The sequence below is a fragment of the Stenella coeruleoalba genome, assembly GCF_951394435.1.
Source record: "Stenella coeruleoalba genome assembly, chromosome: 3".
Classification (NCBI taxonomy): domain Eukaryota; kingdom Metazoa; phylum Chordata; class Mammalia; order Artiodactyla; family Delphinidae; genus Stenella; species Stenella coeruleoalba.
In genome coordinates this window covers 90,000,175-90,136,036 of record NC_137148.1, presented here as the reverse complement: position 1 = coordinate 90,136,036, position 135,862 = coordinate 90,000,175, and the positions used below count along the sequence as shown (strand labels likewise).

The 135,862-nt window shown below is 35.6% G+C and overlaps 1 protein-coding gene and 1 pseudogene across 2 annotated transcripts; one reads left to right on the top strand and one right to left on the bottom strand.

Moving 5' to 3' along the window:
- Nucleotides 1–15,631: 15,631 nt before the first annotated feature.
- TMEM232 (transmembrane protein 232) lies at nucleotides 15,632–125,020 on the top strand (the record flags this gene model as incomplete). The annotated part of the gene is given in 14 exon segments (XM_079918633.1): nucleotides 15,632–15,712; nucleotides 32,946–33,057; nucleotides 37,613–37,718; nucleotides 39,519–39,581; nucleotides 39,584–39,655; nucleotides 39,658–39,671; nucleotides 44,795–44,894; nucleotides 45,000–45,034; nucleotides 47,099–47,317; nucleotides 54,158–54,360; nucleotides 66,093–66,216; nucleotides 67,197–67,449; nucleotides 99,208–99,386; nucleotides 124,763–125,020. Coding segments are annotated over 14 exon segments (1,806 nt in total). The 5' UTR covers nucleotides 15,632–15,644.
- On the bottom strand, nucleotides 97,901–98,909 carry LOC307183170 (heterogeneous nuclear ribonucleoprotein A1-like; annotated as a pseudogene). The gene has a single exon. The product of its transcript is annotated as a heterogeneous nuclear ribonucleoprotein A1-like (transcript).
- Nucleotides 125,021–135,862: the final 10,842 nt, after the last annotated feature.

Genomic DNA, 135,862 nt, shown 5'->3' with positions numbered 1-135,862 from the left:
AAACATGATATATATTTCTATTTATTGAAATCAATCATTTACTGTGAGTTGAGGATATAACTGAGTTCCCCCAGCCTACAGCAGTGGAACATCTTTATTTTACACTCCTTTGTGAAAATTGAGAAATACCTTACTGCTTCTCACACTTCATTATTTTAACTTGAATTATAAAAACTATAACCACATCATCTTGTTGGAAAATTTTTTTGTCATTTCATTTTGTGGCCAAGAAAAAATTACCTTGTTTAGGTACATCTTGTTTTAGGGCTCAATATAAATTCTTTCCAACTTTTACATTTTTTATTTCTTAATTTTGATTAATGTCTAAGTGATTTGTCCTTTGGTTTACTTTGAGTGGTTTAATCTTAAAGTATAAGAAAAATAGGGGACGAATTGGTGAATTCTTTCTTATATAATCAAGTTCTTTAGTTATCTTCCCCATAGAATTCATGGATAACTACTTTTTTCTCTAAATGCTTAGTAGAATCAACTGATTTTTATATTATGATGAAGAATTTTTTAACTAACCTGCTTTTTATCCCTTTGAGAGTAACCTGTTTAACAGTTTGCTTTTTTAATGCTTTTAACATTTTTCCTAAATCTCTTGGAAGAAAAAAAACAAAAAAAAAATCCCACCAAGCTATTTTTAAGTGCAGCAGTCTTTACACATTCATTTTATTTGAAATATAGTAGGAACTCTTGATTTGCTACCTCAAGTCTTTTTTTTTTTGGATTAAAGAAGTTCCCCCCCTACTAATTCTTTAATATTATTTATATTTTCTCTCTTTTTGAAACATGTTCTATGTGAGTTAGCACTCTAGGATCTGCTTTCTAAGAAATATCTTTATAGTCTCTCTCAATTTCACTTTTGTTCTTACCCTCAACTTACTGCTCAATTAGGAGGATGTGTTTCAGAGAAGCCTGGGATCAGCTACTGTAATTTATGTTTTTTTTAAAACTCTTATTTGAAAATAATTAATTTATTTTTGAAGTCTTTATTATTACTAGTTTTAGAGCATTTCTAGGTTCACAGCAAAATTAAGAGGGTAGAGTGATTTCCCATTTACACCCACCCCTTCCCCCAGTGGATTGCCTCCCCCATTGAACATCCCCAATCAGAGTGGTAATTTGTTACAACTGATGAACTTATATTGCCACATCATAATCACCCTAAGTCTATGGTTTATATTAGAATTCACTCTTGGTACATTCTGTGGATTTGGACCAATAATTTTTGTTTTAAATATCAAAATGTAGTTTAAAAAAACCAGAAGACTTATTTGGTGCCTATTATGAACAGAAATAATTCAGGACTGATGTATTTCATCAGGATTAGTTAAATTCTCTTTTGAAGTTCTTAATTTTTTTAAGGCAATTTATTTCACCAGGACAATCCCCACGCCTTAGCTTTGAATTGAATCACAATTGCTGTTAGTAAAACCCTTGTGAACATTAGTAGAATATTTGAAGTTGTTCGCCTGTTAATAGACATAGACGTTTTGTAAGAATTTAAATTGGATAATTTTTTGGTATACTACCTTTAAAATTAGGCATTCCTTTGTGTTTGAATTCGCCCCCCTGTGGTTAGTACATATAGAACACACTGGAAGCTTGGTTTATCCAGTTCCCTCATTGAGAAAGACACTGGCAGGTCTGGAGTTCTATGTAAAAGGGGCTCACGAACAGCAATTTGATTAAAAGACATGGCTACCTTTGTATAGCATGCATACTGTTTTTATTTTTATTTTTTAACTTAGATTTTTTTCCCCCCCGTGGAGGAGAGGCGAGGCTTTGGAGGAGGCATTTAGACTTTGAGGAGACACTAAACCACCGCCAAGGCACTTCTTGCCGCAGCTCCTGGCCGGATAGCCAACGTATGCACAGTATTTAAAACGAATCATTACCATGTGCTTTATGATTGTATTTTAAAGCTAATAAAGGTCTTTCACACATCATTGCATCTAGTCGTTCGAAAGCGAATACAGCTGTGGTGAGGGCGGGGAGAAGGTGGAATTGCACTAACAGGTCCTGATTGGCTAAGCCCTGGTCAGGAGACTCTAAAAAGGGCAACCTTCCGTGCTTCCCTGGTGGCGCAGTGGTTGAGAGTCCGCCTGCCGATGTAGGAGACGCGGGTTCGTGTCTTGGTCCGGGAGGATCCCACATGCCGCGGAGCGGCTGGGCCCGTGAGCCATGGCCGCTGAGCCTGCGCGTCCGGAGCCTGTGCTCCGCAACGGGAGAGGCCACAGCAGTGAGAAGCCCGCGTACTACAACAAAAAAAAAAAAAAAAAAGAAAAGGCAACCTTCCAACTCTGAGAGCGACTCTCACAGCGTCCTTAGCAACCACTCTTAGTCCCCAGCGACCCCGAGCACCAATGTGAGTGACTACTACTACGTTCAGCTTCTGACGACTTGAGAGCTAAGGTTATTGCCGTATTCACCATCCCGGGGCAACAGGGTAGACCCACAGAGGCCCACAAATGGGAGCACCGAGCCTTGTTTCTTAGCGTCCTGTAGCGCTGGTTGTTGGAAGAAACCTTTGCTACTCACGCTCCTGGCCCAAGCCCGCCGTCCAGGCCCCTCCTACGAATCTAGGCGAGCTGGTGGAGACACCCCAGCGGGTGCTTGAGGGAGAAAGTGGGGGATCAGCCTCCAGTTTCGCTTATTTGATAGTCTCCGCAGCAGAAAGCTATTTCCCTAAAAGAGGTGGGTGAACTTTCTCATTGCTATCGGTTGGGAAATTCTTCTAATTTCCTCTGGACTCGGGCTTGCTTGTCCTCCGGGTACCCTTAACTCATAATCCCGCTTTCTGCGCTGGACGATTTTCAAGTCCTTATATTCTTGGTGAAATGGCAGCCCTCCCCGCAGACTCTTCTGGATTTCAAAAAATTTCAGAAGTTTGGAGAAGTGGGGGTGGGGCGGGGGAGGATCCTTGAGGATGTGAAATACAAGGATTTTTAAAAAGGCAATTCATCTTGAGAAAAGGGCACAAGTTATATATTAGGAAAAATTTCTGGGAGGGGGTAAGGTGATGGTAGGATTCCATTTTTTACCTTATCTCAATGATGTATCTGAATGGATTCCACCTTTTTGGTTGTCTTTGGTCAATTAACCTTTGTTCCTTCCTTCAGGTTATAGTCTACGTCTTGTATTTCCTAGTGCATGTTACCAATCCAAAGGCTTACTATAATTTTAGTATTGTCTAGTTCTCAGAAATTATTTTTTTAAAGTGTACCTTTCCAACCTTGTTTCAACTGGAGCTTAAAAATATCCACTAGGGATTAATGTTAAAAACTTAAAAAAAAAAATTCTGGGTCTATGCCAGTTAGGTATAAAACATATCTTATCCATACTTAAATTTGACTATTCTCTAGATCCTGTCATATTTATAGAATGTCATTTTGATCACATAATTTTCTTGGGCATTTTTTGCCCTCTGAAATCACCTGGAGTCCTGTAATGGAATTCAGTATCTTCACCTGTGATAATGTTGATTTAAAGGCCAGTCCTTTTTCTCTAGATTATAATTTCTTAAAGTAAGGGACCGTATTCGTATTTTAATTGTCTTTGTATCTCTCAAACACAGGGACCTCAAACATCATTAGAACTTTATTTTTGTGAAAACTGAACCAAATTGAATTTCCTAAATGACAACCGCTTAAAATGAACAATGTGGGTACTATTTGGTAGTGCTGAAAATGGTCAAAAACATTCTTTTATTTCTAGTTTATGTGTAAGTGCATGTGTGTCTGTGATACAGTTTTTTAAATTTCATATTGTATGTTGAGTGTTGCAAATATAAAGCACTGGCATACAACGGAAATCCAAAAAAGGAATTCATGGACAGTTATATCCATTTTTGCAGTTCTTTCACAAACCATTCATCACATGAGTAGTTTGCATCAAAGCCAAATGGCTTCCTATGGTGGGTATCAACCTAAATAAAGAGGTAAATTGAGGTAAGCTGGAATTACCAGACATTGAGTTTATTCGGGAATAGCAGAGGAATTTTAATTCGGGAAATAAAAACCGTAACAAGCTACAGATGAGTCCATTGAGGATTTTCGGTGGGCTGTATTTTTTGCGGAGGGAGTCCAAAGAGTGGGAAATCCCGCCAGAGTCTGATCAGTAAATCCATTGGCTTAAGGATGGGGAAAGATTCTTGGTGAATATTCTTTGGTCAGGAGATAAGTTCTGGTTTTCTGTAAGCTGGGCATTTATGGGAAATCAATAGCTTTATTTTTCTGAGGGCGCATGTGTGAGAGTCTCTGGTTCCATTTTAGATCGAAATCCTTTCAGTAAGTAAATGAGATTTAAGATATTTAACCAAGTCAGAACAAGACTATCATTTAAGTATCAGCTCATTGCAATTTTCCTGAATAAATGAGTAAATAAGTGACTCATGAGAAATGAATGGAAACAGTTCATGTTTAAACTTTAATGGTACCTTTCAGTTCATTTTCATCATTGTCCAGGGCTTTCTTAGTCAAACCTGAATAATTTAACCACTTCAGTTTTCAGTGTTTTGAATATTGCTCTTTCACATTGATTATGGATTATATTTATATTTATTTCTGGAAAAGTGTCAATTTATTTACTAGTACAAAGATGAAAAGACATGAAGTACTTATGAATCATAGTTGGACTTATGTGTGCAAGAAATATTTCTGTACTTTCTTTAAATTGACTATGTACCCTCCAAGCCTCTGTTCTGCTTAGCTGGTTGGATATTCAGTCTTAGTTTTTACTAAGCCTGCCTCTGCCCTGGGGTTATACAAAAGTCCTGGGAGCTTATGTATCAACAAAGCACTGGAGGGGCACCAGGGGACATTGGGCCAAATGTCGCATCCATGTGGTCCCCTTTGTTTTGGCATTCCTCTTTGGGACCACAACTAGGCCAGGGGAAGATTTTATGCCTCTGCTATGCTATGGGGTCCAATCTCTCAATATTCAGTGCCCAGACATTTCTTCTGTGACACTGTCACCTCCTGGGGGTGCTGCTACAACAGAGGAGTTGGCTCTGAGTCACCTCTGTTATCTCCATTCAAATCTCAGGAAAATCTGTCTCTCTGTTATTGACCCTCTCAGATCAGATGGGCCCCAACTAGGACTTTTCCTTGCCTAGTGCCATTCATGCCAATTGAAGGAGACCAGGTTTGGCAAAGCAGAGCGGAAACTTTATTCATTGATCAAGGAATGGGGAAAGGAGAGACCATGCTCTAAAGACCTCTTCTCCTCCAAGGGAGGAAAGCAGGAAGCTTTTAAGAGGTCACAGGTGGGTGCGCCATCAGAACTCAGGGAAAGGGGCGGTGATTTTTAGAAACAGCCCGAGCATGCGCAGGCCTTTGGGTTCCTGTGCGCACGGCACTAGTCGTGCCTAGCAGTGCGAGTGCCCCTTTGGGCGGAGGTCTTAGCATGATAATAGGCAAAGGCGACTTTCCCACACTTCGGGTCTCATCTGTGCAGGCGCTGCCCTCGTGGTCAGGCTGGAACCCATTCAGGTCAGTTGACTGTCGCTATCTTGGGCTTTTCTAGCTCAGGCTAGTTCTGTGGTTTATGCAGACGTCTGCTTTAGTTTCTGTTAAGTAAGCACAGCTGTGAGCATTGATGAACCAATTGTGGTGTGGAAAAAGCAAGAAAGTAGTTTAGCCTCGGTACAAGTATGGGTCGTGGTGACATCTCCACAATTCTAGGAGCTTTTCCCCTCCCTACAGGACACCCAGTGTCATCTCTACAATAAAGTTAATTTTTTATTTTTGTGGGTTTTTTTTCCCACCGGTACGCAGCCTCTCACTGTTGTGGCCTCTCCCGTTTTGGAAAACAGGCTCCGGACGCACAGGCTCAGCGGCCATGGCTCACGGGCCCAGCCGCTCCGCGGCATGTGGGGTCTTCCCGGACCGGGGAATGAACCCACATCTCTTGCATCGGCAGGTGGATTCTCAACCATTGCACCACCAGGGAAGCCCTATTTTTGTGTTTTTAAGTCAGGAAAAAGCCAGTGACTTCAGGCAGTTTCACCTTTCTGCCTTGGAGAAATTCAGGCAAGAAAGAAAGGGAAAAAAATTATCTATCTTCTCAGAATAGAGAAGTACAAATCAAATGGGAGAGGAGTTCTTTAAAAAAAAAAAAAAAGTTTCATACTTAAGAGGTATCAGTGATACCCCATCACCCAAACTTCTCTTTTACAAGCTAAACATCTTTAGTTTTTTTTAACTATTTGCAAAAGGGACATGGTTTATATTTCCTTTTTTCCATCATGCTGAAACCAAGCAGGACCCTGTAGGACTTTCCTTGGTACAAAAGCCTTCCCATGTCCTGTTTCTTGTTTGTAGGAAAAAGGTTTTCAGCCTCCCAGACCTTCCCTGAGTTCTAAAGTGTAGATTCAAACAGTTACTAATTAGGGGAGTTTGGGCTTTTTGAGCATGAGCTGCTCGTTCTCCTTGCTTGGACCTGCAGTAAACCTTTCTGTGCTCCAAACTGAGCGTTTTGGTTTGTTTGGCCTCACTGTGCATAGGGCACACGAACTTGGGTTTGACAACAGTGGGGATGGAAGAAGAGTGAAATGATCAGGAAATTTATGTTTGGAATAGTTACTCTAGCAGTCATGTAAAAGATGAGCCTAGAGGAAGAGAGATCAGAAGGAGACTGGAAGATAAGAAGTCACTGTATTTATCTAGAACAAAGATAATGGCATCCTGATTGAGGAGAATGGAAGGAGGGATGAAAAGGAGACTGAATTAACAGAGCTCCCTTGAAGAAAGGAATATAGTGACCAATAGTGCCTCCCCAATGATTTGATGCTACGTGAGCCGGGGAGCAACCTGAAGCCAGGTGAGGCTAGATAATAACCATGAAAGGACGATTTACATGGAGCCTTGGTTTCTTATGACAGTGAAGCTGGTGCATAGACCCTAAATTGTCTAGCTTTAGACTTAATTTTTTTTTTTAACATCAGGGAGAAATACACCTCTATCTTGTCTGAGGTATTGTCATTTTTACTTCTGTTATATGTCACTAAACCTAATTCTAATATATGTTCTCTTATAATCTTATTTTTATTGAGGTAAAATTTGCATATAGTGAAATGCACACATGTTCATTGTACGGTTCAGTGAGTATTCTGGCTATCTGTTGCTGGTAGCAATCACTAAAACTTAGTGGCTTAAATAATTTTTTATCAACTCTCATGGTTCTGGAGTTGATTGTTCACAGCTGGGGAATTCATACTTGGGCTCTCACTTGTGATTGCAATTAGATGTCAGCTGAGGCTCTAGTCTTCTAAAGCCTTGACTGTGTTGGGCATCCAAAATGGCTCACTTACATGCCCGGCCATTGCTGCTTGCTGTCACCAGGAAGCCTGGTGGGGTACTCAGGTAGAGGTATCAACCAGAGTGCTGACACATGGCTTTCCATGTGCTGTTGGTCTCTTAGCATGGTGGCTGGACTCTGAGAGAACATCTCAAGAGACCTAGGAGGAACCTGCAAGGCTTTTTTTTTTTTATGGTCTAGCTTCCTATGTCCCAGGGAATTATTTCTGCCGTACTCTGTCAGTCAAACAAGTCACTAAGTTAAGCCCAGATTCATGGGGAGAGTGAGTTAGATTCCATCTCTTGTGGGATAGTGACAAGGCCGCATTGCAGAACAATGCACAGTATGGGAGGTATTGTTGTGCCATTCTGAAAAATGGAATCTGCTACTCTGAGTTTTGCTACATATATACACCCATGTTACCCCCAATATAAAACATTTCTATTCAGTCCCTACTCCAGTACTACTTCCCATCCTCTTGTGGATCATCACCATGTAATAGTTGTTGAACTTCATGTATATGGAATCATGCAGTATGTACACTTTTGTGTTTTGCTTCTTTCATTCAGTGTAATATTTTTCACTCAATGTTTTTTTGTTGCATGTAGCAGTAATTTTTTTTTTTTTTTTTTTACTACTGGGAAGAATCCTATCACATAAACATATCACAAATTTGTTTATACGTTCTCTTACTGATGGATGTTTGAGGTGTTTCTAGTTTGAGACTATTATGAATAATATTCCTATAAACATTCTTGTACATGTCTTTTTGTAACATTGTTTTCATTTCTTTTGGAATGAAATTTCTGGGTCAGAGGTTAGGTATGTGATTAACTTTCTAAGGTGGAAATAGATTTCCAAGGTGGTTATGGCTTATTTTCACTCCTATCAGCAACGTATGAGAGTTCCATTGTTCTACACCTCACAAAACCTGGTACTGTCAGTTTTCAAAAGAAATTTAGCCATTCTATTTGAAGTGAAGCAGAATTTAACTGTGGGTCTAATTTGAATTTTCTTGAAGATTACTGATTTTGAGCATACTGACTGTTGATTTTCTCTCTCAGATTTTGTTCTGATATCATTAATTTCTGATTTTAAGAATTCCACTTTTGGGGGGTATATCTTGCGGTTATTTTTCCTGTATCTTTTGTTAGCTAATGAATTTTTAACCTTTCTTTGTTGTTAGAGATAAGTGTTTAACATTTCCTCTGAAGTGCCACTTTTGTTGCACTTCACAAGTATTTATATGTAACATTTTTATTATCGTTTAGTTTTAAGTGTTTTTGAAATTCTGTTTTTCTTGTTTTGATCCACAGGTGACTAAGAATTGTTTTTTATTTCCAATATATGACTTAGAATTGTTTTTTATTATATATTATTATATTTATTTATATATGGAGGGTTAATTTATCTTTTTATTACAATTTTCTAATTTAACTGTGTTTTGATATCAGGATTATAATCTACTCATGTAGATTACCTACTCTTTGTAATTTAAGACTTGCTTTAGACTAGAATTTTTAGATAATTGTACTTGTGTGCTTGGGAAAAATGATATTCTCTAATGACTGAATGCAGAATTCTGTGTCCATCATATTAATTATACTATTTAAATCTTCTATACCTTTGCTGATTTTTTTTTGTTGCCTACTGGACTTACAAATAGTTAGGAAAGCATAGCTCACACTACATTTTACTAATTTATTTTCTCAGAGCCACACTAGCTAACTATCAATACTTCTTTCTCTAGCCATATACAACCAATTCCTAATAGCCTTTCATTTCCCCCTGTACATTAGCTCAGGGTTTTTTCCCTTATAATTTCTTGGATTTTAAGATTCCTTCTTAGTCCTACGAAGTTGTTTTTAAAGACAGGATCCAAAGCCTATGTTAATTGGTCATCTTTTCTGGAACTGAAACCCATGTCACTAATTTTTCTATGTTAATTGTTTATTCATACATCTTTTAATTGAATGTAATCTATATTTTGTATGTGCAGATTCTTCTGAGATTTTTATGCAAGTATTTTTCAAGTGAATATACTGTTCCTCTTTTCCCATGTTTATGCCTCTTTTTTCCTTATATTTTTGTTGGCTCGGACTACCTATAAAATGTTGAAGAGTGGCAATAATAATGGATATTCTTGTGTTCTTGGCTTTTTAGATAAAGCTTCTAAAGTTTTCTTGTTAATTAGCATGATTTTTTTAGTTTTTCCTAGATACCTTTAATTAAATTGAGTGAAACTCCTAATCCTAACTTGTAGAGTTTTTGTTTGTTTTTATAATCATGAGTGGAAACTGGATTTAATTGAATTATTCTTTGGCATATATAAAAATATTTTCTACTTTTTTGCCTTAAATTCATCAGTGTTATAGTCTACAACAATAGATTTTATAGTATTAAGTTATCTTCACTCTTCTGAGACTAACCTTCCTCAGTTATAAAGAACTATTTTTTATTGGTATTGTTGGATTTGGTTTCCTTATGTTTCGTTAAGAATTTTTGCATCTATATTAATAGGTAAGATTTCCCTATGAATTTATTTTCCCATACTGACCCAGGTCCTGTAACCTTGGATGATCTAAAAATTTATTTCTTTTTGTATAAGATCTGATAATATTGTTGAAACTCTAAAAAGGCATAAAAATAGTAACATTATGAAAAACCTTAGAAAGTTATTCTGGAGAGAAAGAATGAGCATAAGAGGAAAAGAAAATGACAAACTAAATAATTGTATTAGCAGTTTTAAAGTAGTTTTTGTTCAAGTGTTCTGGTTATTCTTTTGGTGTTAATGTTAGATATTATGTCTTTTTTTTGGTTTATTTAGAGTAAATTTGATATATATCATATACTGTATCTATATATAAATATGGTAGCCTTGTGATTTTTAGTTAAATGCTGAGAAAAATTGATTAAATCTATGTAATTGTGAACCAGTACTTTAAAATATTTTATTATAGGGAATTCCCTGGCGGTCCAGTGGTTAGGACTTGGTGCTTTCACCGCCAAGGGCCAGGGTTCAATCCCTGGTCGGGGAATTAAGATCCTGCAAGCCTCATGGTGTGACCAAAAAAAAAAAAAAAAAATATATATATATATATATATATGTGTGTGTGTGTGTGTATATATATATATATACACATACATACACACACATATATATATGATTATAAAAGCTTAAAATCATGCAGAAAAGAAAAGTTGGGAGACTAGTAGATGAATCCCCATTTACTTTTAACCCAGATTTAAAAATTATCAATTCTATCCATACTTTGTATTAATTATGTAATAATTTTGTCTAAAGTGTTTATTACTTAACACATTTATATGATTAGTTAGAAGAGTATTACACAAAGAACAAATAGTAATGAGTTGTACTCTCCAGTTGGATAATAAGGACAGAAGACACTTTTATATTCATATTTATGTTTTTTTTTGTTTTTTTTTTTTGCGTTATGCGGGCCTCTCACCGCTGTGGCCTCTCCCGCTGCGGAGCAGAGACTCCGGACGCGCAGGCTCAGTGGCCATGGCTCATGGGCCCAGCCGCTCCGCAGCATGTGGGATCCTCCTGGACCAGGGCACGAACCCATGTCCCCTGCATCAGCAGGCAGACTCCCAACCACTGCGCCACCAGGGAAGCCCCAATATTTATGTTTATATTACAGATGAGGAAACTGAGGCATCTGAAAGTTAAGTAATTTGCACAGTAACAGACATAATCTGTGCTGGAAACAGAATTTAAAGTAAGCTGTTGATCCCTGCACTTGCACACTTATCTATTACTGATAAGGACACTTCACAGAGGCAGGGAGACAAGCCAAGGGAGGAATGTCATAATAAATGATAATGACATTTATTTCTAGAAGGGATGGTAGACAGAGTAACTATAGAAGGATCAATGAGATCAGTACTGAAAACTCATAATTGAATTGTTCACCTGGAGATCATTGTCAGCCTTGGAAAGATTATCTCAGCATTGGGATAACAGAAACTAGATTCCAGACGTGTTTTGTGCACTGGAATAGATATAAGGGTAAATATCATTTAATATAAAAATAACGTCTGATGTAAGTAAAAGGTAAAACAAGCTGTTTATTTGCCCACTTCAGATAAATATGCAAGGTAAATATTCACAATCTATTTAAATTATTGAAAATCATCTCTGGAAGGTGGTAGAGAAAACATGGGTCACTGCAAGATCATACTCTTTAGCGGAATGCTGTATATGCTAAGAAATTAGAGCAAGAGAAGAGGCAGGTCTTAGAATAGTTGATGTCAAAAATGATGATTTTTTTAAAATTAATTTATTTATTTTTGGCTGCGTTGGGTCTCCGTTGCTGCGCGCGGGCTTTCTCTAGTTGCGGTGTGCGGGCTTCTTATTGCTGTGGCTTCTCTCGTTGCGCAGCACAGGCTCTAGGCACGCGGGCTTCAGTAGTTGTGGCTCGCGGGCTCGAGAGCTCTAGAGTGCAGGCTCAGTAATTGTGGAATATGGGCTTAGTGGCTCCACAGCACGTGGGATCTTCCTGGACCAGGGCTCGAACCCATGTCCCCTGCATTGGCAGGCGGATTCTTAACCACTGTGGCACCGGGAAAGTCCCTGATTTTTTTTTTTTTTTAACCTTTCTTTTCAGAGTTTGAGGGAAGACTTTATCTAAAAAGATCAATTTTAAGATCTTTTGATCCAGTCTTTAAGATTTTGTTTCCATTTCAATCCACAAACTCGGTCAGTACCCTGCATTTTTGGGTACCATAGAGAATAAAAGGATATTTAAATTGTAAAGATCTATTTAACTTATAAAAAAGCTCATTTTTACATTTACATCACATTTTGCTGATTCAGGAAACATGGTTATTTCTTGCCAGTGATCTAAATGTGAAATAATCCAATTTAACAAGTCTGTTTTAATCTCTTTACATTTAATTGTGATTTCCCAGCAGTATAAATGAAATGAGTTTTTGTATTGATAGCATAAACTAAAAATAATTTGGCCTCACTTTAATTTTCTATTCCTGTTTTAAGGTGATCTGGGTGTTACTGGCTCTGGTCCTTGGACTCTTAAATCAATAGAAATTGATGAGGCCAGATGAAGAATTCAGGCAGCACAAGGGAGTGAAAACAAAAACAGGCGCCTTTGCTCACTCTCCCAGAAGAGGGCGGGCAGGTTCCTTAAGTGGGGTGAGGGCTAAGGGTGGGTCCGTGGGTGGGGCTGCAGGGGTGGCTTAGGTGGTCTGCCCACCCCCTTGGTGGTGCTGTGTGCAGGGATCATGCACGGTACCCTGCTTTTCCTCTTGGCACCTCAGAGATGACAGTTGATTTGTGGCCTTTTTGTATGTAATTGTTCATAATTTGCCCCAAGTGTGTGCGCATGCAGTTATTTTTAGTCCCGTATAGTTTCTTTGTATTCTTTCGCTGGAGATGTTTGTCCAGGTGCAAGCCCTGCAGTGAAGGGTACCAGGTCCCACACTGTCTCATAAGATTACTAAAGAGCATGAGATAGGCAACTGTGTTTGTCTCTTTCTATACAATTCGGAAGTCAACATCACTACATATAACTGTCCTGGGGAGGCATAAAAATGGTACAGATGATCTCCCCTGTAGGCTTTAATAAATGGTTCAAAAAACCATTTTATCAAATAGTGTATTAGAAGTTGAATGTTTTAGCTTGACTAATGATTAATATGTGTGACTCTGGTTTTATTAATACAGTGCAAAAAAGCCCAGCTGCACATACAATAATAGTAACAATAACAATTCCTTGTTGATGACTTAAGGTTTTGGAAGGTACTGAGAATTTGAAGAATATTCTTATGGAAAAACTAAAACTTTTGTGAAAGTTGATAACATTTTTATGTTCTATTTTTTGAGGGTTTTTTTTGGCGGGCGGAGAAGGGAAGTCATTTTAAATCTTATTTTCTTTGTTTAGTTACCTGACTGAGCATTTAATTCCAACATCTCTGTGGGAGACATTTCTGAAGACTTGGATCTTTTCGGAAATTTGAGATTATTTGGTTACTGTTTCTTTTACTCTTAGCCAAAAGCAATCATAACTAATAAAATATATTAGGGAGTCTTATTATCTCTCTCATATATCACAGTACTATTCAAATAGTGGTTCATAAACTAGTGTTCGTTAAGCACTTTTACTCCCAAGGTAGGTACTCCTAAGATACGCCAGAAATCGAAAGTAAGCATGTCTTTTACAGCAATTTGACACTTTCTACCCATCCAGTCTGGGGAAGTCTCATCAACAGGATGTCGTGGAATTGCATGTTGAGTAGATGGTGCGAATACCCATCACTTTTACCCACAGATGTGAGGACTCTTTGGATAGTAGGTTCAGTGATCAAGGGAGAATTTCTAAAATAATTAGTCCCTAACTTTCGCAATTTCGAAAAGTATGACTAATCTTAGTCAGTCCTCTGAAATGTATCAGGAGACAGCTAAAAGCTCTAGGTCAATATGCCTAACACAAGCACATAAAGACCCATTTGCCTTCAATTCACTTTCTCATCAATTATTTTTCTCTGGGTGGCCTGGCCTGTACTTTTTATTTTCTATTCATTTGGCATTAAATGTTTTAAATTTATCTAAGAGTATGTCTGACTGATGTTTGTATTTCTAAGCTCTATTTCTGAAATATGTAATGTTTTATGAGTGCTGGGGTTCCTTTGTCGTCTTTTGCAGACTTTGTCTACCTAGTCTGCTTAAACATCTATCTTCATAATTTTATATGATTCATAATGAATACTTATGTACTTATGTAATTTGTAACATTTATTACTAGATTTATCAAATCGTTGCTACAGCTTTATTCTGTGCTTACATGTATTTTATCATGAATTCATTAATAATTGTTTGCAGTTATTTTCCTAAGTGCCTTTTAAGATGGAAATACTCCATGTGATGTTAACTGTTAAAAAAAGAAACTCCTGAATATATCAATCCTACTTGAAAATAACTTGTATTTTATATTAAAGTTAGGCCAACTCTGAATGACATTCCTGTAATAGCTCAGTGCAGCTGCTGACTTAAAAATGCATTTGCTCTATTCTAATGGATATAGATTATAAGAAGCAGACCTTGCTGTAAGCAATAGCAATAGATAATGATGTTTTATGTTTATAATCTGCTTTGCTGGATATTTTCCCATTGCCCCTCCAGATCTACCTTCCATCCTTCTCCACTTTGCCTTGAACTTTCTGGCTTCTAGTTTGGTTTAGCAAATGGGAAGCACAGGTAGATGACTGGAGTGGAGTGCAGGAAGGCTCCTTCTTAGCAGGCAGCCTCAGATCGGTTGCATCTCTCCACCAAAGGCCAAAGATTTTTATTAAGCACCACTCTCCTACAGCTATTCTTTCTGGGTCTCTGTTCCCCTTAGTCCCGAGAGTAGTGACAGTTCACCCTCTTCTTGCCTACCCCTGAGGATGGCACCATCTTGGGTTTTTTTTAACTATATTTTTTTTCTTGAATAACTCTGCCCACATCTTTGGAAAGTCTCTTTATGCAGTTACCCCATTTGAGGGTGCTGTTTCCTGCCAGAACCTTGACTCATCAGTTTTAAAAATTAGCTATCTTAAAAAATGAAATGAAAAATAATTCAATGTAAGTCTGACTATCCAGTTACTTCATTACGTGTTTGACTACTCTGCTAAACACAGGTAGTATGTCCTAGTTTTGGTCATACACTCATAAATGTGCTCAGATATACTTCAAGAGGGAAAGAAATCTGGATGTGAGAGCAAGCAGAGGAAGCGTAATCTAAATGACAAAAAACAGACATAAAAAGAACTTTACCATGCTTTCTGTTTTTTTTTTAAAGTTACTTGTAATCTAATGAGTATCACAAGCACTTAGGTAAAGCTTCCCATATGCCAGGTTCTTTTCTAACCGATCTACATACATTGAGCTATTTATTTCTTCCCACAACTCTCTAAGGAGGTACTATTCCCATTGTACAAGTGAGGAGACAGTCACAGTTAAGTAAATCAGTTAGTCTGGTTGTATTCTCTTAACTACTATGCTGTGCTGTTCTTTCAGTGGTTTTGATGATAAAACTGTTAAGTATAATAAAGACTGAATATTATATGAAAGGATAAGTTTATAATAGTAATATCATAGAAATAACATGGACTTTCAGTTCAAAGTTGGGTTTGACTCCTAGGTCTGACAGTTTAAATTCTTCCTTAATATAATTTTGCCTTTAAGCCTGATTTTTTTTGTTGCCACCCTTTTCCCCATAAATCATGAATTTGCGTGATGTGCATTATTTGGTACTGTGAGTGCATTTGTCTTCCAATATAAAATTTAATATTTCTCTTTAGGTTTACGATCCGTGAACATGCCTGCTAACAAATCATCTGTGATTAATAAATATGGAGTAGTATGTTCCTCTTATGAAAAATCAAAGTAAGTTTGAAAAAAATTTCATATTGTTAAAGTAGTAGACCCATATATATTGTAGAATTTAGAAGGTTACAGAAAATTGAACAGTAAAAAATAATCACTCATAGTTCAATATCTAAGAATAAAAATGTTAAGGTTTACTATTTTATAAATAAATAGCTTTGGAATGATTTTTTGTAATGATTATTTGTAAAGATCATATATTTATAAAATTTTGAATTCTATACTTTTTAAACTAAGCATTTTTTCTATAATCAGTCTTAATTCATTTTTAATTAATTTTTGGCTGCATTGGGTCTTTGTTGCTGTGCGCGGGCTTTCCCTGGTTGCGGCAAGCGGGGGCTACTCTTTGTTGCAGTGCGTGAGCATCTCTTGCAGTGGCTTCTCTTGTTGTGGAGCATGGGCTCTAGGTGTGCGGACTTCAGTAGTTGTGGTGCGTGGGCTTAGTTGTTCCAAGGCATGTGGGATCTTCCCAGATCAGGGCTCAAACCCGTGTCCCCTGCATTGGCAGGTGGATTCTTAACCACTGCGCCACCAGGGAGGTCCCTATAGTCATAGTCTTTATTTAAAATTAATTAATTTATTTTTAACATTTTTATTGGAGTATAATTGCTTTACCATGGTGTGTTAGTTTCTGCTTTATAACAAAGTGAATCAGTTATACATATACATATGTTCCCATATCTCTTCCCTCTTGCATCTCCCTCCCTCCCACCCTCCCTATCCCACCCCTCTAGGTGGTCACAAAGCACCGAGCTGATCTCCCTGTGCTATGCGGCTGCTTCCCACTAGCTATCTATTTTACGTTTGGTAGTGTATATATGTCCATGCCACTCTCTCACTTTGTCACAGCTTACCCTTCCCCCTCCCCATATCCTCAAGTCCATTCTCTAGTAGGCCTGTGTCTTTATTCCTGTCTTACCCCTAGGTTCTTCATGACATTTTTTGTTTTTCTTAGATTCCATATATATGTGTTAGCATATAGTATTTGTCTTTCTCTTTCTGACTTACTTCACTCTGTATGACAGACTCTAGGTCCATCCACCTCACTACAAATAACTCAATTTCGTTTCTTTTTATGGCTGAGTAATATTCCATTGTATATATGTGCCACATCTTCTTTATCCATTCATCTGATGATGGACACTTAGGTTGCTTCCATCTCCTGGCTATTGTAAATAGAGCTGCAATGAACATTGTGGTACATGAGTCTTTTTGAATTATGGTTTTCTCAGGGTATGTGCCCAGTACTGGGATTGCTGGGTCATATGGTAGCTCTATTTGTAGTTTTTTAAGGAACCTCCATACTGTTCTCCATAGTGGCTGTACCAATTCACATTCACACCAGCAGTGCAAGAGTGTTCCCTTCTCTCCACACCCTCTCCAGCATTTATTGTTTGTAGATTTTAAATCATAGTCTTTTAATTTGCCATAATAATCCATGAAATGCATAAGAGAAAGTATTCAATAACTACTGAATTGTGAAGCATCTTAGTTATTTCTAAGTGCTTGTCTATTTCAAATTAAACCACGATAGAATATTTTTCTGCATTTCAAATTATTTCCTTGGGATAAAGTTTCTGAAATTAAGTTACTAGATCAAAGTTTGTTGATAATTTAAAAATTGTTTGTGATTTTAAGAAATTTTTACAAACTTAAAGAACATGATAGAGTACATAATAAAACTTATGTGTTGACATATTGTTATGTTTGATTCAAATATTTTTCTTTAATAAAGAATAGATCAACAGATAAACTTGAAGCTCTTTGACCACATGTCCTTCCAATTATAATAATTGTGGCATATATTATTTCCATTCATTTTTGTACTTTAACATACAAGAATGTAAAATTGCATTTTCCTGGGCTTCCCTGGTGGTGCAGTGGTTAAGAATCCGCCTACCAGTGCAGGTGACATGGGTTTGAGACCTGGTCCGGGAAGATCCCACATGGCGCAGAGCAGCTAAGCCCATGCGCCACAACTACTGAGCCTGCGCTCTAGAGCCGGCAAGCCACAACTATTGAAGCCCACGTGCCTAGAGCCCGTGCTCCGCAACAAGAGAAGCCACCGCAATGAGAAGCCTGCGCACCGCAACAAAGAGTAGCCCCTGCTCGCCGCAACTAGAGAAAGCCTGTGCACAGCAACGAAGACCCAACGCAGCCAAAAAATAATAATAATAACAACAAAAAATTGTATTTTCCAGTCTATTTCCTAAAGTACATAACTAGGAATGGAATTTTTGGATATACCATTTAGTAAACAGAACTTATTAATTCTGTCTAATGATTAGTCATTTTTGTATTTTGGTTATAAAATCTGTCTCTACCACAAGATCATGTAGATATTGTTATACATTATTTTTTAAAAAATCTTACTGTTTTATCTTTAATACATATGGAAATGATTTTTGTTAGTGGTGTTAAGCGCAGGTCCAGTTTCCCTTTTTTTAATGTACATACCAGCTTGATCAACACCATGTATCGAAAAGAACATCCTTCTTCACTATTTCTCTAGTACAATGATTATGTAAATCAAGTGTCCACATATAGTGGGTATATTTCTGGGCTCTCTTTTCTGTTTCACTGGCCTCTTTGTCCCTTTTTAATATTACCACACTGCTTTAATGACTGTCACTTAGTGATAACATTTAATAGTCAACATGATAGATTTTTCCAAGTTTCTTCTTCTTCAGTGATATCCTGCATATTCTATTTAAAAATTTAAAAAAATTTTATTCAGGTGTAGTTTGCTGCAGTATTAGTTTCAGGTGTAGAACATAGTGATTCAAAATTTTTAGAGATTATACTGCTTTTAAAGTTATAATATTTATATTCCCTGTGGTGTACAATATATCCTGGTAGCTTATTTATTTTATACATAGTAGTTTGTATGTCTTAATCCCCTACCTCTATCTTGCCCATACCTCCTTTCTTCTCCCCACTAGTAATCTCTAGTTTGTTCTCTATATCTGTGAGTCTGTTTCTGTTTTGTTATGTTTATGTTTGTTTTATTTTTTATTCTCCAAATATAAGTGATAACATACAGTATTTGTCTTTCTCTGACTTATTTCACTAAGCATAATAACCTCCAGGTTCATCCATGTTGCAAACAGCAATGTTTCATTAATTTTTATGAATGAGTAGTAGTCCATTATATGTATATACCACATATTCTTTATCCATTCATCTATTGATGAACACTTAGGTCGCTTTCATATCTTGGTTGTTGTAAATGCTGCCAGTGAATATTGAGGTGAATGTATGTTTTCAAATTAGTGTTTTTGGAGAATTCCCTGGTGGTCCAGTGGTTAGGACTCTGCGCTTTCATTGCCAAGGGTGCTGTTCTGTCCCTAGTTGGGGAACTAAGATCCCACAAGCCGCGTGAGGTGGCTAAAAAAAAAAACAAAAACAAAAGAAAAACCAAACAATGCCAGAACAAGTCAGTGTTTTCATTTTCTTTAGATGTATACCTGGAAGTGGAATTGCTGGATCATGTGGTAGTTCTTCTTTTAGTTTTTTGAGGAACTTCCACATAGTTTTTTACAGTGGCTGCACCAATTTACATTCCTACCAACATTGTACAAGTGTTCCCTTTTCTCCACATCCTCACCAACATTTGTTATTTGTGGTCTTTTTGATGACAGACATTCTGACAAGTGTGAGGTGATACCTCATTGTAGTTTTGATATGCATTTCTCTGATTAGGGATATTAAGCATCTTTTCATGTGCCTGTTGACCAGTTGTATGTCTTCTTTGGAAAAACGTCTATTCAGGTCTTCTGCATATTTTTTAATCAAGGTGTTTGGTTTTTTTGATATTGAGTTATATGAGCTGTTTATGTATTTTGGATATTAACCCTTTATCAGTCATATCATTTGCAAATATTTTCTCCTATTCGGTAGGTTGTTGTTTCTTTTTGTTAATGGTTTCCTTTGTTGGGCAAAAGCTTTTAAGTTTAATTAGGTTCCATTTGTTTATTTTTGCTTTTTCCTTTGCCTTAGGAGAAATATCCAAAAATATATTGCAACAATTTATGTTAAAGAGTTTTCTGCTTATGTTTTCTTCTAGGAGTTTCACAGTTTCCACTCTTACATTTAGGTCTTTAATCCATTTTGAATTAATTTTGTTTATGGTGTGAGAAAATGTTTAATTTCATTCTTTTATATGTGGCTGTCCAATTTTCCCAGCACCACTTATTAAAGAGACTGTCTTTTCCCCATTGTGTATTCTTGTCTCCTTTGTCATAGATTAGTTGGCCATAAGTGCATGGGATTATTTCTGGGTTCTCTATTCTTTTCCATTTATCTATGTGTCTGTTTTTGTGCCAATACCATGCTATTTTGATTACTGTAGCTTTGTAGTTTTGTCTGTGAAGTCAGGCAGTGTGACACCTCCAGCTCTATTCTTTCTCAAGATTGTTTTGGCTATTCAGGGTCTCTTGTGTTTCCATACAAATTTTAAAATTATTTGTTCTAATATTGTGAAAAGTGCCATTGGTATTTTGATATGGATTGCATGGAATCTGTAGATTGCCTTGGGTATTTTGGTCATTTTCACAATATTAATTCTTCTAATCCATAAACACAGTATATCTTTCTATCTGTGTCATCTTTAATTTCTTTCATCAGTGTCTTAGTTTTCCCAGTACAGGTCTTTTACCTTCTTAGTTAGATGTAAATTTTTATAGAGGTACTGTCTATCTTTTCTTAGATTTCTTCCTATGTATTTGGTATTTGTGATCCTGCTGTAAGTTTTATGCACATATTGAAAAAAATATGTCTTCTGTAGCTGCTGCCAGAAGAAAGACAATTGATTTTTGTGTATTGATTTTACATATGGAAATACTGCTAAATTCTCTCATTAATTCTAAACATGTTTATCTCAGTCTCAATTTAAAAAGAATACTCTAAACATTTCATGATTAAGCATGATCTTTTTTGAAACTTTATCTGACACTTAAATTGTATTTTGTGGTGTTTTTTTTAAATTTAAATCTCATTAGACTTCATTACTATTTTAAGCAGTTAATTTTCCTTTATATTTTATTTATTGTTCATCACTTTCCTTGCTTTTCATTCTTTGTTACTTCCTAGATCTGGTTTTTCTTTTGCCTGATGTACAATTTTTTTTTGGCCACGCTGCGCAGCATGTGGGGATCCTAGTTCCCCAACCAGGGATCGAACCTGTGCCCCCTGCAGTGGAAGCATGGAGTCTTAACCACTGGACTGCCAGGGAAGCCCCAGATGTACAACTTTTTGAACTTTGCTTAGTGAGATTTCGTTGTCGAGAAAAATCTTAGTTTTTGTTAGTCTGAATATACCTTTATTTTATTCTTATTTTTGGAAGAAATTTAAAACTGAACATGGAATTGTCTTTGGTCTGTTATAACTTTTATTGTTTTTCCCCCCAGAACATTGATGATATCGTTCCACTAACAGCTTCCATTAGTGCTGTTGGGAAGTTAGCTGAAATTTTGATGCTATTTCTTTAAAATTTAATCTGTTTTCCCCAACTTTGGGTGCTTTAAAAAATTTCTTATTCTCTTGTATCCTGCAATTTTACTATGATGTGTTAGAATGTAATTTTAAAAATATTCTACTTAGATTTCTTGTGCCTTTTGTATCTGTGGACTGTGTCTCTCTTTTGTCATTCCTGAAAAAATATCAGATATTGTTCCTTTAGATATTACCTTGACAACCCATTCTCTCTTTTTCTGAGACTGTTGATTGAATGTATATTAGACCATCTCATTTTATATTTCATATCTTTTATTTTGTCTCCATTTTCTATATTTTCATCTCTTTCTACTGTATTTTGAATAATTCTGATATGTGCTCTGTTTTCCCATGACTAACTCTCTCTTGTTACCAATTTATACATTGAATTTTAAAAACTCTATCTTACATTTCTAGCAATTCATTTATTTTTCTTCAAATCTTCTATGTAGACTTATAGTTTCTGGTTGCCTGTACATACTTTTGAGCATATTGTGGAAATAAGTATGATGGTTTTATAATTTGTGTTGATCCAATGAATAGGGTATAAATCTATGTTGAGACTAATCTTCTCAGATATATGTGTATTATTTTTTCTTTCTCTTTTCTTCTCTGTTGAGCAGCAAGGCGGCCTTTTCTACAGCTCCCTGAGGTTGGGAGAAGGGATAGTGATTAGTTCTGATTGCTCTTACCTCGGATATTTAGTCAATGTGGAGGGAGTCTTCTATAACTTTTCCCCACCTTGAAAATCCTGGATTTTTTTTTCTTACTGTGCAGTCATTTAGAAAACACACTTTGTTTTGTATCAGTGGCCTCTTGTATCAAGGTAAACCAGATTCTGCGCCTGGCATCAGCTGTTTGAGATGAAGCAGAGATCTTGGTACCTTGCATGAAAAGACATTACGTTTGGTTTTTTTATGTATTGCCTGAATTGTCATAGACCTTGTACTGTATTTGCTTCACTTATTCTTCTTAGAAACAAGAGCTTTGCGTGCTTAGTGTGGGTTCTGTTGGAGATGCATGTAGGGCTCCATGTAAATCCTTCCAGTGAAGTACTGAAGTCCACCCATTTCTGGACCAAAGGTTATTTTATATCTTTCTCACAGAAGCTGCTCTTGAGGGTTTCTTAATTTTTTTAATATCTGGAGACTGTAGTCTTCAAAGCTTCCTGAGATATCAAAGCCTGAAATTTTTCCTTTTTATTAATGTTTTTGACTTTTATATTTAGTAAAATGTGCTCTACAAATGTGCTCTAAATAGTTAAAATATTACGTATTTATAGTATATATGTATATAATAGTATTGATTTTGATATGTATACATTTATAATACCATATAGCTCTATAGTGTGGGCTCTAAATTTGTGCTGTCAGAAGCAGGAAGAAACTTTTCTACACTCATATTTATATTCTTGTCATTTGTTTATTTGATCTGTGATCTGTAGTCTTTGTTTTTCATTTATCTGAATTACTATAATCTTTTAAGTGATTCTAATGGTTGAGACCTTGTAATTAAGTCTGTTAATTTTAACCTAGGACATCTGCACTTGTAGCATTTGGGTTGGCTACAAATGATTTAGCCCAATATATGGTAATTTAGGAGCTGGGAGGCTGTAAAGAGCATGAACACATTCAGTATATATATTGCAGTGTAATTTCCTTAGGGTGAATTGCCCCAAATGCGTTATCAGCAGCTACTTATGAGATTATCTGTATAAAGTAAGTAGGATCTTGCAAGATCTTAGAAACCACAGTCCTCTTATACTTGGGCGTACACCACTGTCTTGGCTCAGATCTCTAGATGGCAGGATATGAGAAGAGGATTAATATTTTAATACTAGATTTGCGGTATACAAATTCAATTCAGTGAAGCTGAAAAAAAAATAAGAAAGTGAGGCAAAAAGGCTCGATGTATTACCACCCTGATCACTAAATCACAACTTGCCTTAAAGAGACACAGCAGAGCCTTGTCTATACTTGACATTTGGAATTTATCAAGACAGATTTCAAGAAAAAAAATCTCAAAATGGACCATAAAATGGAGACTCAAGGAGGGGTATTGATCTCTGCTCCCTCCTGTTCACCCCAGAGGTGCTCACTCATCCATACTTGCAAGTTGTGTCACCCAGCCCTTGCTACTCCAAATGTGGAAGGGGAGGGGCAGCTCAGTGTTTGGGGGCATGAAGGTTATGCAGGCATCAAGTCAGTCTGAGACTCTGCACAATGTGTATGTCCAGTACAGCCACTAATCATGAAGGCCTTCATTTGGGGGAATGTTTTCAGACATCAGATTTTTCTTACCTCTAAACTCAACTCAGTGTCAGTTATTCATAGCTTAATCTAGAGGAAAAAGTAGAGTCATTGCCCAAGTGTCCTATAATAGTTATTCAGTCTTTAGTCTTCCATTGTCCTGGGAACCATGTTTTCCTACAATTATCCTTTTATGTTTTAAAAACTCTTTAGATCTGGGATGTTTTCAAGTCTGTTTCTCACCGTGCTGCACCCCCAACACATTCACCAAAGCACTAAACTTTTCATTAGCCATGGAAGGAGGCACATCGTATCCCAAATGTTGTCCATTACCCCCTTTATCCTCATAGAAAGCTGATGTCAGGATCACAAAAAAGTGATGCGCTAATGAAATGAGTCTTTCCTCCATGGCCTGCCATTTGCTTCAAAAAGGATATCATTGAAAGTTAGTCCCATAGAGCGCCAATGACGATGATCTGAGGAACTATCAGTCAGTACTTCATGAGTGGCAGTTTGTGCCAGTATTTCAGTCTATTTATGATAAACTATGATCACCAATGCAAAGACTGCTAATTGTCCCTCCTCCCATACCAATTTTCTCCTTCTTTTGTATTAATAGAAGTTGTGTTTGGACACATGAGCAACCATTAAAGAATACAATTCTCAGCTTCCGTTGTTTCTAGATGTGGTCATGGGTATAATCCTGGCCAATGATGGATTAGCAGAAGGGATATGTACCACTGGCATTTTGTGCCCTTTTAAAAGGAGTAGTATGTTTTCCTGTTCCTCTCCGTGTCTCTTCCTTTTAGTTGGAATGAGGATGTGATTGCAACAGCTGGAGCAGACATCTTAGACCATGAAATGAAAGTTGTATGTTGAGAATAGCAGAGTAACCAGGTATAAAATGACAGATACCAATATCCTGGAGCTGCCATATCAAGCCTGGATTGCTTATCTTGGTCTGCCGCATGAAAGAGAAATGAAGGTCTATCTTGATTAATTTATCATAATCTTGTCCTTTTAATAGCAGTTAAACTGGTTTCCTCACCCTTGAAATAAATGTTTCTGGGTGTTTTTTGAGGTGAATTTTCTAGAACGAAGCCTCCAAGCAGTGCTCCATAGCTTTGGTTATCACATCAGCTTTATTCTATCGCCAGATGACTCATTTACTATGCAACTGAATAAGAATTAATTTGTTTTTAAGCCTTGATCCAGTTGGCTGAGTAGGGAAGGGTTGGCTATAATGGCCTACATCCTAGGGGATTGTTCCAAAACATAGTGAAAGGATGATCATTCCCTTGCTCATGTACAGTACTGAAATTATTGTTGTTATTAATATTCCTCCACTGACCCTGCTGTGTTCACTCAGACTTGCTGACCCCACTTCCTAACATCTCTATCTCCACCTGAGCCAGCTGATTCTTAGGGTTCTCTGGCAGACACCCAAGTTACAGTAGGAGAACAAGTGTTGCCAGGTTCTACTCCATTTCCTTCTTGGAGATACTGCTACCCTTACAATTTTGGTGAGATCTTCCCCAAGAAGGAGTGTCCTTGATTTCATCAAACCATTCTTTGGGACATTAGAGGAAGATGAACCCATTTTCAACTTCTCTTTGAAGAGACAAAGTTCGAAATTCTTCTCTAAGCAAAAGAATGCAGGCAGAGGTTGTCTATCTTTAGTAGTTAAATATGTCACCTTGGGTACTGTTACCCATGCCAGCCAATCAGTCCTTTCTGGTATTAATAATTACATTTAAAAAGAGATGACATTGAACTTTAGAAGTCTAGATGTTTCTTACAGACAACCTTGAAAGGACCGTTGACTGTTAAATGCAGAATAGAATGATTCCAAATAGAAGAGAATTCATTTAGAAAAGGGACTAGGTTTTTATTCTTGTAAATATTTTTTTTAGCCTTCAGTTTCTTCCAAATGGTTTTCTGTTCAAAATTCAGTCTGTATTAACAGCCCCCTTGCCCCTTATCTGTTTAGAGTTCTCTTTATTCGTAACTACCAAGAAGGAGGGTTTGCGTTTTCAGGGCTTAAGACAGTATTCCATTTGCTAAGACTGAATCAAAATTTAAGATCTAAAGAAAAACAAGGACCTAATAAAAGAATATATCAAACCATAGATATGATGTTTTCAGAAATGAATCTGAGTGGCAATTTCTGGCCTCATACCATAAAGCCTGTTGGATATCCACAATATGAAAATGCTGTAATCAATTACACAGGTATCAGGAACAACGAAATATATTTTCAGTGTCTGACTTCAAAAGCCCATACCCAAGATCAGTGTATCACGGATGCTAAATTTAGGGGAGGCATTTATAGAGTAAATTTATATATATGGCCATTATCACCGACTCTTTTTTTTTTCTTTTTGGCCGCACCGAGCGGCATGTGTGATCTTAATTCCCCCACCAGCGATTGAACCCATGTCCCCTGCAGTGGAAGTGCAGAGCCCTAACCACTGGACTGTCAGGAAATTCCCACCAACTCTTTATTTATGCCTTTCAGATTAATAAATCTGTTCCTGAATTCCTTACACATTCAGCTGTATCATATACATACCTGAAAGGGCTAGACCATTCTTTAATTGTGCTGGTACTTCTGGTTTTTAGGAAGTACCAGCCAAGTTTGTTGTTAGTCAAAATTTCTATCTGTTTCAGTTCCATTTTTTCACCTTCCCATAATACCAAACTTACCAAAGGTATAGCCAGATTAATTTTTTAATTCATCTATTTATTAGCACTATCAAATCTGGATTCTGTTTTTATTTATCTAGTAAAAGTACTCTCTTAATGATCTCTACTGACTTCCTAAACATTAACTCTAATGGTATTTTCATTGTCCTTAGTCTTTATCTCTGCAAGATGTACGTTTTTGATCATGGTCTGCATCTTCAATCTATTCTTGCTTGGTATCTCAGTCTAGGATTGTTTGTTTGCATGGAACAGGCACACATTCAGCTTAACTGAAGCAAAAGAAAAATGTAATGGAAGGATGTAGGGCTGTCTTGTGGAACCTGAGAGTGGAAGGTATAGCCAGGTCTCATTTATTCATTCAGTGTCTCTAAGAGACAATGGAGATAAAATGATCAACAGGTATAGTCTGTATCTATACTAGACTACAAACTCTGGCTGTACATCAGTAAATCATCCAACAAACATGGGTCAGGGCTACGATGGTGATCATATCGCTATAAAACTACATACCCATAAAGAAGAGGCATATAACATTAACTAGTAGTACGTGACAGTTGCATTGCATAATACATGCTGAAAGACCATCATCTGTAAATCACGCTTATAAATTAATACGTAAAATATTCTCCATTTTTCCGACAGCCAACAAATAGCAACCCCTACCTATGCAGTAGTACCCTTATTATCTAGTTAAATGGTGCCAAAATATATGGAATTAACAGTGAGCATGTTCTATATTCATTAAGTGGGATCAGAGAAAAAATTGCAAAGGAAAAGCAAACAAGATATAATGCAGACAAAGGCATATCGTGAAAAACATGACAGAATACTAACATATCTTTTTCTAAAGCTCTGTGCTTTGGGGTATTTTGTTGTCTTGAACAACATTTCAAAAAAAGCCACCTCTTGACTCTACATAAACTATCAGCTCTGACATCAACTAATTAAAAATATTAGCTAATTATTTAAAATCCCTGAAAGAGAGGATTGGATTGGCCTGGAGTGAGCCAGATGTCTACTGTGACCCTATCAGCTATGGCCAGGGTAGGGGAGGATGGAGCCAAATGGTGCTAATGTAGAAGTTAGACCCACTGGCCCAGCAGGGACTATGAGTGATGAACAATTCTCAGAGAAAGTTTACACCCTAAATTGTACAAATATTTGAATTCCATTGTAGTATTTCCCTGAATCGCCTATCATATTTACCATTCTTTTCCTCTTGCCTCCTACCTGTAGGATTTGTCCAAAGATCTCCCTTGATTCTTTTTTCTCAATACTCTTCCTCTTGCGATTTCATAGCTTTGAGTGTGTAGGTGAATCTTAAGTCTTTATTTCCAGATCTTATCCACGTAATGTCTGCCTCACAAGTTCACTTGGATTATAGGCCTCTCCACTTGGTTGTCTCACAGGTAAATCACAGTCAGTACATCCAGAATGGCACAGATCATCTGCCCAGAGTTTTCCGTCTAATTGTCTTGATGCCAACTCTCTACTACTAATCATGTTGGCCCAAAACCATAAGATTATCTCTATGTCCACCCTCACAGTTTCTTTTCTCACATCCTGGTAGTCATCGAGCCCTATTGATTTAACTTCCAACTAATCTCTCACATTCATTTACTTTTCGTCATTATTATTGCCCAAACTGTAGTTCAGACCTTTATTACTTCTTACCTAAATTGTACAAATAATTGTCCAACAGTTTACCAGTAGTCACTCCTCACTCCAAACCATTCAACATCGGACTTTTAAGTTTAGTCATCCTGAAGCACAGCTGTGATCTCATCACTCTTCTGCTGAATAATTCTCTTATTTATCAAATAAAACTCAAAAGTCTATGTGTAATATAGAATTGGTGCCCACTGTAACTAAGAGAATCTAAAATAGCAATGATACTTAAAAATAGTTTATTTCTCTGAATATAGTCAGTCCAGAGCTGGTATGGTGATCCAGGACTTAGATTCCTTATAACTAGCTGGTCTGCTGCACATGACTTACTCTTAAGGGCATTTCATGTTCTATTATGGCTGCTGAAAATCCAGACATCACAGTTGTGCTTCATGCAGCAGAATAGAGGAAGGACAGAAGAAGGGTTTATACACTTTTTCAGGAGACTTCCCAGAACTCTCTGAATTTTACTTATGTTTTACTGGCTGAAACCTTAGACATCTGTGCATACCTAACTGCAAGCAAGAATCTTTTAGTAAGAAAGGGAGGAGAATAGATACTGATGTAGGTAGCTTTAAGTCTACCACAGACTACCATTCAGTGCCATTTGTATGTGTCTCAACCTAACATTTCCATCTTCATTTCCTGTCTTGATTTTAAGCATTCTGTCTCTCTATGCTACATTAAGACTGTTCTTTATTTTTTCTTTCTTTGTTTCTACTTGTGTTAGGGTAAATATGAAGCAACTATAAAAAGAGGTCTCTAATTTCAGAGGCTTAAGTAAGATAGAAGTATATTTATCTGACATATGAATCCAGTGGGTCTAGGCTGACAGGATAGCTCTGCTTTTGGGGTCAGTGAGAAACTCACAACCCTCATTATCTCATAGTTGTACTGATCTGCCTAATCAAAGCCAATTCAGCACCATTTTTGTGTTCCAGTCAACTGGAAGGAAAAAAAGGTTTTATTCTAGGGAAAGTGGCCTGTCTTTAAGTTAAAGGTGACCTGAAATTTGCATATATTGTATCTCCTCACAACCTGCCAGAAAGACTGGGAAATATAGGCACTAGCTGTGTGATCATGTGCAGGAAGAAACAGAGAAAAGATTTTGAAAGGATAATTGCCAATCTGTCACATTCTAGTTCCTATCTTCATACCAAGGTACAGCTCAAGTGCCACTTCTGCAAAGAAGCTTTTTTGAATCTTTAACCAAAAACAGTAATTCTTATAACTAACAGTTATCCAGTGCTGAATCTATGTAAGGAACTAGACAGCGTGTTCCAGTTCATTGTTTTTCAAAATTCTGCAAATTTTGTCCTCATTTCCACAGATGGACAATTATAGCTCACACAGATTAAATGATTAAGCAAAGATTATAGCATCAGGAAGTGTTGGAATCATGACCTTCTAAACTCGACACAGGATTTTATTTCCTTTCTTTTTTTTCTTCAGTGTGTCTCCTTTATGTTACATCATTTGTGATTTGTCTCACTTCCCTCCTAGAATGTGAATTTACTGAGGCCAGGCCTGATTCCTCTCTTAGCCCACATTATATCTAGTGAAATATCTTGTATGTGGGAGGCTTTCACTAAATGTTTATTGAACAAATGAATTGTCAGCTAAAAAAAAGTTCTGAATTCACAGATAACATAAAGTCATTTGGATTGATATCCGTGCAGTCAGAAGACTTTAGTATATTTCCCTTATATGAAATTGGCATGATGACCTTAATTCATTACCTTTCCACAGGACTGTACTTATATACTTACAGTAGATTACATTTATCTTTGTGAAATCTTTTGATAGTTTGAAGAAATTAGAATGTGTGAAGTTAAGATATTTTCCTTTCAAATGCCTATATTTACTTTTTCAAGTTTCCTTTTGCTTCTTATCATGGGTTATGTTTATCATTAAATAAGTATTAATTTGTATAACCCCTATTTGTGATGGGCATGAAATAGTTAAAAAAGCTATATTTATTTCCTGTTAAATATTTATTGACATGAGCTGAGGGAGTCCAGTTAAGGTACTCAATCTCTGTACAGGAAGCTGGAAAGCATTAGCTTTCCATAATTTTAATGATTCACTACAGGCCTCAACTGTACTGAAAGATAGTTGACAAAACTAAAATTATTTATAAAATATATTCTAAGCGTAGAAATTGTATTAGATATTATTTTTACCCTGAGGCTTTACTCTGCTTTAAAAATAAAGTGATACAAATGCATTTTTCTCTATATCCATTTTCCCTTGGATATAGTGTGTGTATTTGTGTGTTTGGAGTGTGTATAGGTGTGTGTATTTGTGTGTGTGTGTGTGTGGCTGTGTCTTTGTGTGTTTGGAGGGGTTTCTGTGGTCGGTGGTAGGGAAATCTGCTTAAACGAGATGGTTTTAATTTGATTTTCCCTATTTATGATGTTAATCATTGTTTCACATAGTTATTGGCCACATGGATTTCTTCTTTTGTCAATTACCTGTTTAAGCCTCTTCTCTATGTTTCTATTGTTTGGGAGTTCTTCATATATTCTGGTTATATTATGGATATGAGCCCTTTGTCAGTTACATGTGTTGAAAATATGTTCTTCCATTTGAAGTTTTGCCTTTTAATTCTCTTAGGATGTCTTTATATAGATATATTTACAAACAGAGGTGGTAATCAAAATGTTTAACTATTGATATAGTGTGGAGATTGATAAATCAGAATAGTGCGCACCTACTAAATATCAGGCCTATGTACAAGGATTTTAAAAAATTACAGAATCAGTTAGCGTGGCCAAAATTATACTGGAAGTGATGGGAAGTGTCAGTCAATAAAGACATTGTTGCGTTTGTTGGGTACATCCATACTACTGCATGTTAGGATCAGTTGAACTTTAATGTCTGATAAATTTAATGAAGAAAGCATGCTACAGTGTTGCATACATGGTTCTATTTACTAAAAACAGTACACATAGGTTGGTTTATATTTGTGAGCATTGAGGATACACACTGACCCATTAATCTTGGCTATTTCTAATGGGTAGAATTGGAGACGGTAGGGTTGGGATGCATCCCTGAATGTTTGGTTTGTTATAAACAGCACTGTTATGTTAATACTTTTGAAGAATCTAATTTCTAATGAAAATTAGAAAAATTTAAATGGATAAAGGGACTATCTTATTCCCATAATACTCTGTACAAATGGGAAGACTGAAGCTATTTTGGACTCTTCGCGAGGAGTAGGTCCATGTCGATCAAAGATATGTCATCCCAGATGACTGTTGAGAAAGAGTTTTCAGCCAACCTTTACCATATACATCTAACCTCATATCTCCAAGAGCAAGATAACAGGTAGTCAAGAATGAAGTTATTCATTTCAAATGCCCAGTTCTAGCAGACTTTGTGAGTTCTAACACCTCAACTCTTCTGCTATTTTACTATACACTGCTTGAGGGCAAGGTTGTTGGTTTCACCGTTGTATCCCAGTTCCAAGGTTGGTAGCACCTGATACATAGAGATAGTCAATAAATGCTTACTGATTGAATGATTGAATAAATGCCTACTTTAGGGTGACAGTTAAAGAGCTGGTCATTTCATTAATTGTTCTTCACTGGGATATATATTTGGCTCTAGTTTACAGAGCATCATGGTTTTATCTCTGCTTATCCTGTGATCTTGTGGCACTGTGATTAATTTTACATACATCTGTCTTCCCAGTTGGACTATGAGTCACTCAGAGGCAAAATTTGATTTTTATTCGTGTTTTTTTCCTATATGCCACAGAGCAACTAATTCAGTAAGCTGTTGAAAGATGTTTTATTTTCTCAGATAACTCCTTTAAATCGTATGACTCCAACAGTTATTTTATCACATAAACAACTCATTGACTCTACTACCCATTTTCTATTCCTCTGATATCACTTTTGATTCCATGCCATTTTAAACGCTGTGGTACATCATTATAATCACTTTACTCATTCTCTTGCATACAGCCTCAACTTTTCTCACTCTTCTTTGAAATACTTGTCTACCTTCTCTACACTTTGCCCATGGGATCCTTTCCATTCACAAGGCTTTAAATGCCATATGTGTGCTAATGACTCAAAAATTGATATATTTAGCCTGAACCTTTCCCCCAAATGCAGACTCATATCTAACTGATTACTCTGCGTCTCCATTTGGATGGCCATGGTCATCTCAAACATAACATGTCCAATACTGAACTTATTCTCTACCCTCACCTCAAATCTGCTCCTCTAGCAACCTTTCCCATCTTGGTAAACAGCAATTCTATCCTTTCCGTTACTCAGTTAATCATGACTCCTTTTTTTTTTTTTTTCTCTCATGCCTATTTCTAATTCATTGGGCAGTCTGGTTGGAGCTAATGTCAAAATATATCCATTATCCAAACTCTTTGCTTTAATTACTTTGCTATAATTCTGATCCAAGCCAAATTACCTCTCAGCTAAGTGTATATGTGCTCTCTCCCTTGCTACCTCCCCACCCTCCAGCTCTCAACACAGCATCGGAATGATCCTGTTAAAATATAAGTTGAATTATGCCACTCATCTTATCAAAACCCGGCAATAGATTCCCATCTCATCCAAAGTTAGTATGGCTTCTTGTCACCTCTCTGACCTTACTACATACATCTTTTCTGTCTTGCCTACTTTACTTCAGCCACAGTTCGACTGATTCCACTTGCACGGAGGGAATAATGCTTTAGCTTAAATTGAACCAACACTGAAATATGTGAGGAGATAAATCAGTCTTCAACGTAATGAAGCTATGCTGGATTTTTTTCAAAGGCTACAGAGTTCTTCAATATCATGAGAATTATATTTCTCAATCCAAGAGTATGATAAGATCAATCTAGGAGACCTGTGTATGTATGTGTGTGTGTGTGTGTATATATATATATATATATATATATATATATATATATATATATATATACACACACACATACACACACATATATATACATAAATATTTTACTGATTTTTGTGTGTGTGAAACTTTCTCATTAAGGTAAAGTGCTTTTTCAGAAAATAGATACACTTAGCCACTGGATGTTTGATTAATTATTTGGAAGTGATAGCTATAATTATTGATTTTTTTTTTCTTTTTTGGTTTAGGCCACCATTTTCAATCACAAAAGAATTCATCTTGAGACCCAACCAAACAAAAAATCCAAAAGAGGAGGAAGAACTGTTGGACATAGCTAGAAAAAACCTTATCAAATGTAAGGTAATGGCACACTATTGATTACTTTAGTATGTGAACTTTCTCTTCCAGTTGGTGGATGATTACCTGTTCTAAAATATTGAAAGAAAAAGATAAGAATACACCTTTCTTTAATCATAAGTAGGCATAGTTAAAAATACTAATGCAAATTAAAGTTAAAACTTATGACCAAATTATTCAATGTCAAATGGCTTTTTGGATGAAGATTCTTCATAAATTATTGGAGAATATAGTTGTTGGCACTAATCCAAGAGCTCACAGCAAAATATCAACGGCTGGTAAATAAATTTTTGTTTATGAAAATTACACTTTTTACTAAAAAAATGTTAACTGATATATGATGTTTCCTAAAGAGGAAAGAAAGGTCTCCTAAACATTCACTATATATGCACAGAGTACTCTGTTCTTTCTCTGTAACAAATTATTCACCTAACTTGTAGAAAATACATTCTTTAAGAATATGTCATTAATTCACAAAATTTCAAACACATATAAAAACAGAACAGAAAGTAAAATAAGTCCTTCTTTTACCTTTTCTTCATTAAATCCAGTTTAAGTTTTGGCAGAGAAATAATATACATATGATTTTGCTTTAACACTAGATAACTGGTGAAATAAAAGCTGCACAAAACTGAAGCATAAATTAAGTCAACAATTTTTTTGTGGCTGTTGTTTCCCAGCATTTTGGCTCATGATTGACCATATTTAAAATTTTTTTAAAAATCCATGAAAAAAGTTGATTAGAAAAAAGAATATATTAGCTTTGCATACAGATAGTTGCCAGCAGGTACATTCATCAGTGAGTTTCTCTTCAGTTGGCCAACTGGGGCAGCCCCAGGAATGGTCACATTAATATAAGAAGGGAAATCTTCATATCTCTGTTATGTTCACTAACCAGTCCATCCACAGTGAAGTAGCTGGAGTGCTCCAGAAAATTGGCATCAAGCTATTTTTTTCAATATGGTTACCCTTTTAAAATCAGAGATGCATTCTCTTGGTGAGGAAATGAGACAGAAATAATCCCTAGAAAGAAAGAGTGAAAATTATTTTCAGCAGACACTGATATTACTCAGAATATTAACATTCTATACATTTTAACACTAATACAGTTTACATAAAATGTCAAAAAATAAATATAATAAACGTAAAAATATACAGCTTTAAGAGCATCAGCCTCATAGAATGACTTTCAGAATAAAGAGATAATACAAATAAATAAGTGAATAAATAAAAAATGAAAATAAATGATAAAATAGTAATAAAATACAAATGATAGAATTAATAATAAAATATAAATAATAATATATCAATCATATATATATAAATAAATATATAGATAGATCAATAAAACAAAGAGCTGGGCTCTTGAAAGGGTAAACAAAATCAACAAACCTTTAGCCAGACTCACCAAGAAGAAAGAGAGAGGACCCAAATAAACAAATTGAGAAATGAAAGAGGAGAAATAACAACTGATACCACAGAAATACAAGAAATTCACAAGAAAATACTATGAACAGTTATATGCCAACAAAATGGACTACCTAGAAGAAATGGACAAGTTTCTAGAAACATACAGCCTACTAAAACTGAGTCAAGAAGAAACATAATTTGAAGAGACTGATCACTAGATCTGAAATATGTAATAAAAAAACTCCCTGCAAACAAAAGTCCAGGACTGGAAGGCTTCACTGGGGAATTCTGCCAAACCTACAAAGAACTTATACCTATGCTTCTCAAACTCTTCCAAAAAACTGAAGAGGAAGGAACATTCCCAAAGTCATTCTCTGAAGCCACCATCACCGTGATGCCAAAACCAGACAAAGACACTACCAAAAAAAAAAAAAAAAGAAAATCACAGGCCAATATCTTTGAATATAGATACAAAAATCCTCAGCAAAATATTAGCAAACTGAATCCAACAACACATAAAAGGATTGTACACTATGATAAAGTTGGAGTCATCCCATAGTCACAAGGATGTTTCAGCATATGCAAATCAATCAATGTTTTAAACCACATCAACAAAAGAGAAGATAAAACAACAACATGGTCATTGCAGAAAAGCATTTGATAAAATTCAACATCCATTCCTGATAAAAACTCTCACCAAAGTGGGTATAGAGGGAGCATATCTCAGCATAATAAAAAGCCACTTATGACAAACCCACAGTCAACATAATACTCATTGGTGAAAAGCTGAAAGCCTTCTTGCTAAATTCTGGAAAAAGACAAGGATGCCCACTCTTACCGATTCTATTTAACATAGTGTTGGAAGTCCTAGGCACAACAATCAGACAAGAAAAAATACCCAAATTGGAAAGGAAGAGATAAAATTGTCATTGTATGCAGATGATATGATACTCTATATAGAAAACCCTAAAGACTCCACACAAAAACGATTAGAACTGATAAATGAATTCAGCAAGGTAGCAGGATACAAGATTAACATACAGAAATCTGTTCCATTTCTTTACAGTAACAAGGAAATATCAGAAAGAGAAAGTAAAAAAAAAAAAAAAAATCCCATTTAACATCATGTCAAAAAAAATACCTAGGAATAAACCTGACCTAGGAGGTGAAAGACTTACATGCTGAGAACTATAAAACATTGATAAAGGAAATTGAAGATGATTCAAAGAAATAGAAAGATATCCAATGCTTTGGATTGGAAGAATTAATATTGTTAAAATGGCCATACTGCCCAAAGCAATCTACAGAATTAATGCTATCCCTATCAAATTACCCATGAGATTCTTCACAGAGCTAGAACTAAGAATCCTAGAATTTACATGGAACCACAAAAGACCAGAATTGCCAAAGCAATCCTGAGGAAAAAGAATAAAGCTGGAGGCATAACCCTCCCAGACTTCAGATAACACTACAAAGCTACAGTAATCAAAACAGTGTGGTATTGGCACAACAGACATATGGATCAGTGGAACAGAATAGAGAGCCCAGAAGTAAATCCACACACCTAGAGTCAATTAATCTTCAATGAAGGAGGCAATAATATGCCATGGGCAGTCTGTTCAACAAGTGGTATTGGGAAAACTGTATAGCCACATGTAAATCAATGAAGTTACCCTCACACCATAAACAAATATAAACTCAAAATGACTTAAAGACTTAAATATAAGACATGACACCATAAAACTCCTAGAAGAGAACATTGGCAAAACATTCTCTGACATAAATTATACCAGTATTTTCTTAGGTTAGTCTCCCAAGACAATAGAAATAAAAGCAAAAATAAACAAATGGGACCTAATCAAACTTATAAGCTTTTGCACAGCAAAGCAAGCCATACACAAAATGAAAAGATAACTTGTGGACTGGGAGAAAGTATTTGCAAGTGATGCAACTGACAAGGTCTTAGTTTCCAAAATATACAAAACAGCTCATACAGCTCAATATCAAAGAAACCCCAAACAACCCAATCAAAAAATGGGCAAAAGACCTAACTAGATGTTTCTCCAAAGAAGACATACAGATGGCCAACAGGCACATGAAAAGATGCTCAACATCACTAATTGTTAGAGAAATGCAAATCCATACCATAGTGAGGTATCACCTCACACTGATCAGAATGGCCATTATCAAAAAGTCTACAAATAACAGATGCTGGAGAGGACATGGAGGAAAATGAGCCCTCCTACATTGTTGGTGGGAATGTAAATTGGTGCGGCCACTATGGAAAACAGTATGGAGGTTCCTTAAAAAACTTAAAATAGAGTTACCATATGATCCAGCAATTCTACTCCTGGGCATATATCTGGAAAAGATGAAAAGTCTAATTCAAAAAGATACATGTACCCCAATGTTCATAGCAGCACTATTTACAATAGCCAAAACATGGAAGCAACCTAAGTGTCCATTGACAGGTGAATGGATAAAGATGTGAGATATACATATATATATATATATATATATATATATATATATATATATATATATATATATAAAAGAATATTACTCATCTGTAAAAAAGAATGAAGTATTGCCATTTGCAGCAATATGGATGGATTTGGAGATTATCATACTAGGTGAAGTAAGTTAGAGAAAAATATCATATAATATCACTTACATGTGGAATCTAAAAGAATAATACAAATTAACTTATTTACAAAACAGAATCAGACACACAGACATAGAAAACAAACTTATGATTACCAAAGGGGAAAGTGTCAGGGAGGGATAAATTAGGAGTATGGGTTTAACAGATACACACTACTATATATAAAATAGATAAACAACAAGGACTTACTGTACAGCACAGGAAACTGTATTCACTGTCGTGTTATAACCTATAATGGTAAAGAATCTGAAAAAGAATATATATTTATTGATGTATATGTATAACTGAATCACTTTGCTGTATACCTGAAACTAAAACAATACTGTAAATCAACTATATTCAATAAAAACAAGTAAAATATTAATAAATTATAAATAATAAAATAAATAATAGAATAAATAAAATATAGATAATAAAAATAAATAAATATTAAATTTAAAAGCTGTACATTTTTGTTTGCCTCTTTTATCTTCCCCATAACAGAGGAAATTGGGTCTCAAAACCTTAGGTACTGGGAGGCATGTACATCTTCCTATGACATGGACTGAAGTAGTATATCTGGCTCAGTGCAAAGGAGAAATCCAAGATGGTATGTCCTCTAACTGAGCTCTTCTTAGTTACCCTAAGTGTTTTCTAGATTAGAAGTGAAGACATAATTTGAGAACTTTAATATTTAGAAATTGTGCAGGAGCCAAGGAAAATCTGCCTTTCTCTATTGAAATACCTGACAATGTTTTATTATGAAAGGTCCTTTTGTAATTTTGAATTTATGAATTTGGCTGCTCAACTTTTTAATTGCAAAATTGTTTTAAAAACTTTTGCTCAGCAGAGTCTTTATTGCTTTTTTCTAAAATTAGTAACTAATTAAAAAGTAATATAAAATGTCATTTAGTGATTTTCAATAACACTAGGCACTATACAGAAATTCGTTTCTGCATTTTATAATTCTTACTCATAAAACATTAACCAAATGGCCATTTGTTTTTCACTTGTTTTAAACAGCCATTTTACTCATTACCTTTTCATTTATCACGTATTTATGTCTCCTTTTAAACCACCCTCCAACCAATCTAAAAAAGAAATTAAAAAACATTATTTTTAAGGAAATAAAGTTTCTTCTATATTATTCTAAATTTTATGTGTATGCCTTTTAAAATGAGTTTTAGAATGTTGACCATATGAGGTCAGAGAGTATTTTCCCTTATAAATTGGGTTTTGTAGTGCTATCTGGGAGCTTTCAAGCAACAGGAAGAATAAGAATGATTTTGTATTTAACTTGCCTTTATGGCACTTCATCACAGTGCTATCCACAGCCTGACCCTATTAAATGTTTAAATGATATTGAAGTAAACAATCTCGGCTTTCCAGCAACCAGCAGCCCCTTGCTCTTCTTTGTCAATTAAACCTCAGTTTTGTTCATGAAAGCGCTTCAAAATCTTTGTACAGGCACATTCTTGGAGATATTGTGAGTCTGGTTCCAGATCACCATAATAAAGTGAATATTGTAATAAAGCAAGTCACATTAATTTTTTTGTTTCACAGTGCATGTAAAAGTTATGTTTACACTATACTGTAGTCTGTCAAATGTGCAATAGCATTATGTCTGAAAATGTACATACATTAATTAAAAAATAATGCTGTTGGAAAAGTAGCACTGATAGACTTGCTAGACGCAGGGTTGCCACAAACCCTCAATCTGTAAAAAATACAATATCTGCAAAGCATAATAAATCAAAGTGAATAAGATGAGTTATGCCTGTAATGACATGAGGTGCAGTGTTCTGTAGGGCCTTAGCGCTATATTCTTCCTTGTTCAGCTCCATTGGGCCTTATTTCCTCTGCTTTGATTTTCTAGTCTTCTACTTTTCTCTTTTATAGCACTTATCTTGAGCACTGTCTTTTGTCATCCAGTTCTGTCCTATTTCCCCACCATTATATATGTGGCCTAGTGATCTATTTTGTGTGAGGTGGAGCTCCTAGGGCATTTCTCTCTCTCCTTGCCTCTTCCCCCTCCCTGCCCTCCCCCACCTCTGTAGTCTCTCCGGCTTAGTGACTTCTGAGTAGTTGAATGTCCTACATGGCAGCTTAGAATTCCAAAGGTAGTATCTTGACAAAGAGGTAGAGGGGGCAACTGTATTGCCTTTTCTGATCTAGACTTGGAAGTCATACAGTGTCACTTCTGCCACATTCTATTAGTTAAAGCAGTCACAAGGCCTGCTCAGGTTCAAGGGGAAGGGGGCATAGACTTCACCTCTTGATGGGAGGGATGTCAAAGATATTAAAACCACAATGTGGTCTTGGTGACTGAGCAAAATAGTTAATTAGAAGACTTAATTGTAGTATGTAGAAAAGCAGCATAATTTATAAATTATACTTTTTAATATTTCAGAAGCTTTAAATATGCTTTATGCTTCCCTGGACCATGCTACCTTTGATTACGATCTGCCTGCCTTAATTTTGTTGCGGAATCAGTTTTGTATAGACTCTGTTGTGATGCATTCCTAAAGACGTACTTATACTCAGTTGAATAAAGCTGGCAAAGGTAAGTTTTAAAATAATTTTAATGTGTTTTAATTGCTACATGTAGTACATCTAACCACATGATATCTGTTTCAGGAGCTAAACAGGCCATTTGGTTTTATTACAGAATATTCTCGTTTGGTAGCTTATTTTAATCTCCTCTAAATGTGGACATTACATTATTGCTTGATATGCAGATGGAGGTAGTTGAGAAAATACAGCTTCACCAACTATGTAAGAAAATAGCATTTAATTAAAAATCAAGTTTGCACTTATTTCTGAGTATATATAGCTTTTCTCCTCTCTCTATTTTGTTTAACATCTTTATTGGAGTATAATTGCTTTACAATGGTGTTTTAGTTTCTGCTTTATAACAAAGTGAATCAGCTATACATATATCCCCATATACCCTCCCTCTTGCATCTCCCTCCCACCCTCCCTATCCCACCCCTCTAGGTGGTCACAAAGCACCGAGCTGATCTCCCTGTGCTATGTGGCTGCTTTCCACTAGCTATCTATTTTACATTTGGCAGTGTATATATGTCAATGCCATGCTCTCACTTCATCCCAGCTTACCCTTCCCCCTCCCTGTGTTGTCAAGTCCATTCTCTACACCTGCGTCTTTATTCCTGTCCTGCCCCTAGGTTCTTCAGAACTTTTTTTTTTTTTTGATTCCATATATATGTGTTAGCATACGGTATTTGTTTTTCTCTTTCTGACTTACTTCACTCTGTATGACAGACTCTAGGTCCATCCACCTCACTACAAATTGTTTCTTTTTAAGGCTGAGTAATATTCCATTGTATATATGTGCTACATCTTCTTTATCCATTCATCTGTCGATGGACACTTAGGTTGCTTCCATGTCCTGACTATTGTAAATACAGCTGCAATGAACATTGTGGTACATGACTCTTTTTGAATTATGGTTTTCTCAGGGTATATGCCCAGTAGTGGGAATGCTGGGTCGTATGGTAGTTCTATTTTTAGTTTTTTTAAGGAACCTCCATACTGTTCTCCATAGTGGCTGTATCAATTTACATTCCCACTAACAGTGCAAGAGGGTTCCCTTTTCTCCACACCCTCTCCAGCATTTATTGTTTGTAGATTTTTTGATGATGGCCATTCTGACCGGTGTGAGGTGATACCTCATTGTAGTTTTGATTTGCATTTCTCTAATGATTAGTGATGTTGAGCATCCTTTCATGTGTTTGTTGGCAATTTGTATATCTTCTTTGGAGAAATGTTCTCCTCTCTATTTTAAGGATTGCTAAATGCCACTTTTCCATTTAAAAATGCTGACTGATAATTCTTACATTGTTGCCCGATTTGAGAAGATGAGTTGTTCTCTCAGTATTCTATGTCATTTTAGAGCCATAAGGTGGGAAACCATGTTTATGTAGCTCATGTTTCATAAGGTCCTAGAAGACATATGGTTCTACTTCCTGTGATGATCAAGGTTGCCTGCTGCAAAATTTATTATTAGTCAAAGAAATTTAGCTTAACTAATAGTTTTATTGCAAAGAAAAGCAAGAAGAATAATTTTAAGAATAAAGAAATATATACATATGTATATATCTCAGTTGACATACGTGTATATATATCATTTGAAATTAAGTATGGTATTATTTGCAAAAATATATTTTCTCCTTATTTAATTTTGTTTATGAACTGTTAGAAAATGAGCATGAAGATACTCATGAGTCAGCCACGGCATTTTTGGAAGATATGTATTTCAGACCTTATAAATTAGGTCTAGATCTTCTCTGATATGTTTGGGGGTAAAAGACTTATGGACACCAGGCAGGATACAGAGAACACATAACAGAAATTGAACATGCAAAGAACTGATGCTTTGCTAGAAGAACAGGAGGCAAAGAGACAAGTAAAATTATAATGTCTTTTTCTTCTTTCCTCTTTATTTCCCAAACTGTTCATTATGGCGATATTTAAGAGCTTATATTTATATAATTATTTGGGGATTTCAAATTTATATATAATACAAAAAGATGGGTATATTAGTTTATGATGGAAAAAGAGTGGAGTGGAAAAACATAGAGAAAGTGGCTTTTCTTTCCTTTCCTTCTCAGCCCCTTTACTGACCTTTTTCCATTTCTTGCCTTTTATATTTCTGCCAGCGAAAAAAATGGCTATAAAATAAAGTTTTTGCCATTGCACATATTGCTTATAATTTACGTATACCATGGATTCATTGAATTTTAAAAAGATGCCTGTATCCTCTCATCTGGATGTTTAGACTATTTGCATTGCACAATGATCAGTGCTTTAGCTATATTAGACATAATAACTTATTTAATTTTTGCAAAAGTCCTAAAAGGTAGGTGCTATTATTATCCACCATTCCACAGACTAGTAGGCATTGAGAGTCTAAGTGAATTACCCAAGATCTCAGCAGAGAAGATTTTGAAACCCACAGTCCAGTGGACTCTCAGCTATGATTCTACTCACTTACCTTGGCTCTCAGATTTACTAATTTTAATGCTTACTTTTTATTGTTCTAGATAATATAAATTAGCTAGTAGAAATCAGCATGCTTTATAAGTGCCTTTGATTTCAGGCAAGAAGCCATTTCAATTATCCTGCTTGTCTTTGTAGGAATTTCATTATATATCTAACCGTCAGTTGGAAACTTCCCTTTTGATCTTTTCTTGTTGAGAGAATGGTGTATTTAATGGTATTGCCATAAAGGCATTACTCATCTTAATACACACCATTTTGTTTCTCTTTTCACAAAGAAGTATGTAGCTCAGGGTTGGGAAGAGCCAGAAATACCTGATTCCCTAATATTACTTACTTTCCAATTTTGTGTGCATTCTTTCCTCATTGTTTTCCTCTGAGTGTAGAATCTTAACTACTGATGTCTACTTATTAAAGTATAGGAATAATATATAAGCAACAGTAGTTTTAATATATTTTATTTTATTTTTTATTAATTAATTTATTTTTGGCTGCATTGGGTCTTCGTTGCTGTGCGCGGGCTTTCTCTAGTGGTGAGCGGGGGCTACTCTTCGTTGCAGCGTGTGTGGGTTTCTCATTGCAGTGGCTTCTCTTGTTGTGGAGCATGGGCTCTAGGCACGCGGGCTTCGGTAATTGTGGCACGCATCCTCTAGAGCACAGGCTCAGTTGTTGTGGCGCACGGGCTTAGTTGCTCCACAGCATGTGGGATTCTCCCGGACCAGTGCTCGAACCCGCGTCCCCTGCATTGGCAGGCAGACTCCTGACCACTGCGCCACCAGGGAAGCCCAGTTTAATATATTTTAGATAGGAATATAAACAGTGTTCTTCAATCTTCTATAAAGAACATAAAACACCTCACTAACTATTACAATGTAATACATAATAAATATTATTCAGCATTTCTATTTCACGGTTAGATAACAGAGAAATGAAGATAAGAAAAGATGAAAAGAGAAGGAAAGAAGGGGGTGAAAGAATAAAGGAAGAAAAGACAGGGTAGCAGGGAAATAAACTGACAAGCAGAAATTTACTCTAGGAGGCAAAGCTTAAGTTGTCAACCTACAGAGAGAGTATGTACACAAATGAAACATGAGGACAGATGCATAGAAAGTTCCAGAATTCCTCAGAGATAAAGACTGGCAGACTTTTCAACAAAAATCTGGTTTTTCAGAATATTACAGATGAAAGCTTTTAAAACCATTTTTCCAAGCATAGTTGTATAGAGTTTCACTTCTGGATAAAGTGAAACTCATGACCAAATTGGTGTATAATACAGCAGTTTTGCAAACTGATATGTTGATTATGTATTTTTCTCTTCAGACCCACTTTAAAATTTTAAAGTATTGCTTTCAATATCCTTCTCTGATCCCTTGCAAAATCTTAAATTATTCTTCCTCTGATGAATTTATTATTTCCAACTTTAATATTCTCTCTTAGAGTATTGCAATATTCTTTTAAATGATCTGTTGATCTCCACTTCCTGCTCATCTAACTTCAGTCTCTTGGAGAAGCATAGTACTATATCAAAGTGCTTTATACAAAGAGATCCCTTGGCATGACATAAACATTTTATTTTTATTTATTTTTAAAAGTCGATAAATGGTACATGTTTATAATTTATGGATGTATTTACAAATATTCATGGTGCATTCTTAGAATTTATTTTAATGATAGAAGTTTTTGAGAAAAATATTTGGAAATCACTGCTGTAATAGAAAGTTCATGTCTTTTGATACAAAACACACAGTCCTGGGTTTGAATTCCAGTAATGCTACTTATTTGCTTAATAGTCTTGGGTGAAGCACTGAGACTTGGTAGAATCATCTTTTGAATTTAATTTTATCTTTTTACATGTAGCTCTAATAATACCCTGCACTATTGTTAAGATGTTAAGAGGATTTGCATATATGTATATCTTGATAGTGATATAATGGTAGTTATTATTATTATTTGGTCCTTTTCCATAATCTTATGATTTAGCAATTTAGGCATTTACATTCCATTTATTTCTATAGTGTGTGGTTTTTTTTCTCATTTTCTGTGAAATCTTATATATTTTTGCAGATATTTAATTTTCTGTTGTCTATGTAAAACAGTTTTAACTATACATGTATTTTAAACTTCACAGAAGTACGATATGAAAGTGTGTATTTAGTAATGACATTGTGTGTGTGTGTGTGTGTGTGTGTGCGTGTGTGTTTTCATGAGGGAATGGGGACTTCAGTACAACATACTATGCACAGGCAGAATATTTCTCAAAACTATTGCAATCCACATTCATCTATATACTGAGACAAGGCACTGTGCAATGTACTATGATACTCTTTTATTTTACTTAAAAATCCCCTTTCTATTGATTTCATGACTCACTTAAGGGGCATGATTTGCAATTTGAAAAATACTGTTCTAAAGGAGATAGAACAAAATAGTATTCAGTATTGGTCATTATATGTAATGGAGAGAAGATTTATGAATTTTTTTTTTCTGAACCAGTATTTTAACCTTGATACAAATGTTTTAAAGTTATTTCAAAAGCATACAATCACAAATGAATTTGAAATTGTTTCATCAAAAGCAAATGTAATGATAAAATGGTTTATTTTCCTTATGGTTTTTAAACATTTATTGATGCAACACAAAAATGCTTTTTTCTTTCTTTTTTGACAGATTGGCTATTTGGTCTTCTTACGACTTTTTATATATTTCCTTCATGGTCACCTGAAAAGTTTTAAACAACATTTACTTAGGCTTCAACCATATTTATACGGTAGACTGTCTTTTATTTTCTACATTTATAAATATTTTATGTTATTTTGAGAAGCTCAGACTATCACTATAAAGAGTATAGGCTGTATTTTATTTTTCGTGAAAGATAATGGGTGCAGTACTGAAGAGCACAGCTTCTGGGTGAGACTGCTTGGGTTTTACTTTTAAATTTCCTACTTAACTAAGCATATGAACTTGTCCGTGGCTCAGTTTTCTTATCTGTAATATCTAACTCACTGGATTTCAAGAGAGTTAAATTCATATTTTAGTAAGGTAACCCTAGTGGTGATGTAGTTGCTGGACTGGAGTAAGGAGAGAGTGGACTCAGGGGGTCCATTAGCTATGACGTTCGTACAGGCAAGAGATGTTAAAGGTATGAACTTCTAAAATGGGGATGGATAGAGTAAAATAGTTTTGAAAAGTGTTTAGGAGATAAGAAACACTGAACTTGGTGATCCCTTGGATCTAAGCTATATATAAGGGAAAGTGACAAATTCAGGATGAATCTTAAATTTTACATATTGACTAATAAGGTCAAGATAATGGTGCTCTAAACTGAGAAAATTTTGGAGAAACATTTGGACATACTGAATTTGAAGGTCACTCAGGTGTATATACCCAGTTGGAAACAGAGGTTTGGAACTAGGGAAATAAGTGAAGCCTGGGAATCACTTATTTCATGGGTATCAACATGGATCATTTGACAGTCATCACTGTTAACGTGGATGAGATAACCTGGGAATGGGAGGTGGTGGTGGGGAGAAATTTATTCTAGTAGTAGAGTCTTGGGGGACATAAACATTTAATAGATTATTGGAGTAACAGACATCAACCAGTAGAGAAGAATTAGTAGAAAAAAGAGGGAGTGATGATATAGAAAGCCAAAGAGGGGAGAGACAAGAAGATCAACATTATCAAGAGCTGTAAAATCATTAAACAATAGGAGGTCTGAGACGGGTGATGGGTTTCTGAAGTCAGAGAGTCATTGTTCTTGGGAGCATTACCGAGTAGAAGCAAAGTTCAGATTGGACGTAAACAAAGAGTGAAGGGAAAGTTTAAGCATAAGACAAAGGTGGTGAACTGTTTTAAAAAGCTTAGCTATGAAAGGAAGGGGAAATATGTCAATAGTTTGGATGAAAAAACGAGGTCAAAAGAGGAGAAGTTTAATACGTTGTAGGATAAGAAATCAAGAGACTCAAGATGCAAGAAAGGGAGTAATATTTGGTGGGAAAAGCCATAGAGGAGGGGAGTAGAAGGTAATAGTGCAAATGTTTTGGATACAAGTTTTGGTAGGGTCTGAAACCAAGGCATGGCTGTAGATTGACAGTATAGGAGTTTGTGTCTACCGTATCACTTGTTTTGCTTTCTTCATTACATTATAAATCTCTTTTAACTCCTCACAGTGTTCAACATAGTGATTCATCAAATATTCAGATAGTGGTGGCAAATATGTTTTGAAAGATTATTTGTATAAAACTTCAAGTTCTTACACTGGCTTGTTATTGTTGATATATCACAAGAACACCAACATTTTGTTTCATGTAAGGATAAAATCCTAGATATTGCCCTCTTATCACATGCTGTTAAGTGGAGCCCTACTGAGGCTACATGTTCAGCAACAGGTGGATTCCTACCTGAGGCTATTAGTTACTGCTACTACCTACCCATACAGCCATCCAATAAATGAGTGTTTATTGCTAATTTTTCCATTGTGTCGGTGGACTAAAACTCAAAGATTGTTTAAAAGTTTGTAAAAAGAACAGCACAGAGATGGTTCTGTTAAATACCACATAGTCTTATGTTAAATGACATAATTGTTGCTGTTGTTAAACTATATATTTTTAAAAATCAACAACAATGACATCTTGAAAAGAATTAAATTGGAGAATGTTGGTTTAAAAGCAATGACATTGATTACAATATCAGATTATCCATTATGAATAGTATCTATTCTGACTTGATTTATTTTCAGCTGGAAGTTTCCAGGGATTGTTGTGTAGTAACTATACTTAATTGGGCATTCAACCATTATGAAATTGCTGTTCTGAATTACATAAACTCTTATGCATGAATTATTTACCTTGTAGTTTTCTATTATACCACCAGGGGTCATACATAACATTATTAATCTTCAATAGATGGGGAAATATACAGCAGTTTCAGCCTCTTGAGTACTGAATTTAATTATATTTTAATAACTAAAAGACAAATGAAATGCAGTGTGAGATGTTAATGAAATATTTCTCACAAATTATTTTTCTTACAATAACACTTTCTTTCTCTGGAGAATTATATTGCAAGTATCCAAACATCTTTTCAAATGTGCAGTGTATTCTGAAAATCATGGAAATTGTATGTAAAAGAGAACTCCTTTCTCAATCAATTTTTAGCCCTGTGGAAGACAAGAATGTAGATTCTGAGATGGTGAGTATATCCTAGCGCATGACAAATCAGATCAGATTACCATGCTTAAATAATCATGCTTGCTAATTCGGTAACATGGCTGAAGATGAATTTAGCTGCAGGGGAGAAGTGAACAGCACAGACATTAAAGTCATGTGCACATTTCCTGGACAGTAGTTAGTAGGATCAGTAGTGGGGCATCAGTATCCACCACTACTACTTTAAATGGAGTAATGCCATAGTACCTTCTTCCTTATCGATTCCATCTCAGCTGATTAATTAAAAATTGCAACATAATTTAGATTGACTTTTAAATGAACATTTTAACATATTACATTTTTATTAAAGGGAGAGTGTGTAAAGTACAGGCTGTTAATGAGAGCAAGTGTAATATTTTTATGCTTCCATGATTCATATGTAATAACATTTAATATGCTATTAAAATCAACTGAAATTTTTTTAATGGTTCAAAATTGAGAAAGTAATACCTGGTATATGACAAATCTCCTTTTAATTTCTAACTTAGATATTAATGATCAACATTAGAGAAAACTATCTGTCCCAATTATATATAATTCCTTGGTATGTAATAAGCTATTATTATACAAACAGAACTCCAGTGTTCATATACCTGATAGCCTGATGTACTTCAAAAGTCAAACTTCAATCTTTGGGGCTTGTAATGCCTTTATTTCCTTTTCTCACATATATTCCAAAAGAAAGCAGTGAACACTTCAAAACCTTGATTCTTTTATTATTTTATTTTTTGTTATATATACTTATTATTTTATAATTTATAAATAGAAATGTTTTTATAATAATTTCTTAAAAAGGAGAAAAATGCATTTAATATGATGCTAGTTGGAACAACTAAGGAAATTTAAGGAAAATTCTTTTTTAAAATAATTTTGCCTGTGAGCTGCCTCACAGTTTCCCTGTGCTTCCCTTGGGCCCTTTCCACAACTATCTGAAATTTAAGTCTATAAGGAGGAACATTTAACCACATCTATTTGTGTTCTTTCTAGGAGTTAGTGTTTTCTTTTTGGCTCATAACTTGGTAAGCCATTTATATAAAGAGTGACGTATACTAAGCCATTTGAACCATTTGGTTACGCTTACTAATGAACACACATTGCTTCATGCATAAAAAGGATCTTGTTTTAAAGTTTCAAAAATGTTTTGACAATAAATATATAACCTAAGATACTGAGCAATAGAAAAAGCACTGACTTTCAAGAGGGAGGGCCTGTTCACCAATTGACTTTGTGATCCAGAGTAGGTCCATTAAGCTCTCCAAATCCCCATTTGCTTATCTTTAAAAAGATACCATTGGGTACTTCCCTGGTGGTCCAGTGGTTAAGAATCCACGCTTCCACTGCAGAGGGCACAGGTTTGATCCCTGGTTGGGGAACTAAGATTCTGCATGCTGCGTGGTGCAGCCAATATATATATATATATATATATATATATATATATATATATATATATATATATATATATGAAGTGAAGGAATAACTTCAAAAAATAAAAAGACACGACCATAATCATTATCATCATCCTCGTCATATTTGCCCTAACTAATCTACAGAGTTGTTGTGAAGATTGCAAAAAAGCATGTGCCTTATAAATTATTAAGAGCCATGCAAACATAAATAATTATTATAGAAAAATATACTTAGGCACTCACTTTAACTTAGGCAGTTAAATGTAATAATTTTTAAGGACATGCTTATGCTGACTAATTGTGCTTAACTGTGTGTAGTTAATTGTGTTTAACTTAATATAGTGATGATTTGAGTGTTTTCCTTTAAACAAATAAGATCCTGTGAAATCTTGACAACATGAGTGTTCCACCTTTGAGGCCGGCAACTTTCAGTGTTAATTCTGCTTCTCCTTGAATCAATCTGTTTTTGTCACTCTTGGTGCACATATACAGCAAGGAAATGGAAGTTCACTGCTTCTATACAGTTAAGATCTACCTTGGTTTGAAGTGAAAGAGGCAAGAATGTCAACACATGAAAAGAATATATCTGCTTATAATGGGACAAGTCACTAAGTCTCTGTGCTTTTTTCCACTTTTTAGAACAAAGGGGCATAGTTTCAGTCTTTTTAAGTTCTATTTCACCTCCATACGTGAGATTCTATGAAGGGATTATAACAGAATTTAGCCTCTCAGACTTATTGCCCTCCTTTGTCTACTCCCATTACCCCATAATATAAAGAATATAAAAGGTAGTGTAGCCACAGTGCTGCTGAAAATGGCTGGTTCAGCTGATTCAGTGGTGGATGGCATATTTTACTGTTGTCCTCCAGTTTCAGCCCATTTTCTCCAGTACAGTTTAATCTAAGCCAGGCTCCCTAGTTCAGCCGAGTATTTACCCATTCAGTACCCATCTGTCTCAACTTCTGGGAGAAGTAAGGGTGAAGAAGAGAGAAAACTGGGACTATAAAAGATATACCTGTATTCATCCTCTCTCCCTTTATTATTCATATGCTACAGTAGAGGATTTGTGGGTTTATTCCTACAGTTCGTATCCTTCAGTAATGCTAAAGGGTACATGACAGCATATTTTGGCCACTGTAAAATACTTTATTTTTAATATATTATAAGCATTGAAGTAGAAACATAATTTGTTTTCAAAGTGCTATTATAAAATTGCTTTTATAGAAGGAATTCTGTACGATATAGGCATTAGGATACACACAATATGGGTGTTGGTTCTGTATAAGAATAGGAAATCTCCTTTCCCTGCTGCTGGGACCCATTTCTCCTTTTAATGTTCTTTCAAGCTGATCCAGACACAGGGTTTCCATTGACTTTGACAAATGGTACACTTTAATTGGCTCTGTGAATTGCAGAGCCTGAACACTGGATTGGGTTTTCCACTCTGTCCTTTGCTCACTAGCAAAGCTGAATTTGTTAAGCACACTTGTCACATTATAATAATAACATGGTTCTTTGGAGTAGGTAGATTCAAATTCAACAAAAATGCAGTAGACCGTTTACTAAATAGTTGCATCCATCCTAAAGTATTGTACAAATAGTTTTCTGAAAACTAGGAAACATAAAGGATTTACATTCAAATGTATTAACAGTCTCATCCTTTAGTGCTTTAAGTACAGTACTCAGTAAGCTAAAGGCACTATCTAAATTTGGGACATTTTATGCTGTACTGTAATTATAGATGGTTACTAGGAATTGGGTTAGACTGAGACACAGGCTCTTTAAAAGTAGGAGCATTATCCTATGATTCATGCCCTGTTATTCAGGTAATATATTTGTATTGAGGGGTGCTATCATGGCAATGTCAGCTATCCCCCAAATAACTGAAAACAAGGATGAAACTCAAAAAGCTGTCTTCGAGCAGCCACAATAGAGCCCATGCTTCAGTGTTCAGTTTTGTTATCAAAGAGAGCCTGGTCAGACACTCAGAGCTTCTCAGATTTGCACAAAATTCAAGCTGATAGGGTTATCTGAGTTCTCAGCCAACAGCAGATTGGCAACACTTTGGTAGGTGGGCTTTCTGTCTTTAGAATGTACGCTCTGCCCACTGTTTCCACAGTGGGAGCTGGTTCCAAGGATGCAGCCTTGAGACCGTAATGTGTTGCTGAGACCATTTGGATGGTATAGGTGATTGAACCTAGTTAAAGCATCTACATAAACCTTAAGATTCTGGAGGGCAGGTGTGGAGATCTTCTCTCTTGCAGCTGCCGAAGAGAAACCTCCTGTGTAAGCTTCCTTGCTTGTTGAACTGCCACCTGCCAATCTGGAGTGGCCTGCCTCTTTCTCAGGTCTCCCCCAACCTTGTTCTCCATGTATGGGGGCCAGTTTGCAAACCAGCATAGCCCAAAGCTGGGCAGCAAGTGGGGGAGATGAAAGAACTATAGGAAGTGGTCATAAAGCACCCCCACACACACACCAAAAAGATGGAAGGGGAAAAATAAGTTCTAGTTCTCTGGGAGTCATTTAATGCAGTGCTCAGTGCTTTTCAAACTGTGTAGAGGGTAAAAATCCCTCTACAATTTTTTAAGGAATTTTCCAGACCGTCACAGACTGATACTTTTAAAACTACAATAATAGTAAATTATTAAAAAGAAACAAATATATAGGCATTAATTTTTTTACTAGACTGAAAAGAAAATTAACTGTCAAATTTTGTAAAAGTTTCTAAATATATGTTCTTTATTTCTGTACTCTAGTTAACAGTTTGCAGAGGGGATGTATCTGCCAACCACACCTTGGGTGGGACTGATTTAGTGTAAAGGCAAAGAACTCTACACCACCTAACAGTTCTCAGAGCATTGCTTCCTCTTGGTCTGCTACACTGATGATGTATGTGATGATTGTATTAAATCACGTCATCATCATTATTATATTAATTCATTCTAGTTAGGCAAATACATTTTTTCTTTTGAAAACAGTAAAAAGCAGGGAAGAAACTTCAGCAGAATTTCCATGCAAATACTTGAAATATACAAGGATATAATGCATAAGGATAAGAGAGAAGCCTCACTTATTTGGAAAATTCCCATGTGTGGCGGGTTCAAAGACCCTTCAGGAGCACACACGCAGTTGGGAAAACTGGTTTTATTATTTGTTGCAGAGAGAGAACACACACCCAGAGGACTATGTGATGTCTCAGTTAGAGGGTGCTAGCATAAATCTATTATAGGATTTGGACTTTGGTTGGGTGATTTGGGGGAGGCTCTAAAGAAGCAGGGATTCTCTTTAGATTTGATGCTGCCAGAAAGTAGGGGCAATTCTGATTGGGTATTTTGTGGGTGGCACCGTGACTTTTTGTCTGTGCTTAGAAACAAAAATATCAAGTGGCTTTGTGTATTTATCAGAGCAATATTGTCTGAGGTTGATATTCCGTGAGTTTATATCCAGCAGGAGAACAAAATGACCTGTGAGCGCCAGACCAGCTTGTAGTAATATTGATGTCAAATCAGTTCCGGAAGTCAGAGGCTTCTTTTTTCTTTTTCAGTGATAAGTAAAAATGGTATCATATAAAATTAAAAATCAAGCTTAAATATTCTTCATTATCTAAATCCTGATCATTTCTTTACCAAAGGCTTTTGGGAATTTTCTCTGGTGATGGTGTATAAGTTTGTTAACGAGAATTTTTGACCTCACTGAATGGTCTCTAGCCATGCAATGCACAACACATGATTTAAAGAAAAACCAAAGTATTGATTGTTTTAAATTAATTAGTCAAGCCATCCACAAGTTTCAAAACATATCTACCTATATATATATTCAGAATGTTTGCAACATGAGGGATGTCAGGCATCCAGGCTCAGCCTGCTAGAGCAATTTGAGAAAAGAATTTCATTTATATGGGTTCCACTTTTGGGGGAGACTCTACCACAAAGCAGAAAACTGAGTTATTTAGATGAAATATGTACATATACTGAAGTCTGCACGTCTCAGTCTGATGTCTTACATTATTTTAGAATAAAGTTTTTTTTTGGAAATTATAACATTCTAAACACTGACTGGTTTCCATTTGCTTTTGTGGATGATTTTTCCCCTGAGTCGGTAGCCTTGTGCAGAGACTTTATCTTACTCCTGCCTTTATTGCCAGCGTCTGTGTTCCTGACATAATGTAAATCAATACACATCTGTGAGACTTAAATAAGCGGTTGACTAGAAACTTAAAACTAAGTTTAAAATTTTAAACTTAGTTTAAAATTTATATATGAACTTCTGGCTTTCTCTCTTAAAAGAGTACTCAACATGAAAACTTTCTTTAAGTATAGTCTTGATGTTATTTTGTATAGTAAATGAGAATTGTAAAATCCTTTGGAATCTCTTAGTGTTTCTTTTGAGCATAAAAGAATAATATATCAGCTAAATTAGTAATTTGAGTACATATCACAGGATGTGTATTTGAATCTTTACTGTTGACAAAAATTCAATGGGAGTGCTGTGTCAAAAAATAAAATCAAGTTTCTTTGTACCAGTTACTTTAGCAGATCAGTTAAGTCTATGAAACTGTTAGGAAACACTCTAAGAAAAAAACAAATAGCCCATTTGTTTTCTGATTTTGTAGCCTTTTAAAATAGTTACTTTGCAGACATTGACCACATCCAGCTAGGCAATATTTTGGTCCTTAAAGTGAAAATCCACATTTTAAAACCCAATTTGCTGTTTGATCATTGTTCAAACTTTCCCCTCTTCCCTCCCCCAGGTATCAGGGAGAACTAAGTCATATAGGTTTTAAGAAGCACAATTGTGTCTATTAGTTGTCCCTTAGCAGATACAGGATTTTTGTCACATTGTGGAACTGATGTCATTGAACACAAGGGATCCATGTGAGAATATATTAAGAATTAAGTTCAGATTAACTATATATACTTACAAAAATGTATTTAAGTAAATATACTTACAAAAAGTATTTATGTAAATGTATTTAAGTAAATATATACTGGGACTTCCCTGGTGGCCCAGTGGGTAAGACTCTGCACTCCCAATGCTGGGGGTCCGGGTTTGATCCCTGGTAAGGGAACTAGATCCCACATGCCTCAACTAAGTCTGCATGCTGCAACTAAAAATCCTGCAAAGACCAGCGCAGCCAAAATAAATAAATAGATAAAATATATATATATATATATACTTACAAAAATGTATTTAAGTATATTAACTATATATACTTACAAAAATGTATGTAAGTAATATATTTTGTAAGTAATACAAAAATGTATTTAAGTAAAATTTCATTGAACACAAGGGATCCATGTGAGAATATATTAAGAATTAAGTTCAGATTAACTATATATACTTACAAAAATGTATTTAAATTGCTCTACTTGGTGTAACATGGTGTAGAAAAAATATGCATTTAAAATTTATTTTCATGTTTATTCAAGTCAAAGAACTCTTTCTCACATATATTTTATTTACAGGAACATTTGCAACTTAATCAGGAAGGATATGAAATTAACCACCTGCTCTGGCACTGTGTTGCTGCCTGGACTTGTGTTCAGAAGAATAGTCCCCAGTTGAATAAGGTGCTTGAACATCTCATCTTTCATAAAACACAGCTTCAAGAGAAACAGTGGTAAGAGGGATCCTATAAATCCAAAGTAACTCATGGGGAAACCTTTGTGTTTAAATGTTAAGTAACCTTTGTGCTTAAATGTTAATCACACCTTAGTTGACTATGAAAAAAATTTATAATCTCAGTTCCAAAGGCAAGGGCAATTTATATATTTTGCAGTAGTTCATTTCATCAATAAATTTTTCTTATCGTTTTTTTTTTTTTGGCTAGATGAGCATGCTTGTATTGCGTTGTTTGTCTTTATTAAAGGAAATTTGCTATTGAAACTTCATTCCCACATTTAAAACATCTTTTATTTTCCAAGTTGTTAAACAACAATGAAGTACAGCTTATTATCCTTGGAGGAAATATACTAAGATTCTGTTTCTTTATGCCTTATTTGTAAAGTAGAAGAGAAATGACTGATAAGTGTTAATTTCCTCCTATACATATGTTAATTTGAAAAGGGAAAAAGAAGTCTTAAATTACTACAAAAGAGGGCATGGGTTAATGGAGGAAAGAAGAATTTTAAAGGAGTATTTCTGAGGAAATTGATCAGAGGATATCCCTTTGCAATATTTGAGGATGATCAGAGATTTGAATTCCTTTTCCACTACTAACAATAACAATAATATGTTGTGCCATAGCAAGTTGAAAATTCATATGTTTTTCTTAAAATTACTTCCAGTTTTTAAGCCTCTGGCAAGCCCACTCTGCACAACCAATTTGTATATGTAAATTCTAAGAATCTGGTATATTTCTTCTGGACAAAAGCTGTTTTCCAGTTTCATTTGGATATTTTGGGGATTCTAGATCAAGTAAAGATTTCTGGAGAATGGCTTAGAGCATGTCTAATTCCCTTGAAATAGCCTATTTTAGAGTCTTGGAAGACTCTAACTTGATTTAAAAATAGCAAATTATATTTCAACATATAAAAGTAAATATTGCATGACTTTGTCAGTTTATTTTCAAGGTATTCTAATAATTACCAAATAAACATGTTTAGATAACTGCTGAGATAGTAAAAGTGACTGATTAAGAATATCTAATTCTGAAAGTCAAGAAATTGTTTCTTTAACCAATTTTCATTTTTACTGTGTTGCATCAAACTTGATTTAATTTAATTTTTCAATTATTTCTCTTTGATAGGTTTTTTTTTTTTTAAACTTAGTATTTAATAGATTTAGGGGTTTTAGGGATAATACAAGATTATTCTTACTTTACAAATGAAGAAACTGAGGCCAATTTTATTAGGCTTACTGGTGACTGGAACCAGATTTCAAGGTCCGGCGTACCATTCTTTTTGGTATATCATCCCGCTTTCATTCTGGCTTCATTATTAAGGAGGTAACTGCTTAAAGGCATCTTGTCACTGAATCCTGACTTCTTTTTCTGGGAGGACATTGTGGAGATCAAGCATGGGAGGGAAAGTCAGTGTTTAGACAATGCTGAATGAACAGAGGAGTAAATGGAAAAAAATGGTGAAACACAGTGACTGTTCATAATAGACTGGAAAAGGTAATTGTTTAAAAGAGCACTGCCAAATAGTTTTGATTGTATTTCTTATATTTACTATTTTTTTTCTCTATTTTTAAAGTTTTATTTACTGTTTTTTTAAGAAAAGAATTTGACTTTTTTTTTAAAAGATGACTCTAGTAAACAAAAATAACCTGTTGACATTAAAAATTTATCTTTTTAAGTTAGCAACTTGACTAACTTCTCTATTAGTCAAATTTTCTGTTAGTTATAATGATAACATTATATCAAATATTAAAAAATTAATTTTTCTTTTTAAAAGTATTTAATTTATGTGACAGCCTATACAGTTTTCAAGAAGTCATTATTCCAGGCAAAACCAAACAAACTGTGATGTAATTATCAAAATCAAACCAGAAATACTTTTACATTTATGGGAAAACTTTAATATTGGTCTTGTGTGCTCCTAAGATTAGGTACATGTGAGAAATTTTAAAAATGAACTGAACATATTTAGAATTAAATAGAAAAATTGAGGCTTCAGGCCCTGATAGTAAATTAAGACTTTGTTAGGATTTGCTAGACCAGATAGCCTTAAAATTGTGATAGTTGGTGGAAGATATCTTTCGTTTAGGACCTGAAATTCAATGCCAAGTGACTATTAATAGGAATAATGTAAGCAGTTTCATTTTCCATGCATATCAGTAAATTACCACATGATAGAAAAATGATCAGAGATTTAAAATGCAAAGGGAGACCATTCAACTGATTGATCAAAAGAAATTTCATTAATAGTGGCAAAAAGTGCTTGGGCCAATACTAGTGAGTGGTTTTCATCTGCCCTTCTCCGATGCTATCCATCAGCAGATAATTCATCATGTGTGTACCTGCCTGACTCCTTATAACCCCCTTTATAAAGATCATACAGCACAAAAGGAAAGAAACAGAAGCCAGTGGTTTCAAAAGAATAGGCCCAGGATCCATGAAAAGACTCCAGGAAAGACTCACAGAATTAGAGCAACCTCTGCTCGACGAGAGACAGGGAATAAACTGAGGAAAGGAAATGTACTAATTACAATAAATTATAAAATAGGGTGAAGAAGTAGAGAAAATGAGAATACACGAGCCGCTCCCAGTGTCACGCACCAGCCTTTATCTTGGAAGTTCAGCTGCCTTGTGCCGCAGATAAGCAGCTTGTGTAAGGCAGATTTCCATTTAATATGGTTAAATTTTATATGATGCTTCATACTCTCAATGCTCTACCCTGTGGTTTGGCCTTTTACGAACTGCCCCATTTGCTCTGGGGAGATAGGTCAAGCCACCGCAAAAGGCTTTCTAATTGAACATGAAAATAATGAATTGTGTTAATAATTGAATTATTAGCCAGTGCGACTGCTGAGAAATGCAGCATGGCACTTCAGGAGAGCAGTATAACATACAAAATTATATCTCCCAAAGAAAATAGCTGATTTAATCGCTCCATGAATGTATTCCAAAAAAGACTGACAATTTAAAATTATACCGACATTGCAAGTGTTTTCCAGACATACAGTGTTTGTGTTTGCATCAAAATAAATTGAACAAAGAATCTGCTGCTTTGTATGGGCAGCAAGGCCTTTACTTCTGGACACATCACTGCCTTCTGCAATATCTATCTCCCTGAACCCCAGTAATTATAATGTTGTGTGATAGTCTAAGCAAAACCCTTCAGACCAAAGTTTTCATCAATAATTCCTCTTCATGAGCTGAGATGTCAGTGAAGGTCCTCAGTCTTCTGATTCATTTCCGAGATTTCTTATTGACCCTTCAATCCTCTGAGCTAAATGTAAACATTTAGTCTGTATCAAGGGTAAATATATAATTTATGCTTTGCTACCTTACGGTGCAGTGAAAAAAGCATTCAACTTCAAATCAGAAGGCCTGAGTTTTAGTCTTATCTCTTGCTACCTGTCTAATTTTGATTGAGTCGCATGACCCCTATGAACAGGGTCTGCTCAGCAGTTAAACAGAGGTAATAGCCATCTCAAAGAGCTTTTGGGAGATTTAAATAAGGTAAGTAATATGAAAACACCTTTTAAACTCTGGATCTCCCCTAATACTTCATTTCCTGCTAGTTCAGATCTGAATGATTTTTTTTCGTAAACTCCTACCTACTGAATTTCTGTCTCAGTACCTGACACATGTCCTCTCCTTAAGTTAACCAACTTGGGCACCTTGACTACATTTCAGAGCAGTTCCCCTGCTCTCCACTCCCACTGTCCCCACCTTGGGTTGGGACCTTATTGTCTCATGACTTTTGTAGCTTATTAACTGATCTCTTGGCCTTATGTTTTCTCTTCAGTAATCTGTCATACTCTGCTGCCAGGGTTACAACATAAACGTGATTATACCATTATCCATCTTAAAATTATTTAATAAGACCTGTTTTTACATGACACAGGGGTTGCAACTCCAATCAGGGTCTCTTAAATTGCCATGATTAAAAACAAACAAACAAAAATCAAGAGCAAAAACAAAGACTGAAAGAAGGATCCTGTTACTGGGATTAATTACCACCAACTAGCCACACAGCCAGACCAAGTGCCTGGAAGAAGGCAATCAGTGAGCACCTAGGCCTTCTGAACAGCCGTCATGGCCTGTTGATACTCCATCCTTTCATTCTCCCCCACTACCTTCCCTGGTGCGCCAGGAATATTCTGTGTGTAGGAGAAAGAACCCTTTTAGCAGACAGGTTAAAGACTAGATTTTCACGTAGCCCATCTCTTCTGAATGTCAGAAATCAGGAAATGGCAAGAGGAACATATTCTTTAAACTAGTTTTCCTAAATGGTCAAAATCAGTAAAGAAATTCTGTCTGCTTTCTTCTCCATGTGCGGTGAAGATTGAGACTAATTTATTTGTACTAATTCTCCCCTCCCTAGCCTGTTAATGTAATCTTGAGTTTCTGATAACATTATAGTTAAATCATTACTTAAAATGTTCATTCTTCTCCTTACAGAGTGGTTTATGTATTTATTTAATTTGGGGATCATATTTATAAAATAATTTTGACTTATTAAAATGTATCTATTTTTCCCGCTCACTATCATCCATTTAACACTAGGATTTTCCATTCTTAAGCTGTTAAATACTATTCCTTTCTTGGCTGGCTTGAGTAAATTTCTAAGCATGGACATAGGTGACCTATTTCATTAGGCAGGCCCTTGATTACATATGACCCTTGGCTGAATATAACATTTGTCACCATTTTTCCCCCTAAAAAGTTTAAGTACACTTTGTCTGGAAATAGGCTTCTATGCTCACAGATTTTTAATTCCCCTCTTTCAATCTCTAAATGTTGCTATGCTGTTTCCTACCTTTTAGTTATTATGAGATGTTCAAAGCCAGTCTGCCCCCTTTTTATCTGTTTTATTTTCAATCCAGAATTTTTTAGAAACACCTTTGTGATTTGGTAGCCAGGAGATAGATGCTTCCTCTTATGTCTCACTGACCGTCTTAGGAAGCTGCTGGGGCAAATCCTCTGCTTTACTTAGAGAGAAGCCCCCAGTGTGTGAAGCTGTGCACAGATGCTGTGGCTACTGGGCTACATTTCATGGAGGATTTCCATTGATTGCTCGTGGTTCACATGTGTTCCCAACTCCTGCCTCTCTGTGCTTAGGGTTTTTCTTACATGGTGGTGGAAAATCCATATATGCCTGCATTACATTTTAAATCAAACTTTGGGCTTCTTGGCATTGGAAAGGTTTGCCTTCATTTAGATTACATTTTCTTCATAGTTTTAAAACCCTTAAAATTTCTTTCTTTTTTTTGTGGTACTGTGGGTTTATTTTTCTTTATTTTATGTTTGGTTGTTTCAATAGGAATTAGATAGTAATGGATCTCAGTTTGCCAGTGGTTGTCTTCCTCTAAATTATTGAAGAATTGTTCAAGTTTGTTCCCTTCCAAGTGTCATTTTTTGTAGCCACTTCCTTCGTTATGAATTTGAATTATATTTCTGTAATTTTAATTTCCTGCACCCTCTTGTTTTCTTATTATACCACCTTTCATCTCAGTATCAAGGCTTTTCTTTGTTGTTTGTTCTTCCTGGGCTTTATTAAAGATGCTTAAGAGTCTTGTAAAAATGTCTTCTGGCTCCTGGAAGAAATTACTTTCAGAGTTATGATCTTCTCTTAGTATTCAGACTGATATTCTCTTCAGTCCTTGCTATAATATATATATATATATATATATATATATATATATATATATATATATATAATACACAGGCCTTTCACTGCTGTGAGAGGTACACAGGCCTCTCACTGCTGTGGCCTCTCCCGTTGCGGAGCACAGGCTCCGGACGCACAGGCTCAGCAGCCATGGCTCACGGGCCCAGCCGCTCCGCGGCACGTGGGATCTTCCCAGACCGGGGCACGAACCCGTGTCCCCTGCATCGTCAGGCGGACTGTCAATCACTGCACCACCAGGGAGGCCCCTATAATATATTTTTAAATCATCTCATGTAGGGCCCTCTCCTCCATTTTCTATTTTACTTATCTCAGAACTAGGGAAAATTTATATAAACTTGTCATTTTTAAAATAAGAGGTTTGTGTTCATAGCATACATTACAGAGGTTAAAAGCTACAACACTCCACATGCAGTATCATAGAGAACTTCCTGCATTCTCCCTATTCTTTTCTATTTAACTTGTGAGGAGAAAATGCACTCCAGCATTCCCATTACAGCACTCCTCCTCCCCACCCCGTGGCCCCTTTTCCTACACACATATCCCCACAAGCACTGTTTTCCATCCTTTTGTCATCTGGAAGTTGCTATCTCTGAATAAGTATGGAGAGATGAGAATAAAAAGCATAGAGATAATACTCTGGCTCCTTAAAAATTCAGTACCTCAAAGTTAAGGATTGGCTTTACTTATTTCTATGAAAAACATGGTAGACAGTAGAGATAATTTTTTCTTTACTTTTTTTCTTTTAACCTTCTTTTGGGAAACAAGGCTGCTGTGTTTCTTGAAGTGGCATGTGGCTACTTCTTCTTGCTGTTCTTAATCCAGCTCTATCAATTCTATGCTTTATATCTTACAAGACATTCCCTGTAAGATAGTGACATCTGTTTCATTCTCAGTCTCCAGGATTGTGTGGATTTTTGACATTGTCAGTGTTTTCCGAAATATCTATTGAAAGTTTCAAGTAACCCTATGTAAGAGTTGCAACTTGGAGACATTTTAATTCTATCTTTTAAAATAATAATTTGGTCATAGAGGAAACATATATAGAGGAGTAAGGAGAACCTAGGAAAACTGTTCTGAATGCTGATGTTTCTAACCTTTTTATAAGGTGGTGTGCAGACAGATATCTTTTTATGAAGCCCCTGGTTATTATATGTTAGTTCATTTATATAAGTAGAGAAGGAACGCTGGACCACAGTCAGGATAGCTGAAGTCCAGTCCAGGTCTGGTACTGTTTAGCTGTGTGCAGTGATTCACATTAATTTTAAAGCTAACACAACATTGTTCCCTTTTCTCCACATCCTCTCCAGCATTTATTGTTTGTACATACTTTGATGATGGCCATTCTGACCAGTGTGAGGTGATGCCTCATTGTAGTTTTGATTTGCATTTCTCTAACGATTAGTGATGTTGAGCATCTTTTCATGTGTTTGTCGGCAATCTGTATGTCTTCTTTGGAGAAATGTCTGTTTAGGTCTTCTGCCAATTTTTGGATTGGGTTGTTTGGTTTTTTTTGATGTTGAGCTGTATTAGCTCCTTGTATGTTTTGGAGGTTAATCCTTTGTCAGTTGCTTCATTTGCAATATTTTCTCCTATTCTGAGGGTTGTCTTTCATCTTGTTTATGGTTTCCTTTGCTGTGCAAAAGCTTTTAAGTTTCATTAAGTCCCATTTGTTTATTTTTGTTTTTATTTTCATTACTCTAGGAGGTGGCTCAAAAAAGATTGTGCTGTGCTTTATGTCAGAGTGTTCTGCCTATGTTTTCCTCTAAGAGTTTTATAGTGTCTGGTCTTACACTCAGGTCTTTAATTCATTTTGAGTTTATTTTTTGTGTGTGATGTTAGGGAGTGTTCTAATTTCATTCTTTTACATGAAGCTGTACAGTTTTCCCAGACCACTTATTGAAGAGGCTGTCTTTTCTCCATTATATATTTTTGCCTCCTTTGTCATAGATTAGTTGACCATAGGAGCGTAGGTTTTATCTCTGGGCTTTCTATCCTGTTCCATTGATCTATATTTCTGTTTTTCTGCCAGTACCATACTGCCTTGATTACTGTAGCTTTGTAGTATAGTCTGAAGTCAGGGAGCCTGATTCCTCCAGCTCCGTTTTTCTTTCTCAAGATTGCTTTGGCTGTTGGGGATCTTTTCTGTCTCCATCCAAATTTTAAGATTTTTTGTTCTAGGTCTGTAAAAAATGCCATTGGTAATTTGATAGGGATGGCATTGAATCTGTAGATTGCTTTGGGTAGTATAGTCATTTTCACAATATTGATTCTTCCAATCCAAGAACATGGTATATCGCTCCATCCATCTTTTGTCATCTTTGATTTCTTTCATCAGTGTCTTATAGTTTTCTGAGTACAGGTCTTTTACCTCCTTATGTAGGTTTATTCCTAGGTATTTTATTCTTTTTGTTGCAATGGTAAGTGGGATTGTTTCCTTAATTTCTCTTTCTGCCCTTTTGTTGTTAGTGCATAAGAATACAAGTGATATATTGTTCATAGGAATGTAAATTGATACAGCCACTATGGAAAACAGTGTGGAGGTTCTAAAAAAACTACAAGTAGAACTACCATATGATCCAACAGTCCCACTCCTGGGCATATACCCAGAGAAGACCATAATTCAAAAAAACACATGCACCTCAGTGTTCATAGCAGCACTATTTACAGTAGCCAGGACATGGAAGCAACCTAAATGTCCATTGACAGAGGAATGGAATAAGAAGTTGTGGTACATATATACAATGGAATATTACTCAGCCATAAAAAGGAATGAAATTTGGTCATTTGTAGAGACATGGATGGACCTAGAGAGTGTCATACAGAGTGAAGTAAGTCAGAAAGAGAAAAGCGAATATCGTATAATAATGCATATATGTGGAATCAAGAAAAATGGTATAGATGATCTTGTTTGCAAAGCAGAAATAGAGATACAGATGTAGAGAACAAATGTATGGATACCAAGGGGGAAAGGGGTGGGGTGGGAGGAATTAGGAGACTGGGATTTGCACATTATACATTATTGATACTATGTATAAAATAGACAACTGATGGGAACATACTGTATAGCACAGGGAACTCTACTCAATGCACTGTGGTAACCTAAATGGGAGGGAAGTCTAAAAGGGAGGGGATATCTGTATGTGTATGGCTGATTCATTTTGTTGTGCAGTGGAGGCTAACACAACATTGTAAAGCAACCATACTCCAATAAAAATTAATAAAAATAAATAAAAGCTAACACAACATTGTACGTCAGCTATACTCCAATGAAAATTTTAAAGAGGAAAAAAATTAAAAAAGCAAAGCTACAAAGTAAAATAAATCAAGTAACTGTTATTTTAGACAAGCCGGTAAACCTCTGCTTCAGTTTATTTACATAATTAGGGGGGCATCTATAATATATATAAATTACTCTATATGTACATGTTTAATTTCATGGCATTGTAAAAGTAAGTCAATGTACTGGTAATTGAGACTTGGTGTCCTGCAATGAATTCACAAAGAAGCTAACACTGTATTTAAATTACTAACCTAATTCAATTTGAAAACTTCTTTTTACATGCATTGATTTTCAGTTTTTATTTTTAACAAACTTCAATTTATAAGTATTGGTGCTTTTATTCTATTTTTGTCAAAGGCATTTTCCCTTATAGAAAATTTTGCAGTCAGCAGCATTGGTTGAAACAGTGTTTCTGGTGAAGAATTTTTCTACCATAGGTGGCTGACACTGATGGAAATTCTTCAATCTGTATTTTAGTGAAAGTGCCCTAGGTTAGCTACAGATTTCCAGACTTAAAGGGGAACAGAAGAAACAAAACCTTATGACTATGAGGTATATTCATGGTAAAGAAGTTTTGTGAACTCTGAGACTGTCCTCTCCTTTACCTTATCATGAAACCTCTGCGATGAATATTCTGGGGAAGGACTCACCTTTGTTCGTCTTGGAAAACATCTAGACCTTTTCCTTCAGTCATCATAGATTAAAAAAAAAAAGTTACTGAACTCATATCCATTGACTTTGAAATAATAGTATTTTTGTAATTCAGTTCAGTTCAGCCTTTTGAACCCAGTCATTTTATATAGAGTATTTCATTTAAATCTCATAGTCTCTGAAAAGTAGGTTTTGCTATATTTACTTTATAGATGAGTAGATTAAGATTCAGCTAAGGTATGAACATTGCCCTTTGCCATATATCTAGTTAGTGGCAGAGCTAAGATTCCATCTCTGATTTTTCAACTCTAAATTTCATGCTTGTAAATATGTTTAAATGTATCAGCTAGGCTTTAGTTCTTCTGAATGTAACAGTAACCTGACTGCTTGCATACCAAATAGGGCTTTATTTATTGCACATAACAAGCAGTGCATTACTGATGCAGATGCTTAAGGGAATCCTCAAGATCCAGCCTTCTTCTAGCTTCCTTTTATTCCATTCTTTTTTTTTTTTTTTTTTTTGCGGTACGCGGGCCTCTCACTGTTGTGGCCTCTCCCGTTGCGGAGCACAGGCTCCGGACGCGCAGGCTCAGCGGCCATGGCTCACGGGCCCAGCTGCTCCGCCGCATGTGGGATCTTCCCGGACCGGGGCACGAACCCGTGTCCCCTGCATCGGCAGGTGGACTCTCAACCACTGCGCCACCAGGGAAGCCCTGGGGAGTCATATTTCAAAATTAAGTTTCTTGTGTTATAATTTACATATAATAAAATTCAAACATTTTATGTATACAAATCTATGACCTTTGACAAATGTGTACACCTGTGTAATCACTATCCCAGTCCAGATGTAGAATGTTTCCATCTTGAGCAAGCAACATTAACTGAGCACTTTGCCATTTTGAACAAAATTGAGGTTTAGTTTCAAAGGAAGGAGACAAATGATATTAGGTGGAAACTAGGCAACATTGTAATACTAAGGTTAAATATTAATGTACTTAGATAATGGCTTAGAAAAGCAAAATTGAAAAACAGGAAATACCCATAGGTGGGAGAAGACTTCAGTTATTAGTTAACCTAGCTTAAAACATGAACTTGGACAAATCTCCCAGATCTATTTAAGTCTCAATTTTCTAATATTAAAAAAAAAAGATTTTAAAAAGTTCTTGAATGTGTCAAAAATTGTGGTTCAGATCAGAGGAAGTATTTGTGTAAAAGCACATTGAGATCTGTAAAGCTCCATTCAAGTATAAAGAATTGTCTTTATTTCCGTGGTTAGAGGTGTTTCCTTTTGAAAATGATCATGAACTTGACTCACCTGAAATATCACAGTTGTGAAATTCAAATATAATTGTAGAATATATTACCTTTTTAACTGATTAATGGCTTATAAATCAAGGCAATATGTAGCTCTAGGCAGAGGCAATTTTATATTTGCATTATTATTAGCTCCCTTTCAAACTATGTCTCTTTCAATTGGGTAACAACAGCATTAAATGTATAATTTCCTGAAACTGTTAGAATATATGGCTAACATATATAGCTAACAAATTCTTTGTTATGGCTAACAAATTCTTATATGATTTCCCAGTTATATGATATTTTGAATCTTGACAGTTTTCCATTTAATATGCAATATAAATTCTGAGAAATTGCACTTTTTGTAAAAATCAAATAACACTGCACTTTTAGAGTATTTAGGAAGACCATTTTTTTATTCTCTCTTTTGCGAAGAAAACACTCTCTTGAAATTCACCCCTTGGAATCAGTTGTAAAAGGTTAAAAATCAAAACCTATTGTGAGATTTGGGGGACACTATAGAACCAGAGGCCTTGATTGCTTGTTATACAGGATCTGTGAAGAAATGTGATCATTTGTAATATTTATTACTCTCAGAGTTTTGTCAGAACACTGCTGTGAACTCAACATCTTGCCCGATGTGGCCCTTTTCTATAAGCTTTTATCATAACTAGTGGCAAACAATACTAGTCTTTGTTGAAAATAAATGTATCTAGAAATCCAGGATAGTCATTTCTTCTGGCCTATTACCTTTTTCATCAAAAAATTATTTATTATTATTTAAAACGAAAGTCTTTGTTGTTTTGTTCATAAAATTTCCAGGTTGGATTCAGCACTGGCTTTGTTGGTCCTTGGGGAGGCTGCCAAATTACACATAGCCTGTTTGAAAGCTTTCATGGACCTAATGAGAGATTTTCTTTTAAGCATTATGTCTGTTCAGAATCAGGTAATAGTATATTGTTAATTTAGGTGTGCAAAAAGACCTAAATTGAAACAAGTTTTACTTTTGTCACTATTTTAACTGTATATCATTTAGGATTTATAATGAGCATGACTTTGTAAAAATAATTTTAATTAAATGTAAAGGTAAATGCATATTTACCGTATATCCCAGTATAAATAGATATAGATGTAGACAGAGATCCAGAAATAGGTTATACTCACATGCAGACATGCACTCACACAAGAGGGATTTTTAATTTTATTAACAAACTTCAGATCATATAGTCATATATGGTTTAGTTTCCTATTTAAAAATTTTTTTGTTGTCATTACATATTATTAAGATTTACATTTTAGTGAGGATGAGATAACCATTTCTGTGTTGTTGAGCTTTGAGCTTATTTCTAATTCACAGTTAATTACATTATTCACACTTAATTACAAATAATGTTGAACTGGTATTCTCATCCAAAAATCTTTATCTGCATTTATGACTATTTCTTTAGAATAGATTTATAAAACTAAATTACTGAGTGATAGACTATGAACTTTCTTTTAATGTTCTCAGGATGGTTGTCCAGATTCCTCTCCAGAAGACATAACTTTCTTGCTTTCCTATGAAAAAATGTGTAAGAGTGCACACACAAGAATTGAGCTATATAAAAAAAAGATTCTTTTACAATATAAAATGGAAAATAGTATCTCATTGGGTTAATTTATGTTCCATTGACTACTAAGGAAATTGAAAAGTTGATGTTCTGTATATACTTTTTAGCTATTTTTATTTTTTATTCCTTGAACTTGGTTTTATGCAATCTACCCATGGAAAGCTTGTTTTTAATGAGTACATTTTAGAAATATTAGTTGATTATGATCTTTTAACAACTCTATAAAATTTGGAGACATTTCTTATAAGTACGGTATATAGTTCTTCATTATGGCAGAGCGTACTTTGATTGTCTAATAGCTATTTTCTCATTTTAGGAAGAAAGCTGCAAGGTCGATGATTTTTCCTGGGCCTGGAATGTAGTCTACGTATACATAACAATTCTTGCAGAAATCTGCTTGTATGCGGCCAATTCTGATCTGCGAAAAACTGCTTTAATTGGTTTCTGCGACTGTAATAGTTCACAAAAAGATATTTTACCCACGGACAAATCAGAAGAAATGCCAGAATTGAGGGAAACAAGTATTTTAGGTCTTTTGGAATATTTCTCTTCAAAAATGTCAGATAATTGTAAGTAAATTATTTTTCAACTTGATGAGAAATATTTTTAAGATGTCCCTGTCTGTATATAATAAGCATTTTATAAAAAGTTAACATTTTGAAGTGGGAGGTAATTTTAAATTCACTAGGACTTCCTACAAATTTGGGAAGTCTGTTTTATAACATGGAAATTTTTGATCAATAATTTAAAAACAACTGAAATGTAAACTAGAGTTGGTTGATATATGATTCAGATTATATTCTTTGGAAACAAGAGATAACCTTAGGAAAACTTATGGAATGTATATAAAGTTTGTTTTATCCTTTTCCCCATAAGGCCTTCTCATCCATCGTCTCCATTTTCATCTACTGTTTCTCTTGTTCTCCCCACAACCCAAGAGCATTTCTCTTTAATCACTCAGATATTATAGTATATTGTGTCTCAAGACTAAAGGTCATTTTCCTACTATTGTTTATGGGGGGACTATTAGAATAAAATACTTTTGTTCTGAAAAGGGCACTATAGGGACAATATTAATTCAAGCGTGTCCTTTAAGGTTAACTAGAACTCTTCTTTATGAATATCACGTAGTCTATTTTGTTATTATAGTCTCTTATGTATATGACTCTCACTTCCATTAAGTTATGAGATAATTGAGATTGGAGAATCATGTCTGAATTATATTTGTATTAACCCAGTATCTACCATATTATTTAGCACACAGTAGGTGGACGATAATGATAGTGGAGTTATTATGTAGTTAAACAATTCACTGAATTTCAAACATGATAGCAAGATTATTTGAAAGTGTGGAAGGAAGCAAGATATTGCCTTTCCTTAGAACTGTAATTCACTGATTTGGGATAAATTATGCTTGAATATAATTTTAAATAGTAAGACTTTAGTAGCAGATATTAATTTCATTCTCAAAAACTTGCTTGCTATTTTAAAATTACTTTCAATATAGTTTTGGTTTAAACAATAGATTGGAACTTATTTCGAAGTGAAATTTGCTTGACCTTTGCCCACTTTTCAAGAAGATTATGTTTATTTTTTATTAGTGCCAATTTTAAACAGATTTTTAGTCATTAGCAGATAAATTGTATTTCTCCCATGTTTATAGTATTGATAACGTGAAGAAGTATTTGCTTCTCTTTTCACACTTTTTAAAGTATGGTCAGAAGTCTTCCTGTATAGCAGCTCAACATATGATTTTTAACCTGCCACTAAACAGATTCATGTAAAAATTAGGGGCCTTCAGTTTTTTTGCCTAGCTATGTAGAATTAGTTCTTTCTGAAAGAAGACAGAAAGAAGACTGCTTTCTTCAGTGATGGGTCCAGAAGATTATCCTCCATGTGGAGGATCTTTCCTCCTAGAAGCCTCTTGGCCTCCCTCTGGCCATGACCCCTGAGCTCCGGTAAAACCTCACAATGATAGGGTTTCGTGTTTCTGTGGACACTCGAATATTTATTCCTTCTCAACAGTCTGATTTTTTTTTCCAGCCAGTTGATTTCAGTGCATTTATTTGCTCATTGTTGATCTTTCTTTGAAGTTTCTTATCTTCTCCTGAAGACTTTATTTATTTTTTAATATCTTTACTGGAGTATAATTGCTTTACAATGTTGTGTTAGTTTCTGCTGTATAACAAAGTGAATCAGCTATATGTATACATATATCTCCATATCCCCTCCCTCTTGCGTCTCCCTCCCACCCTCCCTATCCCATGGATGCTTTCCCTGATGTTTTTCTTATGCTTATACTTGAACTTAGCAATGAAATAGTTAAACAGTATTTTATGAATGTTTTCTCAACCCAAGTGGGAAAATTGATGTTTCTAGCTGTGGAATACCTTTAAAGATTTGATCTGCAGTAAAGAGGAGAGACGTATCAAAGTTGTTTCCCCTACAGTGAAAAGTCAATACATTTTCTTTGACATTAGCTTCTTGTACAAGCCATAAATAATGCTGGTGGCATTTGCCTCATTAATATTTCTGAGTATTTTGAAACTCTCAATACGTAAAGCATCATTGTGATTTCTTATGGGGAATGTTTAAAGTAAGTTGATTATCCGATGATTGTTTTGCTAAAGATGTCTCAAGAGTGTGAGAAAATTCTGCAATTTTCTTCATCTCTGTCAGAATCAGAGAAGGTACCTCTACTGGACATAAGCTTTTGGTCTCTTCTTCACATTCATACAGGATTTTTGGCCTTCCTGTATCAGTCACTACCATGAAAAGCCATTACTTTACATGACTATACACATGCATAGTCAAATATTTCACCAATTTTTACAATTTTTGTTGATGTGATTCATTATAACTTGATTCTTTTTTTGCGATACACAGGCCTCTCACTGTTGTGGCCTCTCCCATTGTGGAGCACAGGCTCCAGATGCGCAGGCTCAGTGGCCATGGATCACGGGCCCAGCCGTTCCGCGGCATGTGGGATCTTCCCAGACCGGGGCACGAACCCGTGTCCCCTGCATGTGGGATATTCCCAGACCGGGGCACGAACCTGTGTCCCCTGCATCGGCAGGCGGACTCTCAACCACTGCGCCACCAGGGAAGCCCTAACTTGATTCTTTGTAGCATCACTGGTTGATTTTCCCACACACAGAAAATGACTTTGTCTGGGTTGTCCTGTATGCCTGATCATTGATAATGATCACCACTTCTATCAGACCACTGAAAATAGATGGCTTCAAAAGTAGTGTCATCTGTGCAGGCCTTGTCAACGTGATTGCTGGAGAGGATAGGTCCGTCTTTTTGGGAAGTGACACAAAGAAACTGGAGTGCTTCTTTATTTAATTGAAAATAATTTTTTTTCCTCATAATTTTACCCTTCAAGTAAGTAAATTTTTCGTTTAGACTGAAAGAACCAGTTCTGGAGTCACACAGATTTGTATTTTGTATCTCAAAATCCTAGGTCAAATTATTTAACCTTGCTGACTTGATTTCTTTACCTGATAATTAAGATAAAAATACTATGCATATCATGGGACTTTTTGTGAGAAAAAACTATGGAAACATACACACTTGACATAGTGCCTCATGAATAGTAAAGGTCCAATAAATATTAATAGATGTTATGGTTGCTAATGTAATTAATATTGTTATAATGAGAGAGACCTCAGTGAGGAAGGGTTTTTATCTAACACTTAGACCTATGTACACTTTGTATCCTGGGGAATCCTATTTTATTTACGTATAAAGATATAAATGAAAAACTGAAAAACACTTAAGAATGGTAACAATAGCCTTTACATGAATGAATCAAGCAGTGTTCTTATAGACCATTTTTATATAAAGCCCTTAATATAAAGAAACTCTTAAATCATAGTTTTGTGAAGGCAATGTTATAGGAAACTGAAGTAATAACTTCCATGAAGATAATTTCCTGGCGATCTTATTTGATGTAGGAGCAGAACCTGAAGCATTTAAATGAATAGATGGCTACTTAGCATGTACCTTTTTCATTTTAAGGTTTTTTGTCAGACACACTTTTCATAGAGTCAGATGTCTGTTAATTCTAGAGTGAGGGCTCTGGCCACTGATGGAAGTGTTGAGTTTTGGTGTTTTGGGTTGAATAGGAATTTCTGTATATGCTTATAAATACCAACTATGCATTTAAGATCTGGTTGAAACTCCAAGTGTCTGACCTGTAGCATTGCCTTCGTGGAGGACCATCCTATGCACCTTACTGCTATGGACTGAACTCTACCCCTCAAGCCTCAAAATTCATATGTTTAGGGCTTCCCTGGTGGCGCAGTGGTTGAGAGTCTGCCTGCCAATGCAGGGGACACGGGTTCGTGCCCTGGTCCGGGAGGATCCCACATGCCGCGGAGCGGCTGGGCTCATGAGCCATGGCCACTGAGCCTGCACGTCCGGAGGCTGTGCTCTGCAGCGGCAGAGGCCACAACAGTGAGAGGCCCGCGTACCGCAAAAAAAAAAAAAAAATCATATGTTTGAAACCATAACCCCTAAATGTAACTGTATTTGGAGGCAGAGCCTACAAGGAGGTAATTAAATGAGGTCATGACGGTGGGGCCCTGATATGATGGAATTAGTGTCCTTGTAAGAAAGACACCAGAGAGCTCACTCTCCACTGTGTAGGGCACAGTGAGAAGCAGCCATCCCAAAGCCAGGAAGAGAGCCCTCACCATAAACACAATCAGACAGCACCTTAATCTTAGACATCCCAGCCTCCAAAACAGTGAGAAAATAAATTTCTGTTTAAGACCTCCAGTCTATGGTACTTTGTTATGGCAGCCCGAGCTGACTAATACACCTCTCAGTGGTGCTGAGCTGTAGGCAGGTTTGAATATACTCAGGTGCCTAAGTAAATTGTTATTGGAAAAAAGGCTTTGCAGCATATACCTAGAAAAGACAATTTTGAACTGGAAAACTATGAGGGAAGGTGATAAAAATGAATTAAACACACAGAATTTTTGCCTGATCCCTGTTGAAATTATGATTTTGAGATACATTTTATCCTGATGGGTAACAGGATAATAATAATTAATATTAACACTTACTATGTGTCAGGCACTATTCTAGGCATGTAACATGCATCACCTAACTTATTAATCGTTACAACAAGACTACATTGTAGATGTTCGTATTATCCCCATTTGACAGATGAGAAAACTAAGCATTTATTTGTCCAAGGAAATTGAGTTAGTAAATGGTACGTCAGACTTAACATAGGCAGTTTGGCTTCAGAGTCTGCACTAATAACTACCTCATTGTGCTAACTAGGTTATTTGACCTTTTGAGTGAAATTTAAAAAATGCTGTCCATTTGCATGTTGAAGAATATGAAAAAAGATGACTGAGAAATTCCCTCTGACAGTCTGTCCTACAGCGATTCTTATAAAAGCATTTTAGACTTTGTATTACGTGGGTCTTTATTTCCAACATAAATTCCTGGGACTTGTTCTAGAACTTTGGATCGAAAATCCTAAAAGTGGAGTCCAGGAATCTGTATTATTAAACCACTTCTGACACTATGTTTTGAGAAAACATAGCCTATAAATTTCGCTGTAAACAAGGTGGTAAAATGTTGTCCTCATCAGAGGAAAAGGCTTTTCCTACTTGTTACAGACCTTTATGCATCCAGCCAGTTAGTCCTTACAGCAGATGAGATATATATATATATATATATATATATATATATATATATATATATATATATATATATATCTCATTACAAAGAGGGAAACCCAGCTTTGTGTTGTACACTATATTTGAAGTGCTATCTTCTATGTTCCTACTTTGGTTTTCATAGTGATAAAACAATAGTTTTTAACAAGACTTAACTATCTGAAATCTGTGCTGTGAAAATAAAACTTGAAAATGGTCTATTTGGTGAGAAACCAGCAGACACTGATTTAGTGTGTCTTGTATAAGAAATAGACAATGAATGGCAGAACCCAAAATATCACAGAATAGTAAAAATCTTGTCAGTCACGTAGTTCTCATCCAGTGCACAAATCTCTTCTAGACCATTTGCAAATAGCGCACAGCCAGCAGAGATATGGAACTCCCTACTTCCCAAAGCAGGTCGTTCCACTTTTGAACACTGTGAAAGATTCTTCCTTATATTATAATGAAATCTGTCTTCCACATTTTGCAAACTTTTGCTTGAATTTTGCCTCCCAGAAGCAATCACAAAAAGTCTATTCCATTTCCCACATGCAAACCCTTCAGATATTTGAAGATAATTGCTTTGGTTCTTTTTCTTCACCTCTTCACTCTACCATCATCGCCCATCTCTTTGCTTACTGCCAAGTTCCTATGGTAACTTTTTGTGATGAATGAAAAACATATTTTCAATATGGTTTATAGTTAAGTTTGCTAGAAGGTTGTAGTGTTGTTAAATTTGTCTGAATTTGTAGTAATTTATCCCAGTGTTACAGTATGATGTGAAGACAGGTGGGAGCCAAGTATTTTTCCATTCACTGTTGTCTATGAATGGAAAAAGTAAATATGACATTTTTCCTATCATTTTGTTGAGAATTATTTTCTTAAGCGGGTTCTACAATGACGGTAGTGAATGAAATACATGTCATGGTTGTAAAATAACCTTGTATGTTTCATTTTGATTCATTTTAACTTAGGAAAAAACATTAGCACAGAGTAATATTTCCTTTTTAAAAAGTAAATGAAAGTTAATTGGAATCTTAGAACCAATTGAAACTTTTAATGATACTCTATTAAATCTTCAGTATACCTCTTACCTTGGTGAAGGTTATTCATAAAAATAATCAGTAATAAGGTTTTGTTTTTATACATGGGAAGTATTTAACTCCTTTAATAATCCATGTACACGTTAGCTGTAGAATTCAGGCAATCCTTATGATTCACAATTCTGTGTGCTGATAAATCTAAAAGTATAGTACTGATTATATTATATATACGTAAGGCCGTTAAACAAATGTATCTTATCTATTTGTCTTTTTCTTCTTTTTAAATTTATTTTATTGTGGGGAAAGCACTTAACATAAGACCTATCTTCTTAAAATTTTATGTGTACAATGTGTTATTGTTGACTATAGGTACAGTGCTGTACACCAGATCTCTGGAGCTTATTCACCTTGCTTGACTGAAACTTTATGCCTGTTGATTGGTAACTCCCCATTTCTCCTTTCCCTTGCCTCCTGGAAACCACAATTTCACTCTTTGATTTTATGAATATGACTGTTTTAGGTACCTCATGTAAGTGAAATCATGCAGTATTTGTCTTTCTGTGACTGACCTACTTTGCTTCGCATAATGTCCCCAAGCTTCATATGCATTGTTACATATGGCAAAACTTCCATCACTTTTAAGGCTGAATAGTATTCCATTGCAGGAATATACCACATTTTCTTTGTTCACTCACCTCTTGATGGACATTTAGGTTGTTTCTATCTCTTGGTTATTGTGAGCAGTGCTGCACTGAACATAAGAGCTAATATTGCTTTGAAATCCGTCCCTTTGGATATATAGTCACAAGTGGGATTGCTGGATCACATGGTACTTCTATCTTTATCTTTTTGAGGAACTTTCAAACTGTTTTACGTAGTACCTGCACCATGTTGCATTTCCACCAGCAATGTGCAAGGGTTCCAGTTTCTCACCATCTTAGTGAATACTTGCTGTATTTATTTTTTTGGATAATGGCCATCCTGACAGGTGTGAGGTAATATCTCATTGTGGTTTTGATTTGCATTTCCTTGATGATTCCTGACATTGAACATTTTTTTTCATTTACCCGTTAACCGTTTGTACATCTATTCAAGTCCTTCGTTCATGCATTGTTTTCCTGACCTTGGTGAGCATCTTTATGAAAGTTATTCTCAGTTCTCTGTCAGGTAAATCATATAGTGCTGTCTCATTAGTGTTTGTTTCTGGAGATTTTACGTGATCTTTTGTTTGGAACATCTTTGCCTGATTGTTCAGTGAAGAGATATATTACCAAGAATTCCTGTTTTCCTTTGACTCTTAATGCAGTTTTGACTGTATGTGATCAACATAGTTATTAATTTCATTATCATGTAAAAATTATCAGAAATTCTGCAAGTCTTTCAAGTGAAATTATATTTTCCTAAAATGTAATGGTGTTCAGGCACTTAAGAAAGGTTGTTATGCAACTTAATGAGAATATCCAATAAATGTAGCGTTTGATATCAATTCATTTGGTAAAGATTTGTATTTTTAGGAAGGTTTAGGCTGCAAGTCACAGAAGACCCAAATCAAGATGGCTTTTAAATATCTTTGTTTTATTCTTCTGGAGAGTTGTAAATGTTACATAACTTCCTCCAGGGTGCCATGCCTCATCAATCTATAGATTTCAGGTTTATTTATTTATTATTATTTGTTTTTGCGGTACATGGGCCTCTCACTGTTGTGGCCTCTTCCGTTGCGGAGCACAGGCTTCGGACGCGCAGGCTCAGCAGCCATGGGTCATGGGCCCAGCCGCTCCGTGGCATGTGGGATCTTCCCGGACCAGGGCACGAACCCGTGTCCCCTGCATTGGCAGGTGGACTCTCAACCACTGCGCCACCAGGGAAGCCCTCAGGTTTTTTTATAGTAATCCTTTAGCCAGGGCTGTCCTAAGAGCACTCTAGATAAAGTCTCTTCCTCCTAGTAAATGTAACTAGTCTATTTATCTGAAGATCCCATTGACAAAGAGATTAACCTGGGTCACATGCCTTATTTTTTCTCCCAAAGATGCCTTCCAGTAAAGGGGGTGAGTGGATCATAAGCCACCTGTTCAACTCATACTTCCTTACAAGGGATACAGGATTTAGGGTTGGTTAATTTAGTGGCTCAAAAACAACACTGAAGGCCCAGGTTCTTTCCAACTTTCTTTTTTACCTCTCTAATTTACCAAATTGTAGCTTGTATTTTTAATAATAGTTATATAGTTTTTTGTTAGGAGTAGATTTGGCTACATGTAATAAAAAATACATTAGATAAAACAAAATAAAATTTTACTTCTCTCTTACATAAAATAAATCCAGAAATAGGCAGTCTAAGGATGATTTGAGGGTTTAAGAAGTTCTCAGGCAGGCTCACTTTTTTCTGCTGAGTGTGTAGAAGAGAAGAATAATAATATCCATTTTCTACTAAGTCTTCTTAATACAAGATATCATGTAGCTTTCCTGCTGTAAACTTATTGGCTATAATCAAATGGCCACACAAGGGGGAGTTTTTGTTTGTTTTTAGCTAAGTGTCAGTGAGCCAAGCTCAAAATAGTGATTCATGTTACTAAGGAAGAAGGAGAGAGTGGATAGTGTGAAGAAACTTGCAATCTGAGCAAAGCTTATTTTACCAAATTTCATTCTCTTTAGGTCACGGAATATACGTATTTTAGTCCTTAGTGTGTCATTCCATTACCTAAGACATTGCCCTGCTCAGAGTAAGCACTCAGTAAGCAAGTGCTGAATACATGAATGGATGAAGGAAAGGAAATGGACACTCTAATAAGATTTTATTCAGAGATGACATTTTCAATTCAAAATTGTTATTAAATACCATTGTTATACATTGTATATGTAAGTGCTTCATTTATTCTCATTATTTAAAAAGACGTATTTAACACCAGTTCTTTTCACTCCAGAAGAGAGATGTTGTCCATTTGTTTACTCATTATAATGGGAGTATGAACATTCTTTATGTGCATCATTCTATATTAATGACTCATGGAACACCACAGACATTTGAAAACAACTTTGGATAAACATGGGTACAATTTGGTTAGGGAAAGTAGGACTCAATCTATACTTTGAAGTATCTATTTTGCTTAAGTCAGAATTTGGAGAAAGGAAGAAGGTGGAGGTGGGAAGTAAGGATAGTGGTGCTAAATAAACATCACAAGTTAATAGGCGATTATGGAACCCAGCCTATCTGATGGATCTTTGGTTCTGAAATCTAAAGTTTGATATATGCAATACGAAATACCTTGGATTTCAGGATGAATCTGTATTTCTTTTTAAACGTTGGAAGCTTTAATAACACTTCACAAAACTTTCATATGGGGAAAATTCACTTGGACATCAGACTAGCCTAGCTAAGTACACATATTCTACTCTTATTTTGGACTTTTGGAATTCTCTTAGTTAACTGGAGGCAGGGCTTGTGATGATTATAGATTCCTACCTCAAAAATGTCTTCTACATCTGTGACTCTATTTCTGTTTTGTAAATAAGTTCATTGGCACCATTTTTTAAGATTCCACGTATAAGCAATATCATAGGATATTTGTCTTTCTCTGTCTGACTTGCTTCACTCAGTATGACAATCTCTAGGTCCTTCCATGTTGCTGCAAATGACATTATTTCATTATTTTTTATGGCTGAGTAATAATCCATCATATATATGTACCACATCTTCTTTATTAATTCCTCTGTCGATGGACATTTAAGTTACTTCCATGTCCCGGCTATTGTAAATAGTGCTGCAGTGAACATTGGGGTACATGTATCTTTTTGAATTACGGTTTTCTCCAAATATATGCCCAGGAATGGGATTGCAGGATATATGGTAGCTCTATTTTTAGTTTTTTAGGGAACCTCCATACTGTTCTCCGTAATGGTTGTACCAATTTACATTTCCACCAACAGTGTAGGAGGGTTTATTTTTCTCCACACCCTCTCCAGCATTTATTTTTAGTAGATTTTTTTTGATGATGGCCATTCTGACTGGTGTGAGGTGATATTTCATTGTAGTTTTATTCGCATTTCTCCAACAATTAGTGACCGTGAGCATCTTTTCATGGGCCTCTTGGCCATCTGTCTGTCTTCTTTGGAGAACTGTCTGTTTAGATCTTCTGCCCATTTTTTGATTGGGTTGTTTGTTTTTTTGATAATGAGCTGCATATGCTGTTTGTATATCTTGGAGATTAATCCCTTGTCAGTCACTTCATTTGCAAATATTTTCTCATATTCTGTAGGTTGTCTTTTCATTTTGTTTATGGTTTCCTTTGCTGTGCAAAAGCTTTCACATTCAATTAGATCCAATTTGTTTATTTTTGCTTTTATTTTCATTACTCAACATTTTAAATCAACTTTACTCCAATAAAAATTTTAAAAAAGAAAGAGATTTTTCAGGAGTTTGGCAGGTATGTTACTAATTAAAGGGATGAAATATGTATTTTTAAAGCATTGTTGGTTGTGGAAAAACAATATATACTCATTGTAAGAAAATTTTTAAGCAAAGAAATGTATCCCCCCAAAAAAAGCTATAAAATAAAATTATGCAACAAAGAGCTATAAAAAAAAAGTCATCAACTTATCTGTAGAAAAATATTCTTTAATTTCCCTATGAGCAGAGGTTTATTTAGAGAGAAACCAATGACATTTAATTTGCAGGGCCTTTCACCACATAAGACCCTTCTAAAATCTTAGGAAGGGCAGTAGAAATATCTTCTCATGGAAAAAATGTCTTTTTAACCTGAGAAAATAAGACTTTTTAATAGTTTTTGTAAAAGAAGGCTTCATAATTATATAAGCTTTAGCTCTTATAAAATCTAATTCTGCCCCACCCACAGGTTGAACTACCTTAGAAACTAGCAACTTATAACCCCGTACATATTAACATTGTTCTTTATATCCAGTAAGCATTCTAAGAAGTTTATGTTATTGAATTAAATTAAATATCTGACAGCCTTTCAGCTAACTGAGAAAAAACTTTCAATGTGCTGAGGATAATTATAGTTAGCCAGAACAGTTGTAACTAGAGTTGAGGAGTAATTTAATAAAGTTATTATTGAAATTATTTCTGAATCATAATGAATATATGTTTCCCTAGGAGGGTATTAATGTGGTTGCTGAACCCAAACCTTGTCATTAAAAATGATTTATTCTGGATACCCTCACAAGAGCTTTCAGGGGAAAGTAATAAAATATTAATGCAAAATATTAATTAAAATACTAATACAAGGAATATTTACTTTTTATACAACTTTTACTTACAGTGATAAATATGAAAGGACTCTTGTCCTGTTGCCACAGTTCAGTGTTCTCTTTACCCACCTGAATGCACATACACACTCAAAACATATCTAGCATTAGGTATATGATTAGAGTGTGCTGGACAAATTAAACTCACAATACTATATTTAGGAAAATTTTGGGGAGTAGTTTCTATAATTCAAAATGTTTTTACTCCCAATTCCCAGACTTGGTGATGAGAGTATTAAAAATAGGCCACTCTATCTTATGAATGAAGGTACATGTATGAATCCTAAATAAAATAGTAATAGATGAAATTCAGCAGTGTGTTAAAAGAATAATATACCATATTAGTAGTGTTTATTCTAGGAATCCAAGGATAGTACAATATTGGGAAATCTAAATCTCTCATAATTGACTAAGGAAAAAGGAGTTATTCTGAACAGATACCAAAATGGAACTGATTAAAAACTCATGCCTGATTTTTAAAAAAATGATAAAGCAAAACAGAACTATAAGGGCACTTTCTTAAATTGGTAGGTATTTATTAAACCAAAATCATCCCTTTAGGTTTTCATTCTTAAGAAACTAAAGGTGATCCTATTTAAGGTAAGTAAAAGGCCACAATTTCTACATTATTTGCTGATAGTTTACCACATTCTGGATGTCCTATCCAATATGAAAAGACAAGAAAAAGGAAAAAAAAAGCCAGGTATAATATTGGAATAGCATTTGTGGGTGATCTGAATGTCTATTTTGAATATCCAAGAGTATGAAAATCATATTAGCACTAATTAAAGTGGTTAGTTACAAGAAACATATTACTGTCAATAACTTTCCTACATAACAGCAGTAACTAAATAGAAAAAATAATGCACAAAGAACAACTCACTGGCAACAGCATTAAAACAGCAAAATTCCAAGGAATGTGTGCTGTATAAAGAACAAAACTCATAAAACTTTATAAAGACATACTTGTAAAACTTTCAGGTCTTCAAAGAGGACTTGAAATAAGTGAGTATGAACCTTGGTATTGTAAAGATGTAGATTCTCCCTAAATTAATCTATAAATTAAATGTAATTCCAATAAAATTTCAAAAGAATAGAAGTGGCCAGTTAATTCTATAGACAATCTGGAAGAAAATAGTCAAGAAAACAGAAAAAATAATGGGCAGTTTCTTAACCATAAAATAACAATTCTATCTGTATTATACTAATAAAATAATCTATTAGCCTATGAGGAGTAATAGGTTTTCATAACAGAGTATAAAATATCTATATATCTGTATTTGCATCTATGAATATGGTGATCACATTTTGCCATATTTTTTGATGTATAAAATGCAGTAGTATACAAGATGTCTTAATTTTATGAGTTTTTGAAAATATTAAGTAGTTTTGTCATAGAAGCATATACTAAAAATGATTTTAAAGTGTCCCTTTATAATTAAACCTATTATTTTATATATTTAATTAGATTGTATTATATGCTGGAATCAATAGGAAATCATAAAAACTGGAGATGTAGTCATATTCTGCTGGAAATTATGACGTACATTAAAAACAAATAATGGTTCTGCAATTTAGTGAACACTGAAAACTAACAAGCAAACCAAAAAATTCTTAAAAAGATGAATAAATTCTTGAATAACAAACCACAGTACAAAGTATACAGCAAAATGGTCCTTTCAAATGAATTTCAATATCATTCTTATTCTTTGGGAAAAGTATCGTGTTGAATGTTAGTACGCAGCCAAATTCAGGGGTAAAAGAGATTCTATTAGGAAGTTGCATTTCAAAAACTTCATATTGACAAAATGGTTTGCAGCCTATGATACTTATAATGATTTTAGTTTTTATCCTCAAATCCCAGAGGATCATTATTTTCAGAGTTAGATAAATCATAATTCCAAAATTGGAAAACCCTTCATCCCTGCAACAATTCCAATTGTCATTGCTGACATTCAGTGTTTCAGGACCTGGATCACCATAGTCACCACATTGTCCTGGTATTATTAAGGACATCTCTAATTCCATTTTAAAAATGATTCTATAACTCTTTTTTGTTTTACTCAACTCTGACATTTAACACACTCCAACTTTAGTAGTATTTTAGGTCTCATCCTTTATAACTCTCACTTTAAAATATGGAGGTAGAATTTATTTTTCTCACTCATCCTCCTTCAAATGCATTATTGATTGACATATCTAAGTGTAGAAGTTTGCTCGTGAGTTTGGTGGGTAGTAATTCTCTTCTTAACAATTTCTATCATATGATGCCAGGTTTCTTTAATAGCCGGATGCTTGGACAACACTTGTGTCATCATAATTTCATTCCTTCCTCATTCATCCAATGTTTGCATTAGACTTGGGTAAACAGATATCACTTATCAGGATGTAAACTATTTATGGTTTTATCATCTTGCTTAATGAGGAGCAGAGAGATGTTTATTGCTCAAAGATGTCATCAAGATCCTGTCTCTTTGCATCTTTATATTCTGACAGCTCAGGATGTTGGATTTTCATTCCTGTGCTTGTTGCCTCATTATTAAAAGATGACTTTTGGGCTCCAGACATCACAGACCCATATAGAATTGCAAAGCAAGAAGAAAGAGAAGGGGTGATACTGACTCTCTTCTAGAGCCTATCTGCCTTATAAACAATTTCCCAGAAGGACTTCAGAAGACTAGCCCGTGTGTGAAATTGTCAGGACTGGATACACTGGTCACCACTAGCTACAAGGAAGGCTGGAGAAGTAAATGTCTGGTGGAGAGGGAAGCATTTATGATAGCCCATGAGAATTCATTCCTAGGATCTGTGTACAAAATAGGATTGTATTTTCAAGGAAGGGGCAGGGTATGGCAGGTAGGTAGGCAACTATCTAATGTCTTTCTTTTAGGAAATAGAAAAGGTGGAGAGTTTGTGCCATCAGCACGGCATACTAACACAACTTAGTAATGCATTTTATCATCTGTAAGTTTTAATAGTCACAGTGTTAGCAATTCGAATAGTCATGGTATCTACTCACTTTAAGTTTACCATCTTGTTTGATAACATATCCAATGTCAGAAGGGCTTTGTATTTGCTTGATATGTATGAAAGTTGAAGATTAGTTTGTTTCACATCATTGGTCAAAAACATGTAAAATATATTATTTTCATATTCACCTGGTATCTTTCATGCTAGTTTTGTTTTGACCTAAATATGTAGTACATATATTCTTAATAAATATGAAACCCCTTTCTTTATGTTGATTCTCTAAAATGACTGATAACTTCTGTCCTTGTTATCGTTTAAGACTGGTGAGTTGTCTCTTTTTTTTGTGGGGGGGGTACTGCATTACTTTAGTTACATGTCTCTAATACCATATTTTCAATTTCTCTTTTTATGTTAACTTGACAATTTTACCATTGAGCTTGTTTTGCTTTTTCATTTGCTCCAAATTCTTATTTTCTTGGCTGATTTTTGGAAAAAATATCACTCAGAAGCTCAATAACTGCATCCTTTGGGAGAATGGTATAACGTTAGACTTGATCCTAATGCTTCTGAGCCTTGGACAATAGTAGTGATAAATCTAAATCTAAAAACTTATGAGGAGTAAATAAATTCTACTTCTACGTATGTGGCTTATGACATTATTTTTGCTAACCAGGTCTACCAATAAGATGTGAAAGTCTTTCCTTGTTGGACAGTTTTGTGCTGCTGTGCTCTATCTTTAATGGAATCATTGCTAAGCATCTCTGGCTTTTGGCTATCTGTGTCCGATTCATATCAAGAATGTTTTGGATGTAAAAAAATCTTGGTATACATTTGGGTAAGTGTGTGTGTGTGTGTGTGTGTGTGTGTGTGTAAATATGATGTCTATGCTGACATTTTTTTACCATTTTCAATGCCATATTTTATTTTGCTGTTTTAATTGTTTTTAAAACTTATTTTATATTGAAGGATAGTTGGTTAACAATGTTGTGATAGTTTCAGGTGTATAGCAAAGTGATTCAGTTATACAAAACTTTTTAATGGCTGAGTAATATTCCATTGTATACATGTACCACATCTTTATCCATTCACCTGTTGATGGACATTTAGGTTGCTTCCATATCTTGGCTATTATAAACAAAGCTGCAGTGAATATTGGGGTGCATGTAACCTTTTGAACCATGTTTTTCCTCTGGATATATGCCCAGGAGTGGGATTGCTGGATCATATGATAGCTCTATTTTTAGTTTCTTAAGGAACCTCCATACTGTTCTCCATAGTGGCTGTACCATGCTGACATTTGCTAAGGTGGGAAAGAATGGATTATCAACAAATTATGTTTTGATAAATAATTTACAGTTGGCTTCTTAAAAATTAGTTAAGTACGACACACCATAACAACACATAAGTTCAAAAAATAATTTTCACATGAATTAAAACCTTTAAAATAACTAGGAGAAAATATAGCATAGTCCTTCTATAACTGTAAAGCAGGAAAACGTTACATAAACAACAGAAAAATCATAAAAGTCATGATTGGAAGATAACTACATAAAAATGTACAACATATGTGCAGAAAAATGCGGAAAAGTTAAAAATCCAAGTAAAAGTTTGGAAACGTATATATACGTATATGAAATAGAGATAATAAAAAGAGATATCACTTGTTATTATTGTTGCCATCCTCGGTTTTCAGTGGTTTCAGAACTTGTTAGATGGCCACATTTGGACCAACACTAAATCTGAACTTGACTGTATTTCTTTCTCTTCACTGACCACCTTCCCTTGTGATTAGCCTGTAAATCCATAGTCTGGACCATCAAACATAGTTTCCTAAAGCTAGAAAAATTCTCTGAGCAAATGTCTGTACCGTCCAGTCTGAAATCACTTGGCCAAATCTCTAGGATGCAGCAGGATACTTTCCTCTTTCTTTTTTTACATTAGTACTTCATGGTGGGAGTGAGTAGGGTTTAGAACTGGACATGCTGCCAGGAAATTGGCCCTGAGCCTGGGACCTCAGAGACTGAACAGAATGGGGTGAGGAACTGCTGTGGGCACTCTTTCCTCCTCTCCATTTACTACAGCCATTGGCCGAGCTGCTGCAGGAGAAGAAATAGTTTCTGCCCCAAATGTGTGAGAAGAACTGGAAGTTTGAAATATGAGGTACAGGACGAAGGGTCCCTGTGGTCAAATATTCCGAGGCTGCCCACTTGTACTTCCATTTTGCAAACCTCAGATAGGAGCTATAATTTTTGATTACACCCAATAAACACGGAGAAAGCTAACCATTTTCTTCCTCATCAACACTGCCTCCTACAATCAAAGCTTAATCTGTAGGGACCATAGAAAATAGTTATTAATTGTGGAGGTGAGACCTCAACCTCTAAATTTACATGAGAATCTTCATAAAACCCCAAATAAACAGGATAAAGCATTATCATAATTTTTGAAAGTTAAAAAGTATTGCTACTCTTCTCAGGAAGTTTTGCTTTCATTGCTACAAATGAATCTTCATTTAGTTCTGTATATGTTTAAACTAAAAGATTCCTACTATCACATTCTCTTTATTCCCTGGTATAGTTGCTGCTGTTCCTTTTGATTGTGACAGGTTAAAACACAAGATAGACTTTTCAGTCAAAAGCTTTTGACCATGTAGAAGTCTTTTCCTATCCAAATAAAGGTGCTAAGAAGCTCATGGAAACATCCTTCACATTTTTTAATCATAAATACAAAGATGTATCCATTTTGATCCAGTGGTCTAAAATCCATCTGTAGCTGAACATAGTGGCAAAAGACGCATGAGCTACAAATCCTGCAGTATTTCCAAAAGTGTTCATGGTGCTGAAGTATATTCTAAAGCGGCGTCTTAAAAATCAGTTTTTGAAATAATATATCTTAGCAGAGGAGAAAGAAATAAGATTTTGGCTCCCTTTCCAAATTAATTAAGAAGCAAATGTGCATACATTCACAAAAATAACTTACTAGGTACTTGTAACTTCCTTTGTTATACAAGTCAGAATTACATTAAGATCCTCTAGACTGCTTCAGATTGTTTTTTTTTTCTGTCATTTAATCTGGTCCAGAAATGAATACTAATTCTCTAGAGTCACTTTCTTCTTCACCTCTCACATCCATCAAGTGTAACCTGATAATATGTTCATGGGTACAGAAATCTCTGATTTAGTCTGACACATTATTTCTGTGTTTGGTCCAGGTGTTTCTTAAGGTTTTGGGTGAATAGTTATTTCATTAAAGATATCTGAAGTAGCTACTTACTGGAAGGAATAATAGAAGGTCCCCATATGGGGTGAAGGGTGAGAGATTTAGGTAAGAAGAGGAGGGAAAACAGCACCAAAATTGTTCAGTTGTAGATGAATAAATGTTCACTGGACTGGACTTGGTGTCAGAAATTTGGGGTGACTCAGCTTAGTTGTCAAGTTCTGGATGACGTTAGGCAACTTGATTTATGTCTCAGAATTTTAGTTTCCTCAAGATTATGGATTCTAAAAGAGTTTTTGCATGTAATATGCTTATAAACATTGTCTTTATTGCTTTCTTAATTTCCAAAAAGATCTTTGTTATTTTCTTTTTCTTGTTTTGTTTTCTTCAGATACAAAAATCTATGAGGATTAACTACTTCCATAGAGATAGTCTATATATCTCGGTGGTATTAATGTAGTTTAATGAAATTTAAAATGATTCCAAGAATCAGAAATCTGATATTTCTTTATTTATATGAATAATTGATGTTCTTGGAAAGCAGATAAATTACTTTCTCCTTTGGTTCCCAGTTGTAACTCCAGCAGATAATTATTTTTAATTAAAAGATTTCCATAATTGACTATGGAAAAATATCATAAAATTTAAGCAAGACAGGTTCTAATGAGTTCCTTAAATATTTGTCGACATTATGGCATCCTACTTGCCATTACATTTCAATTAACTGTCATACGTTAATAAAAGAATCAGCTGACTTTTGCTTTTGCTTTATGTTTTCTGTCATACCTGCAACAGAAAAGGGCATATTAGTAATACTTCGGTTCTCTTTGCTTTATTCTGGTGGATACTGGTTTAAAATGTATAATGATCAAATATGATTATACAAAGTAACTCTCTGATCAATATTTATTATAAACTGGTTTTCCCATTTATTACTTGAGGGACTTGTGGTAGATGTGCTGCAGAACATGCACAATTAAATACATCCTGACTTTCTATTATTCCATGTTGTATTACAGCCTCCGTGCTTATAGGTCACTTATACATTTTTTTAAATTTTTATTTTATATTGGAGTATAGTTGATTAAAATTGTTGTATTACTTTCAGGTGTACAGCAAAGTGATTCAATTATACATATACATTTATCTATTCTTTTTAAAGTTCTTTTCCCATTTAGGTTATTACAGAATACTGAGCAGAGTTCCCTGTGCTATACAGTAGATCTTTGTTGATTATCTGTTTAAATATAGCAGTGTGTACATGTCAGTTCCAAACTCCCAATCTATCCCTCCACCCTGCTCTTCCCCCAGTAACCATAAGTTCATTCTGTGAGTCTGTTTCTGTTTTGTAAATAAGTTCATTTGTATCATTTTTTTTAGATTCCACATATAAGTCATATCATATGATATTTGTCTTTCTCTGTCTTACTTCACTTAGTATGATAATCTCCAGGTCTATCCATGTTGCTGCAAATGGCATGATATCATTCTTTTTAATAGCTGAGTAATATTCCATTGTATATATGTACCACATCTTCTTTATCCATTCATCTGTTGATGGACATTTAGGGTGCTTCCATGTCTTGGCTATTGTAAACAGTTCTGTAATGAACATTGGGGTGCATGTATCCTTTCAAACCATGTTTTTCTCCAGCTATGTGCCCAGGAATGGGATTGCAGGATCATATGGTAGCTCTATTTTTATTTTTAGTTTTTTAGATTACATGAGCTGTTTATATATTTTGGAGATTAATCCCTTGTCAGTTGCATCATTTGAAAATATTTTCTCCCATTCTGTGGGTTGTCTTGTCATTTTGTTTATGGTTTCTTTTGCTGTGCAAATGCTTTTGAGTTTAATCAGGTCCCATTTGTTTATGTTTCTTTTTATTTCCATTAGTCTGGAAGACGGATTGAAAAAGATACTGCTGCAATTTATGTCAAAGAGTGTTCTGCCTATATTTTCCTCTAAGAGTTTTAAAGTATGTGATCTTACATTTAGGTCTTTAACCATTTTGAGCTTATTTTTGTATATGGTGTTAAAGGATGTTTTAATTTTACTTTTTTTAAATGTAGCTGTCCAGTTTTCCCAGCACCATTTATTGAAGAGACTGTCTTTACTACATTTTATATTTTTGCCTCCTTTATTGTAGATTAATTGACCATAGGTGCATGAGTTTATTTCTGGGCTTTCTGTCCTGTTCCATTGATCTATATTTCTGTTTTTGTTCCAGTACCATACTGTTTTGATGACTGTAGCTTTGTAGTATAGTCCAAAGTCAGGGAGCCTAATTCCTCCAGCTCCATTTTTCTTTCTCGAGATTGCTTTGGCTATTCAGCATTTTTTTAATCTCCATACAAATTAAAAATTTTTTTGTTCTACTTCTGTGAAAAATGCCATTGGTAATTTGATAGGGATTGTATTGAATCTGTAGATTGCCTTTGGTAGTATAGTCATTTTGACAGTATTGATTCTTCTAATCCAAGAACATGGTATACCTTTTCATCTGTATTATCTTCAGTTTCTTTTATCAGTGTCTTATAGTTTTCGGAGTACAGGTCTTTTGTCTCCTTAGGTAGGTTTATTCCTGGTATTTTATTTTTTCTGATGTGACTGTTTCTCTAATTTCTAAATGGGATTGTTTAATTTTGCCTTCTGATTTCATTGTTAGTGTATAGAAATGTACTGTGTATTAATTTTGTGTATTAATATTGTATCCTGCAACTTTACTGAATTCATCAATAAGCTCTAGTATCAATAGATTACTGACAGCATCTTTAGGATTTTCTTTATATAGTATCATGTCATTTGAAGACAGTTTTACTTCTTCTTTTCCAATTTGGATCCCTCTTATTTTTCTTCTCTGATTGCTGTGGATAGGACTTCCAACTGTGTTACATAAAAATGTTGAGAGTGGGCATCCTTGTATTGTTCCTGATCTTAGAGAGAAAGCTTTCAGCTTTTCACCATTGAAGATGATATTAGCTGTGGGTTTGTCATATATGGCCTTTATTACATTGAGGTAAGTTCCTTTTATGCCTACTTTCTGGAGAGTTTTTATTGTAAATGGGTGTTGAATTTTATCAAAAGCATCTTCTGCATCTATTGAGATCATATGGTTTTTATTTAATTTGTTGATGTGGTGTATCACATTGATTGATTTGCACATATTGGAGAATCCTTGCATCCCTGGGATAAATCCCACTTGATCATGTTATATGATCCTTTTTATGTATTGTTGGAGTTGGATTGCTTGTATTTTGCTGAGGATTTTTGCATCTTACGTTCATTAGTGATACTGGCCTGTAATTTTCTTTTTTTGTGTGTGGTATCTTTGTCTGGTTTTGGTATCAGGGTGATGGTGGCCTCATAGAATGAGTTTGGGAGTATTCCTTCCTCTGGAATTTTTTAGAAGAGTTTCAGAAGGATAGATATTAATTCTTTTCTAAATGTTTGATAGAATTCACCTGTGAACCCATCTGTTTGTAAACTTTTGTTTGTTGGGAGTTTTTAATCACTGTTTCATTTTCAGTACTTGTGATTTGTCTGTTCATTTCTTCCTGGCTCAGCCTTGGAAGGTTATACCTTTCTAGTAATTTCTTCGTGGCTCAGCCTTGGAAGGTTACACCTTTCTAGGAATTTGTCCATTTCTTCTAGGTTGTCCATTTTTTTGGCATATTGTTGCTTGTAGTAGGATCTCTCATGATCCTTTGTATTTTTGTGGTGTCTGTTGTAACTTCTCCTTTTTCATTTCTAATTTTATTAATTTGAGTCCTCTCCCTTTTTTTCTTGATGAGTCTGGTTAAAGGTTTATCCATTTTGTTTATCTTTTCCAAGAACCAGCTTTTAGTTTCATTGATCTATTGTTTTCTTTATCTCTATTTCATTTATTTTTCCTCTGATCTTTATGATTTCTTTCCTTCTACTAACTTTGGGTTTTGTTTGTTCTTCTTTCTCTAGTTGCTTTAGGTGTAAGGTTAGGTTGTTTATTTGAGATTTTTCCTGTTTCCTGAGGTAAGATTTTATTGTTATAAAATTCCCTCTTAGAACTGCTCTTGCTGCGTCCCATAGGTTTTGGATCATCGTGCTTTTGTTTTCCCTTGTCTCTAGGTATTTTCTGATTTCCTCTTTCATTTCATCAGTGATCAATTGGTTGTTTAGTAACATATTGTTTAACCTCCATATGTTTATGTTTTTTACAGTTTTTTTTTTCTTGTAGTTGATTTCTAATCTCATAGCATTGTGGTTGGAAAAGGTGCTTGATATGATTTCAATTTTCTTAAATTTACCAAGGCTCGATTTGTGGCCCAGCATGTGATCACTCCTGGAGAATGTTCCATGTGCCCTTGAAAAGAATATGTATTCTGCTGCTTTGGGATGGAAGGCTTGGCTCCATAAATATCAATTAGGTCCATTTGGTCTAATGTGTCATTTAAGGCCTGTATTTCCTTACTGATTTTCTGTCTGTATGATCTGTCAATTGACAAAAGTGAGGTGTTAAAGTCCCCCACTATTATAGTGTTACTGTCAATTTCTCCTTTTATGGCTGTTAGTATTTGCCTTATATATTGAGGTGCTCTTATGTCGGGTGCGTATATATTTACAATTGTTATATCTTCTTGGATTGATCATTATGCAGTGTCCTTCTTTGTTCTTGTAACAGTCATATTCTTGAAGTCTACTTTTTCTGATACGAGTATTTCTACTCTAGCTTTCTTTTGATTTCCATTTGCATGGAATACCTTTCTCCATCCCCTGACTCTCAGTCTGTATGTGTCTCTAGATCTGAAGTCGGTCTCTTGTAAACAGCATATATATAGGTCTTGTTTTTGTATCCATTCAGCTAGTCTATGTCTTTTGGTTGGAGAATTTAATCCGTTTAAGTTTATTATCAATATATATGTTCTTATTGCCATTTTGTTAGTTGTTTTAGATTTGTTTTTGTAGGTCTTTTTTTCTTCCCTTCCTCCTTTGTTCTCTTGTCTTCTGATTTCATGACTAACTTTATTGGTGTGTGTATCTATTGTAGATTTTTGGTTCACTCTTACCATGAGGTTTTGATACAGCAATCTATATATAAACAAGATCATTCTAAGTTTCTGGTCTGTTAATTTCTAATGCATTTCCAGTATCCTACATTGGTACTCTCCTCACAATTCCTGGTTTTGATATTATATTTGTGTGTAGATGATTTCCTACCTTTACTGTATGTTTGCCTTTACCAGTGAGCTTTTTCATTCGTAATTTTCTTCTTTCTAGTTGTGGCTTTTTCTTTTCTGCCTAGAGAAGTTTCTTTAGCATTTGTTGCAAAGCTGGTTGGGTGGTACTGAATTCTTTTAGCTTTTGCTTGTCTGTAAAGTTTTGATTTCTCCATTGAATCTGAATGAGAGCCTTTCTGGGTAGAGTATTCTTGGTTGTAGGTTTTCCCCTTTCATCATTCCAAATACATCATGCTACTCCCTTCTGTCCTGCAGAGGTTCTGTTGAGAAATTAGCTGGTAACCTTATGGGAATTCCCTAGTATGTTATTTGTTTCTTTGCCCTTGCTGCTTTTAATATTTTTTCTTTGTCTTTAATTTTTGCCAGTTTGATTATAATGTGTCTCATAATGTTCCTCCTTGGGTTTATCCTGCCTGGGACTCTCTGCACTTCCTGGACTTGGGTGATTGTTTCCTTTCCCATGATAGGGAAATTTTCAGCTATTATCTCTTCAAATATTTTCTCAGGGTTTTTTTTCTCTCTCTTCTTCTGAGACCCCTGTAATGCAAATGTTGGTGCATTTAATGTTGTCCCAGAGGTCTCTTATGCTGTCCTCATTTCTTTTCATTCTTTTTTCTTTGTTCTGTGGCAGTGATTTCCACCATTCTGTCTTCCAGCACACATATCTGTTCTTCTGCCTCAGTTATTCTGCTATTGATTCTTTCTAGTGTATTTTTCATTTCATTTAGTGTATTGTTTATCTCTGTTTGCTTGTTCTTTAGCGCTTCTAGGTTTTTGTTAAACATTTCTTGCATCCTCTCAATCTTTGCCTCCATTCTTTTTCCGAGGTCCTGGATCATCTTCACTATTACTACTCTGAATTCTTTCTTCAGTAGATTGCCTATCTCCCCTTCACTTAGTTGTTCTTGTGGCATTTTATCTTATTCCTTCATCTGGGACATATTCCTCTGCCATCTCATTTTGTCTGACTTTGTGATCGCAGTTTCCATTCAGCAGGCTAAAGGGTTTTAGTTCTTCTTGCTTCTGCTGTCTGCCTCTTGGTGGATGAGTCTGTCTAAGAGGCTTGTGCAGCCTTCCTGGTGGGAGAGGCTGGTCCCTGCCCACTGGTGGGTGGAGCTGGGTCCCTCTGGTGGGCATGGCTGTGTTAAGGGTTGTGTTTACTGGACAGCTGTGTTCTCAGGAAGACTGTAAGTAGCCTGTCTCCTGATGAGTGGGCTGTGTTCCTGCCATGTTGGCTGTTTGTCCTGAGGTGTCCCAGCACTGGAGCCTACAGCTGTTGGGTGAGCCCAGGTCTTGATGATAAAATGATGACTTCCAGGAGGGCTCACACCAATGTGTACTCCCCAGAACTACTGCCACCAGTGTCTTTTTCCCCACAATGAGCCACAGCTGCCCCCCACCTCTGCAGGAGACCCTCCAATACTAGTAGGTAGGTCTGTCCCAGACTCTTATGAGGTCACTGCTTCTTTCCCTGGCTCCTGGTGCACATGAGACCTTGTGTGTGCCCTCCAAGAGTAGATTTTCTGTTTCCCACAGTCCTGTGGAATTCCTGAGATCAAACCCTTCTGGCCTTCAAAGTCAGATTCTCTGAAGGCTCCTTTTCCTCCCATACCAGACCCCCAGGCTGGGGAGCGTGATGTGAGGCTAAGAACTTTCACTCCTGTGGGAGAACTTCTGTGGTATAATTATTTTCCAGTTAGTGGGTTGCCCACCTAATGGTATGGGGTTTAATTTTATTGTTATTGCACTCCTCCTATCAAGTTGTTGTGGCTTCTTCTTTGTCTTTGGATGTAGGATATCTGTTTTTTGGTAGGTTCCAGCATTTTTTCTTTTTTTTTTTTTTTGTCGATGTTTGTTCAGCAGTTAGTTGTGGTTTTGATGTTTTTGTAAGATGAGCTCATGTCCTTCTACTTTGCCTTCTTGTCTCTGTCCTTACTTATGATCGGTATTTAAATATTATGTGTGTATTTGTGTGTATAGTGATAGATATATCATTATAATTATTATAGTAAAACGTTCTGAAAACAAAGAGTATCCTCGAATTCCTATTTATTCTACTATACATCCAAAATATATCCCCAAATTTTCTACATATCTCTATCTCTATTTTTGACTCCTGTGAAGTTCAGGAGTCCCCAAGACCACCCTCACTTCTGAAACTACTTGCGAGTTTCGGGACCCCCAGGACAACCCTCATGTTTCATAATTTGTGGAAGAATTCACAGAACTCAGCAAAGCCATTTTACTCGTGAGTATGGTTTCTTACAGTGAAAGGATTAAAATCAGCCAAGAAGAGGTGCACAGGGCAGAGTTCAGGAGAGTTCCAAACAGAGAGCTATCCACTGTCCTCTCCCAGTGGAGTTGTGTGGAAAGCATTTACTTCTCCAAGAAACAATGTATGACAATTTGCATAGAGTATTGTCACCTATGGAAAGTCACTAAGCTTTGGTATCCAGAATTTTTATTGGGCTTCAGTCACATACATATGCCCGACCCCAGTCTCTGGCCCTTTCAAAGGCAAGTTGGTAATCACAACCCATGGCTCCCAGGTTAATAAGAACATTCTTATCTGACAGGACATTCCAAGGCATTAGAGGTGACCTCCCAGAAGCCAGGGGTATAGACCATTGTACAAGTTTACTGTACAAATCTGAAGTCTATGCAATCATCACTCTTCTTATAGATTAACTGCAAAAAACTAAAAATCTTCCTGTCTTCCTTATAGTCCCCCTCTCCATGAAGAAGCCAAAAAGATTTTTTTAAAACATAAAACGGGTCAGTTCCCTTCTGTATTTAAATGCTCTGTTAGCTTTTTATTACACTAAGAATAAAATCCAAACTCCTTTCCATGGCTTACAAATTGGCCATGATCATTGAGAGTTTGCCTCTGCAAAGGGCATGCCTACCTGATCTCATCTTGTCCCAAGGACACCCTGGTGTCTTGTACTCCATCCATTCTATCCTTTCTTCTGTTTCTGTAAACTTTCAAGCTATTCTAGGTCCATAGCCTTTGCATTTTCCATCTCTTCTGCTGAGAACACTTCTCCCCAGCTCCTTACATGTTTAGCTTTTTTTTTTTTTTTAATCCATCAGATTTTAGCTTGAATACAATGTCCTCATGGAGGTCTTTCTTTCACTCTGTCTGTAGTGGTTTTCTTTTCCTAGTCATTGTTGGTCACATTATCATTTTCTATTATTTTTGTAATGATATTTTCAAGTTCACTTTCTTAATATCTGTCTTTCTCCCCTAGAATTAAGTGTCCATAGAGCAGTAACATTGTCTTTTTCTTTGGTACATAGAACAGTGGTTGGCACATAGCATTGACTCAGTAAATATTTATTAAACAAATGACTGGCTTACTGAATAGTTCTCTTGATTTCTTGACATTGAGCTAGTTCCTCCACACTACATGGCATTTCATAAAGATAATGTTTTAAACTACACCTTGCATTCAGGTTACCTTTCAGTGATACATTCGATTCTGTGGTGCCAAGTTATATTTGTCAAAATTGTAAAAGCTGTGTTCATTTATAATCATCCATATAAGTAGAAATATTCATGTTTTTTGTTCATTGAATATGTGAAATATAAGTATCTAGGCTGTCAATTAACGGCTTCCAAATAGTTCAAACGCTAAAATAAAACATTTCTACAGAGAAAGGATCATAAAGTATTTGTTTTCAAATGGTATAATTTAATAAATTTTTAAGGTTTATTAGGAATTCTGTTTTGCTTCAGTTTTGTTATTTCTTAGCTGCAGACGGAGACACATTTTTTCTCAGTACATTTAAAGTAACATCTTTGATAGCTGCCACAGGGTCACTCAAAGCAGAACAGAAAAGTGCCTTATGTTACAGTCTGGTCCTTGGATGAGAAGTTTCAGAGCGGACATGCTTCTCAGCAAGTGTGTTGACATGCATATGAGAGCACATTCTACTTTTTATGACAGTTGTAACACATCCAATCTGTCTTTATAAGAATTTTTTTCTTCATTAACTGTCAGTCAATTGGATGTAATATATTCTCCCTACAAATATCTATAAGCAACACTTCACTGTAGTTTAAATCAACAGGTGAACAGCTTTCTTTTAAAGTCATCAATGGCATTTAAAAATTGAGTTTTGAGAGCACAGTTATCGGAATATATTTTATGGTTTCATGACTGGTCTACTGGTCTTGTGTATTCTAAAAACAAACCATATTCAGTTCGGTGATTGTAGGGTTCTAAAATATTGTTCCTCAAAAAACAATCATTTAAAATACATGAAGGAAGGTAATTTGTATGTACTTTTGTCAATCATTCTTTTTAATGTAAAGAGTTGGGAGTTTAGAAATAAGAAATAAATTTATAAATGGGTTAAAATCCACAGTATGTTTTATTTATCATACTGTTCAAAAACTGCTTTTGTATTTCTGAGGTTTGCAATTCCAGAATTATTCATTAAAAACTCATAGTTGTTTCTCTACTCATATTGAGTTCAGGCCTTATTTTTCTGCTAATGACTCACAAATCCATAATTTCAATTCTGCTATTTTACTTGAATTATAGCTCTGTTTTTACAAAAAGCTGAATATCAGATTCCCCTTACCCATCATCATACCATATTTATTTATCTCCTTTCTCCCCAAACTGGCTTTTCTATATAATCTCATTTCTGCAAGTGATTTCATTATTGTTTCAGTTTCCTGAGCTTGAACGTGCACTTGTCCTTATCACTTCACTCCATCTTCCTCCTCCGTAGCAAAGAAGTCTTGTGAGATCTGCTCAGCAATGTCTTAGCTTTGTCCTTTACTCTCCAATCTCCTGCTGCTCATCACAGTAAAGCCCTGGCTTACCTCATAAAACTTCCATATTGGTTTCCCAGTTTTTTACTTGAATAGACATAACATTTCATTGAGCAGATATAGCATTACTCTTTTGCTCAAATATCTACCAGTTAATCTGACCTAATTTATCTTTAGTTATTTTACCTTATACCTTTCTAATATGAACTCTCCACCTTAGCTCCATTTGAGATCCTCCCTATCCTCCTGTCTTCTTATAGCTCCCTCTCTGCTGGGGGTAAGTGGGCCTGTTACCGGGGAGCCTGAGTGGGGATGGTTCCTGTGGGTCCCTGAGCAGATGGGAGCACCTCTGGGACAGTGGTGGAGCAGGGCTGGAGCCTGGTCACAGGACCACCGCTGTGTCTGCAGGTCTCAGGGCTTACCAGGGGTACAAATGCATTTGGCTCCCCCCAGGGTCCTGAGCATTCTCCTGCTAGGTCCATGGGTGGGTTCCTCGGTGTGCAGAACTGCCTCTGGACCATGGTAGAGTGAGGCTGGAACCAGGTCACAGTGCTTCAGGGTCCACAGTCAGGTCCTCAGTCAGTGGATCTGTTACTCAGGGCACAACTGGCATGGGTCCTCCTGAGTCCTTTGGTGGATGAGACTGGTGGCAGGACCATGGACAAGCAGAGAAGAAGCTAAGTTCATGGGGGGACAGGGGTGCTACTAGGTCCACAGCTGGACCACTGTTGAAAGGCCAGCCACCTGAGTCCAGCCTGCCTTCTTGAAGTGGCCCTCCTGAGTCTTGGGTTCCATTGGTGTTTTACAACCTATTAACCTGGGTTCCAAGGTCTCCCAAAAGGCAGTTTTGTTCATGGATGTCTGCCAAGTTGTTGTTACTGTGAGAGGATGAAGCCTGGGGACTTCCTAGTCCACCGTCTTGCTGACATCACTTCCTATATATAATTTCAACTATTGCAATACACCGAATTTTACTGGTAAAATTTTTATGAGGGGAAAATTATATTTTCAAAAGAATTTGCTGTTTAACTGTAGCCTCATATTTGCAGCTTTTACTTTATCAACTTTAGATAGAAAGAGTGGAAGCTGGACACACGCGTTCCTCCTCCCATTTCTAAGCTGTGTACATTCTCTCCTGCATCCTCCTTCCACCTTCTAGTCTATCTTCCTTTCCTATGAATGGAATAGAGGGCAGGATTGGAAGGAAAAGTACTTGTCTGAATTGGAGAGGCTGTGCTTCATGGGATAAGATTATCCCAACCTTCACCTGCCTCTCTCACTCATCAGCGGTGTGTTGCTAGGGAAATTTCTAACCAAGTTGAAGCTCTTATGTTCCCTTCTATTATTCTAAGTATGATATAGTCTTCATAGCAGGATTGCAGTGAGGAGTAACTAGAATATGGCACATCGTAGGTACTCCCAACTATTCTAGTTATCGTAACAATGATAATTATTATTAGCCTGGATTACTAAATCCAGATTGAATTAGGAAAAGTTGAAGACTGTGACTTTTCAGATTGTGCTTATAACTTTATTCAAGAGGGGCATTGATGAATTCAGTGTCACACTAGCTCTCACCAGGATACCCTCCATCTTCCTTTCTGAAACTTCTCTTCCTCTTGCTCCTCTTACTTGCTTCACATATACTCAGTACCCTCATGTTGCTCTTTAGCTAACTTAAGCTCATATACCCTTTGAGACCTGCATTAATTTATTTATCCCATCACTAACTAAATGAGAATTCTTGTTTCTTGAACAGTATTGCATAGCAATATGTCATCTAGTGAGAAATAATTAAGATAAAGAGTAAAGAGAAACTTCTTCTCTTTTCTGTAGGGGAAATGAATATTTTGAAAGTGGAACTTGATAACTTATTTAAATTGCTAATTGGTATATAATTTTTAGAAGGACAAGTATATTAAACTTAAAGAAAAACTCTGAATTCATTACTCCCTTTCCCCTATTTCATTCGACTTATTTCTCTATTATTTAAAAAAACTTCCAGCTTATAATTATATCAGTAATTTCTGTCTGCTTTTTACATTATTTTCAAAGCTTTCTTCTTGGTTCAAATGCCATATTTCATAGACCTTGATCATTTTTATAACAGCCAGTGATTTTTCTCCTGTTTCTCTGATTTATTGTAAAAATTCACCATGGTGGTCTAACTGTTCATACTTCCTTGAATAAATTCCTCTTTACTTGAATTCCAAAAATGTGTTTATAGGGCTTCCCTGGTGGCACAGTGGTTAAGAGTCCACCTGCCGATGCAGGGGACATGGGTTCGTGCCCTGGTCCGGGAAGATCCCACATGCCGTGGAGCGGCTGGACCCATGAGCCATGGCCACTGAGCCTGCGCGTCTGGAGCCTGTGCTCCACAACGGGAGAGGCCACAACAGTGAGAGGCCCGCGTACTGCCAAAAAAAAAAAAAATGTGTTTATAGTACATAGTTCACAGTTTACCTTTTTAACTTTTAAATTTATTAGGTATAATATTAGGTGCAGTTCATCTTTTCATAGCATTAGAAGTTTTTTTTTGTTTTTTGGTTTTTTTAAAAAAATATTTATTCAGTGTCATGATCAGACTATTACATTTAGCAATCAACAGCATGGGTGCAAAGAAAAAAAAACTACATTAAAACCCTTTGTTGGAATGCTTTACACTTTCCACAGAACAGAAACTAAAATAACTTGTTATACAATTAGTCACAAATACAGTCCTTGAGTTTTTTTGCCCATACACATGAGTATTGTCTAAAACATGTCTTCTTTGTAGCAGCTAGGCCCTGCCACCACTGTGCTTGGTTGAGTTCACAAATCTGTTGTAACCTGTAGATTCCCTGTCACTTCTCTGGCTCTCCTCTCCTGCTAAGCTTTGTTTCCTGGCAGTAATCAAAACCTTCTGCAACTGCCATAGCTACTGCTGCTGCTGGAACCACCATAGCCACCTTGGTTTCGGGGTTTGGCAAAGTATTGGCCTCCACCACCATAGGGGCCAGAACTTCTGCCTCCAAAGATGCCTCCTTTCATGGGTCCAAAATTTGAAGATTGATTATTGTAACTGCCAAAATCATTGTAGCTTCCACCACCTCCAAAATTGCTTCCATCATTACCAAATCCATTATAGCCATCCCCACTGCCACTATATCCACCACCACCGTGGCTGCCACCAAAGCCACCTCGACCACTGAAGTTTGCTCCACAACCAAAGTTGTCATTCCCACCAAAACCACCTCCATGACCACCACCAAAGTTTCCAGAGCCACTTCGACCTCTTTGGCTGGATGAGGCACTAGCCATCTCTTGCTTAGATAGGGCTTTCCTTACTTCACAGTTGTGGCCATTCACAGTGTGGTATTTCTGAATGACAATCTTGTCTACAGAGTCATGGTCATCAAAGGTTACAAAAGCAAAGCTTCTCTTTTGCCACTGCCTCGATCAGTAATGATTTCAATCACTTCAATTTTCCCATACTGTTCAAAATAATCTCTTAGATGATGTTTTTCAGTGTCTTCTTTAATGCCACCAACAAAAATCTTTTTCACAGTTAAGTGGGCACCAGGTCTTTGAGAATCTTCTCTTGAGATGGCCCTCTTTGGTTCTACAACTCTTCCATTCACCTTGTGTGGCCTTGCCTTCATGGCTGCATCCACCTCCTCCACAGTGGCATATGTGACAAACCCGAAGCCTCTGGAGCATTTGGTGTTTGGATCCCTCATTACCACACAATCTGTGAGCGTTCCCCACTGCTCAAAATGGCTCCTCAGACTCTCATTGTTTGTTTCAAAGCTCAAACCTCCGATGAAGAGCTTCCGCAGCTGTTTGGGCTCTTTAGGTGACTCTGACTTATACATGACGGCAGTGGAGGCGGGGGGTGGGGGGTGGGGGGAGACGTCAACGATGCTTACTCGATGGCATCCACGAGCAGAAAGGAGAAATCTACCGAACGTATCTCTGTTAGAAGTTTTTAAACGATCTGTGAGATCTTTTAAAATTAAAGGAGTAAAAGTAGTGAATGGTAAAAAGAAAATTCCAGAGGTCAGAATTTCAAACTTTAAAACATTAATAAAATCAAATTTCTTCTTTTTCACACAACCATACATTAATAAGATGAATAAAATATCTTCCTAAAGAACCTTTCTTTCTAAACAGGTGATCAAGTGAAATGGACTGCATACTATGGCTTAGTGTATAACCTGCTGAAAATGTCTTGGGAACTTCGAGGAGATAAGGAGCAGGATGGACTTAGAAACACAATATGGCAAATGTTACAGAAAACAAAGGATCATGAGAAAGATGGGCGAATCTGTAATGCAGTAAATATTGCCCAGGTAAGATAAAACACTGGCCATCAACTGGTACGTCTGTCACCAGGAAATATTTGTCCTTTGTCTCTAAGGAAAAAGGAATATTCATATTCAGTGAATATCAGTGATTCACTGTTGAGAACGTGATTTTTAAAAGTTAATACCGACCTATTTTTTAGTTAAAGATAAGAGGGGATAATAAATTATTTAGTGAACTTATTTAGAAGTTTTTCTTTCCAGCATTAGACAATATAAATTGCAAATCTGGACTCAGTAAATCTAATGTCTTTTTCTTTAAAGTTAAAAATGTATTTTACAAAAAAAAAAAAATGTATTTTACAAATTCTTGGTTTTTCTAGCTCTGTTTGAATATATATATATATTCACATTCAAAGGAAATCATTATGAAATTAGCTATCCATTCTTCATAAAATGCAAATATTATTTTCCAGTGATTATCCATGTGGTATCCTACGATATTTCAAAACTCCATCAAATATATTTTTTTTCTCTGTGTCTTATTTTGAGCCAGGTTAATTTGTTATTCTAAAGTACACTTTTTTCTGTCCCTGAAAGTTTCTGGTTCTTTCTAGCTTGCACAGATGCAGTTATCCTAACGTTCTTTTTTTTTTTTAATGTTTATTTCTTTTATTTATTTATTTTATTTTATTTTTTGGGCTGCATCCAGATCTTAGTTGCAGCATATGGGCTCTTTGGTTGCAGCACACAGGCTCTTCAGGTGGTGCGCAGGCTTCTCTCTAGTTGTGGCACGTGGGCTCCAGAGCATGTGGGCTCTGTAGTTTGCAGCATGTGGGCTCTCTAGTTGCGGTGCGTGGGCTCAGTAGTTGTGGCGTGTGTGCTTAGTTGCCCCGCAGCATGTGGGATCTTAGTTTCCCAACCAGAGGTCAAACGCTCATCCTCTGCTTTGGAAGGCAGATTCTTAACGACTGGACCACCAGGGAAGTCCCCTAACACTCTTAATATACTGTTTTCCAATAATAATTACAGATATGAATTAATGTTAACAAGAAAAGCAAAAATGATTCACTCTGCTTAATTGATTGTCCAAGCTTATGGGTGGGCCATTATTGCAACACAGAATATCTACACTCTAGATCCTTAGTAGAAAACAAAATCTTAAGCTCTTTGTTTTTGAACCTAAGTCTGATTTGGAGTAACGATCTTTATGGAGGACTATCTGAAAATATGCAGTCCATCCTTTTCTCTAGATTTCTAATATTTTTTTCATGGAAAAAGACAATCAGATTGCTGCCTACTTCAGTGTTTTGGATTTCATGGACTTGCTTTCATGCAACTTGCTTCATCTTTGTCCTTGGTTTTGGTGAGAAGCACAGGAAAAAAAAAAAGAAAAACAAAGAAAATTATTGTACATATTATAGTGGTGACCACTATATCACCCAGTATCCTCTTTACTGGGTTTTAGGAAATAAATCCTTCTTAGTTTCATGTGCTCTCTGAACATTATTATTGATTTTGTATAAATGGCTTGCTGGAGCTTAAAAAATGAGAGTCAAATTTTTGACCAGTTTCTGAGAGAAATAGAGGATGATTAGTTCATCTCACCCAGTCTTACTTTTTTTTGTTTCCATGATTCTTTCCATTATTTGTTATTATTTATGTTATTATCTGCTTTTGTATCTATTTTTATATTCCATTTCGTATCTCAAACGGATTAGACTGCAACTAAATAAATAAGCTAACTCAAATTTGTCATTTCTATAATTAGAATTCTATTTATATGCCTGTTTTCAAGGCCAGTCATTAGGTATAAGATAGCTTCTTTCTTCAAAATTTTAGTAAATATCTGTAGATAATTACATTTGAAATTCATAAGTCAGTTAATCAGACATAGTAAATATTTTTTAGATGCTAGATCCAAGTGAAGACCTTATTACTCAAGCAGTCAGCACTGAGAATAAAGGAATAAACAAAAACTTAACCACTAGATGTGCTAATTAGTTTTCAGTGCTTAGTGAGACTTCTGAGAGATGCTTTCATTCATTTTAAATAGTAAATGTGTGGGGAGGGCAAGTTATCCTCAGAGAAAAATCTAAATTAGAAATTTCTAAAAGCAGTTATATTAATTTATGCATAGTACATAGTTAACATAAAAATAAGTTTAATTTGCATTAGGTAGATTAAAAGATATAACTTATTATAAATGTGGTTTATATAAAGTTTAGCTAGAGAGAGACATATTTGGATTATTAAACAATATAAATAATATAATATAAATGTAAATAAATGATAAATTATAAAGTATCTAGTTGGTAAAATATCACTTAATTTAGTTTGATTCTCTTATTTAATATTAAGATACTATGAGTATGTAAAGTGAGAAATTATATAAAATTTTCACGAAAAACAGTAAAAAATATGAAACAAATGTGAGTACTTACTAAATCTTTTTTGCCATAGTGAATTCTATGGAAGAAGCGAGGATGTCCAAAAAATAACCTTTACACAATAAATTTTACTGTTTCATCCAGAAGACCTATTTTTCAGAAAGATAGGGAACAACACAAATGGAATATTATATATGTAGCTGGCCCCATGAAAGTTCATAGCACAAAATGGGAGTTCAGATAAATGTTTGCTCTCTAACTTTTTTCTAATATTAATGAGGAATAAATTACTATTATCTTTAAGTAGTATTTGAGCTGGAAACTTAAATGATGAGTTACATGAAATGATTCAAAGAGGGAGGGTCAAGGAAAGCATCTTTCAGATAAGGAAATGGCATGAGCCAAACATAAATAAGAATGCTTTAAGAGAAAGTCATTGGTTGACCTTGCCTTGTTGGGTAAAAAGGTTTGGATTGGGCAGTATTAGGCATCAAATTTGAAAGCTATGTTTTGGTTACCAAGCTAAGGTCTTAGAGACTTAGGGATGGTTTGATAAAACTGGAGATGCTAAGTAAAGGAAACAGTTTGGGGAAAAAATTGTTTGTTCTTATTGGATTTTAATGGTTTGGTAATTTATGTTGGATAAAAATCATGTATACAATTTCCTATATTTTTTTTTTAATGAATTACTGCTTTGGAACTTGTGGTACACTGTTAAGAGTAATTTTCCCCAATTTATTCAAGGCTCCCTATATCCCATCCTTCCTTCCCCACTCAAATTCTAGGCTTGACCATGTGACTTAATTTAAACAATTCTAATGCTATACAAGTAGAGATTTGAAAAATGCTTACACATTGGTGCCTGCCCTCTCTTGTTCTCTTGGCACCCTGTAACTGATATGTAAATAAGTCCGAGTTAACCAGGTGGAAGATGAGAGACAACATGGTAGAGAGACAAGCCATCCTAGTTGTTCCATGGACACCTCCCAAAACTAGCCGGTCCCTACCTGACCTAAGAGTTGATCATAGACACATGAATGAGAGCAGAAGGCACATTCTCCTGTGCCCAGCTCAGATTGCTGACCTTGGCACTGTGGACTAAATAAATGGTTGTGTTAAGCCTCTAAGTTCTGGGTTTTTTGTTTTTTTTTTTTACATAGTAGGAGTTTTCTGATTGAGTGCTACCTAAATGAGATTTTAATCTGCTACATTGTTCAGTATAAATGTTACTTCTTTCATACTTATCATTTTTTAAAAGACACTAATAATAATAGCTAAGATTTGTTGGGCATTTACTGTGTGCCATGTGCTAAACACTTTACATGCATTATTTAATCCTCAAAAAAACCCCGTATGATACATGAGTTGTTATAGTCTTGATTTTACTGATGAGGAAATTGAAACTTTAAATAAGGACAGTTAAACTTTTTGAAAGGTAAAGGAAATTGCCCATGGATACTGTGGTAGATTACATTGTTTGATTTTCTTATGTTTAATATTGCATTCCTTGAAGAGAAACACTTGTTGATGATGTAGTAATCTTTTTAATATGGCTATATTTGCTTTGATATTATTTTGTTTAAGATATTGCACCCATAATTTTTTTTTACTCTTCAGTAAGATTTATTTATGCTTTTAAAATCATCTTTGAAATATATAGGACTTAAGTAATAATTCTTCTTAAGGTGTTCCTTTATTTTCTTTTTTTGTATTTTATTTTTTTATACAGCAGGTTCTTATTAGTTATCTATTTTATATATATATTAGTGTATATATGTCAATCCCAATCTCCCAATTCATTCTACCACTACCACCCCACCATAATGTTTTTCTTATAATGTTTTCTTATAAAGTAAGGGTTTATGTCAAAGTTATGCTGAACTACTAAAATGAATTTGGAAGTGATTATCTCACTCTTTTTTTTTTTTCTATTCTCTGGAAGAATTTTGTAGTATTGTCATGATTTCTTCCTTAATAATTTTAATTCATTCCTTGAATTCCCAAGTGAAGCCATTTGGTCATGGATACTTACAGAAAGGTTTTTAATTTGTGGAAGAATTTTTCAGTTATATGCCTGCCTAGACTTTATTTTTCTTTGCATCAGTTTTGGTTGTTTTGTCTCCCTAAGAATGTGTTTATTTCATTTGCATTTTTAAAGATATTTTATAAAGTTGCTCACAGTATCCTTCTGTAATATTTTAACGTCTTTAGAATCTGTCATGATACTCTTTCTTTTGTTCTCCTTTTAGTGTATCGTGCCAAGAGTTTATGAACTTTGTTTTTGAAAAACAAGTTTCGATTCTCTTGATACTGATACTTATTACTTCTATTTTGAACCATTGGTTATGGAAGTTTCTTAATGGCTACATATGTGGAGATTTTGTTGTTATATTTATGATTTTTGATTTCTAGTTTAATTCTACTGTGTTCAGGGACAATAGTCTCATCATTATGAAATGTTCTTCTTTATAAAAAGTGTATCTTTTCTATTATGAGTATACCACTGTACCTTTATTTTATTAGGGTTCTTTTGGTTAGTATTTGCATGGAGCATCTATTTCCTTTTATAAAATTCCAAGCTCTCTGAATTCTTACATGTATATATCTTTAGAGAAGCAATATATTTTAACCTGAAAATTATTGACTTTATATTTGAATGCTCATTCTATTTACACTTAATGCCATTAGAATATATTTGTGTTTATTACTACATCTTTCTATTTACTATTCTGTTTGTACTTCCTGTTCCTGGCTCTCCTTTTGTGTTTGTCTTTTTTTTTCTTTTTTCTTTTCAATTCCATTCTTTTTTATTGAAGTATGGTTGATTTACAGTGTTACATTAACTTCAGGTGCACAACATAGTGACTCGATATTTTTATAGATTGTATTCCTTAAAGTTATTACAAACTATTGGCCATATTCGTTGTGCTGTGCATTATATCCTTGTATCTTATTTGTTTTATACCTAGTAGTTTATACCTCTTAATCCCCTTCCCCTGTCTTGCCCCTCCCCACCCCTCCTCCTCACTGGTAACCACTAATTTATTCTCTGTGTCTGTGAGTCTGTTTCTGTTTTGCTTGTCATTCATTTGGTTTAATTTTTAGATTCCATATGTAAGTGAAAATATACAGTATTTGTCTTTGTCTGACTTACTTCCCTAAGCATAATACCTTCCAGGTCCATCCATGTTGTTGCAGATGGCAAATTTCATTCTTTTCTATGGCTGAGTAATATATATATATATATTATCACATCTTCTTTATCCATCCATCTATTGATGGACACCTAGGTTGCTTCCAGTTCTTGGCTATTGTAAATAATGTTGCCATGAACATTGGAATACATGTATCATTTTGAATCAGTTTTTTTGTTTTCTTGGGATATATACTTAAGAATGGAATTGCTGGATCACATGGTAGTTCTTCTTTAAATATTTTGAGGAACCTCCATACTGTTTTCCATAGTAGCTGTACCAATTTACATTCCCACCAACAGTGTGCTAGGTTTCCCTTTTCTCCACATCTTCAGCAACATTTATAATGTGTTGTCTTTTTGATCATGGCCATTCTGACCTGTGTGAGGTGATATCTCATTGTGGTTTCAGTTTGTATTTCCCTGATTAGTGATGTTGAATATCTTTTCATGTGCCTATTGGCCATCTGTATTTTTTTTTTTTTTGGAAAAATGTCTAATCAGGTCTTCTGCCCATTTTTTAATTGTTTGTTTTTTTGATATTGAGTTGTATGAGCTCTTTGTATGTTTTGGATATTAACTCCTTATCAGACATATTGTTTGCCAATATCTTCTCCCATTCAGTAGGTTGTCTTTTTGTTTTGTTGATGGTTTTCTTCACTGTGCAAAAGCACTTAAGTTTATTTCAGTCAATTTGTTTATTTTTTCTTTTGTTTCTCTTGTTTGAGGAGACAAATCCAAAAATATATTGCCAAGACTTACATCAAAGAATGTACTGCCTACGTTTTCTTCTAAGAGTTTTATGGTTTCCAGTCTTACATTTTAGGTCTTTAGTTCATTTTGAGTTTATTTTGTATATGGTATAAGAAAATGTTCTAATTTTATTCTTTTTTATGTACCTGTCCAGTTTTCCCAATACCACTTCTTTAACAGACTGTCTTTTCTCCATTGTATAGTTTTGCTTGCTTTGTTGTAAACTAATTGACCATATGTGCATAGATTTCTTTCTGAGCTCTATATTCTGTTCCATTGATCAACATGTCTGGTTTTTTTTGCCATTAGCACACTCTTTTGATTATTGTAGCTTTGTAGTATAGACTGAAGTCAGGGAGCATGATACCTCCAGCTTTGTTCTTTTTTCTTAATATTGCTTTGGCCATTTGGGCGTCTTTTGTGGTTTCATACAAATTTTAGAATTATTTGTTGTAGTTCTAAGAAAAATATCGTTGGTATTTTGATAGGTATTGCATTAAATCTGTAGATTGCTTTGGGTAATATGCACATTTTAACAGTATTAATTCTTCCAATCCATGAACACAGGCTATCTTTCCATTTATTCATATCATCTTCCAGTTCCTTCATCAGTGTCTTATAGTTTTCAGAGTATAGGTCTTTCACCTCCTGGATTAAGTTTATTCCTGGGTATTTTGTTCTTTTGAATGCAGTTTTAAATGGGGTTGTTTTTGACTCATGGACATAGAGAACAGACTTGTGGTTGCCAAGGGGGAGGCAGGGAGGGAGAGGGATGGACTGGGAGTTTGGGGTTAGTAGACGTAAACTATTATATATAGGATGGATAAACAACAAGGTCCTACTGTGTAGCAAAGGGAACTATATCCAGTCTCCTGGGATAAACCATAATGGAAAAGAATATAAAAAGAATGTATATATGTGTGTAACTGAGTCACTTTGCTGTACAGCAGAAATTAGCACAACATTGGAACTAAACTATACTTCAATAAAAAAAATTTTTTTAAATGCAGGATGTACCCCAAAAAAAGGGATTGTTTTCTTGCTTTCTCTTTCTCGTAGTTCATTATTAGTGTATAGAAAAGCAACAGATTTCTGTATATTATTCTTGTAGCCTGTAACTTTACTGAATTCATTTATTAGTTTTAACTTTTTTGGTGTAGACTTCAAGGTTTTCTACGTATTTTGTCATCTACAAATAGTGACAGTTTTACTTCTTCCCTTCCAACTTGGATGCTTTTTATTTTTCTTGTCTGATTGCTGTGGCTAGGACTTACAATACTATGTTAAATAGAAATGGTGAGAGTGGGCATCCTTGTCCTGTTACTAATTTTAGAGAAAAAACTTTCATTTTTTTAACCATTGAGTATGATGTTAGCTATGGGTTTTTCATAAATGGGTTCTATTATGTTGAGATATTTTCCCTCTGTGCCAAATTTGTTGAGAGCTTTTTTTTTTTATCATGAATGGTATTGAATTGTGTCAAATGTTTTTCCCACATCTACTGAGTTGATCATGTGATTTTTATCCTTCATTTTGTGAATTTGGAATATCACATTGGTTGATTTGCATAAGTTGAACCATCCTTAAATCCCTGGAATACAACCTACTTGTTCATGGTATATGATCTTTTTTATATATTGTTGAATTCAGTTTGCTAATATTTTGTTGAGGATTTTTGCATCCATGTTCATCAAAGATACTGGCTTTTAATTTTCTTTTTTGTAGTGTCTGTCTGGTTTTGATATCAGGGTAATGGTAGCCTTGTTGAATGAATTTGGGAGTGTTCCCTCCTCTTTAGTGTTTTGGAATAGTTTGAGGATAGGTATTAACTCTCCTTTTTATGTTTGGTAGAATTCTTCTGTGAGGCCCTCTGATCCTGGACTTTTTGATACCAGATTCAATTTCATTTCTACTGATCAATCTGTTCAGACTGTGTATTTCTTCCTGATTTAATCTTGAAAGATTATATGTTTCTAGGAGTTCGTCCATTTGTTCTTGGTTATGCAATTTGTTGGCAGATAACTATATGAAGTATTCTCTCATTATTGTTTTTCTGTGATATCATTTGTAATTTCTCCTCTTTCATTTCTTATTTTGTTTGTGTCCTGTCTTTTTTTCTTGATGAGCCTAGCTAAAGGCTTATCAAATTTGTTTATTTTTCAAAAAAATCATCTCTTGGTTTCATTGATCTTTTCTATTGTCTTATTGGTCTCTATTTTATTTATTTCCTTATTACCTTTTTCATTCCTTCTGCTGCCTTTGGGCTTTGTTCTTCTTTTTGTAATTCCTTTAGATGGTTGTTTAGGTTGTTTATTTGAGATTTTTGTTGTTTCATGTGGTAGGCCTCTATTGCTATAAACGTCCCTCTTAGAACTGCTTTTGCTGTGTCCCATAGATTTTGGAAAGTTTTGTTTTTATTTTCACTTGTCTCAAGGTATTTTCTGATTTCGTCTTTGATTTCTTTGTTGAACCATCATTTTTGTTAGTAGCACACTGCTTAGTCTTCATGCTTTTCCCATTTTTCTTCTTATAATGGATTTCCAGTTTCATACTGGAAAAGATACTTGATACAATTTTTATCTAAAATTTGTTGAGACTTGTTTTGTGGCCTAGTATGTGATCTATCCTGGAGAACTTGTCATATGTACTTGAATCCAATATGTATTCTGCTGTTTTTGGATGGAATGTCCTGAGATATCTATTAAGTTCAACTGATCTAATATGTCACTTAAGGCAAATGTTTTCTTATTGATTTTTTGCCTGATGATCTGTCCATTTGTGTAAGTGAGTTGTTAAAGTTTCTTACTACTACTGTATTGTTTTCAACTTCTCCCTTTATGTCTGTTGCTATTTGCTTTATATATTTATGTGCTCCTATATTAGGTGCATACATGTTTATGAATGTTATATCTTCTTGTATTGATCCGTTTATCATTATACAATGCGCTTTTTTGTCTTTTATTGTAGAATTTGACTTTAATATTTACTTTGTCTGATATGAGTATTGCTATCCCAGCTTTTTTTTCATTTCTATTTGCATGGAATATATTTTTCTATCCCCTCACTTTTAGTCTGCATGTGTCTTTAGCTCGAAAGTGAGTCTCTTATAGGCAACATGTAGATAGGTCTTGTTTTTTAATCCAATCAGCCACCTTATGTCCTGTGATTGGAGAATTTTGTCCATTGACATTTAAAGTGATTATTGATAGTTACGTACTTGTTGCCATTTTGTTACTTGTTTTCTGGTTGTTCTGTCTCCTTTTTTTAAAACTCATTTTGTGCCCTTTCAGGAAGATTTTTCATTATACTGTTTCATCCCACCCCCTTTGTTTGTTTACTTGGTGGTCACACATTCCTTTAGTTGTTACCCTGATATTACAAAATGAATCCCTTATTATTGAATTCTAATGTAGGGAGATTTATATTTTCCTGGACCATAAAATCGTCTTATAATATTTTAACTCCTTTTCTTTCTCTTAAACAATTTTCCTGTTGAGCATTTAAACTGTGTGTGTTTCTCTGGGTGTGTTTCTGTGTGTGTGTGCATGGCTACGTGTGTGTGTTTACAGATACCAACATATTAATATTGTTTTATACACTCAGTATTCTTTAGATTTACTTATATATTTACATGTTTCTCTCCTTACTTTTCCTTCTTGAATTGCTGACCTTCCATATGGGATTATTTTTCTTTTGCTCAAAGAAAATCCTTTCATATTCTTTTCATGAGCATCTGCTGGTGGCTAATTCTGTCAGTTTTTACTGACAAAAGGCTTGTATTCAATCTGATTTTGAAGGATAGTTTTATTGGCCAAGAATTCTATATTGGTACAGGTATGACAAAGTCAAGTGTCTGACTGCAGTGTTTGTTCTTTTCCTAGCTAATGGTTTTCCTTGCATCATTTTTATGATTTTGGTCATAAAGCATTTTTTTCCAAATTATTTTTAGCTAATATATTTTTAATGTAAATTGCATAATAAAATGTCTATACTAGGTTTCAGGAATAATAATGTCTAAACTAATGCCTTTAAATTCTCCACAGCTAATTATTGAAAAGACCAAAGTGATTAGCATCTATGCAGTTTTCAGTTTTTCTCTTCTAAGGCTGAAACTCCCTTTTATGCTTAATTTCTTTGAGGAAAAGGATACTTATATTTATTTCATGTTTTAAAAAGCTGCCTTCCTAAACGAGTTAATAATGGTACTGTAGAATAACTTGAACAACTAAATCACATATATGAATCAGACAAAGCAAGATGATTTCAAAAGAATGAGTACATTTGGTCTATAGGTGTAATGTGTTAGAGCAAATATTTTGAAATTATTAAAGTTGTACTATCTTGACTGGAATAGTCTGAACACTTTCTATATAATTTATCTTTATAGGTGTGTTTAATTTTACAGTACAACATGAACAAGATATAATCAAATTTCCTTTCTTTTTCTTTCTTTTCTTTCTTTTCTTTTCGGCACTATCATGGCAACACTTATTTACAGTAATAGAATACAAAGGTTAGTTACTTGTTTTTAAACATGCTTAGTTTTTAAAAATTACTTAATAATTCCCACATACTGTTAAACCACTTATATTATTGTCCTGTGATACCTCTTTGGGGAACAAATTCTATGGCATAAAATAGTTAGAAACTTTCTTTTACAAGTGGTAAAAACCTTGTTAGTCCTTAGAAGCTGCCTCACTGCTCAATGTGAATAGAGAACATCTTAAAAAAAAAAAAAAAAAAGCCCTATACAGTGCATACAGTGAAGGCTTGTGCCTCAGATGCTTTGATCTGAAATAAAATATTTATTCCACTTTTATTTCAGTTAATGCAAATGACTATGCTTATAGCAAAACCTTTGTTTATTCTTTCCTTCCTAACACCTTGCTCCCAGAACCTTTCCTTGTGTAAGGTAATCATCATATTACCTACACAGAGTGAAACATAGCCTTAATTATAAACGACTCTACATTAGAATGGAAGGATTTATTTCACTAGGATTGATGATACTTGTATGTTTATGGAATTAAGAGAGATTTTCTCTCTTTATACTTTAAAAATAAATATGCAATTCATATGATAAACTACTGATTTTAATAAATTAAAATTTATACTTAATACCTCAATTTATCTACATCACTGGTAAATCCTTCACTAACTGTATTATGTACTTTAATGCCTTGTATGTTTTTTTATCCATAGTAGCATTCTATCATCTACAATTCTTTTTATATCTGTTCATAAAATTTGATACTTAATGGAGGTTAGATGAGAGGTGAGATATTTAATAGCAAATTTGAAATGAAAAACATTTCTAAATATCCCTAAACATGAACCTTCATCTGACAAATTCAATATAAACCCAACTGTTGCCTGAGTATTTGGGAAAGAAATAAAAAACTGTCATATAGTCACAATGGCATAATGAACAAATGTTAATTGATGTGCTTTGTTTGAAATACTTCCATGGAGACTTGCAATGAGCAAGGCTCTTCTGTATAGGCAATTCAGCAGCATATGTTGGCATATCTAGGAAAAGTCATCATGTATAAATGCTTTCCGCCATCTGGTATATGACCTAAAATATCAAAATGAAATATGTACAACTAAAATGAATATGTGACTTTATTCAGGGTACCTTTGACTCATTAGGTAAACCCCTTGCTGGTTAACATTTCATGGTGATATCTTTAAAATAAAATTTGTTTTTATTCTTAATGATATTTCCATACTCCTAATGTATTTTTTCTATTTATTGGAGTATAATTGCTTTACAATGTTGTGTTAGTTTCTGCTGTACAATGAAGTGAATCAGCTATATGTATACATATATCCCCTCCCTCTTGGACTTCCCCACCACCACCATCCCACCCATCTAGGTTGTCACAGAGCACCAAGCTGAGCTCCCTGTGCTATATAGCAGGCTCCCACTACCTATCTGTTTTACACATGGTAGTGTATTTATGCCAAACCTAATCTCCCAATTCGTTCCATCCTCCCTTTCCCCACCGTGTCCACATGTCGGTTCTCTACTCTACGTCTATGTCTCTATTCCTGCCTGCAGATAGGTGCATCTGTACCATTTTTCTAGATTCCACATATATGTGGTAATATATTTGTTTTTCTCTTTCTGACTTACTTCACTCTGTATGGCAGACTCTAGGTCCATCCACAACTCTAAACCTGACCCAATTTCTTTCCGTTTTATGGCTGAGTAATATTCTATTGTATATATGTACCACATCTTCTTTATCCATTTATCTGTCATCGGACATTTAGACTGTTTCCATGTCCTGGGTATTGTAAATAGAGCTGCAATGAACATTGGGGTGCATGTGTCTCTCTTTTGTTTTTTTTTTGCGTTACGCTGGCCTCTCACTGTCATGGCCTCTCCCGTTGCAGAGCACAGGCTCCAGACGTGCAGGCTCAGCGGCCATGGCTCATGGGCCCAGCCACTCCGTGGCATGTGGGATCTTCCCGGACTGGGGCACAAACCCGTGTCCCCTGCATTGGCAGGCGGACTCTCAACCACTGTGCCACCAGGGAAGCCCCATGTGTCTCTTTGAATTATGGTTTTCTCAGGATATATACCCAGTAGTGGGACTGCTGGGTCATATGGTAGTTCTATTTTTAGTTTTTTTAAGGAACTTACATGCTGTTCTCCATAGTGGCTGTATCAATTTACATTCCCAACAACAGTGCAATAGGGTTCCTTTTTCTCCACACCCTCTCCAGCATTTATTGTTTCTAGATTTTTTGATGATGGCCATTCTGACCAGTGTGAGGTGATATCTAATTGCAGTTTTGCCTTGCTCTAATAATTAGTGATGTTGAGCAGCCTTTCATATGCCTCTTGGCCATCTGTATGTCTTCTTTGGTGAAATGTCTGTTTAGGATTTCTGCCCATTTTTTGATTCGGTTGTTTGTTTTTTTGATACGGAGCTCCAAGACATGTTTGTATATTTTGGAGGTTAATCCTTTGTCAGTTGCTTCATTTGCAAATATTTTTTCCCATTCTAAGGGTTGTCTTTTTGCCTTGTTTATAGTTTCCTTTGCTGTGCAAAAGCTTTTAAGTTTCATTAGCTCCCATTTGTTTATTTTTGTTTTTATTTTCATTACTCTAGGAGGTGGGTCAAAAAGGATCTTGCTGTGATCTCTTATGTCAAAGAGAGTTTATCCTGTGTTTTCCTCTAAGAGTTTTATAGTTTTTTTACATTTAGATCTTTAATCCATTTTGAGTTTATTTTTGTGTATGGTGTTAGGGAATATTCTAATTTCATTCTTTTACATATAGCAGTCCAGTTTTTCCAGCACCACTTATTGAAGAATCTGCATTTTCTCCATTGTATGTTCTTGAATCCTTTGTCATAAATTAGGTGACCATATGTGCATGGGTTTATCTCTGGGCTGTCTATCCTGTACCATTGATCTATATTTCTGTTTTGGTGCCAGTACCATACTGTGTTGATTACTGTAGCTTTGTAGTACAGTTTGAAGTCTGGGAGCCAGATTCCGCCAGCTCTGTTTTTCTTTCTCAAGATTGCTTTGGTTATTCAGCGTCTTTTGTGTTTCCATACAAATTGTAAAAATCTTTGTTCTAATTCTGTAAAGAATGCCATTGGTATTGTGATAGGGATTGCATTGGATCTGTAGATTGCTTTGGGTACTATAGTTATTTTCACAATGTTGATTCTTCCAATCCAAGAGCATGGTATATTTCTTCATCTGTTTATGTCATCTTTGATTTCTTTCACCAGTGTTCTATTGTTTTCTGAGTACACGTCTTTTGTCTCCTTAGGTAGGTTTATTCCTAGCTATTTTATTCTTTTTATTGCAGTGGTGAATGGGATTGTTGCCATAATTACTATTTCTGATCTTTCATTGTTAGTGTATAAGAATGCAAGTGATTTCTGTGCATTAATTTTGTATCCAGCAACCTTAACAAATTCATTGATTAGTTCTAGTAGTTTTATTGTGGCATCTTTAGGATTTTCCGTGTATAGTAACATGTCATCTGCAAACAGTGACAGTTTTACTACTTCTTTTCCAGTTTGTATTTCTTTTTTTAATTTTTACTTTTATATAATTTAATCTTTATTTTTAATATTTTGAATTTTATTTATTTATTTTTTGTACAGAGATTCTTATTAGTTATATATTTTATACATAATAGTGTATATATGTCAATCCCAATCTCCCAATTCATCCCACCACCACCACCCCCCTCCCCTGCTTTCCCCCCTTGGTGTCCATATGTGTGTTCTCTACATCTGTGTTTCTATTTCTGCTTTTCAAACAGTTCATCTGTACCATTTTTGTAGATTCCACATATATGTGTTAATATACGATACTTGTTTTTCTATTTCTGACTTACTTCACTCTGTATGACAGTCTCTAGGTCCATCCATGTCTCTACAAATGAACCAATTTTGTTATTTTTTATGCCTGAGTAATATTCCATTGTGTATGTGTACCACATCTTCTTTATCCTTTCATCTGTCAATGGGAATTTAGATTGCTTAAATGATCTGGCTATTGTAAGTAGTGCTGCAATGAACATTGGGGTGCATGTGGTTTTTCTTTTTTTTTACATCTGTATTGGAGTATAATTGCTTTAAAATGGTGTGTTAGTTTCTGCTTTATAAAAAGTGAATCAGTTATACATATACGTATGTTCCCATATCTCTTCCCTCTTGTGTCGCCCTCCCTCCCACCTTGCCTATCCCACCCCTCCGGGTGGTCACAAAGCACCGAGCTGATCTCCCTGTGCTATGTGGCTGCTTCCCACTAGCTATCTACCTTACGTTTGGTAGTGTATATATGTCCATGCCTCTGTCTCGCTTTGTCACAGCTTACCCTTCCCCCTCCCCATATCCTCAAGTCCATTCTCTAGTAGGTCTGTGTCTTTATTCCTGTCTTACCCCTAGGTTCTTTATGACATTTCTTTTTCTTAAATTCCATATATATGTGTTAGCATAGGGTATTTGTCTTTCTCTTTCTGACTTACTTCACTCTGTATGACAGACTCTAGGTCTATCCACCTCATTACAAATAGCTCAATTTTGTTTCTTTTTATGGCTGAGTAATATTCCATTGTATATATGTGCCACATCTTCTTTATCCATTCATCCAATGATGGACACTTAGGTTGTTTCCATCTCCAGGCTATTGTAAATAGAGCTGCAATGAACATTTTGGTACATGACTCTTCTTGAATTATGGTTTTCTCAGGGTATATGCCCAGTAGTGGGATTGCTGGGTCATATGGTAGTTCTATTTTTTGTTTTTTAAGGAACCTCCATACTGTTCTCCACAGTGGCTGTATCAATTTACATTCCCACCAACAGTGCAAGAGGGATCCCTTTTCTCCACATCCTGTCCAGCATTTATTGTCTCTAGATTTTTTGATGATGGCCATTCTGACTGGTGTGAGATGATATCTCATTGTAGTTTTGATTTGCATTTCTCTAATGATTAATGAAGTTGAGCATTCTTTCATGTGTTTGTTGGCAGTCTGTATATCTTCTTTGGAGAAATGTCTATTTAGGTCTTCTGCCCATTTTTGGATTGGGTTGTTTTTTTGGTTGTTGTTATTGAGCTGCATGAGCTGCTTATTAATTTTGGAGATTAATCCTTTGTCAGTTGCTTCATTTGCTGGGTCATATGGTAATTCTATTTTTAGTTTTTTAAGGAACCTCCATATTGTTCTCCACAGTGGCTGTATCAATTTGTATTCCCACCAACAGTGCAAGACGGTTCCCTTCTCTCCACACCCTCTCCAGCATTTGTTGTTTGTAGATTTTCTGATGATGCCCATTCTAACTGGTGTGAGGTGATACCTCATTGTAGTTTTGATTTGAATTTCTCTAATAATTAGTGATGTTGAACAGCCTTTCCTGTGCCTCTTGGCCATCTGTATATCTTCTTTGGAGAAATGTCTATTTAGGTCTTCTGCCTCTTTTTTGATTCGGTTGTTTTTTTTAATATGGAGCTGCATGTGCTGTTTGGAGATTAATCCTTTGTTGATTTGTTTGCAGATATTTTCTCCCATTCTGAGGGTTGTCTTTTCATCTTGTTTGTAGTTTCCTTTGCTGTGAAAAAGCTTTTAAGTTTCATTAGGTCCCATTTGTTTATTTATGTTTTTATTTCGATTACTCTGGGAGGTGGGTCATGAAGGATCTTGCTGTGACTTATGTCAAAGAGTGTTCTTCCTATGTTTTCTTCTAATACTTTTATAGTGTCCAGTCTTAGATTTAGGTCTCTAATCCATTTTGAGTTTATTTTAGTGTATGGTGTTAGGGAGTGTTCTAATTTCATTCTTTAACATGTAGCTGTCCAGTTTTCCCAGCACCAGTTATTGAAGACCCTGTCTTTTCTCCATTGTATATCCTTGCCTCCTTTGTCATAGATTAGTTAACCACAGGTGCATCAGTTTATCTCTGGCTTTCTATCTGGTTCCATTGATCTGTATTTCTGTTTTTATGCCAGTACCATATTGTCTTGATTACTGTAGCTTTGTAGTATAGTCTGAAGTCAGGGAGTCCAGTTCCTCCAGCTCCATTTTTTTCCCTCAAGATTGCTTTGTTTATTCAGGGTCTTTTGTATCTCCACACAAATTTTAAGATTTTTCATTCTAGCTCTGTAAAAAATTCCATTGGTAATTTGATAGGGATTGCATTGAATCTGTAGATTGCTTTGTGTAGTATAGTCATTTTCACAATATTGATTCTTCCAATCCATGAACATTGTATATCTCTCCATGTTTATGTCATCTTTGATTTGTTTCATCAGTGTCTTGTATTTTTCTGAGTACAGGTGTTTTGGCTCCTTAGGTACGTTTATTCCTAGGTATTTTATTCTTTTTCTTCCAATGGTGAATGTGATTGTTTCCTTAATTTCTCTTTCTGATCTTTCATTGTTAGTGTATAGGAATGCAAGAGATTTCTGTACATTTATTTTGTATACTAAAACTTTCCCAAATTCATTGATTAGCTCTAGTTGTTCTGGTGGCATCTTTAGGATTTTCTGTGTATAGTATCATGTCATCTGCAAATAGTAACAGTTTTACTTCTTTACCAATTTGTGTTTCTTTCTCTTCTCTGATTGCTGTGGCTAGGACTTCAACAACTATGTTGACTTCAGCAACTATGTTAATCAGGAAAAAGACAAGACATCCTTGTCTTTTTCCTGATCTTAGAGGAAATGCTTTCACTTTTTCACCATTGTGAATGCTGTTTGCTGTGGGTTTGGCATATATGGCCTTTATTATGTTCAGGTAGGTTCCCTCTGTGACCACTTTCTGAAGAGTTTTTATCATAAATTGTTGTTGAATTTTGTCAAAAGCTTTTTCTGCATCTGTTGAGATATCATATGGTTTTTATTCTTCAGTTTGTTAATAGGGTGTATCACATTGATTGATTTTCATATGCTGAAGAATCCTTGTATCCCTGGGATAAATCCCACTTGATCATGGTATATGATCCTTTTAATGTGCTGTTGGATTCTGTTTGCTAGTATTTTGTTGAGGATTTTTGCATCTATGATCATCAGTGATATTGGTCTGTAAATTTCTTTTTTTTTTTGTGTGATATCTTTGTCTGTGGTATCCAGGTGTTGGTGGCCTTGTAGAATGAGTTTGGGAGTGTTCCTTCCTCTGCAGTTTTTTGGATGAGTTTCAGAACGATGGGTGTCAACTCTTCTCTAAATGTTTGATAGAATTCACCTGTGAAGCCATCTTGTCCTGGACTTTTGTTTGTTGGAAGATTTTTAATTAAAGTTTCAATTTCATTACTTGTGATAAGTCTGGTTATATTTTCTAATTCTTGCAGATTCAGTCTTAGAAAATTGTCCCTTTCCAAGAATTTGTCCATTTTTTTGTGGTTGTCCATTTTATTGGCATATAGTTGTTTGTAGTATTCTCTTATAATACTTTGTATTTCTGTGGTGTCAGTTGTGATTTCTTCTTTTTCATTTTTAATTTTATTGATTTGCATCCTGTACCTTTTTTTCTTGATGAGTTTGGCTAAAGGTTTATCAATTTTTTTATCTCCTCAAAGAACGAAATTTTAGTTTTATTGATCTTTCCTATTTTTTCTTCATTTCTATTTCACTTATTTCTGCTTTGATTTTTATGATTTCTTTCCTTGTAATAATTTTGGATTTTCTTTGTTCTTCTTTCTCTAGTTGCTTTCGGTGTGGGTCTTTTGTGTTTCCTGCCTAGAAAAATTTCTTTAGCTTTTGTTGTAAAGCTGGCTTGGTGGTGCTGAATTCTTTAGCTTTTGCTTGCCTGAAAAGCTTTTGATTTCTCCATCGAATTTGAATGAAATCCTTGCTGGGTAGAGTAATCTTGGTTGTAGGTTTTTCTCTTTTATCACTTTAAGTATGTCCTGCCTCTGCCTTCTGGCCTGCAGAGTTTCTGCTGAAAAATTAGCTGTTAACCTTATGGGGATTCCTTTGTATGTTATTTTTTGCTTTTCCCTTGCTGCTTTTAATATTTTTTCTTGGAATTTAATGTTAGTTAGTTTGATTAATATGTGTCTTGGTGTGTTTCTCCTAGGGTTTAACCTGTGTGGGACACTGCACTTCCTGAACTTGGGTGACTATTTCCTTGCCCATGTTAGGGAAGTTTTCCACTATAATCTCTCTGAATATTTTCTCAGACCCTTTCCTTTTCTCTTCTTCTTCTGGGACCCCTATAATTCGAATGTTGGTGTGTTTAGTATTGTACAAGAGGTCTCTGAGATTGTCTTCAATTCTTTTCATTGTTTTATCTTCACTCTGCTCCTCATCAGTTATTTCCAACATTCTCTCTTCCAGCTCACTTATTTGTTCTTCTCCCTCAGTTGTTTTGTTATTGATTCCTTCTTGTGTATTTTTCATTTTAGTTATTGTGTTGTTTATCTCTGTTCTTTAGTTCTTCTAGGTCTTTGTTAAACATTTCTTGTATTTTCTCTATCTGTGCCTCCATTCTGTTTCTGAGATTCTGGTTTATTTTTACTATCATTACTCTGAATTCTTTTTCAGAAAGGTTGCCTATTTCCTCTTCATTTATTGGTCTTGTAATTTTTTACCTTGCTCCTTCATCAGTGACATATTTTCTTGTCATCTCAGTTTTTTTTTATTTTTATTTTTATTTTTATGGGTGGGATTGTGTTCCTGTCTTACTGGTTGTTTGGCCTGAGGCTTCCACCACTTGAGTTTGTGGGCTGCTGGGTACAGCTGGGTCTTGGTGTCAAGATGAGGACCTGTGGGAGACCTCACTGTGATGAATATTCCCTGGGGTCTGAGGTTTTCTGATAGTCCAGTTGTTTGGATTCAGAACCCCCATTCCAGGAGCTCAGGCCTGACCCCCAAGTCATGAACCAAGATTCCACAAGCCACGCAGGTCTGCAAAACAAAGAAAAGAAAAAAAAGGAGCAGAACAATTACAGAGTAAAAAATAAAATAAAATTAGAAAACTAACAGATATGTTAGAAAAAATAAATTAATATATAGATGAAACAACAACCAGAAGGTAAAAGAGAACCAAAATAGAAAAAGACAGGAGGGAAAAAAAAGCCAGAAAATGCCTTGGCTGTGTGTCGCAGGACTTAGGTAGGGGTGGGGTTTAGGCGGGACCCCAGCAGGCTTCCCAGGGCCCGAATGGGTGGGGGGAAACTCACTCCACACCTCTGCTGATTTTCCAGTCCTGGAGGGTCCCACTGTCCGCCTCTCCTCCTCTTTCCCTCCTCCCTCCCATGCCCCTAGGACCCACAAGGTCAGAGGGGGCTCTGGAGAATTGAGGACCAGGCCTGGTAGCCTAGCAGGCTTCCTAGGGCCCAAGTGAGTGGGGGAAATGCCCTCCACGCCTCCCCTGACCCTCCAGTCCCGGAGGGCCCCACCCCATCCGCCTCTCCTATTCTCCCCCCACCTCCCTCCTACGCTCCTAGGACCCACGTGGCCCAGAGGGGGCCCCGGAGAACAGAGGACCAGGTCTGGGAGCCCAGCAGGCCTCCCAGGACCCAATTGGGCAGGGGAAATGCTAGGTGCACTCCCCCCGATCCTCCAAGCTCCCAAGGGTCCTGCCAGGCGTGGGAACCCCTCCCCTCTCCCAGCCACCCCTCAGGGGCACTGGTCCTGTCTGGCCTCCACTTCTCCTCCCCCTCACTCCCCTCCACATTCTACCCGGTTGCTTGGGGTTCCTCCCATTTCCTTGGGTATTGAGGTCCCCCACCAGCATCCAGCAGGTGCCTTAGTTGTAGGGAGACTTGAAATCCGCATCCTCCCATGCTGCCATCTTCCTAATGTACTCTTTAAGCAGCAAAATAGAATAAACAGCACTATTAGTCTCTATTCTCTCAATAACGATCTCTCTCATCCCCCACATATGGCTCTTCTTTTGACATAAATGGAAACTCTTAAACATAGAAAGGGAGATGTTTTTTTGAAAGAGTGTGGTTTCTTTAAATACTTATGAATAGAATTCCAGTATAACAGATACGTTGTTTTAGGAAAACAAAAATATTTGTAGAGTTTTTACAATGCACCAGCCACTGTGCTAAGTATCTTACCTTTATTAACTCATCTAAGCCTTATAACTCTCCCACCACCATCATCACCCATATGGATAGAGGATCTGAGTCTAAACAAGATTAAAAGAAGTAGCTGGTGGTGAATGCACCTATGAGTGAGTTTAACCCAAAGGCTTTGTCATTTCCATGTCATCCTGCTTCCAAAATTAGATATAAACAAGGAACTAACATTTATTGAAGAACTTTTGTGTGCCAGACACTATGCTAGAAAATATATTCACGTTTTGTGTTTAATTTTTACAGTAACCTAGAAAGGACAGTATTATTATTATTCTATTTTAGGAATGAAGAAACATGCTTAGAGAGGTTAAGTAACTTGTGCAAGATCACACAACTTGTAAAGTGGGAAAATGGATATTCCCATCTAGTCCTTTTCTTAATCTACTACATCAGTCCTTTTTAAACTTTAATATATTCAGGAGTAGGGCCTGGAATTCTCTATTTAGAACATGCTCCTAGGTAATGGCAATAATAATTGTCTAAGGACCACAATTTTAGTAACAAGGAGTTACTCATGCTGTCCTCCTTTGTGAGATTTTATAACTCCTGTAGGAAATAACCTTTTGAGACCACCAGTAAGTCACTTATATTTAAATTTTGAAGTTTGAAAAAAAAATTATAATTTTTTTCACAAATAAGTTAAATGTTCCCAGGTCTGAGACTACTTAAGGACAGGTGGAGACCAAAAACAGAGACATAGTAAGAGATGGAGACAAAGTTTAATGCAAACTATGCCACAGTGGCTTAATATCCTATTTCTTTCTCTTTTATTCCATCATGTCGAGGGTAGTGTGAGTTAGCTTAAATTTCGGTACTACATTTCCCTAATTATTGATGGAAAATTCAGAACTCTGGACAGGCTTTTATTTTCTTTTGTATTGCTACTACATCATAATTCCCTGCATAATTTCACCTGCTCTGACATCCATCTTCTCGCCAACCTAAATGAATCCTGGTTTTTACCATCATTATGCCCAATATAAAGACAGAAGTGTGGGTATCTGACCTTGCATGTTGCTACAATCTATGTGAGAGAGAAATATTCTTCAGGAATATCACTTTTTCAATTTTAATACCATATCAGTAAAATTATCATAGATAATAAAAATTGCCATTTGTTTCTCAATAAAAAATGTCATTTCAACAATGGAATAAGAAAAATCCTGAATTTTAAAGCTTGCATGGCATTGCTAAGAAAATAGGCACACATGATAAAAATGTAAATGTATAAATAATGTATAAAGATTGGAGTTTGGGGTAGTATTCATTGGCAGTCAATAGTAGTAAATTCATGAGTTTGGAATCTAAATAATGGTCATTCATATTTTGGGTAAGTTTACTTCCAAAAAGTATAGATTTATACTTATGCACCATTAGCATAAATAAATTCATAGTCTCTGAATTTTAAAATGAGAATAATATCTTTAAGAGAAGGAAGACTCTTTAGAATAGAGATGACTATGGAAGTATAATTATAATCCTGTTTGATAGATTTGTTAATATAAAAGTGGCTATGTAACAAATTTGTTTTCAGCATGAAGAGGTTAGTTCAAGTGTTCTCAAGATTGGTGGTGGAAGGATCTTATAAAAGCCAGAGCATCAGTGTCTGTCTTAGGGTAGCCCTGAAACAACTGATGCCTATTGAGCTTCTTACTACTGGCTAGACAGATCATCCTTTGTCGTCTAAGTGAATCCTCACAAAACTCTGAGGTGGTAATTATTATCTCCACATCACAAATGAAAAACAAAATGGAACCAAACTAAACACAAAATATAGACCTGGAGAGGTTAACTAAATTCCCCAAGTTTGCATTTTAAATTAGTATGTGGGGGCTTCCCTGGTGGCGCAGTGGTTAAGAATCTGCCTGCCAATGCAGGGGACATGGGTTCAAGCCCTAGTCGGGGAAGATCCCACATGCTGCGGAGCAGCTAAGCCCGTGTACCACAGCTACTGAGCCTTTGCTCTAAGAGAGCCCACGAGCCACAACTACTGAGCCCACGTGCCTCATCACTGAAGCCCCCGTGCTCTAGAGCCCATGCTTTGCAGCAAGAGAAGCCACCAGAATGAGAAGCCTGCGCAACACAAAGAAGACCCAACACAACCAAAAATAATAAATTAATTGAAATAAATTAAAAAATAATAGTAAATAAATAAATAAATTTGTAAGTGGGATAGCCAGACCTGATTTCAGATCTTTCTAAGTGCAAAGCCCCATATTCTTTCCTGGCTTTTTCCTGCAGGAAAACAAACAAAACCTTTTATTGATAAGGCAAATATGCCTTTGACCGATATTTGAAGCTACATTTCCGTAAGTTGAATGCCTTGGACGTCATTGAGGGCAGAAAATTAACCTGGGCTTTCAACCAGGGAACCATCGTGAAAGATGTGGCAATGCCTTCATTTTGCTATTTGAGAGAGCTGGCATCTGGATCTATATAACCTATCCAGTCTGGGAGGGAAGAAAGCAAAGCGTAGCCAAATGAGACAAAACGAAAAGAGCATTAACATTCTATAATGCAGGGTAATGCTCTCCTGGAAACAATGTATTTTACCAGAAATCATGTGATGTTGGTCCATTCACTTACACATTTATTAATTCATCATTCTCTTAGCAATGGAAGAGCTCATAGTAGTATGTTTGTGCAACTATATGTTGTTATTGATTTTGAAGTACCTTTTCTTATGAAAAAATTAATCCAGAGAAACTAAGCAGAATAAACAGCCCAGGTATTGTGATTACCATTTTACAGATGAACATTCAGACTTTGAGACATTAAATAATGTCCTGAAAATCACAACAGCTACTGAGTGTTCTTGGCACAATTTAATTTCTTCTTTGAAATTGAATGCTCTTTCCATGATTTTGACCTAGTTAATAAGCAAGATACACAACTGGGAATAGTATAAACATAATTGTATACTGATTTCAACATCCAGAGATAATTGAAATCAAAAATATTTAAGAATAGATATATTTCAATGAGGGCTAGTGATAAAGTTCCTTTTCTGAAATAGTGAAAATACAGCTCTCTTTTTTAAATGTCAGTATTAATTTTCTAGCACTTTGAGCCTATTTTGAGCACTCATTTCATTTTTTTTTTTTTTTTTTTTTTTTGGCGGTACGCGGGCCTCTCACTGTTGTGGCCTCTCCCATTGCAGAGCACAGGCTCTGGACGCGCAGGCTCCGCGGCATGTGGGATCCTCCCGGACCGGGGCACGAACCCGCGTCCCCTACATCGGCAGGCGAACTCTCAACCACTGCGCCACCAGGGAAGCCCTCATTTCATTTTTTTTGATGCTTACCTATTTGCATGATTTTCACTGTATTTTTTTACACATGTTTTTTGCATGTTATTCTTTCTCATCATTTCACAGTATTCCATATGTATTTACTTTGTCTTTTGCTATTTTCCTTATTGCTTTAATAAAATAAAGGTATTTTTTCAATCTTTATCATAAGATTGTTCTCATTTTTTCCACTGTAATTTTGTCTAGATAATGCAATAGTCAGTCTTTAAATATTAATTTCATTGAGCTAATCCTGATGTTGGAATCCTAAAGAGGTTAGTTATTCATATGCAGAAAAACGTTTTTCATTCCTTTGTTTTCTACCATAGGATCTATAGACATTTAAAATGAATCCTGAGTGACTGGTAATGAGCTGCCCAAAGATGGATAATATTAAATAAAACTGAAAGAACTTAAATAATAGGAGGCAGCACCTAACTTAGTTATGAGAGAGTTTTTAATATTAACATATTCTAAACACTAAAAAAAAGTATAATACATGACATTTTGAAACTTACATCTTCATTTATTATTACTGATGCCAGCCAAGGAAAACATGCCTCTAGCTGTCTCAAAAGAAGATATAATTAAAAATCAGTCATGGACATTATTGAATATAAATAGGAAAATTCAGAAAATTGCTCTTTCCTGAATAAAAATTACTTAAATATTGTGGAATTTTTGTGTTAGGTTTTTTCCTGTATTAGGACATATTCAATTTAATATAAATCTAAATTCTAGAACGTCTCCAATGAAACCTAAATATAAAGCCCTTTTTGTTTTTTTACTTTACTCAAGTTTTGTGCTATAGAAATTTTCTGTTGACTTCAAAGAAAGTTTAGATTATGCACAGAGAAATGAAATTCTGACTTAATAAAACATTTGTATTACTTCAACTGATTGCTTAATTTCTTATTAAATAAATATTACCAACGCTTATGAAATTCTTGTGTGGGAAGTACACAAATTTAAAATAGAAATTATATCATTACATTTTTGAAATTTCAAGACTGATCTCCTTCATGCTTAACTGTTTATTTCATTGAAAATTCTTGTTATGATTTTTAAAATCTTTTGGGGAACTGCATTTCATTTTAAAGCTTATTTTAATAGGAAGAAAGCAACATTAGTCAAAGAAAATAAACATACATTTTAACTTTAATAATAATACATCATTTTTTCTCATTTAATTCTATGTCAACTGGTTCTTTTTTCTTTTCTTTCAACAGGCTGAGATAAATGACCCAACTGATCCTTTCACAAGTTATAGTACAAAAGTTTCATCAAATGTAGGGGATGAAAATTTCTCCAAATATATAGGATGGAGAATTGCCAACATACTTTCCAAACTATTCTTCCCTTCCACTGATACCTGTGTTCTTCCTTTGAAAAAAACCATTGACAAAATGGCACCAAATGAAATATTTGAACAAAAAGCAGGATTCCATGAAGAAGAGAGTTCTACAATTTACTGTAAGGTAAAGTGAAGCACTATTCAAAATAGTTCACTTATTCTAACATATTACATTTTGGAGTTATATAAATTATATATAATCATGTGCCACATAGTTAACTCAGTTTCTCTTTTTTTTAATTCAAATCTTGGCTCCACCACCTCCTAGATATTTTATCATAAGCAAGTATTCCTTTCTCAGAAAGTATTTCCTCATGCTTAAAATAGGTATTACTATGTAATATAAATCAATGTTTTAATAAAGTGAAAGCCTCTCTTCCATAGTGACCTACATTTGCCTAGTTTACCCCCACCTCTCACTATCATTAAATTCTGTGTATCCTTCCAGCGTCTATAAAATGTCAATATAATAAATTATAAGTATATTTAAAATTTTCTCTCCATTTTCCACTATGGTTTATGGATTTTTAAAAGTCTTTTTAGGAAAGTTCTTTTCATTTTAAGATTAAAGTGTTGTCACATTTCTCCTAGTACTTTTAAGGATTCATTTTGAACACTTTAATCATTGGTCCATTTGAAATTTTTTCTGGTATGTAGTGTGATGTATAGATCCATGTGGCTACTCAATTGTCCCAGCAATATTTATTGAGTGATCTACCTCCCTTCAATATTTTTCCCTGATTTTAAATATCTTTATCAAATACGAAATGCCCATTTATTTTCTTTTTCTATGTTCTAAAATTTCAATAATTTGGAATTGTCTACTCTTTTAAGCTTTGGTAGAATTTCCTCTTAAACCATTAGTACCTTATAGCTCTTCTAAGGGTAGCTCTTTGTCAAATTCTTCTGTTTTATGTGGCTCTTGGCAGGGCTTATATTCAGCCATAACGTGCAGGTACAGCTGGATTCCGTTCTTACCGTTTGAGGCCCCTGCCATAAAAGTATCTGGAGTATCAGTCCTGAATATCGGTCTCTTTAGATCTTTCTCCTTATTTTTAAGTCAATTTTAGCAAATTATGCTTTCTTTAAATATTACATGTTTTATTCCATTTTTCTGAATTTTTTGGCCATAATTGAACAAAATAGCGTCTTAAGATTCCTTCTGTTTTCTCTGTTTCTGTGGTTATCCCCTTCCCCTTAACTAATTCTCATTTTGTGTATTTGCATTTTGTCCTTTTTACCCTTCTTAAGTAGTTTATTTGGTATTTTATCTATTTTATATTATTTTTTCAATGAACCAGCTTTTGGATTCTAACTCATGTATTTTTGTTCTTATGTTTATGAGTCTCTTACTACTTCTTTGATCTATTTTGTGGCTTACTTTCTGATTTCTTGAAGAAGATGCTAAATTATTTGGGAAGTTTTCTTCCTCAGCATTTGCCTAAATCATTATCTGAGTTCCAAAATCATGGGACTGTTGCTACCCAAAGGTGGACTTTAGTGCAGGGGTAATAACTGGGCAAAACAAGGCGAGGAGGCAAGTTTTCCTTTTGTGCACACAAGTAGTCAAGAGAAAAATAGACACATGCTTGAGAAGAGTTTTGACATAGGTTTAAGCATTTTTTCAAGAATTCTAAAGCCAGTGAGGAATATATGTAGAGCTGAGATTAAGGATCACACAGCCTGCACTTTAGTAGTCTCATGTGTGGTGCAGGAATAAATAGTATAAAAATGTTCTTCAGCGTGTGTTATAAATATCTATAAAATTGCAATATGTTCAAGGTGTAATGGAAAGGCCAGCTTTAAATGTTATGAGTATTGAGATTTACTTTTGAATCCCCAAATGTCTTCTGTACATTTTCAAGGACCGCAGACACGGAAGAAAAATCAGTCTGGGACCAGAGAGGACACTGTACTTTGGTATCTCATCATGGTCAGTTAAAGGAAAAGATAGAAAGAAAGAAACTAGAAAAATAAAAGAAACGGGGTATTGACCAAAGGAGATTAAAGAAACAGTGGGGGAAAGGGTGAATAGACAGTAAAAAGGCAGCTGGAGATGAATGATGCCTACTGGGACACAGAAAGGAAGGACCTAGAGAGACAGAGATAAGGCGACATATTGGGAATGCTTAAAATAGCAGAACAGAGAAATAAATGTTAGGAGCAGAAAGAAAGATGAAAGAGATCAAAAGGAAAGGGAGAAGATATAAGTAAGGGGAGAGACATACTGAGAATGGAAAGTACAATGGAGACATATGCACAGGGTTTGGGGACAAGGGTAGATAGAGAACATGCAGGGTCAGAGAAGGAGGCATGAGAGGCAAGGGGTGGGGTTAAGACCCAGAGTCCTGTAGGATTTGAAGGATAAGTATATGAGATTTCTCCTCAGCCTACAGTTCATTACATAAATGAGAATCATCCATCACTGATCTTTAAAAAGTGTTATCTTCTTATCCATTTTTTCACAGCTCATTACAGCCTCTAGCAATTAAACTCAGGGTCTCTGGCTTGAATGAGAGCCACAGCAACACAGCAGCCTGAGCTTCCCTCTAGCCAAAGTCTCTCGGGGCGGCACAGGGTGACTTTCACATTGCACCCTTCACACTGTAGAGCATGGGAACTGTGCCCCCTGGAGTTGTGCATATTGCCAGCTCCAGTCAGGGATGAACTGATCCCTGGCTACACCAGATGTGAGTGGAATAGGGCTAGAGCTTAGTGATATCAAGACAAAGACTAGGTCACTCCTGGTTGAACAGTCTCTACTGTCTGTTTGGGGTAAGGGATAGACCTGCTTTTTAAAAAGTTGTTGAAAAGCATGTTTAAGACTTAACTTTAACTTTTTTTTTTTTTTAGAAGATGTTGGGGGTAGGAGTTTTAGTAATTTATTTATTTATTTTTGCTGTGTTGGGTCTTCGTTTCTGTGCGAGGGCTTTCTCTAGTTGTGGCAAGCGGGGGCCACTCTTCATCGTGGTGCGCGGGCCTCTCACTATCGCGGCTTCTCTTGTTGCGGAGCACAGGCTCCAGACGCGCAGGGTCAGTAGTTGTGGCTCATGGGCCCAGTTGCTCCGCGCCATGTGGGATCCTCCCAGACCAGGGCTCGAACCCGTGTCCCCTGCATTAGCAGGCAGATTCTCAACCACTGCACCACCAGGGAAGCCCTAACTTTAACTTTTAATGCATTGAAAAAATGGCTCTGGCTCACTAAACGTTAACTGTGGGAAATGTTGTTTCTTCCATTTGCTTGATTCTCCATCTAGTGAACAGTTCCGTAGCTATAGCTCCTTTTGTCATTTCTCCACCTCCTCCCACGTCCAGGTCCACCGACTGGAATTAATGCAGTTAATGAACTTCTGAGCATGGTGGAATCCTATAGATAAAGCACAAAGACATAATTTAAAGCCCACTGTATGCTTAGCTCTTTTTCACCTTTTAAAGGTCTTCTTGCATAAGGTCATATCACCAATTCCTTATCACATATTCCTAGAAAGCTCTATTTTGTGTTTTCATCAAAAAGCAATGTGTAAGATAGCAAGAAGGCCAACATTTAAGGACTCCTACAGAAGATGGGGCACATTTAAGAGGTAGGAAGACAGGAAATTTAAGATAATATGTTTCTCTATTGCCATGGAGCACTAAAGTGTACCTATTTCAGTGCGAAAATGTGAACATTTACCAGTAAGGAGAAAATAGGATCTTCCTTATTGCTGAAGCATCCACTATATCTGATAACCTATCACTTTTTCCCCCAAATATTTTTCTTCACTTGTGTTTTTAGCCTATAAAATTCTCTCAAAATGGGAATTCTTTCTTTATATGTTTATAAATACATATATTTTGCTTTGAATGACTTGCAGATCTGACCTCTTTCCTTTACAAAATTTTTCAAAAGAAAATTCATTGTTTTGCTTCTGTACATTGCATTTTGGGGGTTTTGCTTTTTAGTGGGACATGCTGTTGGATGCATGCTCTTCTTGCCCCTCAGCATTTTTTAAAAAAATGAAAAAAATCATTATGTTTCTTTACTATATCATAAAAACTGCAGCCAAAAGCCGAGGCATAGTATACTTCCACTTCAAAGCATAGTTTTTTCCTTTTCTCTCTTTGTCTGTAAAACTATCTTAAATTTACCTTAAGGCTGAGAATTCAGAACTCTGAAGATCAAATTTTCAAAAACCAGTTTCTACATCTATACTTTTTGGCTTCTGAGGTTTCTTGTAAGTGTATTTTCTAAGCTTATGCCTTGAAACCCTAAAAACTCACAAACAACTAATTATTCGCACACATGTAAAGACTAGGAGAATATTAACTTAAAACTTTATCTCTGATTAGGCTTAGTTTGCTCACAAATTTTATACCAGAAGACTTCATTCATAAGACCAGCACCTGGAAAAGAGCCCAGCTGAAACAAGTGAGAACTGACTGAGAACATCTGTAGTCATTCAGGCAGGACATTTTACATAGCTGACTTCATAACAGGGTGGTCGTGCCAAAGGCTACTGTGTATCCTATGAATCCTCCTTTATAAAAGGAGCCAATTCCAAGGTAGTGGAGCTAGGAGTAGCTAACATTTGCTGAATGGAGATGAGGTGGGGAAAGGTGGATACCACAGTGTCCCGGGAGATAGGTTTTACTGGAAAGACCAACAGTGAGCAGCAAAAAGAGGCACATGGTCCCCATTTCTCATTGTTTCAGTGGAAGGGATGCTGGAGTCTGGGCAAGCAACTGGACATTACACTAGATTTGCGTTTTGAGGGGAGAGACACTGCATGACTGCTATTCTACATTCTTCTAATGGAAGGGTGAAACTGCCTTCTCCAGGAAGAAATAAACATTTTGGGCCCAGTTGCCAAGTCACCTGAGGTAGGTGGGCATCAGCTGGATAGGGATGCTAGAAATGCCAGATGCTCAGGACTTGGAGCCCTTGGGAAGTGGTCTTAATGGTTGTAATAGGAAGCCACTGGGCTCCCTGGTGAGTTGGGTTTACAACATGGGAGATACTTAGGACCCCTAATTCTAGCTTCCAAGTTGCCGGGCAATTCAAGATGAATCTCTGGTGTTATAGTCAAACAATTCTGTTTGCCACCCTACGTGAGTGCATTTTATAAACAAGGCACTATGCTAAGCACTACCCTTAGATGTAGATTGATTATTTTATCCATTTTATAGATTTTATGTATCTATAAAATCTCCATTTTGTAGATATGAATACTGAGAGGTTAAGTAATTTGCCCAAGAATTTATAATCATTAAGTGCTAGAGTTTGAATTTAAACAAACGCATTCTGACTCCTGAGTCTACTATGCTGTCTTTCCCCTCATGTGGGACTTCATGGGATGGTAAAGCCTTGAGCAGTTGTTAAAAAAGCTTATCTTCAAGTCATAAGAAAAGACTTTTGGGCTTCCCTGGTGGCGCAGTGGTTGAGAGTCCACCTGCCGATGCAGGGGACACGGGTTCGTGCCCCGGTCCGGGAAGACCCCACATGCCGCAGAGCGGCTGGGCCCGTGAGCCATGACCGCTGAGCTTGCGTATCCGGAGCCTGTGCTCCGCAGTGGGAGAGGCCACAGCAGTGAGAGGCCTGAGCACTGCAAAAAAAAAAAGAAAGAAAAAGAAAAGACTTTTTATAAGTGTTTTTTTCAATTTCTGTATCTTGATTTTCAGAACTTGACTTTTTTCTGGGCTCTGCATCCCTCTAGCTAATATTAGGGAATCTGTATCAGAGGAGGCACTTTCCATTAAGTAGTATGATTTTTAGCTAAAGTCAATGGAGGAAAAAAATATATAAATATATCTATTTGGAGAGAGAGGTTTAAAAAAGGAGAGCCCCAAAAGATTCTTAAATAAAATGCTTTAAACATATCTGTCTAGTTCTATTTCATGCAGAAGAAAAAAGTCTATGCCTCCTTTACAGAATATCAAGAATGTTTATCTTATAGCTTTTTTTATGATTGATTTAGAGTAAGTTACTTAACTTCTTTGAGCCTTAGGCTTCTATAAAAATGTAAAAGTTGTACATTCCTCTTAGGTTTGTCCTGAGGATAGAAGGAAAGAATGTATGTAAAGAGTCTGGACATGTTAGTTTCTTATCCTTTTGTTCTATAATTGAGTAGATTTTCTAAAATATTTATTTTCTTCATAATATAATATTTATTAATACAATTGTGATAAATAATATGTGGAAAATTTACATAAGTTATGAATTACTGCTAGAAACCTTTAAAAAAGAACATACAGTTTCCCGATGATTTCATTTTTGGTTATGTTTTGCTTCCCTTCTTGTTTCTAGTTTTTGAATTAAAACACAATTCAGATCTGGTTCCAAGTCATACATGCATCTTGAGGGTACAGTATCAAGACCCATTATGGAAGAGTAAAGTTTGGAATCTTGATAGTTCACATGGCTGATTATAATTTTCAGCTGAAGAGAAATAGAGAACATGAATGGGTCTTCAGAGATGGGCCCCTATGTTTTGAACTTTTGTGAAATATTTTATTATTAAAATGCTGGTTAGATGATCAGCTCAGATCAGTCATTTAAAGTGTTAAAATTTCTAGAGTGAAGTAGTATTGGAAGTGAAGTCCAGTTGCCAGCGACAGGACTGTGCAAAATACATCCATTTCCAATACATGACTCTGTTTACCTCCGGTCTTCCCTAGGAGATAGGTCAGTCCCCATCTATCTTAGGTTGTCTCCTCTCCTTTCCTGCCTTTCCAGTGGAGCCTTGGTCTGAACAGGAATTCTAGGTATTATCAGTGGGGCCATAGCTTTAGCTGCCACTTTCACTGCAGTGGCTTTGTGCTTATAAGACAGCTGTCCAGCTTCAATACGATCATCAACCCCAGGAGTTCTCCATTCACAGTAACATGATGTAATGCAGAATCTTAAAAATGGCACAGGTATTAAAATGAATTGGATGAGATGTAAAAACATTCTATTGATATGTTTCAAATACAGATCAATTAGATTCAAATGACAGCCCTATGAGAAGGCAAAAGTTGTGCAACAGAAAACAAAAACAAAATCTGTTTTTTTGGGTTTTGTTTTTTATGTGCACTTTGCTCTTTCAAAGAAAAGGGCGGGCTTCCCTGGTGGCGCAGTGGTTGAGAGTCCACCTGCCGATGTAGGGGACACGGGTTCGTGCTCTGGTCTGGGAAGATCCCACATGCCGCGGAGCGGCTGGGCCCGTGAGCCATGGCCACTGAGCTTGCGCGTCTGGAGCCTGTGCTCCGCAATGGGAGAGGCCACAACAGTGAGAGGCCCACGTACCGCAAAAAAAAAAAAAAAAAGAAAAGGGCAATGTTGTTTAGCTTGTGATGAAATGCTTTTGCAGTGGTTGACAAGTGTTTATTACCTGCTTTAATTAGAATTTAAACTTGGATATGACGTTAATCAAATTGGAGTAGTCTTCCCACTCTCTAGAATCTCAGAAAATATGAAGTCATATTTAATGAACCTTAATCTTCCCCAGTTTCTAAATGTCTCCTTGATAGGATTAAGTACTTGATCGGGCATATGAATCTTTGAAAACCTTAGTACCCAGGGCAGGTGCTTTCTGTCCACATGTCAGAGCAAATGTCACTCCCCAACTAACCCAGTCTTTCCTGGGCTCTCGGTACGGATTTAAATGGTAGGGAGAAAACAGAACTCCTGATACAGGTTGCATATTCCTTCAGTAAGCATTAACTATACATCTCTGTGTGCAGGCACTGTGTTAGGGACTAGGAAGACAAAGACAAACTATGCTTAGAGTGTAATTGATGGTTTCTTGTTCAGAATGACTGATTGTGTCTCTAGCATATTGGTTTTCCACCATAAAGACATTTGGGACTTTGCACCCACAATTTTCTATTTTTTTTTTTTTTGTATTTTCAGTTATTCCATACAATTTAGTAGTACCTGACCTATATTAGACATTTAATAATTATTGAATAACAAATACTAAGCAGAAGGGCACAGGAAGTGCAAAGCCCCCCCCCCCCCCCCGGTGAAATTGATCATGGAGCATTTAAGGAACTGAAAGAACAGTTCTGTAGCTGGGTCACTGAGACCACAGGAGGATGCAGCTGAAGAGTTGGTCATGGTTTTCAGCTTTATCTTAGAAGCCATAAGAAGGCACTGAATATGTGTTATATGGTAGAGTAAGGAGTGAGGAGTGGGGTGTGTGTGTGCATGTGTTTGAGGTTGTGACATGACCGTAGGTGTGATGTACCTTGGGCAAGTCACTTAACTTCTCTAAATCTGAATGTTTTTGTCTATAAAATGGGGTAATGATAGCACCTTTCTTGTTGGTACTTATGAGAAATCAATGAGGTAGTCAACTAAAAGTGCTTACTATAGTATCTGGCACAGAGCAAGCACAAAAATGTTTATTATTATTGTATTAATAAATATATGGTGGCATAATTATAAATGTAATATAATAAATATACTGATATGTTATTGATCAGTATAATAAATATATTAGTTTTATTACTATGTATCATAGTCATTTTCATTGTTGGCTTTGTTACGTTGGGAAAGTGCATAGGATGCTATTGTAATACAGCGTGCACTAGGTTGGTGGCAATACAGATGGAAAGGAGGCTGATTGATTTGCATAAGATTTGGAAGAAAAAGCAATAGAATTTGATGATGATTAGATAGAATGACAGGAGGTGCGGAGAGGAAAATGTCTTTTCCAGATTGAGCAACTAGTCCAATAGTGGTGCGATTCACTGAGACAAGGGGTGATGGGGGAGAGTAGAGTGTGGTTGGGGTTAGGGAAAGATGCTGAATTTGAAGTAGTGCTTTTGAGAGTTTCAAGTGGAGAAGTCAAATAGAAAGTGAGTTTCACAGTACTGTTATTCAGGGACACAGTCTGGGCTGAGTCACTGAATGAAGGTGGTGACTAATGTCATGGGCACAAGCAACACTGCCTTGGTAAAGAACATCAAGTGAGATGAGAGGCAGACCTGGGGTGGAATTTTGAGGAACACCACTGTTTAATATCTGGAAGGAAGAGAATGATAGCAAAATAAACAACAAACCAAACCTTAGATATAGCCAGAGAGGTTGGAGAAAATCTACAATTTATAACAACTTGAGAAAAATTCATGGATGGTTCTGATAACTAATTAGTATATAGTAATGCTTTAAAAATTTTTTAAGTCTATGGAGATGTTGATTTCAAGGATGGACAAGGGAGAAGTTCCAAAATAATCTACCTAGACAGTGATAGAATATCCCTCTTTGAGTATCTCTGAGCAGCACTTTCTGCTCACTACACAAAAAATATAAATGCAGATGACAAAAGGATTGCAGTTTTTTATATATGATGCATACTTCCAAAGACCTTGCAGTATCTACCTAACAACAACAACAAAAAGTTAAGTGCCAAACCAATGCATGAAGCTTTGTAAGTTTGTAGACAAGATCCATTGGTCAGGAAGGGCAGTAATACTGTATACTGTATATAATATATGTATATCTATGTACACATGACAGAAATGAATTTCTAACCTCTAATGAAATATATGCATGTATCAAAATACCAAGAAATTATGAAGTTAGATTATCACTTAGAAACATATCTTAATGGTCTTTCTGGTTATTTCATAGGCTTATAGGCCTTTTTAAAATTTCACCACTCTTTCCATTCTTTTTAAAAGATAAGATTTGTTAATGCTGTATTTATATCATTAGCAATGGCACAGTGTGTCTCTTCTATGAGTTTATCCAACAAACAAAGGACAAAGATAAACATTTAGGAGATTAATTTCTTCCCATAACATCTTTAGGTCCAGTACTTCATGTCCTCCAATTTTATTTGAGAAAGTAAAACTCAGACCAAACAAGTTAACCTGACTATGTGAAAATGTTCATGCCAAGGACTGCGGTGAAATCAGAGGCCACAGAGCAGGTTCAAAATGTCCTCCAAACAAGCCCTGGATGTTCTATAGTATGGAACCTGGTGGAGGATAGCAGTGACCAGAGGAGGGCATGAGGAAAGACCCAGTCAGGAGAATGAGAGATGGTGCCATGAATGTATGAGAATTGTGTGATAAATCTGTTTCATGCATGTCTTCATTAACTCCAAACTACATTGCTGCTACATTTCTAGAATTTCTGCATTTGTTTATAAATTCGGTGTGTGCTGCCTATTTTTTTTCTTCCCCAAACTTTTCACATTATAAATTCCCTTTTCACTTGTTTTTTTTCTTTCCTTCATCTTCCATCTCCTTCTTAAAAGGGTGCATCTATATCCAACACTAATCACGCCTTATATCTTGAATAAATTGTCATATCCATTTATCATTCTGAACGGCTTCCACCTTCACCGCCAACTCTCACTGCAATATAAGATCAGTAATTGCTGAGCATCCATCATAGCTGAAGTGATGTGTCACTAAAGTCTTGGCTCTTCACAATAGTTCACTAACCTGAGTCTTGTCGAGTTAGAACTAATGTTGATTGGTCCTCTTTCTGTTTTATGTTTTCCTACATCAAGCTATTCAAAGGAAAAAGCCTATCTTTAACCTTGTAATTTTACTAAACCATTGATCCAAGCAAACCAGTATTGTCACACAGAAGTCTAAGCACAGCTGGCTGACAAATCTACCACCTATCAGCATACTGATATCTAGCGAGGAAAGCTTGTAATAAGTGAATTATAGCAAAAAAAAAAAAAAAAAAGTCACATATAATACTTTCTCTAGCTTCTTTTCCTGCTGGGGTATAAAAAGCATGTGTTGCAGCCAGTGGTGATTTTTCAGAAGTCCCTCTCTAAAGGCCAAGCATTTAAACAAAAGTTGACATACTCATCCTCACGAATTCTCAGATGCCTATGGGTCTTATTCCTGTAATGTTCACCTTCTTCTGTCCATAGATAAAATATAGGAAGAAGGACAATAAACAGTGAATTCCATTTGGCACTCAGACAACTTACCTGACAGAACCGTATCTGGTTGTGAGAGAGGATTCTGGGAAGTGATACAGCCC